We start from the raw sequence: 144,179 nt of genomic DNA, 5'->3' as shown, positions 1-144,179 counted from the left end.
TACACTGTCCCCATCAAGCACTCCCAGGACAGGTATAACGCTGAAGTAGATACGGAGTAAAACTGTCGCATCCAACACTTTCATAACAGGAACAACACAGGGTTATACAGAGGGTCAAGCTCCCTCTACGCTGTCCCATAAATTGCTGTACAATATTAAGGAAGTCTTGCTGTGATGAAACAGGAATTTGGTGTAAAAATGGCCACCATGAACCAAATTAAAATGGTGAAATGATGTCGGTGGATGCTTAGGTACAGAGAGAGCAAAATACACACACACAGAGACACAGACACACACACAGACATCACAGTCACTCACACGCACACATGAACACACACACAGAAACAGGCATACACATGCACATACATAAACGGACACACACACATGCCCACACAGAAACAGTCACAAACAAATAGATTCGCAAACACACACACACAGGTACAAATGCACACACATATGCACAAATAGATGCACAAATAAACACACACACACAATCGAACAGATATACACACGGACACACACAGTCAGCAAGTAACAGAGATGTACCGAAAAATACCTGGATTTCTGAAAGCATCAGATCAGGTCATTCTTATATTTAAAAACTAAAAATTGACTCAGTATCCACTGCAATTTCCAGAAGACAGTTCCAAATTTCTACGGCCCTTTACATGGGGAAGTGTTTCCAACTTCACTTCTGAAAGCTTTAATTTTTACACTATGACCCCATTGTCCAAGATTCCTCAACGTGTGGAAATAGTTTCTCCTCATCTAACCCATAAGGTCCTTTTAATATTTTGACAACTTGTATCAAATCACCCTGATCCTATTAAATTCTAACCCTTGGAATCCAGGTATCAACCCGGTAAAGCTATGCTGCACTCAAACCGATGGACCCTCAAGGCTCTTTGGACCTGTTTCAGGCTTTGTGACATTTAAAGAAGTAATCTTTCAATCCTTTCTCAGTTCAAAGTGGGTGAATTCACATTTGCCTTCATTGAATTCCATCTTAACACAGGTTTTCCCTTTCACTTAAGGTTTTATTATCCCTTTTCAATCTTATGCTACACTGCTTGCAATGCTGCCTATGTGGCATTATATCATGTTATCTTAAAGCATTAGTAACTACTGTGAATTTTTGGACACACAGACACAGGCACACACAGACACACACACACACACACACATACACACACACACACAGGCATGGGTTTTGCAAAGCAGAAGGGTGTGAATCATTCCATCCAGGAGATATTTTAAAATTTCAGATTCATTTTTTTATTCTTAGAGAAAGAAGTATTTTAATTCGCAGCAACCCAGTGTGGCTTTTGAAAAATTCCTGCTTTCCGGATCAGCCCAGGTTTCCAGGTTTAAAAATATGTGACACATTCTGAACAAGACTCACACCTTCAAATCAATGGTTAGCTGCAAGCTCACCTTTTGTATTTTACAATCTCTTTGCTTCCTTCATGTTTCTGAAGAATTGACAGTTCGCCAGACAGTGTGAAATCTTTTAATTGTCTCGGGGTACTTGCTGTAACCAGCGTATTTCAAAGGGACATCATTGAATTTGCAGTTTAATGAACCTAAAACCGGAATGTCCATTCAAACCCCCGCATATCCTCTTTCTACAAAGATAATTCACATTTCCACAATGCATGAATTCCTGAAGGAAAAATGCTTTTGACAAATTTCCCTACAGCAATTGTTAACAGCTTTCAGGATGAAATTTTCAGGGCTAAAGCCCAAAATTGAATCTTAAAGAGATAGAATGCAAGACAGAAATGAAACTGCAACTTTCCCTGTTCTATGCACCCACTGTAACATTGGAAAATTTCATTCATATTGCCCTCCTCAGTCTAACATTCAAAATGGATCACGACACATATCACAAAATTGAAGTTATCCTGCTATGAGTCTGTCCATTTCACCAGGCTCACTGTATCCTCTTGAAGTCTGCTACTATTCTCTTTCATGTTCATATAAATGCTGCCACTGCCTCTTTAATCACATCAGATAGGCGTGCACTATAGGCCCCCAAATAGTGGAAGGGAGTTAGAAGAGCAGATATGTAGACAGATTTCTGAGTGCAAAAACAATAGGGCAGTAATCGTTGGGGTTTTCAACTAATTTCAGTTGAGGTACAATTGTGGCATCCAGTCTGTCCATCCCTGTCAGAATGTTACACATTCCAATGAGATCTCCTCTCATTCTCCTAAACTTCAATGAATACAGGCCTTGTTGGCCCAATCCTGCCATCCCAGGAATCAGTCTGGTGAACCTTCGCTGCACTCCCTCTGTGACAAGTATATACTTTCTGAGGTAAGGAAACCAAAATTACACACAAATCCTCCAGATGTGGTCTCACCAAGGCCCTGTACAGCAGCAGCAAGACATCCTTGCTCCTGTACTCAAGTCCTCTCGCAATGAATGCCAAAATATCATTTGCCTTCTTCACTGCTTGCTACACCTGCTTGCTTATTTTCAGTGATTGGTGTACAAGGACACGCAGGTCCCTTTGAACATCAACATTTCCCAATCTATCACCATTTAAATAATACTTTTCCATTCTGTTTTTTCTACCGAAGTGGATACCTTCACACTTATCCACGTTATACTGCACCTGCCATGTATTTGTCCATTCACTCAACGTGTCTAAATCACCTTGAAGCCTCTTAACACCCTCATCATCGCTCGCATTCCCAAGGTTCGTCTCGTCAGCAAACTTGGAAATATTACATTTGGTTCCCTCATTGAAATCATTGATATATATTGTGAATATCTGGGGTCCAAGCACTGATCCCTGTGGTAACTCACTAATCACTGCTTGCCACTCCAAAAAAGACCCACTTATTCCTACTCTCTCTTTCCTGTCTGCTAACCAATTCTCAATCCATGTCAATATATTACCCCCAATCCCATGTGCTTTAATTTTACACATTAGCCTCTTGTTTGGGACTTTATCAAAAGCTTCCTCAAAATCCAAATACACCACATCCACTGATTCTCCCGTATCTATCCTGCTAGTTACATCCTCAAAGAACTCCAAGTACATTTGTCAAACATGATTTCCCTTTAATAAATCCATGTTGACTTTGTCTAACCCCGTTGATATTTTCCAAGTGCCCTATTATCACATCTTTTATAACATACTCTAGCATTTTCCCTACTACCAAGGTCAGGCTAACCAATCTGTAATTCCATGTTTTCTCCCTCTCTTCTTTGTTAAATAGTGGGGTTACATTTGCCACCCTCAAATCTGCTGGGACTCAACCAGAATGTACAGAATTTTGGAAGAAGACAATCAACGCATCCACTATTTCCATGGTCACCTCCTTTAGTCCTCTGGGATGGAGATTATGGTGCCCTGGGGATTTATCAGCTTTCAGTTCCATTAATTTCTCCAGCACGATTGTTTTAGTAATGCTAATTTCCTTCAAATCCTCCTTCTCACTGGACCCTTGGGTCCCTTGTATTTCTGGGAAGTTATTTGTGTCTTCCTCTGTGAAGACAGAACTAAAGTAGTTGTTTAATTGCTATGCCATTTCCTTGTTTTCTATTATAAATTCTCCTTTTTCGGACAGTAAGTGGCCTACATTTGTCTTTACTAATTTTTTTATGAAGTTTATGAAGCCTCCCAGCCCACCCATCGGCCCCATTTTTCTTTACGCGTTTATTTTCGGCTCTGAATCCGCACTCAGTCTTTGTAAAACCTGCATTTTAAATCGGCTCGTTCAAGCGCTCTTACCTTCTGTCTCCACGGTCTGCGCATGCTCCAGTTCTTAATGACATATTTTGGCAATCTCCACCTATCACTGGCTCTACCTGTCCACCCCCCCACCCCCACCTTAAAACAGCTTATATTTCACGTCTTTTCTATTATTCCCTAGTTCTGATGAAGAACCATTCGGACTCAAACCGTTAACTGTATCCCTCTCTGCAGATGCTGTCAGACCTGCTGAGTTTTTCCAGGTATTTTTTTTTTTGTTCAAGTAAATCACTGTTTGGTTCCATCTTTCAAAACCTTGCGAACAGGCAGAAGAAAGGTACTTAATTTGAAGAGTAAATGTTAAAAAGTAATGTAATCTGATTGCCAGAATATATAACTCTACTGCAGTTACAGGGATTGTTAACATCAGCAGAAACAAACCCCAACTGTCAGGATAAACATGGTTCAGTCCTGGATGTGATTAAGAGCAGCAATAACAGGAGAATCGAACCCCTGCTGTCACTTGTGAACTCGTTGGTTTCTCAGCAGTTAGATGATCAGTTAAACCCCTTCTCACATACGGAGCAGGTGAATGGCCTCTCCCCAGTGTGAACTCGCTGGTGTGTGTCCTGGAGATGATGGTTTTCCCATGCACCCACTGCCCTTGTATTCTGGCTGGTGTGGGCTTTGAGCTGGGACGATTCTGTCAACATTCTGGTTGAGTTATAGACGTGCATAGTCCATTTCCCTTGCCCCATCTTTCTCTCCTCCCACATGGACCAGAGTCCTGTGTAGGCCCAGACCGGGTGGCAGGTTCCCTTCCCTGAAGGACATTAATAAACCAGTGTTTTTATGACAATCCAGCAGCTTTAATTGTCACTTTTCCCCTGTGCCAGCTCCACAAATTACTGATTCATTCAGCTCAATTTCAGAACCTGCCTTTGTGTTTTAGTGGGTTCTCTCTCACTCCTTTTTTTCTGTTTTAAATCAATTTCACTGGGTATTAGAAGGAGAGGATTTGCAGTCGAGAAACTGAAACCAAACATCGCACCAGGATCTGTTGGAGTCACCCAAATAATCGTAACCTGAATATCATCATATTTTGAACATGGAAGGAAAAAGCACCGTTCACAGTGGGGAGAAACCGTACACATGTTGTGTATGTGGATGAAGCTTCATCTGATCATCTGACCTGTTTAAACACATGCGCTATCACATCGGGGAGTAACTGTGGTAATGTGGGGATGGTAGGAAGGGATATAGTTACCTTTCTAGGCTGGAAACTCATTTGCGCACTCACGCTGGGGAGAGGCCATTCACCTGTTCCGTGTGGGAAGGAATTCACTCAAATATTCACCCTGATGACACACCAGTGAGTTCACACTGACGAGAGACCATTCAGGTGCTCTCACTGCGGGACTGGGTTCAGACAATCATCTAACCTCACTGTGCACCAGCGCATTCACATTGGAGAGAGAGCATTCCCATGAACTGAATGTGGGAAGTGACTCACTCAGTCATCGAGCCCCCTGAAACACCAGCGAGCTCACGAGTAAGGCACGGAATAGATTTTTCTGTTAAGCACATCCAGGACTGAACCATTTTCATGGTGGTCTGTTTCTGCTGATGTTTCGAGTCTGAATGACCCTTCTTCAGCTTCTTCTTTTTCTGCCGACATGGACATGATGGATCGAATGGCCAGCTTCTGGGTTGTAAATATTTCTATGTTTTGGTATTTCAATGTTTAAAAATGATGACACTTTTCTTGTATGATTGCGTGTGTTTGCTCAATAAAACCTCTGGTGGAGAAGGATTAAGAGTTTTCACTGTGGGATAGAAGTCATATGGGTCAACAGCAAAACAACACATTTCAAATCAGAGCAGAAATAGACAACAGGTACAGAATGACTCTCCTACCTTTTGTTTATTTACTCATTCCATTACAATAGTTTTTGTCTTGTATCATCATCCCTTTTGTTATTTCATCTCTCCTGAATTCATCCAATCACAAACCTTTTCTTTTGTTCTCCTCCCTCCCCTCATTTCCCTGTCTGTGTATTTTCCTAAAATCGGTTGAACCACTAACTTATTTTCCAGCTCTGTTTGAAGTTCAGTGACCTGAACTATTAACTGTTTTTCTTTCCACAGCCTCGGCATGACCACTGAGTACTTTCAGCATTTTCTCGTTGGGAATCAGGATCACAGCTGGTGGAATTTAAATTCAACGAATCAATCAAAGTGTGTAATTGACAGCCAGTGTCAGTAACGGTGATGATCATTGTCATAAAAATTGCCATTTGGTTCATTATTGCCCTTTAACTATATTAACAATCCATCTTTAAAAGTTCAAAGCATTTCACTCATAATCAGCACATTCATAATGGCAAGACGTAGTTGAAATGTCCCCTGTCTGGGGGGAAAAAAATCAAATGTTCACCCGATCTGCTGAGGTTCCAGTGAGTTCACATCTAACTGCTGGTAATTACATTCAGGACAGAACTATGGTGCAGGGCGTGTGCAGTTCGGTTTATCAATCAAGGGATTTAATCATTTGATATCTTGCCCCTATGGTTCCATCGCAATGAAATCACAAAACATAATTATTTATTCAACACTCTCTTTTCCATGGCGGGACTATTACCCAGCATTCGGAGCGACACAGAATGTGCCCTGTCCTCATTGCCGGGGCAGCTACGGCATCGGATTATCATAATTTATTGTTTATGCAACAACGTCCTCTCACCCAGCATTCAATGCGGGACAGAATGTGCCCTATCCAGAGCGCCAGGGTCTTACGCATGCGCATGGCGGAGTGTGATTGGCACCTGCGCATTGCGGGATCTGGGCTGAGCATGCGCATATGCAGTCCTGTGACTGGAGCCGCAGAGAGTGGGTGAGAAAATGGCGACTGGAGCAGAATAACAGAGTTAGTGGGTGGGTGGGCGGGAGGAATGGAGCCAGCGGACTGGGCAGGGAGGTTTAATAAACACTTCGTGCAGGCCGCAGAGCCTTAATAAGAAACTAACGGTCCCGCGTTTGCAGCGAACAGACTGGAAATGGCTGAATCTCCATCTGCTCGGCCCGGGGGAGCGGCTGTGCAGCAGGGCGCATGCGCGGTCATCCTGGTCCAGGTAGCAGGAGGAGAGAATGTTGCGCATTTCTATCCTGGATTGACAGGGATGGATTTTGGAAACGCCTTTTCCAGGGGTTTAGAAGGGGAGGATTTACACACAGCAAACTCAAACCAAGAGAACTGTTTGTCTCTTCTCAATTTCTATCCTGGACAGACAGTGATGGCTATTGTAAATTTCTATTACAGGGCATTAGAAAGGGTGGATTAACAGACGGGAAACTCAATTCAAGAATCACATCAAGAACTGAAAGATTCACTCCGTTCATCGGGACCTGACTATCATCAGCATTGAATATGGAAGGAATAAGGTTTGTCTGTTATGTCTGTGGGAAATGATTTTAGTCATCATAGGGACTGGAAAAACAGAGGGAGAAACTGTTGAGGGATTTGAAAACAAGGATGAGAATTTTAAAATTGAGGTGTTGCTTCACTGGGAGCCTGTGCAGGGCAATGAGCAGAGTGGTGATGTGGGAGTGAGACTTACTTATGATTTTGAATACATCTTCAAATCTGAGGGGTCTGGACAGAGTGGAGAGGGAGAAACTGCTCCAATTTGTAGAAGGATCGAGAACGAGAGAGCACAGATTTAAGAAAAAAGAATCAACGTAGACATGAGGAGAAACTTATTCACACAGTGAGTGGTTAAGATGTGCTGTCTGAGAGTGTGGTGAAGGCAGCTTCAATTGAGGTATTCAAGAGGAAATTGGATGATACCTGAAAAGGAAGAATGTGCAGGGTTACAGGGAGAAATTGAGAGAATGGCACTAAGTGAATTGCTCATTTGGAGAGCTGGCACAGACAGGAAGGGCCGAATGATCTTCACTGCTCAAACAGTTCTATGAGTCTGTGATTACAGAGAGTGAAGTTTTGGATGATTTCAAGTTTATGGAGGTTGAATGTGGGAGGCTGGATAGGAAAGTGTCAGCAGAGTCACGTCTAGAGGGAACAACGGAATGGATGAGAGTTTCAGAAATGGTTGAGCTGAGGCAGAGGCAAAGCCGGGCGATGTTACTGAGGTGGATCCACCCGATCACAGGCCTTCCCTTTTGTTCTTCCCTCACAATCTCCTTTTCCTTGACTCAAAACCTATTACATTTCTATCTTTCCCCATTTCTGAGGAAGGTTCATCAGAACCTGAAACATTAACTCTTGTTCTCTTCACGGATGCTGCCTGACCTGCTGAGTATTTCCAACAATTTCTGTTTTTATTACTGAGGTGGAAATAGGCGGTCTTGGTGATGATGTGGATTTGTGGCTGGAAGCTCATCTTGGGGTAAAATATTTCACCATGGTTGTGAACAGTCTGGTTGCCATGGAGAGGGATGGAATCGTTGGTTCTGGATTGCACTTTGTAGTGGGGACTGAAGACAATGGCTTCAGTCTTCCCAATACTTAAATGGAGGAAATTTCTGCTCATCCAGTACTGGATGTCAGACAAGTCAGGAGGGTGTGTGACTTGGAGGGGAACATGGAGGTGATGGTGTTCACATATACCTGCTACCCTGGTCCTTCCAGGTCAGTGTTGATGATCCTTTTTCTTATCACGGGCCATTCACACATAGACAAAATCAGTTGCGGGCCACACACACAGAAAAATTAACATTGTGGCTGGAGCTTTAGTACATAGAACTGCATTGTCAACTTGTCATCTGCTGATTTGGAGCTCTTCCCACAGAACATCAACCACAGCCAAACATAATGTTTCTCACCGTTCCAGGTGCCATTCTTTTTGTCGAAATTGGACGGCGAGTTTCCTAACCCATAAGTCTAACACTGTCTGAAAGTTCACCCGGGACTTCATTGTTTTCCCACAGCATCGTGGTCAGTTACAGAGACAAACGAGCAGCCGTGCTGTCATGATGAGTTTGTACAGATCTCACTAAAAATAGAGACTGAGACAGCAAGAAAACAAAGTCATTTCGGCAATAGGGAGATCTGGTGCTGTGTTCAGACTCTACACAAAGCATCGGAGCTAATTTTACTTTTAGAACTCTTGCTGCGGGCCGGATAAAATTGAGCAACGGGCCAGATCCAGCCCACGGGCCGTGGATTCCCCACCCCTGCTATAGGTGGAGGTTCCGTCAAAGCTCTGGTTGGGTTTTAGGCAAATTACATGCCTCTCATTTGCTCTCTCCTGCTCTGACCACTCTCTCACTCGCTCACTCTCTCTCTCTCTCTCTCTCTTTGTCTCTCTCTTTGTCTCTCTCTCTCCCCCCTCCAATAGAGGCCAGAGTCTTGTGTAGGCCCAGACTGAGTGGCAGGTTCCCTTCCCTGAAGGACATTAGTGAACCAGTTGGGTTTTTATGACAATCCAACAGTTTTCATGGTCACTTTTTCCTTGTGCTGGCCCCACAAATTCCCGGATTCATTCAGCTCAATTTCACAACCTGCCTTTGTGTTTTTGTGGATTTTCTCTCTCCTTTTATTCTGTTTTAAACCAATTTCAGAGGGTAGGAGAAGGGAAGAACTTGCAGTCAAGGAACTCAAACCAAACATCACATCAGGATCTGACGGAATCGCCCAATTTATCATAATCTGAATATCTTCGGATTTTGAACATGGAAGAAAAAAGCACCGTTCAGAGTGGGGACAAAACCTGGAAATGTGGGGAATGTGGGAATGGATTCAATTGGTCATCCCACTGCTGATACACCAGCGAGTTCATAAGACATGGGAGCAGAAATTAGGCCATTCGGCCCATCGAGTCTGCTCCGCCACTCAATCATGGCTGATAAGTTTCTCAACCCCATTCTCCCGCCTTCTCCCCATAACCTTTGATCCCCTTACCAATCAAGAACCTATCTATCTCGGTCTTAAATACACTCAATGACCTGGCCTCCACAGCCTTCTGTGGCAATGAATTCCATAGATTCACCACTCTCTAGCTAAAGAAGATTCTCCTCATCTCTGTTCTAAAAGGTCTTCCCTTTACTCTGAGGCTGTGCCCTTGGGCCCTAGACTCTCCTACTAATGGAAACATCTTCCCCACGTCCACTCTATCCAGGCCTTTCAGTATTCTGTAAGTTTCAATCAGATCCCCCCTCATCCTTCTAAACTCCATCGAGTATAGACCCAGAGTCCTCAAACGTTCCTCATGTGTTAAGCCTTACATTCCTGGGATCATTCTTGTGAACCTCCTCTGGACCCTCTCCAGGGCCAGCACATCCTTCCTGAGATACGGGGCCCACAATTGCTCACAATATTCTAAATGTGGTCTGACCAGAGCCTTATAAAGCCTCAGCAGCACATCCCTGCTTTTATATTCTAGTCCTCTCGAAATAAATGCCAACATTGCATTTGCCTTCCTAACTACTGACTCAACCTGCAAGTTAACCTTAAGAGAACCCTGGACTAGGACTCCCAAGTCCCCTTGCACTCCAGATTTCTGAATTCTCTCCCCATTTAAAAATAGTCTATGCCTCTATTCTTCCTACCAAAGTGCATGACCTCACACTTCCCCACGTTGCATTCCATCTGCCACTTCTTTGCCCATTCTCCTAACCTGTCCAAATCCTTCTGCAGCCTCCCCACCTCCTCAATACTACCTGTCCCTCCACCTATCTTTTTATCATCTGCAAACTTAGCCAGGATGCCCTCAGTTCCTGAAAAGTTGTGGTCCCAACACTGACCCCTGCGGAACTCCACTAGTCACCGGCCGCCATCCTGAGAAGGACCCCCTTATCCCCACTCTCTGCCTCCTGCCAGACATCCAATCTTCTATCCATGCTAGTACCTTGCCTCTAACACCATGGGCTCTCATCTTACTGAGCAGCCTCCTGTGCGGCACCTTGTCAAAGGCCTTCTGGAAGTCCAAGTAGATAACATCCATTGGCTCTCCTTTGTCTAACCTACTCATTACCTCCTCAAAGAATTCTAAGATTTGTCAGGCATGACCTCCCCTTGATGAAACCATGCTGACTTTGCCCGATTTTACCATGCACTTCCAAGTATTCCGAAATCTCATCCTTAATAATGGACTCTAAAATCTTACCAACGACCGAGGTCAGGCTAATTGGCCAGTAATTTCCCATCTTTTGGCTCACTCCCTTCTTGAACACGGGGGTTACATTAGCGATTTTCCAGTCCTCTGACACCCTCCCTGACTCCAGTGATTCCTGAAAGATCACCACTAACGCCTCCACTATCTCTTCAGCTATCTCCTTCAGAACTCTGGGGTGTAATCCATCTGGTCCAGGTTCTTTATCCACCTTCAGACCTTTCATTTTTCCTAGCGCCTTCTCCTTGGTAATGGCCACCATACTCACCTCTGCCCCCCGACTCTCTTGAACTTTGGGGATGTCACTCGTGTTTTCCAATGTGAAGACTGACGCAAAGTACCTATTCAGTTCCTCCGCCATTTCTTTGTTCCCCACTACTACTTCTCCAGCGTCATTTTCCAGCGGCCTGATGTCCACTTTTGCCTCTCTCTTACCCTTTATATAAGTAAAAATCTCTTGCAATCTTCTTTTATATTACAGGCTAGTTTACCCTCATATCTAATCTTCTCCCTCCTTATTTATTTTTTAGTGGTCCTCTGTTGGTCTTTGTAGGCTTCCCAATCCCCTAGTTTCCCACTACTCTTCGCCGCATTGTATGCTTTCTCTTTAGCTTTTATGCTGTCCCTGACTTCCCTTGTCAGCCATGGTTGCCTCGTCCTCCCTTTAGTATGCTTCTTCTTCCTCGGGATGAATTTTTGCTGTGTCTCCCAAATTGCTCCCAGAAACTCCTGCCATTGCTGTTCCACTGTCTTTCCTGCTAGGCTCATCTCCCAGTCAATTCTGGCCAGCTCCTCCCTCATGCCTCTGTAGTTGCCTTTATTCAACTGTAATACCATTACATCTGATTCCAGCTTTTTCCTCTCAAATTGCAGGGTAAATTCTATCATAATATGGTCACTTCCTCCTAAGGGTTCCTTCACCTTAAGGTCCCTTATCAAATCTGCCTCATTACGCATCACTAAATCAAGAATTACCTGTTCCCTAGTGGGCTCCACCACAAGCTGCTCCAAAAAGCCATCTCGTAGACATTCCACAAATTCCTTTTCTTGGGATCCACTACCAACCTGATTATCCCAGTCTACCTGCATATTGAAATCCCCCATGATCACTGTAACCTTGCCTTTCTTACACACCTTTTCTATCTCCTGGTGTATCTTGTGCCCCACATCCTGACTGTTCGGAGGCCTGTACATAACTCCCATTATGTTTTTTTTTACCTTTGCGGTTCCTCAACTCTACCCACACAGATTCTACATCATCTGACCCTACATCATTTCTTGCTATCGATTTAATTTCATTTCTTCCTAACAGAGCAACCCCACCCCCTCTCCCAACCTGCCTATCTTTTCGATAGGATGTATATCCTTGGATATTTAGCTCCCAGTCCTGATCCCCTTGCAGCCATGTCTCCGTGATGCCCACCACATCAAACATGCCAATTTCAATCTGCGCCACAAGTTAATTTACCTTATTTTGTATACTGCGTGCAATCAGATACAACACTTTCAGTCCTGTATTTCCTGTCCCCTTTCTCATTGTCGTCCCTTTATCTGATGTGCTTGAAGTTAGATTCCTAGCCCTTTCCAAACACTCCGTCCTATTTTGTGTTCTGGAGACTTTAATAGCCTCTCCTGGGCTCTCCTTTCTTTTCAGTTTTTTCATAATTTTCCATGAAGTTGAATCCACCCCCCCCCCACACGCTAACCTGCTGCTTTGTTTCCCATTAGTCATACTTCTTGGAGTTTTACCCTTTCCTCCCCGCCCCACTTTCTAATTTAAAGTCCTTTTGACCACCCTATTTACCCTTTTCGCTAGAACATTGGTCCCGGATCGGTTCAGGTGGAGACCGTCCCAACGGTACAGATCCCTCCTGTTCCAATACTGATGCCAGCGCCCCACGAAATGGAATCCCTCTTTCCCGCACCACTCCTTTAGCCATGTGTTTACTTCCCTTATTCTCGCGCCCCGATGCCAATTTTCACGTGTCTTGGGTAGTAATCTGGAGATTATAACCCTTGAGGACCTGTTCTTTAATTTAGTTCCTAGTTCCTGATAATCCCCAAACAGGTCCTCTTTCCTAGTCTTACCTATGTTATTTGTCCCGACATGGACCACAGCAACTGGATCCTCCCCCTCCCTCTCCAATATCCTTTCAAGCCAGTCAGAGATGTCCCTCACCCTGGCACCGGGCAGGCAACCTACCATGCGGGACTCTCAATCCTGCTTCCAAAGGAAGCTATAAATTCCCCTAATTATATAATCCTCTACAACTACCACTTGTCTTTTTGCTCCCCCCTCTTGAATGGCCTCCTGCGCCACGGTGCCGTGGTCAGCTGGCTCATCCTCCCTACAGCCCTGTTCCTCATCCACACAGGGAGCAAGTACCTCGTACCTGTTGGGCAAGGTCAAGAACTGAGGCTCCTCTGTTCCTGAACACAGGATCCCTCTACCTGCCTCACTTGCAGTCACACCCTGCTGACCCTGACCACTTACCGGACTTGAGGTACTTAATCTACCGGGTGTGACCGCCTCCTGATACAAAGTGTCCAGGTAACTCTCCCCCTCCTGGATGTGCCATAGCATCCGGAGCTTGGACTCCAGCTCATCAATTCTGAGCCGGAGTTCCTCCAGCAACCAACACTTGCTGCAGATGTGGTCACTGTGGCTCACAATGGGATCTGCCAGCTCTCTCATCATACAGCTACAGCACAGCACCTGCCCAGCCATCTCTACTTAGATAATTAATTTATTAATTAGCTTTGCAGTGTTTTTTTTTCAAATTTGGTGCAAATTTCCTACCAACCAATCAGGTCACAGCTTTGCTGTGACATCACTTTTTCAGTTTTGGCTTCAGTTACTCTGTGACCCGAGAGCACCGCTCTGGTGCTCCTCCCTCCGAGTCTGCTCCCTTGAGACAAGGCCGTGAATCCCCGAGGTAAGCTAGATTTATACTCACCGCTCCGGTGCTCCTCCCTGGAGACAAGGCCACGAATCCCCGAGGTAAGCTAGATTTATACTCACCGCTCTGGTGCTCCTCCCTCCGAGTCTGCTGCCTGGAGACAAGGCCGCGAATCCCTGAGGTAAGCTAGATTTATACTCACCGCTCCGGTGCTCCTCCTTGGAGACAGGGCCGCGAATCCCCGAGGTAAGCTAGGTTTATACTCACCGCTCCGGTGCTCCTCCCTGGAGACAAGGCCGCGAATCCCCGAGGTAAGCTAGATTTATACTTACCGCTCCAGTGCTCCTCCCTCCGAGTCTGCTCCCTGGATTACTCACCAATCAGCTGCTTTTTCTTTAAAATCCACTTTCAGAAGAGTGTCCCTCACAGGTCTGGTGCACTCCTGAAGGCACTGCCTCTTCCTCTCTTTTTTTTAAGGTTTGAGGAGGAGGGAGGGATGGAAACACTACAGCAATGTAATGTTTGGGGCTATTCCGTTCTTTGACAGTGGGTCCTCCTCGATTCTCTCCTGAGTCATGGTAGCTGCGATGACTTCTCACCAGCACCCTCTGTTGGTTGAACCGCCTCCTTACAGCGTCAAATGAGCAACAGGAATTTCATTCGGACCCGAGGGAGATATTCATACAATGTGCGGCACTTCAAGATCAGCAACAAAAGAAATGTAAACCCACAGTCACTCAGTAGTACAGAACTTAGATATTGGTGAAAAAAGACATATTGAAGTTGTTTTAACTGAGTTGCTCTCCGCAGATGCTGCCAGACCTGCTGAGTTTTTCCAGGTATTTTTATTTTTGTTTTGGATTTCCAGCATCTGCAGTTTTTTGCTTTTATTGAAGATGTTCATGATGTCCTCATATGGACAAATGCAAGAATACAAAATTTCAATGCTTTTGTTTAATTTTGTCCAGAACCAGGGGACACAATCTACAATAAGGGGAAGCCACTTAGGACCAAGATGAGGAAAAATTTATTTTCTCAGGGGGTTGTGAATCTTTGGAATTCTTTAACCCAGAGGGCCATGGAAGCTCAGTCATTGAGTATGTTTAAGGTAGAAATTGATAGATTCCTGATTAACAATAATCAAAGCGATTATGCGAATAGTGTGGGTAAAAGGCATTGAAGTGCTCGATCAGCCATGATCTTATTGAATGGCGGAGCAGGGTCAACGAGCTAAATGTCCTCCTGTTCCTATGTTCCTAATTCAACAAAAGGCCCCAAGCCTGGACATGATCCTCCTGCCTGTAGAGGACAGGTCCCTGTGTATGAATATATGTAGCTTCCAGCAAGTGTAAATGAGCCACATTATGAGCCCAGCTGATAATCTTTGAAATTCAGTGTTCTTGCGTCTGTCCTGATGAGTACAAGATAGAAAGTTTTGACAGGATGTCTCTTTTCTTTTTACAATACTCGAGTGTTAAGGAGGAAAGTGAGGTAGACAGAGGGAAAGGTACAGGGAGAGAATTTCAAAGCTTGGGAACGAGGGAACTGAAGTTCACTAATGTTGGGGCGATTAAAATAGGGAATGTACAAGGCCATACTCAGAGTAGCGCAAATATCACAGAGGATTTTGGGGTTGGAGGAAATTACAGAGATAGGGAAGGCTGAAGCCATAGAGGGAATTAAAAACAAGGGCGAGAAATTTAAAATCAAATTGCTGCTTGACCAGGAGCCAAGGCAGGTCAGGAAGCAGAGGGGTGTTAGGGGAACGGGGCTCACTGTGAGTGAAGACAAGGACAGCAAACGTTTGGATGACTTAAAGTTTATGGAGGGTAGAATATGGGAGACCGGCCAGGAGTGTGTTGGAATAGTCGAGTCTGGGGGTACCACTGGCAAGGATGAGGGTTTCAGCAACAGATGCACTGAGACAGGGTGACGTCGGGTGATATTACAGAGGTGGAAACAGGCTCACTTTAGCTACTGTCTTTCCTTTTATATTCCTGTGGAAGCTCTTTATATTTGTTTTTATATTTCTTGCCAATTTACTTTCACAATCAATTTTCTCCCTCTTCATTAGATTTTTAGCCATCATGAGGTTGAGTGTTGTTACAGAGGTGGAAACAGGCGATCTTAGTGATGGCACAGATATGAGGTCAGAAACTCATCTCGAGATCAAATATAACACCGAGTGTACAGACTGGTTTAATCTCAGCCTGTTCCCAGGGAGAGGGATGGAGTTGGTATCTGGGAAATGGAGATTGGAGCAGGGACTGAAAACAGTGTCTTCAGTCTTCTCTGTGTTTAATTGGAGTTAATTAGTCATCAGGAAGAGAAGCAGGAACCAGAATGGGCAATGAGACTGATCCCAGGTTAACTTAGTTAGAGAGGGAGAGAAGGAAGGAAGGAAACTCTGGGACATTGGGTGAAACCACCTTCATAATCGCTCATTAAATCTCCACACTGTGAGTTTTGGACACAAGGTTAACGTCTGCTATTCTGTCTGGTCGGTCAGGGGGTTTCAGATTAATGTTTTGTCACGAGTAATCACTGAAGTGAATGATCAGACATGTTGTTATCTCCAGTTGTACAAGTGTGTTTAAAAGATACAGAAAGAATTATCCAGAACTCTTTGGATTTCAGCACAGGGAGGAGGGAGAGTGTGTGGGACGGGGATTTGCAGCTTTGGGGGAACAAGAGGGGAAAAAATGTTCCATAGAAACTAGAATTGTCTGTTCTGAATTGCTATCCTGTTCTTACAGTGATGACTTTTATTAACTCCTTTTACAGGGTATCGGAAGGGGATGATTTACAGAGGGGGAACTCAAATGAAACATCACATCAAGATCTGACAGAGTCACTCGATTCATCAGGACCTGAGTATCATCGGAATTTGAATGTGGAAGGAGAAATGTTTGTCTGTTCTGTCTGAGGGAAAAGATTTCAAACATCAGTGTGACTGGAAAAGCACCGAGACACACACACCCGAGTGAGAGTGTTCCAGTGAACTGACTGTGAAAAGAGAACACATCACACCATTCACAGCGGGGGGGGAAACTGTACACGTGTTCTCTGGGTGGACAAGTTTCAACTTATCATCCAACCTGGAGAGACACAGGGATACCCGCACCATGGAGAAACCGTGGAAATGTGAGGAACATGGGAAAGGATTCAATTACCCATCCCAGATAGAAAAACATTGACACAGTCACACCGGGGAGAGGCCATTCCCCTGCTCCAAGTGTGGGAAGGGTTTCACTCAGTCATCCCACCTGCTGAGACACCAGCAAGTTCACACTGAGGAGAGAGCATTCACCTGCCCTAAATGTGGAAGGGGATTCACTACATCATCCGACCTGCTGGCACACCAGCGAATTCACACTAGGGAGAGACCATTTACGTGCTCCGAGTGTGGGAAGGGATTCACTCAGTCATCCCACCTGCGAACACACCAATGGGTTCACACTGGGGAGACACCGTTCCCCTGTCCTGTATGTGGGAAAGGATCCACTAGGTCCTCTGACCTGCTGAAGCACCAGCAGGTTCACATTGAGGAGAAACCGTTCAGCTGTACTTCCTGTGGAAAGAGATTCAGGTCTTTATCCAATCTCAATGTGCACCAGCAAGTTCACACTGGGGAGAGGCCATTCACCTGCTCTGAGTGTGGGAAGGGATTCACTCAGTCAGCTCACCTACTCACACACCAGCGAGTTCACTCTGTGGAGAGTCCTTTCACCTGCTTTGTATGTGAGAAAGGATTCACTGGGTCCTCTGACCTCCTGAAACACCAGCGAATTCACACTGAGGAGAGGCCGTTCAACTGCACTTCCTGTGGAAAGAGTTTCAGGTCTTCCTTCCACCTCACTGTACACCAGCGCATTCACACTGAGGAGAGGCCATTCAGCTGTACTTTCTGTGTAAAGAGATTCAGGTCGTCTTCCAGCCTCAAAGTGCACCAGCGAGTTCATACTGGAGAAAGACCATTCACTTGCTCTGAATGTGGGATGGGATTCATTCAGTCAGTTGGTCTACTGAGACACCAGCGAGTTCACACTAAAGAGAGGCCATTCACTTGCTCCAAGTGTGGGAAGAAATTCACTCAGTCATCCAACCTGCTGACACACCAGCAAATTCACACTGAGGAGAGGCCGTTCAGCTGTACTTCCTGTGGAAAAAGATTCAGATCTTCATTCAGCCTCAATGTACACCAGCGAGTTCACACCAGAGAAAAGCCATTCACCTGCTCCGAGTGTGGGAAGGGATTCGCTCAGTCACCACACCTGCAGAGATACCAACGAGTTCACAAGTGACTGCAGGAGTTGGATTCTGTTGTTATTGCTGCTGTTAATCACATCCAGGACTGAACCATGTTCATTCTGACAGTTGGGGTTTGTTTCTGCTGATGTTAATAATCCCTGTAACTGGGCTGGAGTTTAATATTCTGGATCTATAGCTGATTGTGTGACTTGTGTCCCTTTAAGAACCGCTATCTCTGATCTTTCCCCATAATTCAGGAACTCTCATCAGAAACTAGTTTACAACAAGATTCAGAACTTTTACTTCAATCCTAAATTGATCTTTGGTACAAACTCTACAATTCAGTGTCTGAGAGGTTCCACTCATTAACATCTCCAGTTAGAAAGTGCTGATTAATCCTTGCTGACAATTCTTAATGACTTGTACATTACTCACAGTGACACCTCCATTATCCACCAGGAAGAAGGGGAATGGGAATTGGTGGAGAATCGAGAGTTCCCAAATGTTATCCCTCCCGCCTGATACAGAAATCCCCTCGACACGGGAATGGAGACAAGTTCAATCCAAGTAATGGACTGTAAGAAATCACTGTCTAATAACTTTATAACATTTTCAGAAGTATATGGAATATTGAGGAAGTAACTTTACTTTCTCTCTCATGAAGAAAGCTTCCATAGCAGCTTGCTGGCTGACAAACACAGGACAGGCCTGTTATCTCTGCCAAGGACATGTCTCTAGCACAGGCCCTGAAACAAGACATTTCTAACCCTGATACAATTGGATCTCATGACCCATATGTAAACCAACTGTCTGCGGAAAGGTTAAAACAGGCTCTCGCGAGCACAGAGATATTGCCGTGATCCACACTGGCTTCAACCCAACACCCACGCTCTGGCTCACACCAGTTAACCGTTCAGAGGAGACTGTCACCACCAGCTACAGAGACCAGCACTCACTCTGTGTCATCCGTCCGTTTGTCCTCCAGGACCGGTAAACCCTTCTCACCTGTCAGACATCATATTTAAATTGTTGCTTCTCACTAAACTACTTTCAAATCGCTTCTGAGCTCGACCCTGTTTTTGGGTAATCTGTGACTCCCGAACCTAAATCTTACCAGCCATAATGAAGAGGGCAGTTCTGGTCATCATATTATAGAAAAAGATATTGAGTCACTGGATCAGGCCTAGAACAGGTTTAAAATGATGGTACCAGAAATGTGAAGGTAAACATATCAGGAAAGGATTGACATGCTTGGTCTCTCTTCTCTTGAGAAAATAAGGCTGAGGTTAGTCGAGGTTTTTAAGATGATGAGAGGTTTTGTTCGAGTGGATACAGAGAGAACATTTCCTCTTGTGGGGAAGAGCATAACCATCAAAATAAGACAGTCAACAAGAAATCCAATAGGGAATTCAGAAGAAACTTCTTCACCCAAAGAGTGTTGAGAAAGTGGAACTCACTACCACTGGGAGTGGTGAAAGTTTTTTTAATTCATTCGTGAGGTGTGGGCTTCAGTGGCTGGGCCAGCAGTTATTGCCCATCCCTAGTTGCTCTCGAGAAGTTGGTGGTGAGCTGCCTTCTTGAACCATTGCAGTCCATGTGGTGTAGGTACACCCACAGGGTAAAGTGAATCGTATAGCTTTTGTTTAGTTGGAAAAGGCGCAATGCATGGATGTGTTTTGTTTTTTTGCAAAGCACAGGGCCCTGTGTGTGAATATATGTAGCTTCTAGCATGTGTAAGTGAGCCACACAGTGAGTCTGACTGATAATCTTAAATTGGTTGTTTGTATAACTCTTGGCACAATCAGGATTGTTTAGTAAGTGTTGTCCAATGATGGAATCACATTCAATATTATTTAAGGGGAAACTGGACAAGCACAAGAGTGAGAAGGGAATAGACGGTTATGTTGATAGAATGAGATGAGGAAAGACTGCCTAACCAGCATAAATAGTTTCTATTTGTTCTCTGTTTCCCTAAATGTGCTCAATTCTCCTGTTAGTGTCACTATTAATCACATCCAGATAGAGCACATTCTGCCTCTTGGTGATTGCTAGGTAACCGCAGCACCATTGAACTTATAAAAAATTCATTTATGGGCTGTGGGATTTTCTGGCGGGGCCATCCCTAGTTGCCCTTGAGAATGTGGCTGTGACTTGGATGAAGGATTGGTGGCTAAATTTGCTGATGACACAAAGATAGGTAGGAAAGTAAATTGTGAAGATGACATTAAGGAGGCTGCAAAGTGACATAGATAGGTTAAATGAGTGGGCAAAGGTCTGGCAGATGGAGTATAATGTGGGCAAATGTGAAATTGTTCATTTTGGCAGGAAGAATAAAGAAGCTTATCTAACTGGTGGGAGATTGCAGAGCTCTGAGATTCAGAGGGATCTGGGTGTCCTTGTGTATGAATCACAAAAGGTTAGTTTGCAGGTACAGCAGGTAATTAGGAAGGTTAATGGAATGTTACTGTTTATTGTGAAGGGAATTGATTACTAAAGTGGGGAGGTTATGCTTCAGTTATACAGGGCACTGGTAAGACCACATCTGGAGTACTGTGTACTGATCACCTTATTTAAAGAAAGATGTCAATGCCTTAGAAGTTTTTCCAGCAATTTTTGTTTGTGTTTCAGATTTCCAGCATCTGCAGTATTTTGCTTTTAAACTTTCAGACAGTGTATTCCAGATGATAACAACTGACTGTGGAATGAAATGTTTTCTCATGGTGACCTGTCTGCTGTGAAACTCCTGTTTGAGTTTCCAACTTAATTCCAACTTCTCTTTCCCATGAGGAGAGACTGGAGAAACTGGGGATCTTTTCATCAGAACTAAGCAGGATGAAAGGATATGTGAGCAAGGAGTTCAACACTGGGTCAAGGACATGGTCCAGAATATTACAGACACTTCTTGTCCTTCAGGATCTGTGTCTAGGGAAGAAGCTGATGTGTTTATCTCATCATCATCGAGGTGAGCAACTATTGTCAGAATCAAACACTCTCCAAGAAAATACAGCATGGATTAGATACAGAGTAAACCCATCAGCTTGTCCCCCGGAGACAGATACTGAGGGACAGGGAGTGTCTGGGACAATGACATTTCTAACGCAGTCAGGTAGAAATTGATCCTGTTTCTCTCCCCATTAATCCTGAGCTCCACACGGCTCGAATCCTCCTCCTGTTTCCCTCCCTGTAACAGCACTGAGCTAAAGCCAGCCCATAATGAGCAGGGCTCAGGGAGAATGGTTACTAGGCACTGCAGTGATGTCATAAAGCAGCATCATTCAGCCCAGCTGGTCCAACCCCTGTCCCTTTAAAGGTGGAAAACTGGGGCATCCTGTCTCCAAACACATCCCACCCTGTTCACACTGAGAATCCCAGGGTGGAGAACTGGGACATCCTGTCTCCAAACACATCCCACCCTGTTCACACTGAGAATCCCAGGGTGGAGAACTGGAACATCCTGTCTCCAAACACATCCCACCCTGTTCACACTGAGAATCCCAGGGTGGGGAACTGGGACATCCTGTCTCCAAACACATCCCACCCTGTTCACACTGAGAATCCCAGGGTAGAGAACTGGGACATCCTGTCTCCAAACACATCCCACCCTGTTCACACTGAGAATCCCAGGGTGGAGAACTGGGACATCTTGTCTCCAAACACATCCCACCCTGTTCACACTGACAATCCTAGGATTTGGGAGGTGACAGCATATTCCAACAGTGTTGAAAGGAGAGGTAGATTGGAGATGGGGCAGTTGTTTGCAAGAATGGTGGGATCAAAGGTTTGTTTTTGAGGAGGGGGTGATGATGGCAGATTTGAGGCAAAGAACAGCACCTGGAGAGAGAGAACTGGTGACCATGTCTTCAAACATGGGGAAGTTGGGTGATCAGCAGTTTAGTGGGAATAGGGTCGATTGAGCAGGAGGTGGGTCTCATGGACAAGATGAGCACTGGGAGGGCAAGAGGGGAGATGGGAGAGAAACTGGACAAAGATGTGGGTTCAGGGCTCAGACAAGGGGGAACTTTGTTAGAGGCAGTTTGTCTCGGTGGGCTAGTGGGAGGGAGGGAAGCAGCAGAGGCAGCTGATCGGATTGTCTCAATCTTAGTGACAAAGAAGCTCCATAAGCTCCTCACACTTGTTGTTGGAGGTGAGGATGGAGGAAACAGGGGAGAAGGAGAGCCCTTCAAAAGGAACTAACAGAGATGTTTAAAAAATTCAACACACACTGTGCTGAAGAAAAAGCTGATTTATTTAACATCATCCAGAATATTAGGAGTCGATGAACATCAGCAGAAACAGACCCCGAAGAACATGGTTCAGTCTGGATGTGATTAACAACAAAACCCAATCACTACAGTTACTTGTGAACTCCCGCCCGATTGTTTGTCCCTCTTCCGCGGCTACGTTCGCGGCCGGGTGTCCCTGGAAAGGGAGCACGCGGTGTCTGCCGGCACCATCGAGGCCTTCTGTGCCCGGTGGGCACCGCGGGGACTGGGGTGTTTTGTTGACCCCTTTAATCACATCTTGGTTTGATGTTTGTAAGGTTCCTTTAAAGTTTTTCTTTGATTTTACAGCTGACCTGACTTAGGGGCTGTGCTTAATTTCTCCCTTGTTATTGTTAATTTAGTTAATTGTTTTGACTCCAAAAGAGTTACTTGTGAACTCGCTGGTGTCTCAGCAGGTGGGATGAGGTAGTGAATCCCTTGCCACACTCAGAGCAGGTGAACGGCCTCTCCCCAGTATGAATTTGCTGGTGTACAGTGAGCTGAGATGATGTCTTGAACCCAGTCCCGCAGTGAGAGCACTTGAATGATCTCTCATCAGAGTGAACACGTTGATGGCGCATCAGGTTCCCAGAACTTTTATAGCATTTCCCTCAGTCTGGGCATTTGAAAAGTCTCTCCTCAGTGTGAACTTGCTGGTGCGCCAGCAGATGGAATGACTGAGTGAACCCCTTCCCACACTGGGAGCAAGTGAACGGCCTCTCCCTAGTGTGAATTCTCAGGTGTACAGTGAGGCCGGATAATGTATTGAACCCAGTCCCACACTGAGAGCACCTGAAAGGTCTCTCATCAGTGTGAACTCGCTGATGATCATTGAGTTGAGATGATCGCCTGAACCCTGTCCCACAGTGAAAGCACCTGAACGGTCTCTCGTCAGTGTGAACACGTTGATGGAACATCAGTTCCCCGGAACTTTTATAGCCCTTCCCACAGTCTAGACATTTAAAAGGTCTTTCATCAGTGTGAACTCGCTGGTGTTTCTGCAGGTCAGATGACTGAGTGAATCCATTACCACATGTGGAGCAGGTGAATGGCCTCTCCCCAGTGTGACTGCGCTGATGCTTTTCCAGGTCAGATGGGTATTTGAATCCCATCCCACAGTCCCCACATTTCCATGGTTTCTCCCTGTTGTGACTGCATTTATGTTCCATCGGGTCAGATGATTGACTGAGGCCTCGTCCACACACAGAACACGTGTACGGTTTCTCCCCACTGTGAACGGTGCTTTTTCCCTCCATGTTCAAAATCCAATCATATTCAGGTTACGATAAATTGGGCGACTCCGTCAGATCCTGATGTGATGTTTGGTTTCAGTTTCCCAACTGCAAATCCTCCTGTTCTAATCCCCTGTGAAATTGATTTAAAACAGAAAAAAGGGAGTGAGAAAGAACCCACAAAAACACAAAGGCAGGTTGTGAAATTGAGCTGAATGAATCTGGGAATTTGTGGGGCCGGCACTAGGAAAAAGTGACCATGAAAACTGCTGGATTGTCATAAAAACCCAATTGGTTCACTCAAGTCCTTCAGGGAAGGGAACATGCCACCCGGTCTGGGCTGACACAAGACTCTGTCCTCTCGGAGAGAAATTAGAGACAGACAGAGAGAGAGGGAGAGAGAGAGAGGGAGGGAGAGAGGTGGCAGAGTCACTCGGTAAAGCAAATGGATTTTATCATCTACAACTCAACCAGAACTTTGACAGAATCTTCCGAATCCTCAACCTCTTCACTCCAGAAGGACCAGGGTAGCAGGTGTATGTGAACAACATCACCTCCAAGTTCCCTTTCAAGTCACACACCATCCAGACTTGTCTGACATCCAGTACTGGATGAACAGAAATTTCCTCGTTAAATATTGGGAGGACTGACGCCATTGTCTTCAGTTCCCGCTACAAACTCCACTCCCTATCCACCGACTCCATCCCTCTCCCTGACAACTGTTCTGAGATTGAACCAGGCTGTTCACAACTATGGTGAAATATTTCACCCCAAGATGAGCTTCCAACCACATATCCACATCATCACCAAGACCGCCTATTTCCACCTCAGTAACATCGCCCGACTCCACCCCAGTCTCAGCTCATCTGCTGCTGAAACTCTCATCCATTCCTTTGTTCCCTCTAGACTTAACTTTCCTAATGCACTCCCGGCCGGCCTCCCACATTCAGCCTCTCTGTAATCTTAAGGTCATCCAAAACTTTGCTGCCCGTGTGCTTACTCTCACCAAGTCTTGTTCACCCATCACCCCTGTGCTCAGTGACCTACAAACGCTCCGCGTTAAGGAGAAAATAAATTATAAAATTCTCATCCTTATTTTAAAGGCTGTTTGCTACCGTTGTGCAAGTGCAGTTGTGCTGTTTTACTCTGTCTTCATAGGATTAATCTCTCGTTCTCCTCAGATTCAAGTCACCACTGCAGACTCACCGTGAGGAAACTCAGACTGACCTGGTTACAGTGTCCATCAATCAGCCAATTCAGAACTCAGTCAACAGCAGAGAGCTTTGACTGTACATTCCTAATCACTAAAGCTTTTTATAAACGCATACTGTTCTTTGAAATGCCTTGGAAAGTTTTATTACATTAAAGGTGCTAACTAAACACAAATTGTTGTTGTTGGTTTGGACATATATCACTGTTCCTTCATTATCGCTGGGTGAATAACCTGTAACTCTTTACCTAACAGCATTGTGGGAGCACCTTCACCACACAGACTGCAGCGGTTCAAGAAGGTCAAACATCATCTTCCCCACAGGCAACTGGGGATTGGCAATATTTGCTGGTCTTGTTAGTGAAAGGGCAGGGGAGTGGGACTAGCTGACTTGCTCTTGCAGAGAGCCCGCATGTGCACAATGGAATACAACGTGGGGAAGTGTGAGGTCATGCACTTTGGTAGGAAGAATAGAGGCATAGACTATTTTCTAAATGGGGAGAGAATTCAGAAATCTGGAGTGCAAAGGGACTTGGGAGTCCTAGTCCAGGATTCTTTTAAGGTTAACTTGCAGGTTGAGTCGGTATTTAGGAAGGCAAATGCAATGTTGGCATTTATTTCGAGAGGACTAGAATAGAAAAGCAGGGATGTGCTGCTGAGGCTTTATAAGGCTCTGGTCAGACCACATTTAGAATATTGTGAGCAATTTTGGGCCCCGTATCTCAGGAAGGATGTGCTGGCCCTGGAGAGGGTCCAGAGGAGGTTCACGAGAACGATCCCAGGAATGAAAGGCTTAACATATGAGGAACGTTTGAGGACTCTGGGTCTATACTAGATGCGAGTTTAGAAGGATGAGGGGGGATCTGATTGAAACTTACAGAATACTGAAAGGCCTGGATAGAGTGGACGTGGGGAAGATGTTTCCACTAGTAGGAGAGACTAGGACCCGAGGGCACAGCCTCAGAGTAAAGGGAAGACCTTTTAGAACAGAGATGAGGAGAAACTTCTTTGGCCAGAGAGTGATGAATCTATGGAATTCATTGCCACAGAAGGCTGTGGAGGCCAGGTCATTGAGTGTATTTAAGACCGAGGTAGATAGGTTCTTGATTGGTAAGGGGATCAATGGTTACGGGGAGAAGGCGGGAGAATGGGGTTGAGAAACTTATCAGCCATGATTGAATGGTGGAGCAGACTCGATGGGCTGAATGGCCTAATTTCTGCTCCTATGTCTTATGGTCTTATGGTCTTCTGGCTCCGGGTTAAGGAGAAGCTAAATTATAAAATTCTCATCCTTATTTTAAAGGCTGTGTTTGCTGCCGTTGTGCAAGCACAGTTGTTCTGTTTTATTCTGTCTTCATAGGGTTAATCTCTCGTCCTCCTGAGACTCAAGTCACCATTGCAGACTCACTGCGAGGAAACTCAGACTGACCTGGTTACAGTGTCCATCAATCAGCCAATCCAGAACTCAGTCAACAGCAGAGAGCATTGATTGGACATTCCGAATCACTAATGGTTTTTATAAACGCATACTGTTCTGTGAAATGCCTTGGAAAGTTTTATTATGTTAAAGGTGCTATATAAACACAAATTGCTGTTGTTGATTTGGACATATATCATTATTCCTTCATTATCGCTGGGTGAATAACCAGTAACTCCTTACCTAACAGCATTGTGGGAGCACCTTCACCACACGGACTGCAGTGGTTCAAGAAGGTCAAACGTCATCTTCTCCACAGGCAACTGGGGATTGGCAATATTTGCTGGTCGTGTTAGTGAAAGGGCAGGGGAGTGGGACTAGCTGACTTGTCTTGCAGAGAGCCAGCATGTGCACAATGGGCTAAATGGCCTCCGTCTGTATTGTAATCATTCAATGATTTTATGACTTGATGAGAAAGGACCTACACTGGAGGCCAGGGACCAACTTCTGTAACCAACACCCACCCTGATACAAACCGGCTCTAAATTGGTCCGTCTGTGTTTCTAGACTCGGTTCCGTGAGCAACGCCTGCAATAAGATAATAGCAAAATACTGCAGCTGCTGGAAATCTGAAATAAAAAGAGAAAATGCTGGAAATACTCAGCAGATCAGACAGTATCTGTGGAGAGAGAAACAGAGTTAACGTTTCAGGGTGTGCAGAATGGATTACAGGGAATAAAAATGGCGTAGAATTTGATGGTCAATATAAGCTCAGAAGTGGAAGAGAAATGGATTATAGCACAGGAAAAACAATTCCTGACTGTGAAAGATACTGTGGGAAGATAAAGCTGGTAAGACTGCAGCACATGGTCTGGGGATGGACAGTGGAGGAAACCTTATTTGGACAAAATCAGCAGAAGTAACAGTTAAATGCCAAACACAGCTAAAGTGCACCCAGTATTAGAGACAGAGGAAGGTAAACAATGGCAGAGAGGTGATCAGGGAGGGCAGAGGTGAAACAGAGCAAAAGATGGACATGGATTCAGATCCACAGGAAAGGAGTCACACTAGCCCCAGAGCGATGGAACCTCTAAAAGATAACAGAGCAGAGAACTAAAAGCTCCAAATTGTAGATGAATGGTCAAAAATACTCAACTCTGAAACAATTTCAGTTTCAAACTTTAAAATCTCCTGCCGGAGCCTGTAGCTAGAAAGATATCAGAAGCACTGGAATCAGAGAAAAATCTCCCAGTTGAGGAAATACCCGGGAAGCGGGGTGATGTCACAGTGTGATTGTTGATGTGTGATGATGTCACAGTGTAATTGTCGAAGTGTGATGATGTCACAGTGTGATTGTTGATGTGTGATGATGTCACACAAACAAACAAGGAACATCTCGTCTGTGCAAACCAGTGATCACCAAACATTATCAAGGATGGGAGGGTCCTTGAGAGGGGGCAGAGGAGGTTTACCAGAATGGGTCGAGGAATGAGGGATTTTAGTTGCAAGGTTAGGTTGGAGAAACTGGGATTGTTCTCCTTGGAGCAAAGTAGATTGAGGGAAGTTTTAACAAAAGGTGCACAAAATTATGAAAGGTTTACATAAAGTAGTTAAAGAAAAGCTGTTCATAGTAGCAGATCGTGAAAGGATTATGGGTCACAGATTTAAGATTTTGGGTAAGATGTACAGGAGGGATGTGAGAAAGAAATGTTTGCACAGTGAGTGGTAATGACCTGGAACTCAATGCTTACACTCAGAGGCCGATAGAATCCAGGTCCTGAATTTCTATCCTGGACTGAGTGTGGCAAGTTTGGGAAACGGTTCGTACAGAGCTTTAAAAAAGGAGGATCCAGGTCCTGATGAATTGAGTGACTCTGTCAGATCTCAACCGTCTGTGAATGTTCCCCTTCTAACCCCCTGTAAAAGGCGTTTCCAAAATCCATCCCTGTCAGTCCAGGATAGAAATTCAAATTCTCTCCTCCTGCTACCTGGATCAGGATGACCGCGCATGCGCCCGGCTGCACATTGCCCACTATAAAGATGGCGGCCGTTACCCCGGGCCTGGCGAAGGGAGAAATCCAGACTTTTTCTGTAAACACAAGACCGGTACCTTGTTATTTGGGGTCTGCGGCCTGCACTGTGTCTTTATGAAGCCTCCCTGCCCACTCCGCTGGCTCCATTCCTCCTCACACACCCACTCACTCTGTTAGTTTGCTCCACTCGACATTCTCTCACCCGCTCTGAGCAGCTTCAGTCACAGACCAGTACTACGCATGCTCATGAAACGGGCCGCACTACGCATGCTCCAAGCACACACCCTAATACGCATGTGTAGGGAGCTCCCGTTGTGAGGATAGGGCGAATTCTGGCCCCTGTTGAAGGCTGGGTAACCTTGCTGCCATTGAGAGGTCGTTTTTTTGAATAGAAAATTATGTTTTGTGATCCGATGACGAACGAAGCCCGAGACCAATATATAAAATTATTCAGTCAATTGGTATGACAAACAAAGTGCATGGGTCCTCTGCCATAATACTGTCCCAGGTGTAAATAACTGCAGTAAAACTACCTACATTTAGATGTGAACTCACTGGAGTCTCAGTCGGCGGTGAGAACAATTATTTTTTCTTCCCATATACAGAACATTTAAACTCCGTCTTGTCAGTAAGTACGTGACAATTCAGCCAGTGAACAATCCTTTCACAATGTCATTTTACCCCTAAGTTCCAGGACCATTGTGTGTGGATTTGGGAGGTAAGCATGGTTTTGGAGACGGAAGACTGATCGGAGATTGGATGCAAATTGCAAGGATGTCGGGGACAAGGATGTACTCATGGGAGGGAGAGAAGCAGGAGAGGCAGCTGATCTCAATTGTCTCAAGATTTTCAAGATTGTCTCAATCTTAGTGACAAATAAGCTCCATGAGCTCCTCACACTTGTTGGAGGTGTGGATGCAGGAGACAAGGGAGATGGAGAGTCCGAAACAAGGACTAACTTGCGTTAGAGATGTTTTTAAAAATTCAACATCCTCTGTGTTTGACAGAATGTTGATTTATTTGACCTTTATCCAGAATATTAACCTTATAACTGGGCTGGAGTTTATTAACATCAGCTGAAACAGACCCCAATGGGTATAGTTCATTCTTGTACATTATTAACAGCAAAATCCAATCACTGTAGTTCACTGTGAACTCGTTGATGTCTCGGCAGGTGAGATGAGTGAATGCATATCTTCCCACACTCGGTGCAGGTGTACAGCATCTCCCCAGTATGAGAGCGCTTGTGCAGAGAGAGGTGGGATGATTGCCTGAATCCAGTCCCATAAAGAAGGAATCTGAACGGTCTCTCATCAGTATGAATACATTGCTGGCGGATCAGTTCCTGAGAACTTGTAAAGGACTTCCCACAGTCTTGAAATTTAAAAGCTCTCTTTGATGTGCAATCAGGTTGGATAAATTAATGAATCCCTTTCCACACAGCACAGATGAATGGCCTCTCCCCAGTGTGAACTCGCTGGTGTGTCTGCAGGTGGGATAACGGAGTGAATCCCTTCTGACACTTTAAGCAGGTCAATGGCCTCTCCCCAGTGTGAACGCTCCGATGAGTTTCCAATTTCGATGGGTAAATGAATCCCTTCCCAGATTCAAAATTTGCACAACTGCTTTCAGTTGTGACTGCATTTATGTTTTGACCATGCCAGATGATCGGCTGAAATCTCATCCACATGCAGAACACTGTGAATGGTGCTTTCTTCTCCCATTTTCAAAATCCCACAATACTCTGCGGCCCAGAAACCACTCTGTCCAATAGAAACGCCCTCTGAAGAAGGGTCATACAGACTCGAAACTGCTGTCAGGCGTCGCAAGGGCCAAAGACATAAAAGTTCATTCACAAATGTTACAGGAATGGATAGGTTATAATCGCCAGGAAAGGCTAAATAGCCTGAAGCTCTTTTCTCTGGAAAAGAGAAGGCTGAGAGATGACCTGATAGAAATAGGATAAAGAATGGAGTTGGTAGCTCAGGAATGAAAACAATGGCTTCAATCTTCCCAAAATTTAATTGGAGAAAATTTCTGCACATCCACAAACATTCTGATAATTTAACAAAAGTGGAGAAGTCGAGAGAGGTGTTGCTGAGGTAGAGCTGGGCACTGTCAGTGTCCATGTGATAACTGACGCTGTGTTTTCAGATGATGTCGCTGTGGGGAGAATGTTGCTGAGAAATAAATGGAGGCCAAGGCTGGATCCTCTGGGGACACCAGAGGTAACTGTGGGAGTGGGAAGGGAAGACAATCCAAGTGATTCTCTGACTATGATTAGATAGAGAATGGAACCAGGAGAGAGCAGCCCCACCCATGGACGACAGTGGAGAGGTGTTGGAGCAGAATGGTGTGGTCAACCTTGTCAAAGCAGGTCGAGAAGGGATAGTTTCCCTTTGCCACTGTCACATAGGATGTCATTGGTGGCTTTGATCTGAGCTGTTTCAGTACAGTGGCAGGGGCAGAAACCTGATTGGATGGATTCAAGCAGGGAGTTCTGGGAAAGATGGAGATGGATTTGGGAGGTGTGAACACTTTTCAAGAGTTCAGAGAGGAACTGGGGATTGAACATGGGTCAATACTTTGCAAGGACAGTAAGAGTTAAGTAATTGTTTTTTGAGGAAAGTGTGATGATTTGAAGGAGAGAGGGATAGTACCAGAAGAGAGAGAACTGTGAACAATATCAGTGAACATGGGGAAGTTGGGGGATCCGCAGTTTAGTGGGAATACGGTCGATGGAGCAGGAGGTGGGTCTCATGGACAAGATGAGCACTGAGAGGGCAGGAAGGGGGATGGGAGAGAAGCTAATGAAAGATGTGGGTTCACGGCTTGGACAAGGTGGAACATTATAGAGACAGTTTGTCCCAGTAGGCTAGTGGAAGGGAGGGAAGCAGCAGAGGCAGCTGATCGGATTGTCTCAATCTTAGTGACAAAGAAGGTGCATGAGCTCCTTACACTTGTTGTTAGAGGTGAGGATGGAGGAGAGAGGGGAGAGGGAGAGCCCTTCCAGAGAAACTAACTTGTGTTAGAGATGTTAACAAGACTCAATATGCTATATTTAACACAAATATATTTTATTTGTCCTTATCCAGAATATTAGCCCCAATAACTGGGCTAGAGTTTATTAACATCAGCAGAAACAGACTACAATGAACAAGGTTCAGTCCTGGATGTGATTAACAGCAACATCCTGTTCATTATTTGTGAACTCGCTGGTGTCTCATCAGTTGGGATGACCAGGTGAATCCCTTCCCACACTTGGAGCAGCTGAACGGCCTCTCCTCAGTGTGAATTCGCTGGTGCTTCAGGAGGTCAGAGGACACAGTGAATCCCTTCCCACATACAGGACAGATGAACGGCCTCTCTCCAGTATGAATTCGCTGATGTCTCAGCAAGTGGGATGACTGTGTGAAGCCCTTCCCACAGTGGGAGCAGGTGAACTGTCTCTCCACAGTGTGAATTCGCTGGTGTCTCAACAGATCGGATAAATTAACGAATCCCTTCTCACACTCGGAGCAGATAAATGGTTTCTCCCCAGTGTGAACTCGCAGGTGTGTCAGCAGGTTGGATAACTGAGTGAATCGCTTCCCGCACTCGGAGCAGGTGAATGGCCTCTCTCCAGAGTGAACTCTCTGGTGTATCAGCAGGTTTGATGACTGAGTGAATCTCTTCCCACACTCGGAGCAGGTGAACGGTCTCTCCCCAGAGTGAACTCTCTGGTGTTTCAGCAGGGTGGATGACTGACTGAATCCCTTCCCACACTCGGAGCAGGTAAATGGCCTCTCACCAGTGTGAACTCGCTGGTGTGTCAGCAGGTTGGATAACTGAGTGAATGCCTTCCCACACTCGGAGCAGGTAAATGGCCTCTCCCCAGTGTGAACTCTCTGGTGTGTCAGCAGGTTGGATAACTGAATGAATCCCTTCCCACACTCGGAGCAGGTGAATGGCATCCCCCCAGAGTGAATTCGCTGGTGCCTCAGCAGGCTGGATGCCCGAGTGAATCCCTTTCCACACTCGGAGCAGGTGAATGGCCTCTCTTCAGTGTGTATGAGCAGGTGTCTCAGGAGAGTGGATGAATCAACAAATCCTTTCTCACATACAGAACAAGTGAAAGGCCTCTCCCCAGTGTGTGTGCGCCGGTGAGTATCCAGCCTGGATGGATAATTGAATCCTTTCCCACAGTCTCCACATTTCCATGGTTTCTCCCCACTGTAACTGCATTTATGTTTTGACAGGCCAGATAATCGGCTGAAGCCTCGTCCACACACAGAACACGTGTACGGTTTCTCCCCACGGTGAACGGTGCTTTTTCCTTCCATGTTCAAAATCCGATGAAATTCAGGTTACGACTAATTGTGCGACACCGTCAGATTCTGATGAAACATTGGGTTTCCCAATTGAAAATCCTGGGGAAATAGTTTAAACAGACAAAAGTGAATGAGAGAGAAACCACAATATCACAAAAACCGGTTGTGAAATTGAGCTGAATGAATCTGGGAATTTGTGGAGCTGGTACCAGGAAAAAGTGACCATGAAAACTGCTGGATTGTTATAAAAACCCAACTGGTTCACTGATGTCCTTCAGGGAAGGGAACCTGCCAACTGGTCAGGGACTATACAAAACACCAGTATCTACTGGGGGAAATAGAGAGGGAGATGGGAGAGGCAGGGGGTGAAGGAAAGGGATTTTATGCATCTGCAATTCTACCAACATCTCCCAAACCCTCACCCTCCATCCCCTAGAAAGACCAGGGTAGATGTATGTGAACACCATCACCTCCAAGTTCCCCTCCAAGTCACACACCATCCTGACTTGTTTAACATCCAGTGTTGGATGAACAGAAATTTCCTCCATTTAAATATTGGGAAGATTGAAGCCATTGTCTTCAGTCCCTGCTACAAACTCCACTCCCTAACCATCAATGCCATCCATCTCTCTGACAACTCTGAGGCTGAGCCAAACTGTTCACAACCTTAGTGTCATATTTCACCCTAAGCTGAGCTTCTGACTACATATCACTAAGACCATCTATTTCCACCTCAGTAACTTTGCCTGCCAATAAAATAATAGCAAAATACTGCAGCTGCTGGAAATCTGAAATAAAAAGAGAAAATGCTGGAAATACACAGCAGGTCAGGCAGTATCTGTGGAGAGAGAAACAGAGTTAACATTTCAGGGGTGCAGAATGAACTACAGGGAACAAAAATGATACAGAAGCTGATGATCAATATAAGCTCAGGGGTAGAAGCGAGATGGACTATATCGCAGGAAAAACAACTCCTGACTATGAAAGACATGGTGGGAAGCTATAGCTGGTAAGCCAGCAGCACATGGTCAGGGCAGCAGTTGGCAGAAGTAACCGTAAAATCCTAAACAGAGCTAAAATACACCCACTATTAGAGACAGAGAAAGTTAGACAACAGCAGAGAGGCGATCAGGGAGGGCAGAGGTGAAACAGAGCAATGGATAGACACAGAATCAGATCCACAGTAAAGGAGTCACACCAGCCGCAGAGCTGTCGGACCTCACACGGATAACAGAGGACTAAAAGCTCCAAATTGTAGATGAATTGTCAAAACTACTCACCTGTGAAACAATTTAACTCTTTTCAGCTTTGGAAACTCCTGCCGGAGAATGTAGCTGGAAAGATATCAGAAGCACTGAAGTCAGAGAAAAATCTCCCAGTTGAGGAAATACCCTGGGAGCGGGGTGATGTCACCGCGCAATTGTCGGCGTGTGCTGATGTCACAGTGTAATTATCGATGTGTGCTGATGTCACAGTGTAATTGTCGATCTGTGATGACATCACAGACATGGACACAGAACATCTGGGTTTGTGTAAACCACTGATCACAACACATTATGAAGGATGAGAGGGTCCTTAAGAGGGTGCAGAGGAGACTTACCAGAGTGGTTCAACGGGTGAAGGATTTTAGATTAGTTTGGAAAAACTGGTGTTGTTCTCCTTGGAGCAAAGTAGATTGAGGGGAAATTTGATAGAGGTATACAAGTTAATGATTGGTTTACATGAGGTAGTTAAAGAAAAGCTGTTCACATTATCTGATCATAAAAGGGTTATGGGACACAGATTTAAGTTAAGAAGCAAGATTTACAGGAGGGGTGTGAGCAAAAATTTTACACAATGAGTGATAATGACCTGAAACTCATTACTTACTCTCAAAGGTTGATGAATCGAGTAAGTCTGTCAGATCTTGATCTGATGTTTGGTTTGAGTTTCCCGTCTGCAAATCCTTCCCATGTGATATCCTATGAAAAGATTACAAAACAATCAATCACTGTCAGTCCAGGACAGAAATTGAGAAATATTTCTCTTGCTTTGAGTTTGTTGTGTGTAAATCCTCCCCTTCTAACCCCCTGGAAAAGGAGTTTCCAAAATCCATCCCTGTCAGTCCAGGATATTCACAACATTCTGTCCTCCTGCTACCTGGACCAGAATGACCGCGCATGCGCTCTGCTGCACAGCCGCGTCCCCGGGCCGAGCAGAGGGAGACCCAGCCATATCCGGTCTGTTCGCTGCAAACGCGGGGCCTGTAGTTTCTGATTAAGGCTCTGCGGGCTGCACCAAGTGTTTATAAAACCTCCCTGCCCACTCCGCTGGCTCCATTCCTCCCGCACACCCACTAACTCTGTTATTTTGCTCCAGTCGCCATTTTCTCACCCACACAGCCATTCGAGTCACAGGACAGCACTGCGCATGCTCAGCCAAGAGCCCGCAATGCGCAGGTGCGAATCAGACTCCGCCATGCGCATGCGTAGGACCCTGGCGCTCTGGATAGGGCACATTCTGTCCCGCATTGAATGCTGGGTGGGAGGACGTAATTGCATATCCAATAAATTTTTATGATCCGATGGTAATTGCAGCTTTATGGTCAAGGTTTAAATTATACAATCAATTGATACGATAAATTGTATCGGCCTCTACCATGCTTCTGTCCTGGGTGTAATTAACAACAAAACAAACCCCTACAGTTAGATGTGAATTCACTGGATTCTTCGCATTTGAGGTGAAGAAGTGATTTCTCCTTCCATACACCAAACATTTAAACTCCGTCTTGTCAGTAAGAATGCGCCTATTGCGGAGCAAATCCTTTGAACTTTTATAGCTGGATTGTTCACTGGTGGCCAAACTGAGTAAATGCCTTCACACGCAAGAAATCTCTAAATTTTCTCCATCAGATGTGACTGTTGCTGTGTCAACTAATCAGATGATCGAGTAAACCTTTTTCCATAATTAGCTGCTGAATGATGTTTTCACAGTGTGACTTTACCTAGGCGTGTCCAGCACAGACTTGGATTTCTAATCCTCTGGCAATGGGCTCTACATTCTCTTCTGAAGAAAAAAATGAAAGGCGATGCTGTAAATCTGAAATAAAAACAGAACTTCGAATTCTAAACAGGTCTGGTAGCGTCTGAGGAGAGACATAGTTTAATTCCCATATTTTCTGAATATTTCCATCATTTTCTGCTTTTATATTTGATTAAAGACGTTGCTTCTGAATTGGACATTGGATTTCCTGGTGACCAACTTTTATTTATTCTTGTCTATCCGTAAGTGGAAGCATCTTCCAAACCCTTTCGGAATATTAAAGGCTTCGATCAGGTCATGCCTCACCCTGTTTTCTAGAGAAAACCTGTTTAATCAATTCAATCTTTGTTGAATGTTAAAACTTTTCAGTTCTAACATCAATCCAGTAAATCTTTATTGTTGCCGGGTCTTAAGGAGTTGAGTTACAGGGAAAGATTAAACAGATTAGGACTTTATTCCTTGGAGCGTAGAAGAATGAGGGGAGATTTGATAGAAGTTAACAAAATTGTGAGGGGAAAAGGCAGAGTAGATGCGAGTAGGCTCTTTCCACTTAGATTAGGAGAAATAAACACGAGAGGACATGGCTTTAGGTTGAAAGGGGAAAGGTTTAGGGGGAACATTAGGGGGAACTTCTTCACTCAGAGAGTGGTTAGAGTGTGGAACGAGCTACCATCTGACCTGGTAAATGCGGGCTCACTCTTAAGTTTTAAGAATAAATTAGATAGATACATAGATGGGATAGGTCTGGAGGGCTATGGACTAGGTGCAGGTCAATGGGACTAGTGGAATAATATTTCTGCACAGACTAGAAGGGCCGAATGGCCTGTTTTCTGTGCTGTAGTGTTCTATGGTTCTATGGTTCTACCTTCTCCAGTGCTAGATTCATCTTATAATATGGAGACGGAGCTAATCTGAGTATCAAACTGATAATTGCCCCCAAATACCTGTAAATTGGAAGGATCAGCATTGCAGTGGGCGAGAGGAACATGGTTCCAAGCTGTTATTCACCAACCTCTATTTCGGCCATTTTCCCATCTACAGAACTTAAAATGAAATGAACACATCCAATAAAAAGATTTAGAAAGTTGGTGTTACTTTTGTTTGTGACTCGTTCCCTCGGGTATTCAGTAAATGCTGCTCGGAGGTTAGGGACCGGGATATAATCTACCTGCGTTTCCTTGAGCCTGTGTTCGGTGAATTGGGAAGTTTGGCCCGGGTTGGAGTACCTTGTGTTCCAGGGATGGGCAGTAACCCGCTCATTCAAGCTGCAGTCGCTGCTTTCTGCTGGCAGCGGGTGATTGGAGAGTGCGGGGCCGGAATATTGCTGCTTTTCTGCTTTTCCCTGTCTCACTCACTGTGGAGCTGAGGAAGAGAGAATAATTGATGGGTTTGTTTGAATCCAATAATTCTATAGATTTCGAATGGGCTCGATGCCGGCCTAAATTTTTTTTTCATTATATTGCGGATTAATATTCGTGAACATTGACCAGGACACATGGCTGTGAGATCAAGCACCTCCTCGTTTTTCTCAGTCGAAATATACAATCTAATATATTTTGCTGTACAACCTGTTACAGAGATTGTTATAGAAAAGAGGGAAAGGTTTGCTACAGCTATACAAAGCCCTGGTTAGATCACACCTGGAGGACTGTGTATAGTTCTGGGAGCGGCCCCTTTTAAGGATCAATATTTCCCTTGAAAGTTCCAGAGAAGCCGCATTGATGAGGTTGGTGGGTTTTGGAAATTGGAAGTTGTACATCCGCAGCTTGTGGCACTATTTCACCTCACTGTTCACTTCATGTTCATGTCTAACACACTCGATGCTGTTATTGGCTGAACGAGACTTCTGTGTTTTAACTAAACATGCTATTATTTTGTAGGAAGAACGACGAGAGACAGTGTAAATTGCAGGGTTCTGGAGAAAGGTCAGGTAATGGCAATGCTAGGACGGGCAGAAGGCCCACTTTCCCTGCTGTAACCATTCTATGATTTTAAACAAATAATATTAGCATGTTAGCAAGTTCTGTAGTTGTTGTCCAATGTTTAAGGTGAATGGGTTTAAAATCCATTGGGGCCTCCTGACGTTGGTTTGAATCTTGCTGACTGTGCTTCTCGTTATTTCTGCTTGACTGTAGAATTAATTCTCATTCAAATAGAAGAAAAACCATCCAAACAAATCCATTTCTGTGTCAGTCTTCTGCAAGTCTCCAGTCGGATATGAAACAAAAACTGAGCCAAGTTGGTGACATCTTGTTTTCTGGGCGTTTGTTTCTCCTTAGGCCTCTGTCACACTCGGTGTATCCGTCTGTGTGTGTTCCTCTGTATGTGCCAATGTGCTTCAGTTCCCCGAGGGATTGAATACATTTTACCAGCACAAACTTCATTTACTTTAGTTGTGGAACTTCATTTTAAAATATTACAAGGAAAAACTCTCAGGGTAAAAGATGCAAGAGGAGTTTGTCTGTTTCTCTGTATGTTAAACTGCAACAGCAATTTATATTTATAAAGCGCCTTTAACCTAATGAAACGCCACAAGGTGTTCCCCAGGATCATTATATAACAAAGTGTGACACCGAGTCACATATTCGGTCAGGTGACTAACAGCTCTGTCAAAGGTGAAGAACTGTATTAAAGGAGGAAGCTAACGATTTAATGTTCCAGATAACAGCAATGGTTCTTCTCGTTGGCCCATTGTGTTCAACCTGAACAGACCATTTGGTCAGAGAAATTTATCTCTGGTGAAAGGAATCGGGAATGAAAAAATGCCAAAATCAGCCTTCATGAGCCAAATTTCCAGCCCTGTTAACAGCTTCCCTGATGGCCGACTGGTTAGGGTTCAGCACTTTCACTGCTGTACCTCCAGTTCGATTCCCTGTCAGGAAATTGGGATTTACTGCCCTTGGGCGAACTTTTAAAACCAATGTTATTGTCTTCCTGGCTGAAAGCAACACAGAACATCTCTGTCAGAGTCAGGGGAGTGAGAGTCAAAGTTTCACATCAGGGCTGGAAATGTCACACGTGCAACAAGTCAAGAACAGATCCAGAGGGCGTGAAAATGAAAGAGAAGGGCTGTGATGGGTTACAAAGCACTGACTATAGAGCTGGTGGTGCACAGCCGAATATTATTCCTGTATTACCCATGTTACTTGCAGCTCTAATTTCTTGATTTATTACAGTGCCCAACATTACCACTGCAGTTTGTTGACCAACTCGCACCAATGTTTGTTGCCTCTTGCCCGTTTCTTAGCTCCCCCAAAATTGATTCGACATCTTGATCCTTCAATCTAAGACCCTCTCTCATGAATGTACCGATCTTGTCGTTATTAAGAGCGCGACCCCGCCTCCTTTCCCTTTTTGTCTATCCTTCCTAAATTACGAATACCCTTGAATATTCAGATCAATCACACTGCTCTTTGAAAGCAGCACACAGGGCCAAATGGCCTCTTTATTTGCTGTAACTTTCTGTCATTTTGTGTTTCCTAACACCCCGGTTGCAGCTCTCTAAGTTATTCTGGCATTTCATAACTTAATCTCGCGAGATGTATATCTTGCCCTTCTATCCAACACTTTGAATCTCAGACACTAAACGGATTAGGAACTGAATTTGAAACCAGACTAGTACAACTGCAGAAATGATCGGAACCATTCACTTGAGTTTCAAACACACAGTGCTTGCACATGAGCATGTACCTTCTTGTATATCTACTGAACAAAATAAGCTCATTCCGATTCTTCACATTGAAAATCAGTTCAAAATAATTTCAATGTTTAACAACATACACAAGACTGTGGATAATTGATACTGTGCACATTCCTATTATCAGTGTCTGGGACAATCAGGTCCTGTGAACCCTTCTCGTGTCCTACATTCCCATTTCCTGCTTTCCAGGGAAAGATTGGGTTCATAAACTGGATGGGTGGGTAGTCCCTGGCTAGGTCAGTCCTCTTCCAGAGAGTATATAAGAGTTATTGCTGGGACTGCAGATTTTCGTCCCTACTGCCATTAGTGATGATCACAAGATGTTTCATTGAAAACAAATTTCACCATTTGCCATGGTGAGATTTGATCCCCAGAATCCCAAACCAGTGAAAGTACCACTGTGCCACAGCCTCCTACCAAGGTAAACGTGTTTAGAATTTGATGTGTGTCAGTTACTTTCAGTGATGAATTTCTGCCGTGTGTTCCCTTGTCAGTTTCACAGGAGCCGCAGTGATGAGGTTGGTGGGTTTTGGAAATTGAAAGTTCTACATGAGCAGCTTGAACAGCGAGTCGAACAAATGCCAGCTCAAATCGAATTGTACGGTTTGTGTGCGGTGTTTCATTTTAACAGGAAGGACGAGGAGAGACAGATTCAAAATAAATTGCTGTGAGGAAAAAGACGAGGGTTATGGAATGAGTTAAATTGCTCTTCCAGAGAGCCGGCACGGACAAGAATGTTCTCCTTCTCTGCTGTAGCCACCCATGATTTCATACTAACAACATCACCCTGTGCATTGAGTCAGTCGTGGTGACTGAGTGGTGAAGGCGATAGAGTCCAAATCCATTGGGGTTTCCCGCTTCTCATTACTCCTGGTTTTAACTCTGTGTTTACAGAGTTAATTACCGGTTACATTGAACCAAGTCCATCCAAACACTCGGGCGTTTTCCTATTTCCGTTCATTCACAAAAATATTCACGAAACTTCTAGTCGGAAATGGAACAAAAACGGAGCCAGGTTGGTGTCAGGCTTGCTTTCTGGGTGTTTGTCTCTCCTTAGAAACAAACCCTTGTCCTCTGTCACTCTCGGTGTCTATGTCTGTGTCTGTTCCTCTGTGTGTGTCAAGCTGGTTCAGTTCATCATATTTACCACTCAAACATTATTTACAATAGTTTTTTGGCTTCAGATTAAGATGGTCCAGAGAAAACAAAAGCGATGTTTTAAAAGATGCAAGAGGACATTTCTTTCTGTTTCTTTTTGTGTGGAGACTGTTCAGCTACTAAATACCCGGATGTTACAAAGCGGATGATGATTGAAGTTGTCACATGATCTTATTAAGTAGCTGAGAATACCCGAGGGGCCGAATGGCCCATTCCTGATCATATTTTTCCCACACTCTAATTCAGAGCCGATGCCGGTCAAGGCAATGGTTGTTTCTGCTCTAAATGTGCTACTGAGTCACCGAGTGGGTTAAGATGCTGGCTGAGGCTTTCCTGCTTTGGGCTCCAGTCCCGCGGCTGCCAAACTTTGTTGTTTGAGACGCTTCCAAAAAATCCTCCGTGCGGCCAGGGGGCGGCTGACCTGTGCAGTGTTACATTTTGGTTGGGAGAATGGGGAGAGGTGGTTGGGGCAATGGCACGGACTGAAAATCTTTTTTCTCTGTTACTCCCTGTCTCCATTCTATTATTTTATACAAACAATAGCGAACTTTCACTAGGTATTGTGGCGAATTGGTTAAACCGATGGACTGGAAATCGGCTGGAGTTTTCTCAAGCAGGTTTGAGCCCTGTAGTTTATGCTTCTTATCATTCCTGATTTTAACTGACGGTCTGTGGAATTAATTATCGGTTAATTGGAATAAAAAACATCCAAATACCCCGTGTTTCTTATTTCTGTGCATCTGCAAACATTCACTAAATTCGCAGTGTGAAATGGAAGAGTAATTGACCACTCCTGGTCAACCAATCACAGCTGCTCTTTGACAGCAGCACGCCAGGCCGAGTGGCCTCTTTCTTTGTTGGAACTTTCGATAATTTTATCTTTCCCAACACCACGGATGCACTTTCCCAGTCATTCTGCCATTTTATAACCAATTCTGTCGAAATGTACTTTGTTACCTTGTGTCCTGTCCTTCTGAAGTCAAGACCCGGAGTGAATTCAGTGAAAGGTTTTCTTGTCATTTCCAGCAGGAGATTTGGAACCAGACCAGTTCATTGAGTTTAAATGGTGCCGACCCTTCACTGCAACTCATTGTGTTTTTGAGTGGAGATGATTTCTGTTTGTTACGAAGTGCTGTTTAACTGACGGAGCTGGTTTGAGGTTCCGAATGACCTAATCCTACTCTGAAACAAAAACAAAAAATGTTGGAAAAACTCAGCAGGTCTGACAGCATCTGTTGGGACAAAGACAGAGTTAACGTTTCGAGTCTGTATGACTCTTCATCAGAACTAAAGGGAAGTAGGACTTCATATTTCTACTTCCCTTTAGCTCTGAAGAAGTCATACGGACTCTAAACGTTAACTCTGTCTTTCTCTCCACAGATGCTGTCGGACCTGCTGAGTTTTTCCAGCATTTTTTGCTTTTGTTTAAGATTTCCAGCATCCGCAGTATTTTGCCTATTGCTTCTCTGTTGCTTTTGTTCTATTTCAGTGCCAAAACATGTGAAGGGAATGATTAATGAATTCCACCCATGTGGTAGCGTGGCCGAGCGGTTTAAGGTGTTTATGGAGTCGTGAGTTCGACTCCCACCGCTGCTTAACATTTATCAGCCCCATTAGGACAAGCAGTTGCCACCTCATATTGAATGCATGGTGTTGTATTTTGACAGAAAGAACGAGGAGAGTTGCTGTGGGGAAGAGGTGGGGTGTGGAATTACAGTAGTTGAGTTGCTCTTCCAGAGAGACAACATGCTGAATGACCGTCTGATGTAGCCGTCTCTGATTTTATACAAAGAGCAGTGATGTCAGTATCGGCCCTGTGTTCCTGGCGGAGTGTTTAAGAGGATGGAGTTGGAATCCTGTGGGGTCTCCTCAAAGAGGTACAAATCCGACTGGCTACAGTTGTCATCATTCCTGATTTTAATAAGGTGCCCTTGGAATTAATTATTGGATAAACTGAATCAAAACCACGCAAAGACTCCCGTGGTTTCTTCTTTCCGTTGGTCTGTGTGTGTCAATGTGGTTCAGTTCCCCAAGGGATTGGACACATTTTAAACATAACAAACTTTATTCACATTCGTTGTGCAAACTCAGATCAAAAAATATCAGGGTGAAAGTTGGAAGAGGAGCTTGTCTCCTTCTCTATATGCCCCATTACAACAACAGCTTACATTTAGATAGTGCCTTTAACGTAATGAAACCACCAAAGATGGTTGACAGGATCATTATGTAACAGAATCTGACACTGACACACAGAAGGAGATGTTTGGCCATATGAACAAAAGCTTGGTCAAAGAGGTGGGTTTTAAGAAGAGTCTTAAAGGAGGAAAGTGAGGTCGAGGCGGAGAGGGTTAGGGAGGGAATTCCAGAGTTTGGGGCCTCAGTAAGTGAAACCACGGTCATCCAATGGTGGAGCGATTCTGATTGGGAATGTACAAGGGGCCAGAATTAGAGGAGCACAGATACCTCAGAGACGTGTGGGGTTCGAGGAGATTACAGAGATAAGGAGGGGCGAGAACAAGGAGGGATTTGAACACAAGGCGAAGAAAGTTTGAATTAAATGCATTCTTTGACCGGGAGCCAATGTCGGTCAGCGGGTAGAGGGTGGTAGAGGAATGGGACTTGCTGTGACTGAAGACACGGGCAGCTGTTTTGGATTGCCTCAATTTACGGAGGGGAGAATGTCCACTTACTCTCCAGAACTGACATTCTGCTGGATCAGCACTGCCCTGTTTCCAAGACCAATACTGATCCTTTATAAGGTGCCGTTCAGGGCTACACACAGTCCTCTCGGTGTGATCTAACCAGGGCTGTGTGTAGCTGCAGCAAATCTTTCCCTCTTTTCTATAACAGCTTCTGTAACAGGTTGTACAACAAGGGGAATTACATTATCGACTGAGAAAAATGAGGAGGTGCTTGGTCAGAATAAACTTCACTTAAATATTCAAAAGGAAATCAATTGCATAAATAAATATTCCTCTTTATTTCGAAGACAACATGTGAATCCCCAGTTCAACTCTCCATGTCATTGGGTCAGGGAAACTTTGTTAATTTTCACACACTGAACATGGGCACTGCAGAAGCTCCTGCACCTCTTTCAATATTGTGTTTCTGAACACAGAGTTATCAAAAGGGAATTGGACAATTATTTGAAATGGAAAAAAAAAACTGCAGGGTTATGAAGGAAGAGAATGATAATGGAACTAAATGGATAGCTCTTTGAAGAAAGCACACACCCGATGGGTCAAATGGACTCCTAATGAGCTGTGTCAATTTACAATTAGATCAATTTCTCTGCAGCATTCCAAAATGTCCCATCCCAGTTCTATTCGTGTAAAACAGGATCTTGCAGTGCAGCATGTCTACACAGTTTGAAATTCAATACAAGTCCCTTTGGCTTTTTCTCGCACATTGTTTCTGTGGTGTAGTGGCGTCACCAGCGATGTCCACATCCCATAAATGAACAAATAAACAAGTAGTGTTTATCACATTCACTTCAGATGCGCAAGGTCACCGGTTCGAAAGCTGGCAAAAACGTTATCAAAACTGAATCATCTAATTGTAAGAAGTTGTACAATTCCTGTTTCTTGCTAAACAGTAGCCGAATACATTATCTCACAGCCATGTGACACTGACACTTCACCAGGCTTTGAATGATTTTCTCCAAAAGGCACGGTTATGAGAAAGAGACAGAAAAAGAGACAAATTACAATAAGATAGTTCGCACGTGTGTGAAGTGTTGAATGAGCTGCTGATGTGCTGTGTCATTTTATGATTCTAATGTTAGATCAATTTCTCTGCCGCATGGCTATGTTTTTCAGCCGAATTGTACTTCCATAATACAGGGTTCGGAAGTGCAGTAAGACTGCACGGTTTGATATCCTAAGTCAGTCCCTGTGGTTCTGCCCATTGTTTCTGTAGTTACCAAGTGGTTATCACGTACATGCAAAAGGCCCCCTGTCTGGAAATGGGTAGAAACATTATTGAAATTTAGACATCCAAGTGTGAGGGAAAGTTCCATAATTCACATTTGTTGTTGAATATTAACTGAATATAGTCTCTCGCCGCCACATTAAATTTGCCCTTCACCAAGCCGCAAAAAACATTCTCAAAATCAGGAGGGGTGAAACTGACTACGCACAAAAAAACTAACAGTTCCTTTCGTCAACAACAGAAATTAATGAGTTTACAAATCCAAATTCAGAGTTACTTACTGACTGAAAGATGACTACCAGTGTCATCCAAAGATTAGCGTCATCGTAAAGACAGATGCAACTGATACTATGATTGAACACGAGGGAATGGGAGAGATGGTGCAAAATTACTCTGTATCGCGCTTCATCAGGGATCTTCATTCTTTCATGAGCATCGTTATCCAGCATTTTTGCACATCCCCAATTCCCCTTGAGCTGTGTAACTTTTTAAACCATTTCAAAGGTTAGTTGAGAATCAATCACATCACTGTGGGTCTGGTGTCACATGCAAGTCAGACCAGGTAAGGACGACCGATTAAATTCCCTAAAGGACTGGTGAATCACATGGGTTTGTACGGCAGTCAGTGATAATTTCATGGTCATCATGACTGAGAAAATACTGAGGACATGTCTGATCAGAATAAACACCTTTTGTAAGTTCACCATGAAACGAATTGCATAAATAACTTATATTAATATCGAAAACTGCAGATAGAACCCTGGTCCAATTCTTAATTTCATTGTGTAAAGAAAATGTTCATTAAGGCAAACTGCATGGATTCTACAGAAACTGCTTCTTTGAAAAGGAATTTGGCAATAGTTGAAAGGGAGAAAATTCTGATTCATGGAAAGAGAGAAGGAAATTGGGATTAATTGGCAAGATCTTTGTAAAAGGCTGGTTATAAATAGAATGGGTGGAAGGTCATCTTACTGCGCTGTGCCATTTGATGATGACATTGTTTATCAGTCTGTCTCCAGCATTCCTAATGAGATCAGCCGAATTCCATTTCTTCAAAACAAAGACCCAAAGTGCTGCTGCATGACGTCACCACTTAACATTCCAGACAGCTCCATTGGGATCCAGGCAGGGAAATGTTCCTGTAGCGTTGTGGTTACCCTGCTCATTTCACATGTGCAAGTTACTCCATTCGATGCTCGGGGAAACATTATCACCCAGCTGTGTGGAAAAGTTACATCGCTCCCATTCCTGTTTGTTGTTGAATGTGAACTGAATGCAGGATCTTGCAGCCACATTAGATTCGCTCTTCACCATTTCTGAAGATAACATTCAGCAAAATAAGAAGATGTTTCCGCTGGCAGCGGGTGATTGGAGAGTGCGGGGCTGGAATATTGTCACTTGTTCCTCTCTCACTCACCGTGGAGCTGAGAAAGAGGCGATTAATTGATGGGGGTTTGTTCCAATCCAATAGCCTCGTTGATCTGTATTGATTTAGATGGAGGTTCACGATCGTTCATATTCTTTGTTATATCTGAAATGAATATCCATAAGCAAAGCTTCGTGTGGGAACTCAGTGGGCGACAGCCGAGTTTGCAACGTGGGGGGATTTTCTTGTGGTTTCAGGGCCCCAGAACAAACCAGAGCATTAATGAGTAATGATGGGGAGAAAATGTTTATAGCTTCGCCATTGGGTGGTTTCGAACCACCAACCTTTCGGTTAACAGCCATATGTGCTGTCCAATTGCGCCACAGAGACTTAAGAAAATGCCTGCACGATGTAAGATATCCTGAACCAATGGCTCAACGAGAGAAAGCTTCAGATTGCCGCTACCCGAATGATAATTATCCTCTCAGTTTTACTCTTCCCAAATTAAGGGTGGGACATTCATTGTGGATACATGGAAACCGTCTGATCCCACCCATTGCAGACATATCCATGTCACCGGGAACCAGCTCTCCTACAACCGGTGCCGTCTCCCTTCGAGCCTTTCGGTGTTTTGTCTGTTACTGAGTATTCTGATTGTCCCGAAGCCGATAATTCTAAAGGGATTTCTCTGTTAGACAGGGAGTGGTTAGGATCTGGAATGCACTACCTGAGAGTGAGGGGGAGGCAGATTCAATCACGGATTTCAAAGGAGAGTTGGACAGAAAATGCAGGTCTCCGGGGAAAAGGCGGGGGAGTGGGGCCAGGTGAGTTAGTTTCCAGGAGAAAAAGAGGCCTCCCTTTTCAGACGGAGATGAGCAGATTTTCTTATTCTCTCAGAGGTCGTTAGTCTGTGGAATTATTTTCCCCAGAAAGCAGTGGAGGCTGGGTCATTGAATTTATTCAAGGCAGAATTAGACATATTTTTGATACACAAGTGGGTCAAGAGTTATGGGGGGGAGGTGGAGACAGACAGGAAAGAGGAGTTGAGACCACAGCCTGATCAGCCATGATCTTATCGGATGGTGAAGCAGGCTCAAAGGGCTGAATGGCCAACTCCTGTCCCTGAGTCCTTTGTTCCTATGAGTCGGGCCGAATGGCCTCCATCTGTGGTGTCGCCTTGGCTCTGATTCTCTGACACTATGAGGCGCTTGAGCGGAAAAATGGTCTATTTCTGCTCCTATTTGTTATGTTCTAATTCAGAGCCGACACCACCCAAGGCAATGGTTGGTTTACTGTTGATGGTGGCAGCGTGGCTCGACGCTTTAACGAGATTGGCTTGGGTTTCGTTGTTTTCATGGGTTCGGATCCCCAAGCCATCAATGTTTCAGCTGTTTTGTTCTTTCAGTCACTTCACCTGAGTCTGGGCTTGTGGTTGTTAACGTATTAAGATGTACCTCCTGGCAGGATGAACGAGGAGAGATAGTAGGAATTGCAGGGTGACTGGGAATGTGTGGGGCCGAATGTCCTATTTGTCTGTTAAACCTGTCTATGATTTTATATGAAAAAGGTTAAAATCGATATAAGGTCTGTAATCATGGCTGAGTGGTGAAGACAATGGATTTAAAATCCATTGCACTCTCCCTATGTAGGCTTGAATCCTGCCGACCTCGCTGCTCCTTCCTTTAGGTGCCTCCAGATTAAAATTAATTATTGGGGAAATGGAATAAAAACCTTCCAAACACTCTCGCGTGTTTCTCCTGCTTCCCTTCCTCGTTTCTTCATTTCTGTTCATCTGCAAGCATTCACCATAATCTCCAGTCTGAAATGGAACAATAATTAGACAAGTTGGTGACATTCTTGTTTTCTGGGTGTTTGTTTCTCCTCAGGCCTCTGTCACTCTCAGTGTATATGTCTGTGTTTATTCCAGAGAAAAATATCAGGATGAAAGATGCAAGAGGAGTTTGTCTCTTTCTATGTATGGACTACAACAACAACTTAAAAAGCACCTTTAACCTAATGAAACGTCACAAATCGTTCCCCAGGATCATTATAGAACAAAGTGTGACACCGAGTCACATATTCGGTCAGGTGACTAAAAGCTCGGTCAAAGGGGGAGGCATTAAGAACTGTCTTGAAGGGGGAAAGTATAGATTTCATGTTACAGCCAACAGCAATGGTTCTCCTCATTGGTGAAGGAGTCACTTGTGTTCAGCCTAAACAGATCATTTGGCAGGAGAAAGTTGTCTCTGGTGAAAGAGATCTAAAATGAAAAGAAATGTCAAAAATAGCTCCATAATCCAAATTTCAAGCCTTATTGGTCGTTCCTCTGGTGTCCAGTGACTCGGATTCACCGCTTTCATTGGGCCCACAGTAATTAGGTTGGAGGGTTTTGGAAGTTGTAAGTTGAACATGAGCAGCTTGTGGGACGATTTCACCTCATTGTCGATGTCATGTTCCAGCTCACAGCAAATGTTCTTGTTGGCTGAAGAATTGGTTTGTGTTGAGTCTAAACATGCAGTTTTGTGGTAAAGGAGGTCTGAAATATTTTTTTAAATGGTAAAAGCAGCGTAGATAAGCCATACCAGAAGAAGACTTGACAGCTTTTCTGGTGGTCCAGTGGTTACGATTCGGTGCTTTTAGCGCCTCAGGCGGGGTTGAGTTCTGGGTCAAGGAATGAAAATTTATTGATCTTGTGAAATGTTTAAAAACGAGTGTTGCGAACTTATTGATTGAAAACATTTAACAGCTGCACCGGAGTCAGTGGAGGGGGAGTTGAATTTTTGCCTCAGAGCTCAAAATGAAACAGTGGGAACGGTTCGAGAACAAACACAGACGCAGAGTGAAGAAATGAAAGAAGGACAAGAGAAGGGCTGGTTGCAGAGCGGTGACCTTAGTGATGTTGGTGCGAGGAAAAATATGGGTGGGAGAAGGATATACTTTGCTGCCTCCTGTTTGCACTGGCACAAATATTGCTCCTGATGGATCAAACAATGAGAACTGCTTTTTGAAAGCAGTACACAGGGCCGAATGGCCTCTTTCTATGTTGTAACTTTCTATAATTTTATGTTTTCCAACACCACGGCTGCTTTCACAATCATTCTGCCATTTTATAGCCCATTCCAGCGAGATGTAATATCTTACCTTGTATTCGGCTCTTTTGAAACGTAAACACGGAGCAAATTCAGAGAGTTTTCTTGTCGTTTCCAGTATGAGATTTGTCACGAGACTAATTGAGCGACACATTAATTGTGCCAATCCTTCACTGGAGCACACCGCGTCCAAAGAGCACTGTTACCATCAGCCTGTTATGTAGCTTCTTTCAGTACATCTGCTGAACAATATAAGCTTATCACAGTTCTGCTTTCTTCACATTGAAATCCAGTGTGAAAATATGAACAATTTCAAAGCTGAACAACCTACACAAGACTGGAAGGAGAGTATGACTGTCGGTAATGGGCACTGTGCACATTCCTGTAATCAGCATCTGGGAGAATCAGGAAGCTGAGATCCTGGTGTCTTTTTACTCTATGGTCTGCAAACCTATCGTATTGTGTCTTACATTCCCATAAACTGACTGTGTCTGCATCAAGCAGCTAATTGACCCGGGAGCTGGAGCAGAAGCAGGGACAGAAGCAGAAAAAAATGCGACAAGAAATTGCTTTGAATTTTATGTGCATCGGTTGCTTTCAGTGATAAATGTCTGCCTTGTAACTTTCACAGTTGGCGCAGGGATTCGGTTGGTGCTTTCCCTTAAAAGCAGCAAGATTAAAAAAAAATGTTACAGCGCCCAACGTGGGGCTCGAACCCACGACCCTGAGATTAAGAGTCTCATGCTCTACCGACTGAGCTAGCCGGGCATACAGAAAAAAAGGGCTCCATATGCCAACATACATGTAAACAACTGCTGCTTTCCACCTAGAGCCTCAGCTTGTTCTGAATTTCAAAGTGAAGAAGGTAATCGACCTACAAAATCCCCAAGGTTGCAATGCATTCCTCTCAATCATCAATAACATCGTTCACGTCTCCCACTTCTTAGCTGCACCTCCTTCCAAACATTGCAAACTCCTCTTCCATCTTTCATCCTGATATTTTTCTCTGTAACATTTTAATATGAAGCTGCACAACTATTGTGAATAAGGTTTATGCTGGTAAAAATATATTCACCCTCTCGGGAACTGAACCACATTGACAAACACAGAGGAATAAAAACAGACATATACACCGAGTGTGAGAGGGTAAGGGATTGTTTCTAAGAAGAGACAAACACCCAGAAAGCAAGCATGACAATAATATTTTTTTCCCAGTTCCAACTGCAAGTTTCGTGAATGAACAGAAATAGGAAAACTCCAGAGTGTTTGGATGGATTTTATTCAATTTAACCGATAATTAACTCTGTAGACACAGTTAAAATCAGGCATAGTAAAAAAAACGGGAAAGACCAATGGCTTTAACAACTCGGCGATGACGACTGACCCTATGGTATACAAGCATAGATGGGGACAGCAGAGGAGGAGGACATGCGGCCTCTGGTGTCCGTGCCGGCCGGTGGAAGAGGAATTCAGCGACTTTGACAACCTGCCTTTTCTCCACAGCAATTTATATTTGTATTGTTTCTCCTCGCTCTTCCTGTTTAAGTGAAACACCTCACACACCTGCTTTAACTTTAAGCTGGCATTTCTTCGATCAATGGGAGTTCTGAAAGTGCAATTTTGGTCAATGTAAGCTTCAAACCGATCCCTCTACAGAAAGTAAAAGTACAATCTAGCACCTTAGACTGCTCGGCCACACTATCAAGCTCAGGCTGTTACTTCCCATTTCCTTGGCTGGTGTCGCTCCTGAAACAGAACAGAAGCAAAGCAGCAACAATACGTCATAAGGCCCCACAAGCCTCCTCCGTCACTTAATAAGATCCTGGCTGATCTCCAGCCTCAACACTAATTTCCCACCCGATCCCGATAGTCCTTCATTCCCTTAGAGCCCAAAAACCACGAGAATTTTTCGATAAAAACAAAATGCTGTGGATGCTGGAAATATGAAATAAAAACAGAAAATGCTGGAAAAACTCAGCAGGTCTCGCAGCTCCTGTGGAGAAAGAAACTGAGTTAACGATTCGAGTCCGTATGGCGCTCCTTCAGAGCGAAAGTGGATTTTAGGATGCTTTTCCTCCCATTGACCCGATAGATCTGTAGACACCTGGTTGAAATCAGCAATAACAAGAACCACAGTCGGTAAGATTTGACTCTACCTGGGGAATCCCCAACGGATTTTGAAATCATTCATTTAACCACTCGGCCATGATAATTGACCAAGGGCCCACTGCTTTCCACTCAATAATCAATAACATCATTCACAGTTTCCACTTCTCAGCTGCATCTCCTTCCGAACACTGTGATCCATTTCCCTCAGGATCTGTTCCTGGATTTAATATTTAGCTGCTTTGTGTCCTCATTTTGAAATCAGAATCGCTTCAGTATCCAAAACAAATTGAATTGCAAACCTGTTGGATAAACAATGGAAAACAAGTCACTCGATAACACAAATCCCATGGTGCTCATTTTCAGATTCACAGCAGTCAGCTTTTCTGTAAAATGAAGGAATTTTACAATGAAAATATTTAGAAAGTTGGTCTGACTTTTATTTGTGTCTCACTCACTTGGGTATTGTGTAAATGGTGCTCGGAGGCTTAGTGATCGGGATATAATCTACCTGTGTTTTCCTGAGCCTGTGCTCGGTGTATTTGGAGGTTTGGTCCGGGTTGGAGTATCTTGTGTCCCAGGGATGGGCAGTAACCCGCTGATTGAAGCTGCAGTCGCCGCTTTCTGCTGGCAGCGGGTGATTGGAAAGTGCGGGGCTGGAATATTGCTGCTTTTCCCTGTTTCACTCACTGTGGAGCTGAGGAAGAGAATTATTGATGGGTTTGTTTGAATCCAATAACTTCATAGATTTCAGATGGATTAGACGTTGGTACATGGTAGGTCTAAATGTTTTCTCATTATGTTTGAAATGAATATTCATGAAAAACATGTCAGTTTGGGAATCCATTGCATAAAAGTTGAGTTGGCAACGTTTGGCAAACATTTACCTGCAGCTAAAGTGCCCATTGTCACCCCGGAACTGTGTGGCAATGAATGATGATGGGGAGAAAACATCAAAGACTTCATTCCTGATGGTCTTAAACTGCTAACCTTCCGGTTTCCTGCCAAATGCCTACCAATCATATAACAGAGACTCACACAAGCAAAACCTGCAAGGTATCTTAAACTGAGGCAGCGAGTTAAAGCTTCAAATTGCCAACACTGAAATGACAATTGTTCTCTATCAGTTTCACTCTTCGAAAAGAACAGGTGAGACATTGATTGTTGAAACATGGAAACAGTCTGATCCCACCCACTGCAGACACATCCATGTCACCAGGAACCAGTTGTCATACAGCTGGGTCTCCCTTCGAGTCTTTTGGTGCCTTGCCTGTTATTGGTTTTCATTCCTGTTCTGCCAGATTTGTGCACAGATGTAGTGCAGTTGTGTTGAAAGGTTACAGACCTGAAATAAAAAATATGTTTTTCTCGCCACAGACGCTATCAGATCTGCTGAGAATTCCAGAATTTTCTGGTTTCTTTTATTTCAGAAAGCCAACATCTGCAGCATTTTGATTTTCTTTAACTAATTAGTGCAAAGAATGTGGAACCCATGACGAGAAGAGTTTGAGGCCCAATTTTCAGCTGAAAATATGTAAGTAAACTCGTGGGAACAACCTGAAAATTGAACTCTATTGCCCCAGTACTGACACAACAACACAGTCACACCAGTGCAAGACCATCCAGATACTTTACGTGTGCAAAGGGATTTATTCAGTTTGCAAAGCAGTAAACACACCAACTTTAAAATTCAAAGGATTTAATCCACAGTCAGAGCATTCCTACTGGCAAGACACGGTTTAAATGTTCCATGTATTGTGAAAAAATACCCCATCTGCTGAGAATCCATTGAGTTCAGATCTAAGTACTACATCCAGGGGAGAATTATGGTGGATACAGAGCATTTTAATTGCTGTATCAATTGTTTCGACAATTTTATATCCTCGCCCTATGGCACCCAAGGTATTCTGATTACTGAACTTGGGTATCGATTTTACAATGTTACCGTTCAATGGCGGAGTGAACACCCAGCAATCGCTGCGGGACAGAATGTGTCCTATCCTCATTAGTGCAGCAACTCCGCACATGCGCATTGCGGTGTATGATTGGAGCATGCGCATTGCGGTCTCTTTCATGAGCATGCGCAGTGCGGATCTGTGACTTAAGCTGCTCAGAGCGGTTTGGAGAATGTCGAGTGGAGCAAACTAACAGAGTTAGTGGGGGTGTGAGGAGGAATGGAGCCAGCGGACTGGGCAGGGAGGCTTCATAAAGACACAGTGCAGGCCGCAGACCCCAAATAACAAGGTACCGCTCTTGTGTTTGCAGAAAACGGGCCGAAAAAGTCTGGATTTCTCTATTCGCCAGGCCCGGGGTAACGCCCGCCATCTTTATAGGGGGCAACGTGCAGCAGGGCGCATGCGCGGTCATCCTGGTCTAGGTAGCAGGAGAAGACAATGTTGTGAATTTCTATCCTGAACTGACAGGGATGGATTTTGGAAACTCCTTTTACAGGGGATTAGAAGGGGAGGATTTAGACAAAGTAATCTCAGACCAAGAAAAATCTTTGTCTATTCGCAATTTTTATCCTGCACTGACAATGACGGATTTTGTTAATTCCATTCACAGGATACCAGAAGATGAGGTTTTGCAGATTGGAAATTCAAACCAATCATCACATCAGAGTCTGCAAGAATCAGTCGATTCATCCGGACCTGGATATTATCGGTCTCTGAGTGTAAGCATTGACTTCCAGGTCATTACTGCTCACTGTGTGAACTTTTTTCCTCATATCCCCCTTGTAGATCTTCACAAAATCTTTAAACTGTCTCCCATAACCCTTTTATGATCGGTTAACGGAAATAGTTTTTCTTTATCTACCTCATATATACCTCAGGACCCTTCCATCCTTCATAATGTGTGGTGATCACTGGTTTGTACAGACCCAGATGTTCTGTGTCCGTGTGTGTGACATCATCACACATTGACAGTTACACGGTGACATCATCCGCTCCCCGGGTATTTCCTCAACTGGGAGATTTTTCTCTGACTCCAGTGATTCTGATATCTTTCCAACTGCAGCTCCAGCAGGAGATTTTAAAATTGAAAACTGAAATTGTTTCAGAGGTGAGTATTTTTCACCACTCAGCTACAACTTTTAGTTTAGGTTTTAGTTCTACGCTCTGTGTCTGTGAGAGGTTCCATGACTGGTGTGACTCATTTACCGTGGATCTGAATCCATGTCCATCTATTGCTCTGTTTCACCCCTGCCCTCCCTGATCACCTCTCTGCCATTGTCTAACTCCCTCTGTCCCTAATACTGGGTGTATTTTAGCTCTGTTTAGGGTTTTACTGCTACTTCTACCAACTGTGTCTCAATGAGGTTTCCTCTGCTGCCCATCCCCTGACCATGTGTTGCTGTCTTACCAGCTTTATCTTCCCACAGTACCTTCCATAGTCAGGAATTGTTTTTCCTGCACTATAGTCCATTTCTCTTCCACTTCTGAGCTTATGTTAACCAACAAATTCTGCAGCATGTTTATTCCCTGCAAATGATTCTGCACACCCTGAAACATTAACTCTGTTTCATTCTCCACAGATACCAGCAAACATTGTGACCCCCAGTTGCCTGTCGGGAAGATGATGTTTGACCTTCTTGAACCGCTGCAGTCTGTGTGGTGAAGGTGCTCCCACAATGCTGTTAGGTAAGGAGTTACAGGTTATTCACCCAGTGGTAATGAAGGAACAGTGATATATGTTCCAAATGAACAATAACAATTTGTGTTTATATCGCACATTTAATGTTATACAGTTTTCTGCGATATTTCACGGAAATGTTGCAAAACAAGGTTTGACCCTGAGCCACATGAGGAGATGTTCGGGCAGTTGACCAATAATTTGGTCAAAGAGGTCGGTTTGAAGGAGCATCTTAAAGGATGCTATGAGGTAGAGAGGTGGAGAGGTTTAGGGAGAGAATTCCAGAGCTTGGCCCTTGGAAACTGACAGAATGGCAATCAGGGATGGAGTGATTAAAATCAGGAATTCTCAGGAAGTCGGAATTCGAGGAGCGCAGATATCTCGGGGGGGATTGTGAGGACGGTGGAGGTTACAGAGATAGGAATGATCACAACCATGGGGAAAACAAGGATGAGAATGTGAAAATTTAGGTGCTTCTGAAATGGGTGCCTTCAAATCATTTGTATAGTTTGTGAATGGCTGTGAGCCAAGCACTGATCCTTGGGGTACCCCACAAGTAACAGCCTGTCATCCTGAGAATAAGACGTTTATTCCGACTCTCTGTTTCCTGTCTGTTCACCAATTCTCAATCCGTAGCAGTATATTACCCCAATCCCATGTGCTTGAATTCTGTGTACTGACATCCTGTGATTTGTTCTCTAACCTCCCCCCTCTGTCTCTCCCAATCCCCTCTCTCTTTTTCTCTCTCTGTCACATTGAATTCTCCAGCCCAGCAAGTTGTGGATGCTCCATCATTGAATATATTTCAGGCTGAGATGGGGAGATTTTTGGTCTCTCAGGGCATCGAGGGATATGGGGAGTGGGCGGGAAAGTGGAGTTGAAGCCCAAGATCAGCCACGATCGTATTGAATGGTGGAGCAGGCTCGACAGGGTGTTAGATCTTTTCTTGTTCTTATTTCTTGTGTTCTTATAGAGGCCAGAGTCTTGTGTAGGCCCAGACCGGGCGGCAGGTTCCCTTCCCTGAAGGACATTAGTGAACCAGTTGGGTTTTTATGACAATCCAGCAGTTTTCATGGTCACTTTTTCCTCGTGCCGGCCCCGCAAATTCCCAGATTCATTCAGCTCAATTTCACAACCTGCCTTTGTGTTTTTGTGGGTTCTCTCTCACTCCTTTTTTTCTGTTTTAAATCAATTTCATAGGGTGTTAGGAAAGGATTTTCAATCGGGAAACTCAAACCAAACATCACATCAGGATCTGACTGAGTTGCCAATTTATTGTAACCTGAATATCATTGGATTTTGAACATGGAAGGAAAAAGCACCGTTCACAGTTGGGAGAAACCGTACACGTGTTCTGTGTGTGGACGAGGCTTCAGCCGATCATCTGGCCTGTCGAGACACAAGCACAGTCACAGCGGGGAGAGTCCGTGGAAATGTGGGGAGTGTGGGAAGGGATTCAGAACCCCATCCGAGCTGGAAACGCATCGGCGCAGTCACACTGGGGAGAGACCGTTCACCTGCTCCGTGTGTGGGAAGGGATTCACTCATTCATCCAAACTCCTGAAACACCAGCGAGTTCACACTGGGGAGAGACCTTTCAAATGCACAGACTGCGGGAAGTGCCGTAAAAGCTCCTGGGGTCTGATGTCCCATCAGCGTGTTCACACTGATGAGAGACCATTCAGCTGCTCTCACTGTGGGATTGGGTTCAGGTGGTCATCTCAACTCACTGCACACCAGCGCACTCACACTAGGGAGAGGCCGTTCACCTGCCCTCAGTGTGGGGTGAAATTCACTGATTCCTCCACCCTGCTGACACACCAGCAAGTTCATGGGTAACGACAGTGATTAGATTTTGCTGTTAATCACATACAGGACTGAACTGTGTTCAATGGGGTTTGTTTATGCTGATGTTAGTAAACCCCAACTCGGTTATAAGCTTTAATGACCTGGCTAAAAATCAAATCAATCAGCTTTGTGTTGAATGCAAACTTTGTTTTAATAGCTCTAACACAAGTTAGTTCCTTTTGAGGGGCTCTCCCTCTCTCCCTGTCTCCTCCATCCTCACCAACAACAAGTGTGAGGAGCTCATGGAGCTTCTTTGTCACTAAGATTGAGACAATCCGATCAGCTGCCTCTGCTGCTTCCCTCCCTTCCACTAACCCACCGGGACAAACTGTCTCTAAAGCCTCCCCTTGTCTGAGCCCTGAACCCACATCTTTCTTCAGATTCTCTCCCATCTCTCTTCCTGCCCTCTCAGGGCTCATCTTGTCCATGAGACCCACCTCCTGCTGTATCGACCCTATTCCCACTAAACTGCTGATTATCCAACTTCCCCATATTCGCTGAGATTGTTAACATTTCTCTCTCTTCAGTTACTGTCACTCTCTCCTTCAAATCTGCCATCACCACCCCCTCCTCAAAAAACAACCCTTTCACCCCACCGTCCTTACTGCCCCATCTCCAACCTCCCTCTCCTCTCCACACTGTTCAAACCTGCTATCACCTCCCAAACACTGGGATTCTCAGTGTGAACAGGGTGGGATGTGTTTGGAGACAGGATGTCCCAGTTCTCCACCCTGGGATTCTCAGTGTGAACAGGGTGGGATGTGTTTGGAGACAGGATGTCCCAGTTCTCCACCCTGGGATTCTCAGTGTGAACGGGGTGGGATGTGTTTGGAGACAGGATGTCCCAGTTCTTCACCCTGGGTTTCTCAGTGTGAACAGGATGGGATGTGTTTGGAGACAGGATGTCCCAGTTCTCCACCCTGGGTTTCTCAGTGTGAACAGGGTGGGATGTGTTTGGAGACAGGATGTCCCTGTTCTCCACCTTTAAAAGGACAGGGAGAGGACCAGCTGGGCTGAATGATGCTGCTTTATGACATCACTGCAGTGCCTAGTAACCATTCTCCCTGAGCCCTGCTCATTATGGGCTGGCTTTAGCTCAGCACTGTTACAGGGAGGGAAACAGGAGGAGGATTTGAGCCGTGTGGAGCTCGGGATTAATGGGGTGAGATGCAGGATCAATTTCTACCTGACTGAGTGAGAAATGTCATTGTCCCGGACACTCCCTGTCCCTTGGTATCTGTATCCGCGGGACAGGCTGATGGGTTTACTCTGTATCTAATCCGTGCTGTATTTGACTGGAGAGTGTTTGAGTCTGACAGTTGTTGTTGACCTCGATGATGATGAATTAAAACCAATAGCTTCCCCCCTGGACACAGATCCTGAAGGACAAGGAGTGTCTGGAATATTTTGGATCATGTCCTTGATCCAGTTTTGAACTTTCTCACGTCTTCTCTCATCTTGCTTAGTTTGAATGAAAAGACCCCCAGTTTCTCCAGTCTCTGCTCATGGGAAAGAGAAATTAGAATTAAGTTAGAAACTCAAACAGGAGCTTCACAGCAGACAGGTCACCATGAGAAAACATTTCATTCCACAGTCAGTTGTTATCATCTGGAATACACTGTCTGAAAGTTTGGTGGGAGCAGGTTCAACAGTATCTTTCAAAAGGGAATTGGAGAAATGCTTGAAGGAAAACATTGACAGGGCCATGGGGAAACAGTAGGGGAGTGACTATTCAGATCGCTCTTCCAAAGAGCTGGCAAAGGCACAATGGGCCGAATGGACTGCTTTTTAGCTGGAGTCTCTCATCCGTGGTGTCATCTGTGAATCTCCCCAGCACCCTCTCCATGGCCTTGACATCATTCCTGTTATAAGATGCCCAGGATTTGACTCATTATTCTAAATATAGCTTAACCAATGATTTACAAGTTAATTTCATAAAGAAAAGTGAAGTAACAGGTTCAAACAGCATTTTAAACTTGCCCTTCAAACTTAAAGATCTGTGTATCTGAACCCCTTGTTACATGGCTAAAATACTTTGAGGTAAATTCTCTGATATAATGTGTGTTATTGGATAGAGAAGTTTAGTCTGAGTTAAAAACTCAAACAGGCTCTTCACTGCAGACAGGTCACTATGGCAACACTGATAAGACATTCCATTGCACAGAATCAGCTCATTGGAAATTCGAATCAGATCAGGGAAAAGGACAGAGTTTGTCTGTTATTAACCACAATATAAACTGAAACCAGAGTGAGGAACAGAATAGATCAGATTATAATCTGTGATGTTTATCCCTATAATTGTGTAACTATCATAAATAACAGAATTAACAGTTGGCAGGGGAGTTTTTGGAGAATGAGAACATTCCTGAAGAAAAGTAACTGTTGGGAACCAGGGAATGTCTCCTTGTAAATCACGGGTTAGAGAAATTCCAGCTGTCTTTTCCTCACTTCCTGTCAAAACCCAGCAGGGAAGCCAAAGAAGATTCAGGGGCCATAGCTGCATCACCACAGGTTATAAAAGTGAGGGGACACTGATGTAAGGGGTCAGTCGGGACTGGAGACACCGGAGATCAAGCTCAGAGTGCCCGAGGTTCCATCCAGTGGGCTGACCTCGTGTAAGTGACTGTGGACACACGGGACTTGCATATTTACTCTGATTGATGGATCAATATAATATATGGTAGAGGACAGAGAATCTGCTCAGCTTGTATTTCTTAAAAAGTTACTAAAATTGTTGACACTGGACTCTGAAATGTACTGATTTACGAAGACATATTGTTAGCTGGAATCACCCACCTCTTTACTGTTCTGACCCTCTACTCCCTTTAAACTGTTCCCATTCACAAATATCAAGGGGAATTTTTGACTGATTATGGAGCACCTGTAAATGGAGAAGAAATTGGAACCAGTCAGAGAACGTCTGTAAATGGAGGAGAAATTGTGACGGTCGAAGGAGAGTCTGTAACTGAACAGCAATGTGACTTGTCAGGGAGGGTCTGTAAATGAACAGCAATGTAAATGAGCAAGAAATGGTGTGGTCAGAGTGTGTCTGTACAGGAAGTAGAAATGGTCACAGAGAGCTCTTGGTTAGTTATGGGAAATTTTGGAGTTGGATGGAGTTGAGAGGGAGGAACATAGTGATAGGCTAAAGGGATAGATGGAGAGAGTGAGAGAGAGAGAATAAAAGAGAGAGAGAGGGAGAGAGAGACCAAAAACTAATTAAAGAGGAGAAAAGGAGTCAGATTCCATGTGGCAGATAAACAGAATTTTTTTTAAGTATGCACTGCTTTGACAGTTAGTGGTCTTAGAAAAGAAAAAAACAGCTGATGTCTGATCAGGAAAGAGGAAGTTGGTTGAGGGGCTGCAGTTAGTTTAATACAATCTCAGTAAATGGAGTGATACACAGACCAGCCTCCCATGCGGGTGAGCGACACCAGCAAGAACCACATGAAAACAGGAGATTGTGGAAGGTCCAGCAGTGTCAGGATCCAAGAATACAGGACCGACAGAGGTTATTCAGCCTATCAAGTCTGTACCAGCTCAAAGACCAACCCAGTTCATCCCACTCCCCCTCTTTCCCCGTACCCCCCAGTTGTTAACCCAAACAAAGGCCTGAAAGGTTGACTCTTTCTCCACAGATGTTTCCTGAGCAGCTGAGTATTTCAAACATTTTCTGTTTGATTCTTGGGAAATGAGTTTGTTGAAGAAACAACCCCAACCACCTGCCCTCACGCATCAAATATAAAATTAGTAAGCAAACACCGACCCCCCCAACCAATATAAAAGGAGTTTTGTTTTAGAAACAAATATTTCTGTACAGGCTTTTCATTCTTGGTGTGTGGGCATTGGTAGCAAGTCTATTAATTATATTGTGCATCCCCAGTTAGTCTTTGTGCAGGTAATGATGTGCCACCTTCTCCTTGACCCACTGTCTAGTGAAGGTGCTCCCACAAGGTCAGGACGTAAAATCCTGCGATCCACCATTTTCACTCAGCGATAAAGGAGCAGTGAGAATATGCACAAGACAGGATGGTGTGTGACTTAGATGGAAAGATGGGAATAAGGGTGTTCCCCAGCATCTGCTACATTTCTCCTTCTACGTGGCGTAAACCTAAGGGTTTGGAGGTTCCATAAAAATTTGTTTGTGTTGCTGATGTATAAAATCCTTCGTCTTCACCTTGCCCCGTCTCCCTCTCTCTCTCCTCAGGTAGGGACACAAACCAGATGGCAGGTGACACACCCGTACTCTTGCAGGCTGTATCAATTGAATTAATAATAATATATGGTTGGCACCAATCATAATCGGAGCTCGGAATATGATTTTGTATTCAACAATGTCACGGTTCAATGGCACTGCAGTTACCCAGCATTCACCGAGAGGCAGAATATGCTCTATCCTCACTGCGGGAGATCATTGCGCAGGCGCATTTCCAGTCTATGAGCGGATCGGAGCATGCGCAGTTGCGGTGCTGGTAGGAGAGTCGCGGTCGGGTCGGATCAGGGAGGAGAGCAGAAGCAGAGTGGAGCCAGTGGGCAGGTGAAGGCGAATGGAACCGGCGAGCGGGTGGGACGCCTTCATAAATATACATTGCAGGCCTCAAACCGCGAATAGGAAGCTTCCGACTCCGCGTTTGCGCCGATTTGGCGACGGCGTCTTTTGTCACGATCTCAGGTCCAATTGATGGCCGCCATCTTTATAGGGGGCAATGGGCAGCAGTGCGCATGTGGATCCGCCATATTTATCGGGGGCAATGGGCAGCAGCTGTGACCACAGTTGCAGCAATTAAAATTAGGAATTGTCAGCAATCCGGAATTAGAGAAAGTGAAGATATCTGGGGGGGACTGTGAGACTGGAGGAGATTACAAAGGAATGGATGAGAGTTTCAGCAGCAGATGAGCTGAGACTGGGCTGGAGTTGGACGATGTTACTGAGGTGGAAATAGGCGGTCTTGGTGATGATGTGGATATGTGGTTGGAAGCTCATCTTGGGGTGAAATATTTAAATGGAGTAAATTTCTGTTCATTCAGGACTGGATGTCAGACAAGTCAGGACAGTGTGTGACTTGGAGGGGAACTTGGAGGTGACAGAGTTCACATATACCTGCTACCCTAGATCTTCTAGCGTGTGGAGGTTGAGGGTTCGGAAGATTCTGTCAAGTTTCTGGTTGAGTTGTAGAGATATAAAATTCCCCTGCTTTACCGGGTGCCTCTACCACCTTTCTCATTCTTGCTCTCTTCCCAGAGGGTCCAGAGTCTTGTGTACACCCAGACCGGGTGGCAGGTTCCCTTCCCTGAAGGACATTAGTGAACCAGTTGGGTTTTTATGACAATCCAGCAGTCTTCATGGTCACTTTTCCCTCGTGCCGGCCCCACAAATTCCCAGATTCATTCAGCTCAATTTCACAACCTGCCTTTGTGTTTTTGTGGGTTCTCTCTCTCTCCCTTTTTTTCTGTTTTAAATCAATTCCACAGGGTATTATAAGAGGAGGATTTGCAGTTGGGAAACTGAAGCCAAACATCACATCAGGATCTGACGGAGTATCCCAATTTATCGTAACCTCAATATCATCAGATTTTGAACATGGAAAGAAAAAGCACCGTTCACAGTGGGGAGAAACTGAACACGTGTTCTGTGTGTGGACGGGGCTTCAGCTGATCATCTGGCCTGTCAAAACATGTATGCAGTTACAGCCAAGAGAAACTATCGAAATGTGGGGATTGTGGGAAGGGATTCAATTACCTGTTTGAGCTAGAAGCAGATCGATGCACTTACACTGGAGAAAGGCCATTCATCTACTCCCAGTGTGGGAAGAGACTCAGTCTCTCATCCAATCTGCTGAAGCATCAGCGAGTTCACAGGGCAGAGAGACCGTTTAGTTGTCCAGACTACAGGAAGTGCTATATAAGTTCCAAAGACCTGATGTCCCATCAATGAGCTCACTCTACCAAGAGACATTTTAAATGCCCAGACTGCAGGAAGTGCTTTAAAAGGTCTGAGTAGCTGATGTCCCATCAACGTGTTCACACTGACGTGAGACCTTTCAGGTGCTCTCACTGTGGGACTGGGTTCAGACAATGAAACCAACTCACTTAAGACCAATGTGCTCACACTGGAGCGCACCTGCTCCAAGTGTGGGAAGGGATTCAGTCAGTCACCTGACCTGCTGAGACACCAACGAGTTCACAAGTAACTTTTGCTGTTAATCACATCCAGGACTGAACCATGTTCATTGGGATCTGTTTCTGTTGATGTTAATAAACCCCAGCCCAGCTATTGTGGTTAATATCTGGATAAAGTCAACAAATCAGCTTTGAATTAAAAGCCTGATTTGAACAGACGAGAGAGGAGCAAGAGGAGGCCATTCAGCCCCTCAAGCCTGCTCCGCCATTTAATAAGATCATGGCTGATCTGATTGTGGCCTCAACTCTGGATTCCGCCTACCCCTGATAACCTTTAACTCTCTTGTTAGTTAAGAATCTATCTATCTTTGCCTGACTGATAAGCGATGACCCTGCCTCCACCCCTCTCTGGAAAAGAGAGCTGCTAAGACCAACAACCCTTCGAGAAAAAAAATCTCCTCATCTGTCTTAAATGGGAGACCCCTTATTTTTAAACTGTGTCCCCTAGTTCTAGTCTTTCCCACAAGGGGAAACATCCTTTCAGCATCCACCCTGTTGAGCCCCCTCAGGATTTTATATATTTCAATAAGATCACCTCTCATTCTTTTAAGCTACAATGGGTACAGGTCCAGCCTGTCCAACCTTTCCTCATAAGATAAGCCGCTCATCTCAGGTATCAGTCGAGTGAACCTTCTCCGAACTACGAACACACTTATATCGTTTCTGAAATAAGGAGACCAAAACTGTACACAGTACTTCAGATGCTCACCAACACCCTGAACAACTGTAGCAAAGCACCCCTATTTTTATGTTCCATTCCCCTTGCAATAAAACAACACCATTTGACTTCCTAATCACTTGCTGTACCTGAATACTAACATTTCCTGATTCATGTAGCAGGACACCCAGATCCCTCTGTATCTCAGAGTTCTGCAATCTCTCTCCATTTATATAATATGCTGTTTTTCTATGCTTCCTGCCAAAGTGGACAAGTTCACATTTCCCCACATGATACTCCATCTGCCAAATTTTTGCCCACTCACTTAACCATCTCTATCCCCTTGCAGGCTCCTTAGGTCCTCTTCACAACTCACTTTCCTGCCAATCTTTGTGTCAGCAATCAGCAAATTTAGCAACCATACATTCAGTCCCTTCATCCAAGCCATTGCAATAGATTGTAAATAGTTGAGGCCCCAATATTGATCCCTGTGGAACTCCACTCGTCACATCTTGCCAGCCTGAAAAAGACCCAGTTTCCCTCTTCTGCTTTCTGTTAGCTAACTAATCCTAGCTAACTATCTATCCATGTGGATGTGTTACCTCTTCTCAACTCAGGACAAAATTAATAGTCATGTGAGCAAATGTGGGTTAATTCAGGAACACCAGCATGGAATTGTTAAGGGAAAATTGTGTTTAATAAACTTGCTTAAGGGATTTGGAGAGGTAACAGAGTGGGTGATGAGGATGCTGCTGTTAATGTGGTGTACATGGACTTCCGAATGGAATTAGAGATTGTGCCGCACAACAGACATGAACAGAGTTAGCTCATGGAATAAAAGGGACAGTAGCAACATGGATACAAAACTGGCTGGGTATAGGAAACAGCGAGTCATGGTTAATGGATTTTTTCAGACTGGAATAAGGTTTATAATGGAGATCCCCAGGAGTCACTGTGAGGACTCCTGCTCTCCTGAACATATATAAATGACACAAACCTTGGTGTTCAGGCTCAATTTTCAAATTTGTGGACAGAGTCTTGAGTGGGCACAGAGTGAATAGCGGCTTCCCTTCCCTGAAGGACATTAGTTGAACCAGTTGGGTTTTTATGACAATCCAGCGGTTTTCATGGTCACCTTTTCCTCGTGCCGGCCCCACAAATTCCCAGATTCATTCAGCTCAATTTCACAACCTGTCTTTGTGTTTTTGTGGGTTCTCTCTCACTCTCGTTTTAAATCAATTTCAGAGGCGAATAGAAGGGGAGGATTTGCAGTCGGGAAACTGAAACCAAACATCACATCAGGATCGGACGAAGTCGCCCAATTTATCATAACCTGAACATGATCGAATTTTGAACATGGAAGGAAAAAGCACCGTTCACAGTGGGGAGAAACCGTACACGTGTTCTGTGTGTGGACGAGGCTTTAGCCGATCATTCGCTCTGTCAAAACACAAGCGCAGTCACACTGGGGAGAAACCGTGGAAATGTGGGGACTGTGGGAAGCGATTCACGTGTCCATCTGAGCTGGAAATTCATCGGCGCAGTCACACTGGGGAAAGGCCGTTCACCTGCTCTGAGTGTGGCAAAGGATTCGCTCAGTCATCCCACCTGCTCAAACACCAGCTAAGTCACACAGACGAGAGACCTTTTAAATGTGCAGACTGCGTAAAGTGCTTTAAAAGTTCCGGAGAACTGATATCCCATCAACGTGTTCACACTGACGAGAGACCATTCAGGTGCTCTCACTGTGGGACTGGGTTCAGGCGATCATCTGACCTCACTAAACATCAGCGCAGTCACACTGGGGAGAGACCTTTCACCTGCTCCGAGTGTGGGAAGGGATTCACTCAGTCATCTAGCCTTCTGACACACCAGCGAGTTCACACAGGAAAGAGATCTTTCAAATGCCCAGACTGTGGGAAGTGCTGTAAAAGTTCCAGGAACCTAATTACACATCAACATGTTCACACTGATGAGAGACCGTTCAGGTGCTCTCAGTGTGGGGCTGGGTTCAGGCGATCATCTGAACTCACTGTACACCAGCGAGTTCACACTGGGGAGAGGCCGTTCACCTGCTCTGATTGTGGGAAAGGATTCACTCAGTCATCTAACCTACACAGACATCAGCGAGTTCACAGGTCACTACAGTGATGGGATTTTGCTGTCAGTCACATCGAAGACTGAACCATGTCCATTGGGGTATGTTTCTGCTGAAGTTGGTAAGCTCCAGGACAGATATAGTGGTTCATATTTTGGATAGAAGTAAAATAAATCAGCTTTGTGTTAAATACAGTGTTGAATCTTTTTACTATTTCTAATGCAAGTTAGTTCCTTTTGAAGGTCTCTCCCTCTTCCCTGTCTCCTCCATCCTCACCTCCAACAAGTGTGAGGAGCTCATGGAGCTTCTTTGTCACTAAGATTGAGACAATCCGATCAGCTGCCTCTGCTGCTTCCTTCCCTTCCACTAACCCAGTTCTCTCTCTTCACGTACTGTTGATCTCTCCCTCAAATCTGCCATCATCACGCCCGTCTCAAAAATCAAACCCTTGACCACATCATCCTTGCAAACTATTGCCCAATCTCCAACCTCCCTCTCCTCTCCAAACTTCTTGAACATGTTGTCACCTCCCAAATCTGTGCCCAGCTTTCCCAGAACTCCCTGTTTGAATCCCTCCAATCAGGTTTCTGCCCCTGCCACTGGACTGAAACAGCTCTGATCAAAGCCACCAACTACATCCTATGTGACTGTGACAAAGGGAAACTATCCCTTCTCAACCTGTCTGCAGCCTTTGACAAGGTTGACCACACCATTCTGCTCCAACACCTCTCCACTGTCGTCCAGCTGGGTGGGGCTGCTCTCTCCTCGTTCCATTCTTCTCTATCTAATCATAGCCAGAGAATCACTTGGAATGTCTTCCCTTCCCACTCCCACAGTTACCACTGGTGTCCCCAAAGGATCCAGCCTTGGCCTCTTATTTCTCATCAACATTCTCCCCACAGCGACATCATCTGAAAACACAGTGTCAGTTATCACATGTACACTGATAGTGCCCAGCTCTACCTCACCACCTCTCTCCACTTCTCCACTGTGGTTAAATTATCAGACTGTTTGTTTGATATCCAGTGGTGGATGTGCAGAAATTTCTTCCAATTCAATATTGGCAAGACTGAAGACATTATTTTCATTCCCAAGCTACCAACTCCATTCCTTTCTCCAAAGCCAAAGGATCTAAGCTCAACAGTCCTGCCACATCCAGTCGTGAATAGTGGTGAACAATTAAGCAACTAATTGGATGATGAGGCTCCCCAACTATCCCCATCCTCGATAATGGAGGAGCCCAGCACAAGAGGGCAAAATATAAGGCTGAGCCATTTGCAACAACCTTCAGCCAGAAGTGCTGAGCGGACGGTCCATCTCGGCCTCCTCCGGAGGTCCCCAGCATCACAGATGCCAGTCTTCAGCCAATTCGATTCACTCCACGTGATACCAATAAACGGCTGAAGGTGCTGGATACTGCAAAGTCAATGGGCCCTGACAATATTCCAGCAAAAGTACTGAAGACTTGTGCTCCAGAACTGGCTGCACCCCTAGCCAAGCTGTTCCAATACAGCTACAACACTGGCATCTACCCGGCTATGTGGAAAAATGCCCAGGTATGTCCTCTACACAAAAAGCAGGACAAATCCAACCCGGCTAATTACCGCCCCATTAGTCTGCTCTCGATCATCAGTAAATTAATGGAAGGGGTCATCAACAGTGCTATCAAGCGGCACTTGCTTAGGAATAGCCCACTCACTGACACCCAGTTTGGTTTCCACTAGGGCCACTCAGCTCCTGACCTCATTACAGCCTTGGTTCAAACATGAACAAAAGAGCTGAACTCCAGAGATGAGGTTAGAGTGACTGCCTTTGATATCAAGGCAGTCTTTGACTGAGTGTGGCATCGAGGAGCCCCAGCAAAACTAGATTCAATGGGAGTCAGGGGGAAACTCTCCACTGGTTGGAGTCATACCTAGCACAAAGGAAGATGTTTTAGTTGTTGGAGGTCAGTCATCTCAGCTCCAGGACATCACTGCAGAAGTTCCTCAGGGTAGTGTCCTAGGCCCAACCATCTTCAGCTGCTTCATCAATGACCTTCCTTCCAATATGAGGGCAGAAGTGGGGATGTTTGCTGATGATTGCACAATGTTCAGCAGCATTTGTGACTCCTCAGATAATGAAGCAGTCCATGTCCAAATCCAGAAAGACCTGGCGAATAGCCAGGCTTGGGCTGACAAGTGGCAAGTAACATCCACACCACACAAGTGCCAGGCAATTACCATCTCTCAACAAGAGAGTATCCAACTATCATCCCTAGACAATCGATGGCATTACCATCACTGAATCCCCCACTATTAACATCCTCGGGGGTTCCATTGACCAGAAATTGAACTGGACTAGCCATAAAAATGCTGTGGCTACAAGAGCAGGTCAGATGCTAGGAATCCTGCGACGAGTAGTTCACCTCCCGACTCCCCAAAGCCTGTCCACCATCGAGAAGCCTCAAGTCAGGAGTGTGATGGAAAACGCCCCACTTGCCTGGATGAGTGCAGCTCCAACAACTCTCAAGAAGCTTGACACCATCTAGGACATATCAGCTTGCTTGATTGGCACCCCATCCACAAACATTCATTCGCTCCACCAATAATGCATAGTAGCAGCAGTGCATACCATCTACAAGATGCACTGCAGGAACTCACCAAGGCCCCTTAGCCGGTATCTTCCAAACCCATGACCACTACCATCTAGAAGGACAAGGTCAATAGACACGTGAACATCACCACCTGGAAGTTCCCCTCCAAGCCGCCCACCATTCTGACTTGGAAATTCCTTCACTGTTGTTGGGTCAAAATCCTGAAACTCACTCCCTAACAGCACTGTGGGTGTACCTACACCACATGGACTGCAGCGGTTCAAGAAAGCAGCTCATCACCACCTTCTCAAAGGCAATTAGGATGGGCAATAAATGCTGGCCCAGCCAGCAACGCCTCCATCCCAAGAATGAATTAATATGAAAAGAAGATTGATGGTCTGATGGCTATTTGTGGAATCTTACTGTGCACAAACAGGTAAACAGTAACAATTTGTATTTATATAACACATTTAATGTAATAAAACATCCCAAGGTTCTTCAGAGAAGCATCCTGAAGAGAAATTTAACATCAAGTCACATAGCATATTAGAGAAAATGGACTAAACCTTCACTGGAGAGGCAGATTTTAACAAGGACCTTGAATCAGGAGAGAGAGCTGGAGAAGTTCAGGGAGGGAATTTCAGAACTTCATGCCAGGCATGGACAACAGTGGTGGAGTAATTAAAAGCAGGGATGTTCAAGAGGCCAGAATGAGAAGGGCACATATATCCCTGAGGGTTGAGTGATGGAGTTTGCAGGGGTAGGGAGAGACGAGGTGACAGAGGGATTTGAAAACGAGGATGTGAGTTCTAAAATTGAGGCATTGCTTGACTAGGAGTCAATGTATGTCAGCGAGGCAAGGGGTGATGGGTGAACAGGACATGGTGTGAAAAAGCACACGGGCAGCAGAGTTTTTGATGATTCATATTTCCGTGTGGGGGTGGGGTGAATGTGAGAAGCTGGTCAGGAATGTATTGGAATCAACAAGTCCAAAGGTAACAAGGGCAGGGATGAGGGTTTGAGCAGCAGATGAGCTGGGGTCAGGTGGGGACATGTGATGTCATGGAGATTGAAGTCCCTGGGGGACACTGAGTCGAAGGACTGTGCAGAGGAAAGTGAGTTTGGAGATGGGGTGGAATTTTAGGGTGCTGGGGTCAAGTGTTTTTTCAGGTGATAACAGTGGATTTAATGGTGAGAGGGACAGTACCAGAAGAAAGAGAGAGAGCCATCTCTCTCTATCAGCTGAGATAGGGAAGCTGGGTGATCAGTAGTTTAATGAGAATGGGGTCAATACAGCAGAAGACAAGATGAGCACTGACAGGACATGAGGGGAGAGAAACTGGGGAAAAATGTGAGTTCAGGGCTCTGACAAGGGGAACTTTAAAGACAGTTTGTCCCGGTGCACTAGTGAAAGGGAGGGAAGCAGCAAAGGCAGCTGATTGGATTGTCTCAACCTTAGTGACAAAGAAGCTCCATGAGCTCCCCACACTTGTTGTTGGAGGTGAGGATGGAGGAGACAGGGGAGAGAGAGAGTCCTTCAAAAGGAACTGACTTGTGTTAAAAATATTAAAAATGTTGAACATACTGTGTGTTTAATACAAAGCTGATTTATTTAACTTCATCCAGAATATTTCGCACCTCAAACATGGTTGGAGCTTTTCAACATCAGCAAAAACCGACTCCGATGAAATTTGTTCAGTCCTGGATGTGATCAACAACATAATCCAATCACTGTAGTTACTTGTGAATTTGCTGGTGTGTTAGCAGGTGGGATGACTGAGTGAATCCCTTTCTACACTCAGAGCAGGAGAACAGCCTTTCCCTAGTGTGAATGCGCTGGTGTACTGTGAGGCGAGATGAGTGCCTGAATCCGGTCCCACAGTGAGAGCACCTGAACAGTCTCTCGTCAGTGTGAACACGTTGATGGCACAACAGTTCCCCAGAACTTTTAAAGCACTTCCCGCAGTCCGAACATTTAAAATGCCTCTCATCAGTTTTGAATCGCTGGTGTGTCAGCAGGTTGGATAATTGAGTGAATCCCTTTCCACACTCGGAGCAGGTGAACTGCCTCTCCCCAGTGTGAACTCGCTGGTGTCTCAGCAGGTTGGATGACTGAGTGAATCCCTTTCCACACTCGGAGCCAGGTGAACGGTCTCTCCCCAGTGTGAAATCGCTGATGAGTTTCGAGCTGAGATGGGGAATTTAATCTCTTCCCACAGTCCTCACATTTCCACAGTTTCTCCACAGTGCAAACACTGCTTTTTCCTTCTATTATTGAGCTTGATGGATCGAGTGACTGTCAGATCCTGACGTGATGTTTGGTTTCAGTATTCCGACCTCAAATCCTCCTCTTCTAATAACTTGTGAAATTGATTTAAAACAGAAAAAAGGAAGTGAGAGAGAACCCACAAAAACACAAAGGCAGGTTGTGAAATTGAGCTGAATGAATCTGGGAATTTGTGGGGCCGGCGTGAGGAAAAAGTGACCATGAAAACTGCTGGATTGTCATAAAAACCCAACTGGTTCACTAATGTCCATCAGGAGAGGGAACCTGCCACCCGGTCTGGGCCTACACAAGACTCTGGCCTCTGTGGGAGGAGCGCGAGTGTGAGAGGAAGGGCGAGAGAGAAGCGAAGGAGAGAGAATATCTTGACATATACAAATAGAACAGAAATACATCAGGTTCTTGCAAACCATCAACCTCCACTACCTAGAAGGACCAGGGTAGCAGGTTTGAGTGAACACCATTACCTCAAAGTTCTCATCAAAGTTACACACCGTCCAATACTGGGTGAGCAGAAATTTCCTTCATTTAAATATTGGGAAGACTGAAGCCATTGTCTTCAGTCCCTGCTACAAACTCCACTCCCCAGACACCAACTCCATCCCTCTCCCTGTAACTATTCTCACATCCTCTGAGATTTGTAGATATATTTTATTTCTCTACTTTCTCTCATTGTCTATCCTTTGTCATTATAACTTCACTCATTCATCACTTCCTGTTTCCCCCTCAATTTTACATGTCATTCATTTGCTTTCTTTCTGTATTCTCTCTCTCTCTCTCTCAGAATCTGTGGCTTTGAGAGTCCAGTGTCAGCAACTTCAATACCTCATTAAGAAACATAAGCTGAGCAGATTCTCTGTTCTCTACTGTATCGTATATTGATCCATAAATCAGAATAAACATGCAAGTCCCATGTGTCCACAGTCACTTACACGAGGTCAGCCCACTGGATGGAACCTCGGGCACCCTGAGCTTGATCTCCGGTGTCTCCAGTCCTGGCTGCCCCCTTCCATCAGTATCTCCTCACTTTTATACCCTGTAGTGATCCAGCTCTGGCCCTTGGCTCTTTGTCTTCTCTGCTGGGTTTTGGCAGGAAGTGAGGATAAGACAGCTGCAATTTCTCTAATCTGTGATTTACAAGGACACATTCCCTGGTTCCCAGCAGTTACTTTTCTTCAGGAATGTTCTCATTCTCCCTAAACTCCCCTGCCCACTGTTAATTCTGTTATTTCTGATAGTTTCACAATTATAGGTATAAACATCACACATTATAATCTCATCTATTCCATTCCTCTCTGGTTTCAGTTTATATTGTGGTTAATGACAGACAAACTGTCCTTTTCCCTGATCTGATTCGAGTTTCCAATGAGCTGATTCTGTGCAATGGAATGTCTTATCAGTGTTGCCATGGTGACCGGTCTGCAGTGAAGAGCCTGTTTGAGTTTCTAAACTAAACTTCTCTATCCCATAATACACATTATATCAGACATTTTACCTCAATGTCTTTTAGCCATGTTACAAGGGGTTCAGATACACAAATCTTTAAATGTGAAGGACAAGTTTGAAATGCTGTTTGAACCTGTTACTCCACTTTTCTTTATAAAATTAATTTGTAAATCATTGGTTAGACTGCATTTAGAATATTGAGTCTAATTCTGGGCATCTTAAAACAGGAATGATGTCAGGGCCATGGAGAGGGTGCAGGGGAGATTCACAGAGGTGATACCATGGATGAGAGGCGACAGCAAAAAAGGAGGCCACTCGGCCCATCGTGCCTTTGCCAGCTCTTTGGAGGTGCTACCTGAATAGTCCTCTCCCCTGCTGTTTCCCATGGCCCGGTCAATGTTTTCCTTCAAGCATTTCTCCAATTCCCTTTTGAAAATTACTGTTGAACCTGCTCCCACCAAACTTTCAGACAGTGTATTCCAGATAATAACAACTGACTGTGGAATGATATATTTTCTAATGGTGACCTTTCTGCAGTGAAACTCCTGTTTGTGTTTCGAACTTAATTACAATTTCTCTTTCACATGAGGAGAGACTGGAGAAACTGGGGGTCTTTTCATTAGAACAAAGCAGGATGAGAGGAGATGTGAGCAAGGAGTTCAAAACTGGGTCAAGTACATGGTACAAAATATTCCAGACACTCCTTGTCCTTCAGGATCGGTGTCCAGGGGAGAAGTTGATGGGTTTATCTCATCATCATCGAGGTGAACGGCTTCTGTCAGAATCAAACACTCTCCAGTCAAATACAGCACGGATTAGATACAGAGTAAACCCATCAGCCTGTCCCCCGGATACAGATACTGAGGGACAGGGAGTGTCTGGGACAATGACATTTCTCATTCAGTCAGGTAGAAATTGATCCAGTATCTTGCCCCATTAATCCTGAGCTCCACACGGCTCGAATCCTCCTCCTGTTTCCCTCCCTGTAACAGCACTGAGCTAAAGCCAGCCCATAATGAGCAGGGCTCAGGGAGAATGGTTACTAGGCACTGCAGTGATGTCATAAAGCAGCATCATTCAGCCCAACTGGTCCTCTCCCTGTCCCTTTAAAGGTGGAAAACTGGGACATCCTGTCTCCAAACACATCCCACCCTGTTCACACTGAGAATCCCAGGGTGGAGAACTGGGACATCCTGTCTCCAAACACATCCCACCCTGTTCACACTGAGAATCCCAGGGTGGAGAACTGGGACATCCTGTCTCCAAACACATCCCACCCTGTTCACACTGAGAGTCCCAGTATTTGGGAGGGGACAGCATGTTGAAACAGTGTGGAGAGGAGAGGGAGGTTGGAGGTGGGACAGTAATTTGCAAGGACCGTGGGGGTGAAAGGTTTGTTTTTTGGTGATGGGGGGTGATAATCACAGATTTGAAGGTGGGAGGAACAGTACCTGAGCGAAAGAACTGTTTAAAATCTCAGTGAACATGGGGTAGTTGGGTGATCAGCAGTTTAGTGGGAATAGGGTTGATGAAGCAGGAGGTGGGTCTCATGGACAAGGTGAGCACTGAGAGGGCATGAGGGGAGATGGGAGAGAAACTGGAGAAAGATGTGGGTTCAGGGCTCAGACAAGGGGAGGCTTTAGAGACAGTTTGTCCTGGTGGGCTAGTGGAAGGGAGGGAAGCAGCAGAGGCAGCTGATCGGATTGTCTCAATCTTAGTGACAAAGAAGCTCCATGAACTCCTCACACTTGTTGTTGGAGGTGAGGATGGACGAGACAGGGGAGAGGGGGAGCCCTTCAAAAGGAACTAACTTGTATTAGAGATATTAGAAAGACTCAAGAAAGTGTGCATTCAACACAAAGCTGATTGATTTGATTTTTAGCCAGGTGATTAAGGCTTATAACTGAGTTGGGGTTTACTAACATCAGCAGAAACAAACCTGTCTGAACACAGTTCAGTCCTGGATGTGATGAACAGCAAAATCCCATTACTGTCGTTACTCATGAACTTGCTGGTGTGTCAGCAGGGTGGAGGAATCAGTGAATCTCATCCCACACTGAGGGCAGGTGAACGGTCTCTCCCCAGTGTGAGTGCGCTGGTGTGCAGTGAGTTGAGATGACACCTGAACCCAGTCCCACACTGAGAGCAGCTGAATGGCCTCTCGTCAGTGTGAACACGCTGATGGGACATCAGATCCCAGCAGATTTTACAGCACTTCCCACAGTCTGGGCATTTAAAAGGTCTCTCCCCAGTGTGAACTCGCTGGTGTTTCAGGAGTTTGGATGAATGAGTGAATCCCTTCCCACACTTGGAGCAGGTGAACGGTCTCTCCCCAGTGTGACTGCGCCGATGAGTTTCCAGCTCAGATGGGGTTCTGAATCCCTTCCCACAATCCCCACATTTCCACGGACTCTCCCCGTGACTGTGCTTGTGTCTCGACAGGCCAGATGATCGGCTGAAGCCTCATCCACACAAACACGTGTACCGTTTCTCCCCACTGTGAACGGTGCTTTTTCCTTCCATGTTCAAAATCCGATGATATTCAGGCTACGATAAATTGGGCGGCGCAGTCAGATCCTGATGTGATGTTTGGTTTCAGTTTCCCGACTGCAAATCCTCTCTTTCTAACACCCTGTGAAATTGATTTAAAACAGAAAAAGGGAGTGAGAGAGAACCCACAAAAACACAAAGACAGGTTGTGAAATTGAGCTGAATGAATCTGGGAATTTGTGGGGCCGGCACTAGGAAAAAGTGACCATGAAAACTGTGGGATTGTCGTAAAAACCCAACTGGTTCACTAATGTCCTTCAGGGAAGGGAACCTGCCACCCGGTCTGGGCTACATAAGACTCTGGCCTCTATAAGAACTAAAGAAATAAGAACAAGAGAAGACCTAACACCCCATCGAGCCTGCTCCACCGTTCAATACGATCGTGGCTGATCTTGGGCTTCAACTCCACTTTCCCACCCACTCCCCATATCCCTCAGCTCCCTGAGAGACCAAAAATCTCTCCATCTCAGCCAGAAATATATTCAATGATGGAGCATGAACAACTCGCTGGGCTAGAGAATTCTATGTGACAGAGAGAGAGAGAGAAAAAGAGAGAAGGGAGTGGGAGAGGCAGATGGAGGAGGTTAGTGAACAAAGCACAGGATGTCAGTAAACAGAATTCAAGCACATGGGATTGGGGTAATATACTGCTATAGATTGAGAATTGGTGAACAGACAGGAAACAGAGAGTAGAAATAAACAGGTCATTCTCAGGATGACAGGCTGTTACTTGTGGGGTATCCCAAGGATCAGTGCTTGGCCCACAACCATTCACAAACTAGAGAAATGATTTGAAGGCACCCATTTAAGAAGCACCTAAATTTTCACGTTCTCATCCTTGTTTTCCCCCACAGTTGTGATCATTCCTATCTCTGTAACCTCCTCCAGCCTCACAACCCCCCGAGATATCCACGCTCGAATTCCGAATTCCTGAGGATTCCTGATTTTAATCACTCTATCCCTGATTGCCATTCTGTCATATTCCAAGGCCCAAGCCCTGGAATTCCCTCCCTAAACCTCTCCGCCTCTTTACTTCATTTTCATCCTTTAAGATGCTCCTTCAAACCGACCTCTCTGACCAAATTATTGGCCACCTGCCCGAACATCTCCTCATGTGGCTCAGGGTCAAACCTTGTTTTGCAACATCTCCGTGAAATATCGCAGAAAACTGTATAGCATTAAATGTGCGATATAAACACAAATTGTTGTTGTTGATTTGGAACATATATCACTGTTCCTTCATCATCACTGGGTGAATAACCTGTAACTCATTACCTAACAGCATTGTGGGAGCACCTTCACCACACGGACTGCAGCGGTTCAAGAAGGTCAAACATCATCTTCCCCACAGGCAACTGGGGATTGGCAAGATATTGTAGCATCTGTGGAGAGAGAAACAAAGTTAATGTTTCAGGGTGTGCAGAATGAATTACAGGGAATAAACATGCTGCAGAATTTGATGGTTAACTTAAGCTCAGAAGTGGAAGAGAAATGGACCATAGCACAGAAAAGACAATTCCTGACTATGAAAGGTACTGTGGGAAGATAAAGCTGGTAAGACAGCAGCACGTGGTCGGGGGATGGACAGCGGAGGAAACCTCATTGAGACACAGTTGGTAGAAGTAGCAGTAAAACCCTAAACAGAGCTAAAATGCACCCAGTATTAGGGATAGAGGGAGTTAGACAATGGCAGAGAGGTGATCAGAGAGAACAGAGGTGAAACAGAGCAATGGATGGACATGGGTTCTGATCCACAGTAAAGGAGTCACACCACTCCAGAGCCATGGAACCCCTCACAGATACAGAGCGGAGAACTAAAACCTAAACTAAAAGTTGTAGCTGAATGGTGAAAAATACTCACCTCTTAAAACAATTTCAGTTTTCAATTTTAAAATCTCCTGCTAGAGCCTGCAGCTGGAAAGACATCAGAAGCACTGGAATCAGAGAAAAATCTCCCAGTTGAGGAAATACCCAGGGAGCGGGGTGATGTCACCGTGTAATTGTCGATTTGTGATGATGTCACACACATGGACACAGAACATCTGGGTCTGTACAAACCAGTGATCACCACACATTATGAAGGATGGAAGGGTCCTGAGGTTTATATGAGGTAGATAAAGAAAAACTATTTTCGTTAACTGATCGTAAAAGGGTTACGGGAGACAGTTTAAAGATTTTGTGAAGATCTACAAGGGGGATATGAGGAAAAAAGTTCACACAGTGAGCGATGACCTGGAAGTCAATGCTTATACTCAGGGACCGATAATATCCAGGTCCGGATGAATGAAGTGATTCTTGCAGACTCTGATGTGATGATTGATTTGAATTTCCAATCTGCAAAACCTCATCTTCTGGTATCCTGTAAATGGAATTTACAAAATCCATCACTGTCAGTGCAGGATAGAAATTGAGAAGAGACAAACGTTTCTCTTGGTTTGAGTTTGCTGTGTATAAATCCTCCCCTTCTAACCCCCTGTAAAAGGAGTTTCCAAAATCCATCCCTGTCAGTTCAGGATAGAATTTCACAACATTCTTTCCTCCTGCTACCTGGACCAGGATGACCGCGCATGCGCCCTGCTGCACATTGCCCCCTATAAAGATGGCGGCCGTTACCCCGGGCCTGGCGAAGGGAGAAATCCAGACTTTTTCGGCCCGTTCTCTGCAAACACAAGACTGGTACCTTGTTATTTGGGGTCTGCGGCCTGCACTGTGTCTTTATGAAGCCTCCCTGCCCACTCCGCTTGCTCCATTCCTCCTCACACACTCACTAACTCTGTTAGTTTGCTCCACTCGACATTCTCTCACCCGCTCCGGGCAGCTTTAGTCACTGACCAGCACTGCGCATGCTCATGAAAGAGACAGCAATACACATGCTCCAAGCACACATCGCAATGCGCACGTGCGGAGTTGCTGCTGTAATGAGGATAGGACACATTCTGTCCCGCAGCGAATGCTGGGTGTCTGCTCCTCCATTGAACCGTAAAATTGTAAAATCGAAACCCAAGTTCAGTCATCAGAATATGATGGGTGTCATAGGGGCCAGGATATAAAATTGTCGAATCAATTGATACAGCAATTAAAATGCTCTGTATCCGCCATAATTCTCTCCTGGATGTAATGAACAGCAGAACAAACCCCTGTACTTAGATCTGAACTCAATGGAGTCTCAGCAGATGGGGTATTTTTCACCATACATGGAACATTTAAACCGTGTCTTGCCAGTAGGAATGCTGTGACTGTGGATTAAATCCTTTGAATTTTAAAGTTGGTGTGTTTACTGCTTTGCAAACTAAATAAATTCCTTTGCACACATAAAGTATCTGGATGGTCTCACACTGGCGCGACTGTGTTGCTGTGTCAGTACTGGGGCAATAGAGTTCCATTTTCAGCTTGTGCACACGAGTTTACTTACACATTTTCAGCTGAAAATTGGGTCTCAAACTATTCTCGTCATGGGTTCCACATTCTTTGCACTAATTAGTTAATGAAAATCAAAATGCTGCAGATGTTGGCTTTCTGAAATGAAAGAAACCAGAAAATTCTGGAATTCTAAGCAGATCTGATAGCATCTGTGGCGAGAAAAACATATTTTTATTTTTCAAGTCTGTAACCTTTCAACACAACTGCACTACATCTGTGCACAAATCTGGCAGAACAGGAATGAAAACCAATAACAGGCAAGGCACCAAAAAACTCGAAGGGAGACCCAGCTGTATGACATGGATGTGTCTGCAGTGGGTGGGATCAGACTGTTTCCATGTTTCAACAATCAATGTCTCACCTGTTCTTTGAGAAGAGTGAAACTGATAGAGAACAATTGTCATTTCAGTGTTGGCAATTTGAAGCTTTAACTCGCTGCCTCAGTTTAAGATATCTTGCAGGTTTTGCTTGTGTGAGTCTCTGTTGTATGATTGGTAGGCATTTGGTAGGAAACCGGAAGGTTAGCAGTTTAAGACCATCAGGAACGAAGTCTTTGATGTTTTCTCCCCATCATCATTCATTCCCACACAGTTCTGGGGTGACAATGGGCACTTTAGCTGCAGGTAAATGTTCGCCAAACGTTGCCAACTCAACTTTTATGCAATGGATTCCCAAACTGACATGTTTTATCATGAATATTCAATTCAAACATAATGAGAAAACATTTAGACCTACCATGTACCTACGTCATTTGCAATCTATGAAGTTAATAGATTCAAACAAACCCATCAATAATTCTCCTCCTCAGCTCCACAGTGAGGGAAACAGGGAAAAGCAGAAAAGCAGCAATATTCCGGCCCTGCACTTTCCAATCGCCCGCTGCCAGCAGAAAGCAGCGACTGCAGCTTCAATCAGCGGGTTACTGCCCATTACTGGGACACAAGATACTCCAACCAGGGCCAAACCTCCCAATATACCGAGCACAGGCTCAGGAAAACACAGGTAGATTATATCCCGATCACTAAGCCTCCGAGCAGCATTTACAGAATACCCAAGTGAGTGAGCCACAAATAAAAGTCAGACCAACTTTCTAAATCTTTTCATTGTAAAATTCCTTCTTTTTATTGAAAAGCTGACTGTTGTGAATCTGAGAATGAGCACCATAGGATTAGTGTTACCGAGTGACTTGTTTTCCATTGTTTATCCAACAGGTTTGCAATTCAATTTGTGTTGGATACTGAAGCGAATCTGATTTCAAAATGAGGTCACAAAGCAGCTAAATATTAAATCCAGGAACAGATCTTGAGGAAAATGGATCACAGTGTTTGGAAGGAGATGCAGCTGAGAAGCGAAAACTGTGAATAATGTTATTGATGATAGAGTGGAAAGCAGTGGGCCCTTGGTCAGTTTCATGGCCGAGTGGTTAAATGAATGGTTTCATAATCAGTTGGGGTTTCCCCAGGGAGAGTCAAATCTTACCGACTGTGGTTCTCATTATTGCTGATTTCAACCAGGTGTCTACAGATCTATCGGGTCAATGGGAGGAAAAGCATCCTAAAATCCACTTTCGCTCTGAAGCCATACGGACTCGAATCGTTAACTCAGTTTCTTTCTCCACAGGAGCTGCGAGACCAGCTGAGTTTTTCCAGAATTTTCTGTGTTTATGTCATATTTTCAGCATCCACAGCATTTTGTTTTTATCCAAAAATTCTCGTAGTTTTTAGGCTCGAAGGGAATGAAGGGCCATCGGAATTGGGTGGCAAATTGCTGTTGGGGCTGGAGATCCGCCATAATCTTATAAAGTGACCGAGGAGGCTTGTGGGGCCTTATGACGTATTGTTGCTGCTTTGCTTCTGTTCTATTTCAGTATCAATACCAGCCAAGGCGATGGGGAGTAACAGCCTGAGCTTGATAGTGTGGCCGAGCAGTCTAAGGTGCTAGATTGTACTTCTACTTTCTGTAGAGGGATCGGTTTGAAGCTTACATTGGCCAAAATTGCACTTTCAGAACTCCCATTAATCGAAGAAGTGCCAGCCTAAAGTTGAAGCAGGCGTGTGCAGTGTTTCACTTAAACAGGAAGAGCGAGGAGAGACAATACAAGAATAAATTGCTGTGGAGAAAAGGCGGGTTGTCAAAGTCGCTGAATTCCTCTTCCATTGGCCACCAGAGGCCGCATGTCCTCCTCCTCTGCTTTCCCCATCTATGCTTGTATACCATAAGGCCAGTCGTCATCGCCGAGTGGTTAAAGCCATTGAGTCCAAATACATTGCTCTTTCCCGTTTTTTACTATGCCTGGTTTTAACTGTGTCTACAGAGTTAATTATCGGTTAAATTGAATAAAATCCATCCAAACACTCGGGAGTTTTCCTATTTCTGTTCATTCACGAAACTTGCAGTTGGAACTGGCAAAAAAATGTTATTGTCATGCTTGCTGTCTGGGTGTTTGTCTCTCCTTAGAAACAATCCCTTGCCCTCTGCCACACTCGGTGTATATGTCTGTTTGTGTTCCTCCGTGTGTGTCAATGTGCTTCAGTTCCCGAGGGGGTGAGCCCATTTTTACCAGCATAAACCTTATTCACAATAGTTGTGCAGCTTCATCTTAAAATGTTACAGGGAAAAATATCAGGATGAAAGATGTAAGAGGAATTTGCAATGTTTGGAAGGAGGTGCAGCTAAGAAGTGGAAGATGTGAACGATGTTATTGATGATTGAGAGGAATGCATTGCAACCTTGGGGCTTTTGCTGGTCGATCACCTTCTACACTTTGAAATTCAGAACAAGCTGAAGCTCCAGGTGGAAAGCAACAGTTGTTTACATGTATGTTGGCATATGGAGCTTTTTCTTCCGCATGCCCGGCTAGCTCAGTTGGTAGAGCATGAGAACTCTTAATCTCAGGGTTGTGGGTTCGAGCCCCACCTTGGGCGCTGTGGCATTTTTTAAAATCTTGCTGCTTTTAAGGGAAAACACCAACCGAATCCCTGCGGCAGCTGTGAAACTTACAAGGCAGACATTAACCACTAAAAGCAACCGATGCATATAAAATTCAAAGCAATTTCATGTTGTATCTCTTTCTGCTTCTGTCCCTGCCTCTCGTCCAGCTCCATCTGTCCTTTCAGCTCCCGGGTCAATTAGCTGCTTGATGCAGAGACAGTCAGTACATGGGAATGTAAGACACAATAAGATAGGTTTGCAGACCATAGAGTAAAAAGACATCAGGATCTCATCTTCTCCTAGATGCTGATTACAGGAATGTGCACAGTGCCCATTACCGACAGTCACACTCTCCTTCCAGTCTTGTGTAGGTTGTTCAGCTTTCAAATTGTTCATATTTTCACACTGCGTTTCAATGTGAAGAAAGCAGAGCTGTGATAAGCCTATATTGATCAGCAGATGTCCTGCAAGAAGGTACAAGATGGTAACAGTGCTCTTTGGACGCGGTGAGCTCCAGTGAAGGATTGGCACCATTAATGTGTCGCTCAATTAGTCTTGTGACAAATCTCGTGCTGGAATTGACAAGGAAACTCATTGAATTTGCTCCGTGTTTTGGTTTCAAAAGAGCCGAATACAAGGTAAGATATTACATCTCGCTGGTCTGGACTATAAAATGGCAGAATTATTGTGAAAGCAGCCGTGGTGTTGGAAAACATAAAATTATACAAAGTTACAACATAGAAGGAGGTCTTTAGGCCCTGTGTACTGCTTTTAAAAAGCAGTTCTGATTGTTTGATCGATCAGGAGTAATATTTGTGCCAGTGCAAACAGGAGGCAGCAAAGTATATCCTTCTCCAACCCATATTTTTCCTCGCACCAACATCACTATGTAAACTGCACTGCAACCAGCCCTTCTCTTGTCTTTCTTTCATTTCTTCACTCCACGTCTGTGTTTGTTCTCGTACTGTTCCCAATGTGACATTTTGAGCTCTGAGGCAAAAATTCAACTCCCCCTCCACTGACTCTGGTGCAGCTGTTAAATGTTTTCAATCAATAAGTTCGCAACACTCGTTTTTAAACATTTCACAAAATCAATAAATTTTCATTCCTTGACCGAGAACCAAACCCCACCTGAGGCGCTAAAAGCACCGAATCCCAACCATTGGACCACCAGGAAAGCTGTCAAGTTTTCTTCCGGAGTGGCTTATCTACGCTGCTTTTACCATTTAAAAAAATACTTCAGACCTCCTTTACCACAAAACTGCATATTTAGACTTAACACAAACCAATTCTTCAGCCAACAAGAACATTTGCTGTGAGCTGGAACATGACATCGACAATGAGGTGAAATAGTCCGACAAGCTGCTCATGTTCAACTTACAACTTCTAAAACCCTCCAGCCTAACCACTGTGGGCCCAATGAAAGCTGTAAATCCGAGTCACGGGACACCAGAGGAACTACCAATAAGGCTTGAAATTTGGATTATGGAGCTACTTTTGACATTTTTTTTTCATTTTAGATCTCTTTCACCAGAGACAACTTTCTCCTGCCAAATGATCTGTTTGGGTTGAACACAAGTGACTTCTTCACCAATGAGAAGAACCATTGCTGTTAGCTGGAACATGAAATCGATACTTTCCCCCTTCAAGACAGTTCTTAAAGCCTCCCCCTTTGACCGAGCTTTTAGTCACCTGACTGAATATGTGACTTGGTGTCACACTTTGTTCTATAATGATCCTGGGGAACGCTTTGTGACGTTTCATTAGGTTAAAGGTGCTTTTTAAGTTGTTGTTGTAGTGCATACATAGAAAGAGACAAACTCCTCTTGCATCTTTCATCCTGATATTTTTCTCTGTAACATTTTAATATGAAGTTGCACAACTAAAGTGAATAAAGTTTGTGATGGTTAAAAATGTGTTCACCCCCTTGGGGAACTGAACCACATCGACACACACAGAGGAACACACACAAACATATACACCGAGAGTGACAGAAGCCTGAGGAGAAACAAACACCCAGAAAACAAGGATGTCACCAACAGGTCTAATTATTGTTCTATTTCAGACAGAGATTATGGTGAATGCTTGCAGATGAACGGAAATGAAGAAACGAGGAAGGGAAGCAGGAGAACCACCCGAGAGTGGTTGGAAGGTTTTTATTCCATTTCCCCAATAATTAATTTTAATCTGGAGGCACCTAAAGGAAGGAGCAGCGAGGTCGGCAGGATTCAAGCCTTCATGGGGAGAGCGCAATGGATTTTAAATCCATTGTCTTCACCACTCAGCCATGATTACAGACCTTATATCGATTTTAACCTTTTTCATATAAAATCATAGACAGGTTTAACAGAGAGAGAGGACATTCGGCCCCACACATTCCCAGTCACCCTGCAATTCCTACTATCTCTCCTGGTTCATCCTGCCAGGAGGGACATCTTAATACGGCAACAACCACAAGCCCGGGCTCAGGTGAAGTGACTGAAAGAACAAAACAGCTGAAACGTTGATGGCTTGAGGATTCGAACCCATGAAAACAACGAAACCCAAGCCAATCTCGTTAAAACGTGGAGCCACGCTGCCACCATCAACAGTAGACCAACCATTGCCTTGGGTGGTGTCGGCTCTGAATTAGAACATAACAAATAGGAGCAGAAATAGACCATTTTTCCCCTCAAGCACCTCATAGTGTCAGAGAATCAGAGCCAAGGCTACACCACAGATAGAGGCCATTCGGCCCGACTCATAGGAACAAAGGACTCAGGGACAGGAGTTGGCCATTCAGTCCTTTGAGCCTGCTTCACCATCCAATAAGATCATGGCTGATCAGGCTGTGGTCTCAACTCCTCTTTGCTGTCTGTCCCCACCTCACCCCCATAACTCTTGACCCACTTGTGTATCAAAAATCTGTCTAATTCTGCCTTGAATAAATTCAATGACCCTGCCTCCACTGCTTTCTGGGGAAAATAATTCCACAGACTAACGACCTCTGAAAGAATAAGAAAATCTGCTCATCTCCGTCTGAAAAGGGAGGCCTCTTACTCTTCTGGAAACTAACTCACCTGGTCCCACTCCCCCACCTTTTCCCCGGAGATCTGCATTTTCTGTACAATTCTCTGTTGAAATCCGCGATTGAATCTGCCTCCCTCACACTCTCAGGTGGTGCAATCCAGATCCTAACCACTCCCTGTGAAACAGAGAAACTCCTTTAGAATTATTGGTTTTGGGACAAGCGGAATACTTGGTAACAGACAAGGCACCAAAAGGCTCGAAGGGAGACGGCACCAGTTGTAGGGGATCTGGTTCCCAGTGACATGGATGTGTCTGCAGTGGGTGGGATCAGACTGTTTCCATGTATCCACAATGAATGTCTCACCCTTTATTTGGGAAGAGTAAAACTGAGAGGATAATTATCATTCGGGTAGCGGCAATCTGAAGCTTTCACTCGCTGAGCCATTGCTTTAGGATATCCTACAGCGTGCAGGCATTTTCCTTAAGTCTCTGTGGCGCAATTGGTCAGCCTGTTCGGCTGTGAGCTAAAAGGTTGGTGGTTCGAAACCACCCAGAGGCTAAGTTATAGCCATTTTCCCCCCCATCATTACTCATTAATTCTCTGGCTTGTTCTGGGACCCTGAAACCACAAGAAAACCCCCCCACGTTGAAAACTCACCTGTCGCCCACTGAGCTCCCACACGAAGCTTTGTTTATGGATATTCATTTCGGATATAACAAAGAATATGGACGGTCATGAACCCCCATCTAAATCAATACAGATCAACGAGGCTATTGGATTGAAACAAGCCCATCAATTAATCGCTCTTTCTCAGCTCCACGGTGAGTGAGACAGGAAAAGGTAACAATATTCCAGCCACGCACTCTCCAATCACCCACTGCCAGCGGAAACATCTTCTTATTTTGCTGAATGTTATCTTCAGAAATGGTGAAGAGCGAATCTAATGTGGCTGCAAGATCCAGCATTCAGTTCATATTCAACAACAAACAGGAATAGGAGCGATGCAACTTTTCCACACAGTTGGGTGATAATGTTTCCCCGAGCATCGAATGGAATAACTTACACATGCGAAATGAGCAGGGTAACTACAACGCTACAGGAACATTTCCCTGCCTGGATCCCAATGGAGCTGTCTGGAATGTTAAAAGGTGACGTCATGCTGCAGTACTTTGGGTCTTTGTTTTGAAGAAATGGAATTCGGCTGTTCTCATTAGGAATGCTGGAGACAGACTGATCAACAATGTCATCGTCAAGTGGCACAGCGCAGTAAGAGGTCCTTCCACCCATTATATTTATATCAGTTTTTTTTTACAAAGATCTTGCCAATTAGTCCCAATTTCCTTCTCTCTTTCCATTTATCAGAATTTTCTCCCTTTCAACCATTGCCAAATTCCTTTTCAAAGAAGTAGTTTCTGTAGAATCCATGAAGTTTGCCTTAATGAACATTTCCTTTACACAATGAAATTAAGAGTTGGAGTAGGGTTCTTTCCGCAGTTTTCGATATTAACATAAGTTATTTATGCAAATAATTTCATGGTGAACTTACAAAAGGTGTTTATTCTGATCAGACATGTCCTCAGTATTTTCTCAGTCATGATGACCATGAAACTATCACTGATATTGCCATATAAACCCATGTGATTCACCAGTCCTTTAGGGAATTCAATCGGTCGTCCTTACCTGGTCTGACTTGCATGTGACACCAGACCCACAGTGATGTGGTTGATTCTCAACTAACCTTTGAAATGGTTTAACAAGTTACACAGCTCAAGGGGATTTGGGGATGTGCAAAAATGCTGGCCAACGATGCTCATGAAAGAATTAAGAACCATGATGAAGTGCGATACAAAGTAATTTTGGACCATCTCTCCCAATGTCTCGTGTTCAATCACAGTATCAATTGCGTCTGTCTTTACGATGAAGCTAGTCTTTGGATCACACTGGTAGTCATCTTTCAGTCAGTAAGTAACTGTGAATTTGTATTTGTAAACTCATTAATTTCTGTTGTTGATGAAAGGAACTGCTAGTTTTTTGTGCCTAGTCAGTTTCACCCTTCCTCGTTTTGAGAATGCTTTTTACAGCTTTGCGAAGGGCAAATTTACTGTAGCAGCGAGATACTATATTCAGTTAATATTCAACAACAAATGTGAATTATGGAACTTTCTCTCACACTTGAATGTGTAAATTTCAATAATGTTTCTACCCATTTCCAGACAGGGGACCTTTGCATGTATGTGATAACCAATTGGTAACTACAGAAACAATGGGCAGAACCACAGGGACCGACTTAAAATATCAAACTGTGCAGCCTTACTGCACTTCCAAACCCTGTATTATGGAAGTACAATTCGGCTGAAAAACATAGCCATGCGGCAGAGAAATTGATCTGACATTGGAATCATAAAATGACAGAGCACATCAGCAGGTCATTCAACACTTCACACATGCACAAACTATCTTACTGTAATTCGTCTCATTTTTTGTCTCTTTCTCATTACCGTGCCTTTTGGAGAAAATCATTCAAAGCCTGGTGAAGTGCCAATGTCACATGGCTGTGAGATAATGTATTCGGCTATTGTTTAGCAAGAAACAGGAATTGTACAACTTCTCACAATTAGATGATTCAGTTTTCAAAATATTTTTGCCAGCTTTCGAACCGGTGACCTTGCGCATCTGAAGTGAATGTGATAAACACTACTTGTTTATTTGTTAACTTATGGTATGTTGACATCGCTACACTACAGAAACAATGTGCAAGAAAAAGCCAAAGGGACTTGTATAGAATTTCAAACTGTGTAGACCCACTGCGCTGCAAGATCCTGTTTACCGGAATAGAACTGGGGTGTGACACTTTGGAAAGCTGCAGAGAAATTAATCTAATTGTAAACTGACACAGCTCATTAGGTGGGCATTCGACCCATCGGGTGTGCGCTTTCTTCAAAGAGCTATCAACTTAGTTCCAATATCATTCTCTTCCTTCATAACCCTGCAGTTTTTTTTCCCATTTCAAATAATCGCCCAATTCCCTTATGAAAACTCTGAGTTAAGAAAAACAATATTGGAAGAGGTGCAGGAGCTTCTGCAGTGTCCACGCTCAGTGTGTGAACATTAACAAAGTTACCCTGACCCAATGGCATGGAGAGTTGAACTGGGGATTCACATGTTGTCTTCGAAATAAAGAGGAATATTTATTTAAGCAATTGATTTCCTATTGAATATTTGAAAGAAGTTTATTCTGACCAAACATCTCCTCATTTTTCTCAGTCGATTTATACAATCGATTCCTCTTGCTGTACAAGCTGTTACAGACGCTGTTATAGAAAAGAGGGAAAGGTTTGCTACAGCTAAACAAAGGCCTGGTTAGATCACACCTGGAGGACTGTGTGTAGTTCTGGGAACCGCACCTTATAAAGGATCAATATTGGTCTTGGAAACAGGGCAGTGCTGATCCAGCAGAATGTCAGTTCTGGAATGTAAGTGGACATTCTCCCACCCGCAAATTGAGGTCATCCAAAACTGCTGCCTGTGTCTTCACTCACAGGAAGTCCCATTCTCCTATCACCCTCTACCCGCTGACTTACATTAGCTCCCGTTCAAAGAATGTATCTACTTCAAAATTTCTTAACCTTGTTTTCAAATCCCTCCTTGTTCTCGCCTCTCCCAATCTCTGTGATGTCCTCTAACCCCACAAGTCTCTGAGATATCTGTGTTCCTCTAATTCTGGCCTCTTGTACATTCCCAAACAGAATAGCTCCACCATTGGTGACCGTGGTTTCAGTTACCGAGGCCCCAATCTCTGGAATTCCCTCCCTAAACCTCTCCGCCACGATCTCACTTTCCTCCTTTAAGACCCTTCTTAAAACCTACCTCTCCGACCAAGCTTTTGGTCACGTGGCCTAACATCTCCTTATGTGTGTCAGTGTCAGACTCTGTTATATAATGATCCTGTGAACTATCTTTGGCGGTTGAATTACGTTAAAGGCGCTATCTAAATATAAGCTGTTGTTGCAATGGGGCACACAGAGAAGGAGACAGACTCTTTTTGTACCTTTCACCCTGATAATTTTTGATCTGAAGATGCACAACTAACGTGAATAAAGTTTGTTCTGTTAAAAATGTGTCCTTTCCTTTGGGGAACTGAACCACATTGACAATCACACAGACGAACGGAAAGAAGAAACTATGGGAATGGTTTTGATTCCGTTTATAGAACAAAGAACAAAGAAAAGTACAGCACAGGAACAGGCCCTTCGGCCCTCCAAGCCTGCGCCGATCATATGGCCCGTCAACTAAAATATTTTGCACTTCCGGGGTCCGTATCCCTCTATTCCCATCCTATTCATGTATTTGTCAAGCTGCCTCTTGAACACCACTATCGTACCTGCTTCCACCACCTCCTCTGGCAGCAAATTCCAGACACTCACTACCCTCTGTGTAAAAAACTTACCCCGCACATCTCCTCTAAAGTTTTCTCCTCTCACCTTTAATCTATGTACCCCTAGTAATTGACTCTTCCACCCTGGGAAAAAGCTTCTGACTATCTACTCTGTCCATGCCACTCATAATTTTGTAAACTTCTATCAAGTCGCCCCTCAATCTCCGTCGCTCTAGTGAGAACAATCCGAGTTTCTCCAACCTCTCCTCATAACTAATAACCTCCAGACCAGGCAGCATCTTGGTAAACCTCCTCTGCACCCTCCCCAACGCCTCCATATCCTTCTGGTAATGTGGCGACCAGAATTGCATGCAATATTCCAAGTGTGGCCTAATCAAGGTTCTATACAGCTGCAGCATGACTTCCCAGCTTTTATACTCAATACCCCTGCCATTGAAGGCAAGCATGCCATATGCCTTCCTGACTACCTTATCCACCTGCGTTGCCACTTTCAGTGACCTGTGGACCTGTACACCCAGATCCATCTGCCAGTCGATGCACTTAAGGGTTCTGCCATTTACTGTATAATTCCTGTCTGTATTAGACCTTCAAAAATGCATTACCTCGCATTTGTCCGGATTAAAATCCATCTGCCATTTCTCCGCCCAAGTCTCCAACCGATCTATATCCCGTTGTAACCTTTGACAATCCTCTTCACTATCTGCAGCTCCTCCAACCTTAGTGTCGTCTGCAAACTGACTAATTAGCCCAGTTACATTTTCCTCCAAATCATTTATGTATACCACAAACAGCAAAGGTCCCAGCACTGATCCCTGCGGAACTCCACTAGTCACAGCTCTCCATTCAGAAAAGCACCCTTCCACTGCTATCCTTTGTCTTCTATGACCAAGCCAATTCTGTATCCATCTTGCCAGCTCACCTCTGATCCCGTGTGACTTTACCTTCTGTACCAGTCTGCCATGAGGGACCTTGTCAAAGGCCTTACTGAAAACCATGTATATAACATCCACTGTCCTTCCATCGTCGATCATCTTTGTCACTTCCTCGAAAAACTCGATCAAGTTAGTGAGACACGACTTCCCCTTGACAAAACCATGCTGCCCCTCATTTCCCTACCACTGACATAAGGCTCACCGGCCTGTAATTTCCTGGATTATCCCTGCTACCCTTCTTAAACAGTGGAACAACATTGGCCATTCTCCAGTCCTCTGGGACCTCATCCGTAGCCAGTGAGGATACAAAGATTTCTGTCAAGGCCCCAGCAATCTCCTCCCTTGCCTCCCTCAGTACTCTGGGGTAGATCCCATCTGGCCCTGGAGACTTATCCGCCTTAATATTCTTCAAGACGCCTAACACCTCCTCTCTGTTGATCTCAACATGTTCCAGGCTATCTACACACTCTTCCCTAGACAAATCGACCGCTAAGTCCTTCTCTTTGGTGAATACTGATGAGAAGTATACATTTAGTATCTCTCCCATTTCTTCTGGCTCCACAAACAAATTCCTACCTCTATCCCTGAGTGGGCCTACCTTTTCCCTGTCTACCCTCTTGCTATTTACATATGTATAAAAGGCCTTGGGATTTTCCTTAATCCTGGTTGCCAGTGACTTTTCATGACCCCTTTTAGCCATCCTGACTCCTTGCTTAAGCTTCTTCCTACTTTCTTTGTATTCTCCACGGGCTTCTTCTGTCCCCAGCCTTCTAGCCCTTACAAATGCTTCCATTTTCTTTTTGACTAATCTAATAATTAACTCCATAGGCACCTTATCAAAATCAGGAATGATGAGAACTGGAGCTGGTAGGATTTGGAAGTCTGTGAGGAGACCCCACAGGATTCCAACCCCATCCCCTTATCCACTCCGCCTTGAACACAGGGCCGATAATGACGTCACTGATGTTTGTATAAAATCAGAAGCGGCTACATCAGACGGTCATTCAGCATGTCGTTCACAAGCCGACTCTCTGGAAGAGGAACTCAACTACTATAATTCCACACCCTTCCTTTTCCCCGCAGCAACTCATATTTGTATTGTCTCTCCTCTTTCTTCTTGACAAAATGCAGCACAGGACGCTCAATTTTCGGTGGTGTGTGTTTGTCCAAATGGGGCTGCTAAATGTTTGGCAGCGGTGGGATTCGAACCCACGCCTCCGTAGAGACTGGAGCCTAAATCCAGCGACTTAGACCGCTCGGCCACGCTACCACATCGGTGCAAATTATTAATCATCTCCTTCATTAGCATTGCCACTGAAATAGAACAAAAGCAATGAAGTAGGAATTGACCATTCGGAATCGGGAGCCAGCTCCGTCAGTTAATCAGGTCATCCTGCACTTTGTAACAAATAGAAATCATCTCCACTCAAAAACACAGTGAGCCGCAGTGAAGGGTTGGCACCATTTAAACTGTCATTCAACTGGTCTGGTTCCGAATCTCCTGCTAGAAATGGCAAGAAAACCTCTCACTGAATTCATTCCGGGTCTTGACTTCAGAAGGACAGGACACAAGGTAACAAAGTACATTTCGGTAAATTGGGTTATAATATGGCAGAATCACCTGGAAAGAGCATCCGTGGTATTGGGAAACATAAAATTATAGAAAGTTACAGCAAGTAAGAGGCCATTCGGCCTGGCGTGCTGCTGTCAAAGAGCAGTTGTGATTGGTTGATCAGGAGTGGTCAATTACGCTTCCATTTCCAATTGCGAATTTAGGGAATGTTTGCAGATGAACGGGAATAAGAAACACGGGGGTATTTGGACGGTTGTTATTCCAATTAACCGACAAGTAATTCTACAGACCGTCAGTTAAAATCACTCGGCCACAACTATTTAGTGAAATCGAACTGTTGTTTGTATAAAATAATAGAATGGATACAGGGAGTAACAGAGAAAAAGGATTTTCAGTCCCTGCCATTAACCCAACTTCGACTGCCCCTCCCCATCCTCCCAACCAAAATGCAACACTGCACAGATTAGCCCGCCGCACGGAGCATTTTTAGGAAGTGTCTCAAAAGAAAACCACCGGAAAGTTTAATAACCGCGGGAGTGGAGCCCAAATCACAGGAACCTTGACCAGCAGCTCAGTGTACTCGGCCACTCAACCACAGTCAGAGCAGAAACAACCATTACGTTGGCCGGCATTGGCACTGAATGAGAATAAATAATCATCCTCCGTTTTGTCACGTCCGGGCATTTAGTAGCTGAACAGCCTGCACTCAAAAAGAAACAGAAATAAATGTCCTCTTGCATCATTTAGAACAGCGCTTTTGTTTTCTCTGGACCATCTTAATATGAAGCCGCAGGAATAAGGTGAATAATGTTTGGATGGTAAAAATGAGGAACTGAACCACACACAGAGGAACACACACAGACAAAGACACCGAGAGTGACAGAGGGCAAGCGGTTGTTTCTAAGAAGAGACAAAACACCCAGAAAGCAAGCCTGACACCAACCTGGCTCCGTTTCTGTTCCATTTCCGAATGCAAGATTCATGAATGTTTTCAGGAGTGAACGGAAATAGGATAACTCCCGAGTTTCTGGATGGACTTGATTCAATGTAACCAATAATTAACTCTGTAGAAACAGAGTTTAAGCAGGAATAATGAAAAGCGGAAAAACCCAATGGGTTTGGACTCCATCGCCTTACCCACTCGGCTGTGGCGAACGGCCCTATGCACAAGTTAATATGGTCGGTATAAAATTATAGATGATTACAGCAGAGAAGTACATTCAGCCCATCATGTCCATGCCATCTCTCTGAAGAGCCATTTAACTAATTCCAAAATATCGCCTGTTCCCCACAGCAATTTATATTGATGCTGTCTCTCCTCACCCTTCCTGTTAAAATGAAACACCGCACACAAACCCAAACATTCAATCTGAACTGGCACTTGTTCGACCTGCTGTTCAAGCTGCTCATGTGCAACTTTCAATTTCCAAAACCCACCAACCTCATCACTGCGGCTCCTGTGAAACTGACAAGGGAACACACGGCAGAAATTCATCAGTGAAAGTAACTGAAACACATCAAATTCCAAACACTGTCATGTCACATCTGTTTCTGCTTCTGTCCCTGCCTCACCTCCCAAGCTCCCAAGTCAATTAGTTGCTTGATGCAGACACAGTAAGTCCATGAACTCAATATTTCCCTGGGAAGCAGGGACAGGGAAGGAAGACACGAGAATTTGAGAAGGGAAGGGTTTACAGGATCTCATTTTCCTGATTGTCCGAGATGCTGATAACAGGAATGTGCACAGTGTGAATTATCCACAGCCACATTCTCCTTCCAGTCTTGTGCACGTTGTTAAGCTTTGAAATTGTTCATATTTTCACACTGGATTTCACTATGAAGAAAGCGGAGCTGGGATGAGCTTATGTTGTTTAGCAGATGCACTGCAAGAAGCAACACAACAGGTTCATTTTGAAGGGGTGAACGGTTGAGACTACTTAATTGCCGTTGAACGAGTCAGGTGTCAAATTCAGTGATAGAAATGACAAGAAAACCCACTGAATTTGCTCATTGTCTTGAATTCAAAGCGTCGGATAGAAGGGCAGGGATTACATCTCGATGGATTGAGTTAGAAAATGGCAGTAAAATTTAGAGAGATACAACTGGGGTGTTGGGAAACACAAAATGGCAGAAAGTTACAGCAAAGAAATTGGCCAATCGGCCATGTGTTCTGCTTTGACAGAGCAGTGTGATTGGTTGATCTGAATATTCAAGAGCAATCGTCATTTAAGAAGGATGGGCAAAAAGGAAAAGGAGGTGGGTTAGTGCTGTTAATAAGGGACCAGATCCGCACATTAGTGGGAGAGGATCTTAGATTGAAGAATAAGTTTGGGTGGAGCTAATAAATAGTAAGAGGCATCAAACATTAGTGGGAGTTGTTTATATACCACCAAACTGTAGTGGGAATGTTGGGAATGGGATAAATAAGGAAATTAGAATTGAAGGTAACATGGGTAATACAGGAATAATATTTTGCCTCGCATCACCAGCTCTACAGTCAGTGCTTTGTTACCTATCACAGCCCTTCTCTTTTATTTTCACTTCCTCACTCCGACTCTGGATTTATTCTCGACTTGTTGCACGTGAGACATTTCAGTTCTGATGTGAAACTTCAACTCTCATTGCCCTGAATGTGACAGAACTGTGCTGTGTTGTTTTCAGCCAGGAAGACAATAATGTTGGCTTTAGCAGTTCGCCCAAGAGCAGAAAATCTCAATTCCCTGACAGGGAATCAAACCCGGGGTGATGCAGTGAAAGTGCTGAACCCGAACCAGTCGGCCATCAGGAAGCTGCTAACCAGTTTGGAAATTCGGCTCATGGAGGCTACTTTTGGAATTTTTTCTTTCCCGATCTCTTTCACCAGTCAACTTTCTCCGGCTCAATGGTCTGTTCAGGTTGAACACAAGTGGCTTCTTCAGCCAATGAGAACAACCATTGCTGTTGGCTGGAACATGAAATCGATACTTTCCTCCTTTAAGAAAGTTCTTAAAGCCTCCCCCTTTGACAGAGCTTTTAGTCAGCTGACCGATTATGAGGCTCAGCGTCACACTTTGTTATATAATGACCATGGGCGTCGCCTTCTAACGTTTCAACAGGTTAAAGGCGCTTTCTAAATGTAAGTTGTTGTAGTATGCTGTAGTATTATAAAAACTTGCCCTTTTAAGTGAGAGAAAAGCTGCCTTGTTCCTGTTTATTGTTGGATATTAACTGAACGCATTATCTTACAAGCTTCTTATATTCGCTCTTCACCATTTCACAAAATAAACACTCAGCAAAGCGACTGTATCTTTCTGCTGGCAGCGGGTGATTGGAGAGTGCGGGGCCAGAATGTTGCTGCTTTTCTGCTTTTCCCTGTCTCACTCACCGTGGAGCTGAAGAAGAGAGAATAAGTAATGGGGTTATTTGAATCCAATAGCTTCATAGATTTCGAATGTGTTATTTGGAGGTGCATGGTTGGTCAGATTATAAATTATATTTGAAATTAATATTCAGATAAAAATATCATTACTGTTGGGACTCGTTGGGAACAGGAGAGTTGGATTTTTTTCTCATTGTCGCTTAAGAACTCAATAACAACCCGTGGCTGTGTGACAATGGATGTTGATTGTGTTTTATATAAACGTGTCATTTTGGGGAGAAACGTTTCTCTAATGAAAGAGGCCTGAAATTACAATAAAAGGCACAGGTAATATGGATTGGCCAATGCGAATAAAGTTTGTGATGGTAAAAATGTATTCAACTCCTCAGGGGACTGAACCACATTGACACACACAGACATATGCACCGAGAGTAACAGAGGCCGAAGGAGAGACAAAGACCCAGAAAGCAAGGATGTCACCAACTTGACCAATTATCGTTCCTTTTCAGACTGCAAATTTATGAATGTTTGCAACTGAAATAACGTTTAGTAACACGGATAAGAAGAATTATGATCCTGAATGGAGATGAACGGAAGTAAGAAGGAAGGGGGTGTTTGGTTGGTTTTAATTTTATTTAGCCAATGATTAATTCTGCAGACAGTTTGCAATTTATTCTCGGGATGTGGGGTTCGCTGGCTGGGCCAGCATTTATTGCCTATCCCTAGTTGCCCTTGAGAAGGTGGTGCTGAGCTGCCTTCTTGAAATGCAACTGTCCATGTGGTGTAGGTACACCCAAAGTGCTTTTAGGAAGGGAATTCCAGGATATTGAACCAGCGACAGTGAAGAAACAGCGACATATTTCCAAGTCAGAATGGTGAGTGACTTGGAGGGGAAATTCCAGGTGGCAGTGTTCCCATCTATTTGCTGCCCTTGTCTTTCCAGATAGTAATGGTTATGGTTTTGGAAGGTGGTGTCTAAGGAGGCTTGGTGATTTCGTGCACATATGATAACCAGTTCACTACAGAACAATACCTGACAAAGCCAGAGGCACCTGCACCTCATGTTAAACTGTGAGGTCCTGCAGCAGCACTTTGGGTCCTTGTTTTACAGAAATAAGATTCGGGTGGCAGATTTAGAAATGCTGTCGTCAAATTAACCTGGTAATGTCATCATAAAACGGCAGACCGCTTGAGGAGACCATTCAATCATCATATCATTATCAGCTTTTTACAATTTTCTTTCAATTAGACTCAATTTCCTTTCCTTTCTCCATAACTCTGATTTTTTTCTTCCTTCCAAGTCATTGTCCAATTCCCTTTTGAAAACTATGAGTTAAGAAAAACAAAACTGAAAGAGATGCAGGAGCTTCTGCCGTGTCCATGCTCAGTGTGTGAAAATTAACAAAGTTTCCCTGACCCAATGACACAGAGATGTGGGCTGGGGATTCTTATACAGGTTTCGAAACCATCAAGTTCATTTCAAATGGAATTTGAAAAGGAATTTTATTCTGATGAAGCATCTCCATATTTTTCTTATTCGATCTATACAATCTAATTCCCCTTGCTGTATACCCTGTAACAGAGGCTGTTATAGTAAAGAGGGAAAGGTTTGCTACAGCTATGCAAAGCCCTGGTTAGATCACACCTGGAGGACTGTGTATAGTTCTGGGAACGACACCTTATAAAGGATCAATATTTGCCTCGAAATGTTCAGAGGAGCTGCATTGATGAGGTTGGTGGATTTTGGAAATTGGGAGCTGTACATCCGCAGCTTGTAGCACTATTTCACCTCGCTGTTCACTTCATGTTCATGTCTAACACACTCGATGCTGTTATTGACTGAACAAGTCTTCTGTGTTTGAACTAAACACACTCCCACTCTTGGCCCTCCTCAGGGAATGTTGTTTTCTTGTTGCTATGTGAACTGTCACAATGAACTGTTCCTGGAGTCTCTTTCCCCTGGGATCTACAAATCCCGTCACTTCTCTTCCTCTTTCATTCTCACGCTTTCATTCCCAGTTTGGGAGGGAGAACCAGGAGGGACAATATAAATTGCAGGGTTCCGGGGAAAAGGTCGGGTTGTGACAGTGACAAAGCGGGCAGAAGACCCTCTTTCTCTGCTGTAACTATTGTATGATTTCATATAAATAATACAGGCCTTCCGCCAAAGTCTTTAGTCGTGGCCGAGTGGTTAAGGCGATGGATTTGAAATCCATTGGGTGTTACCCCGCACAGCTTCGAATCCTGCCGACTAAGTTTTCCATTATTTCTGATTTTAACCAGTGATATCAGAAACAGTAAATGGAATCGACATTTTCACAACACCTGCAATAGCGAAGTTTGACCAGTGGTTGGCAGTGAAATCGTGATTGCTCACATCACATGAAGCAGGCGGTGTCTGAATTATTACTGCATTTGGCACTGTCTCTGTTCAAATTAAATTAGAGGTGTCAGTTGTGGCTCAGTTCATAGCACCCTCGCCTTTGAATCAGAGGGTTGTGGGTTCATGTCCCACTCCCGGAAACCAAGAACTGTGATTGTACTCGAAAAGAGTTGCAATCTGTGACTGTTGATAACTCGAAAGAGTTTCATATTAAATTAGACGCTGTTTCTATTACACTAGGATACGACTCTGGTCATATTAGAGAAGGTCATCTCTCAATTGTGCCTGTAATTGGCTCAGTCACAGTTGTTTATGTACTGGACTAGGGCCACAATACACTTGGCACTATCTCAGTCATGACTGCACTGAAGCAGGTTTTGGCTAAAGTTACATTAAGCCATGCCCCAGTTGGCACTGCACTAGAGCTTGTCTCTGGTTATAGAAAACTAGAACATGTTTTTAGTTGCATTTCACAAGACCCTGTCTCAGCAATTACTCCAGTAGAACCTGCCACGTGTCTATGAAACTAGGCCCTGTCTCAGGTAATGCTGCACCAAAACACCATTCATCTCACACAATTTCCTGTTTCTGTTGTTATTGTCCTAAGCCATTATTCTCATTTCTGTACTTGTCCATGTCTCTGTTTGTATTAATCTCGTGTCTTTAGCGGTATTTAAATCACCAGACACTGCGTCAGTTTATATTACAAAGAGACCTGAATTATGTGAAGCTCCACTAGACCCTGTATCAGTTTACTTATAATGGATCCGGTCTGTGTTATTACTACACTAGGCAGGTTCGTATTACACGAGGTCCTGTCTCAATTATTACTGCACTCGGCACTGCCTCACTTATGTTCCACTAGATCACGGCACTGCTTATAACACACTGAATAATGTCTGCACTTATATTCCGCTAGACCATTTCAGAACAATTTACACTAGACTCTATATTAGCCTGTATCACGTTCGACTTGTCCGTCTTTTCAATTAAAATGGATCCTGTCTTTGCAGAGGCTTTGTCTTTCTACCTCTGTCTCTGCTTCTATTCAACTCTCCCTGTCTCTGTTTTTACTCCACGAGATCATGTCTGTCTCTCTTACACTGGAGGCAATCTCCGTTATTACGGCCTTAGACACTCTGGGAAACAATTACTCTATGCATTGTGCCTGTAATAACTGCCCTATTTCACTTGATGTTGATCCAGGCCCTGTATCAGTAACTACTGTACTAGCCCCGTCTCCCATATTGCAGCAGTAGACCCTGTCTATGTTAATATAGCACTCGTCCCCATCCCTGTTATTCGTGCACTAGGTCACGTCTTTGCTTAAGTAACAATAGATGCTTTCTCTATTATTACTGCACTAGTAATTTCCCTGCTTAAATTGCACTAGGCCCTGTCTCAGTAATTACCACGCCAGGCTCTGTCTCTGTTGTTACTACACTATTCTATGTCTCTTTAAGGTGGACGTTGAGTTACAAATGGGCCTCTGACTTTGGCCTAAAACTAGAGGTTTTGTTTGTTTGACTGTTTGTTCCGCAGAGCTCCTGATATTCACTTTCATTAAAGCCAACAGAATTACATATGAGACATCGCCTGTTCTGTGTGTGTGTGTGAAAAAAAATCATGCTACATCATTCCACAAAGATTTACCTTCACCAGAATGTTTCAGTTTTGTTTATTTTCTCTTAAACTACAGATCGTCTAATAACGCAAATATTTATTGATAGTATATTCTGTTGTGTGGTCTTGTTAAAAATTCATGTCATGCCAACCATTTCTTTGGTAAGACGGGCACGTTTGTCGCCACACATTCATTGAACGTCTGTCATCTCTCCACCTGAGACAGCGTCTAACTCACTGAAACTTATTGCTCTCTCACTCTCTCTCTCTCTCTGTCTCTGAGAAATTGCCCATTCATTTAAATCTCCGGTTTTCTAATAACGCTTTTTTGCAAAAATGAACTTAATAAAGAATAATCCCCGACATTAACCTGAATGATAACCTTCAGCCCATCTCCACCCTCAGGGAATGTGTTAAATCCCAAACAGTTCCTGCATTTTAATTGCAAATAGTTTAATATTGCCACTATTTATTGATAACTATTCGGTTGTTTTCCATTGTTTATAAAGTGATGTAAGACTGACCATTTCACTTCCAAGAATCGACTTTTCTGTTCCCAAAGATCATTTGGAAAAATATTATTTATTATTTCACGGGACGTGGGCGTCGTTGGTTAGTCCAACATTTTTATGCCCATCCCTAATTGCCCTTGAGAAGTTGGTGGTGAGCTGCCTTCTTGAACCGCTGCAGTCCATGTGGTGTAGGTACACCCACAGTGCTGTTAGGAAGGGAGCTCCAGGATTTTGACCCAGTGACAGTGGAGGAACGGCGATACATTTATAAGTCAGGATGGTGAGTGACTTGGATGGGAACTCCCAGGTGGTGGTGCTTCCATCTTTCTGCTGTCCTTGCCCTTTTAACTGGTAGTGGTCATGGGCTTGGAACGTGCTGTCGAAGGAGTTTTGATGAGTTCCTGCAGTGCATCTTGTAGATGGAACACACTGATGCCACTGGGCATCATTGGTGGAGGGAGTGAATGATGAAGGTGGTAGGTGAGGTGTCAACAAGTGGGCTACTTTGTGCTGGATGGTGTCGAGCTTCTAGTGTGTTACTGACGCCGCGCTCAGCCAAGCGAGTGGAGAGTATTCCATCACACTCCTGACTTGAGCCTTGTAGGTGCTGGGCGAGTTTGGGGGTTCAAGAGGTGAATTACTCTCCGCAGCATTCTCAGCCTCTGATCTGCTCTTGTCGTCACAGTATTTACATTGCTGGTGCAGTTCAGTTTCTGCTCAATGGTAACGCCCACAACGTTGATAGTCGGGGATTCAGTGATACTAATTCCTCTTTAAATGTCAAGGGGAAGTGGTTCAATTTTCTCTTGTTGGAAATGATCATTACCGGGCATTTGTGTGGCGCGAATGTAGCTTGATACTTATCAGCCCAAGCCTGTATGTTGTCCAAGTCTTGCTGCTTTTGGACATGGTCTGTTTCAGAATGTGTGGAATCATGACTGGTGCTGAACATTGTGTAATCATCAATGAACAATCCCTCTTCTGACCTGATGATGGAGGGAAGGACATTGATGAAGCAGCGGAAGATGCTTGGGCCTCGGACACAATCCTGAGGAACTCAGGGATTAGAATCATATCGAGAATGACGAGCATCTTAATGGAAAATGATCACTGCCGCATCTCACAGAAACTCCTGATATTTACCTCAAATGTCTGATGATGTACGCAAGCGACGGAAAAAATGATCCTGTACGTTTACCTGACATGATATTCACACACCTGAAATTATCCGATTTATTATTCCAATTGTTGGAAAGGATTGAAACTCTCGTTGTTCTCTTTCTACGGTTTTTAACTGTGAGCTTTACAAATTCCACCCCGACCGTTCTAATCATTTTTGGATTGGTTTGTCTGTCTAGTTAATTTGTATAATCTATGGAATCTTATCTGAAATGACTCAGGGTCTGGTGTAGCATAAAGAGATAAACGACCTGGTGTAATATGAAAGGAGATCTGGGCTAGTGCAGCAATTACCGAGGCGGGCTCTACTGTAACAGTAACTGAGATATCAGCTAGTGCAGTCATAATAGAGACATTACTTGTTCAGTATTAACAGAGACATTGATCTCGTGTATTATAAATAGAGATATGGGCTAGTGAATTAATAATAGAGACAGGATTTGCTGTAATATAGATAGAAATATGGGCCAGTACAGTCATAACAGTAACTGGGGCTGGTACGTTATAAACATAGATATGGGCTACTTCAGTGATTGGAGAGGCAGGACCTGCTGTAACATAAACAGAGGTATGGGTTTGTGCAGCGAGGACACTAATTGTCCCTGGGTTTAATATACAAATGAGATATGGGCCAGTTTGCGGAGAAGAGGGAAAGGTCCTGATGATACATTCGAAGATGCAAGTCTTTGTATCAGCAAAATGGAAAATACATTCTTTGTATAATAAAACATGAAGAGGTCTCATTGAAGCAACTACCAGAAGCAGCGTCAACTTCAGCAATAAAAGATAAAAGTTCCTATTGAAAACTGACAGGCACAAGGTTTCCACCAATAATAACGATAGAAGTTTCCATTAGAAACTGAATGATAGGTGGCCCCTTAATGCAACCATTGCAACGATTGCACTTCAAGAAACAGGATGCCAGTGTCTATTGGCTCATGATACCACCTGAAAGATACTGGGTGACATTTTCCTCAGTGCTACGGAGTCACCCAGGTCGTCAAGATGGGAATACTCATTTGAAATGCGGTTTTCCCGGCGTTAGAGCAAGATGGCATATTGGCGTGTATCTGCGTGTACGTGTGTGTGGTTATGTGTATATGCATGTATCTGTGTGTGTGTCTTTGTGCGTTTGTGCATTTATGTCTGTGTGCGTCTGTGTATGTCTGTGTCTGTTTTTCTGACTGTATGTGTCTGTATGTGCATGTATGTCTGCCTGTATGTATCAGTGTGTGTCTGTGAATGTATTTATGCATGTGTATGTGTGTGAATGTGCATGTGCGTCTGTGTGTTTGTGTGTGTGTTTGTGTCAGCGTCTGTGTTTGTGTGTGTGTGTATGTGTGTGTGTCTGTTTCTGTGGGTGTATGTGCGTGTGTGTGAGAGAGAGAGTGTGTATGTGTGTGTCGGCGTGTGTCAGTGTGTGTGGTGTGTGCGTGTGTGTTTCTGTGTGTCTGTGTGTGCATGTGTGTGTGTGTTTTTGTATGTGTGCGTGTGTCTCTGTGTGTATGTGCTCTTGTGTGTGTTTCTTTGTGTGTCTTTCTGTGTTTCTGTGTCTGTGTGAGCGTGCGTTTATATGTGTGTGTATGTGTCTGTGCGTGTGTTTGTGTGTGTGTCTTTGTGCATGTGTGCCTGTATGTCTGTGTGCACCTGTGTACGTCTGTGTTTGTGTGTGCATGTGTGTGTGTCTGTCTGTGTCTGCGCGTGCGTGTTTGTCTATCTGTATGTATTGATGCGTGCTTGTGTATGTGTTTATGTGTGTGTATGTGTGTGTGTGCATATGCGTCTGTGTGTGTCTGGCCGTGTTCGCGTGTGTGTTTGTGTGTGAAACATGTCATATTTTTTGCAAATGAATTTCACAATGATCTTCGTCATCCTTCCATTCATGAAAGATGACGGACACACTGCAAACAAATCTATTTCAGATGGCTTGTCTCTATATGCTGCACAGTTTCTGATGGCTGAGGAGGTCAAACCTTGAGGGGCAGTTTCCATCACAAGTGCCTCACATGAAGCTAAAAGTGATGTTTTGGGTTGTTGTTTCTAGTCTTGGCGTCTGTTGCCAAGCCGCTGTAGCCAAAGGGCATCATGGTGATGCACAACAGCTCACAGGAAGTGCTGCAATCTTCCTTTGTAGTCATCTAGTGAAATTCATGTCTGATAATCGCTAATTAGGGCCTCAATGTCACGAATGTAACTGTCCTACAAGCAGAGCTTTGGGTGTCTCACTGGCCGCCTGGCTCTTAGCTCTGTGACCACCTTCCAACCTGAAAATGGGCCCGAGCCATCCAACCTCCCTCTGTTTGATGAGCCTAACAAACTTGGGAGCTCTGTCTTTGTGAAGACTGCCGCTTTCTGATTGTGTTCCGCCAGGAGATACCCAAAACCACCGCACACAGCACAGATGGAAATTGTGGAGCTTCTTTTCTTGATGGCTGTAAGTCGTCCATGTTTCACAGCCAGACAACAAGGTACTGAGGACACAGACCTAATACACCATCAGATTGGTGCCAAAGGTCAGCTTGATATTATGCGCGTTTCATGAGTCAGGTGATATCTGCTTTCCCCGTGCGTGTATCAGGAACTGCATCAAGGAGCAGACTGTCTGTCACCGTGGAACTTGGGGAGCAGTAATAACTAACCACTTCCAGCCGGGTGTTATCTAGTGTGATCAGTGGTGGCACTGCAACACTTTAAACATGATTTTCTTGACGTTTTTAGTCAAATAGAACAAGTTAGAACCATGCGAGAAATGGTAAATGAGTCGCTGTTGATCTTCCTGTACAACACCTCTGTGTAACAGAATTTAATAAACCAGTACGGGGGTCAGGAGTGCGCTTATGCTCTGTCATTGCAATGCTGCCGGCTGAAAACCGTGCCATTCATTCAAGAATCTCGGATCCAAATGTGGTCCCAAATGTAGTAGCTCCAGTAAAATCTCTGCTCCAGGTGAGGCTCGAACTCACAACCTCGGCATAGCCCGCTGACCGCACTGCTCTATAAGTACCGCGCGCTAACCGATTGCGCCACTGGAGCGCCCGCTAGTGACTGCATTTGATCTGGTTACATTTTTCACAGATCACTGGGGTCAGACATGATTCCTTGGTGGCAGATTGGTCAATGGGGTCTCAATAAATTTTTATGATACTATATGAGCTGTAATATATTCTGAATAAAATAACATGCCGAGAATGGGCCAGGGAAACTTTGTTAGTTTTCACACACTGAGCATGGACACTGCTGAAGGTCCTGCGCCTTTTTCAATATTGTTTTCCTTAACTCCGAGTTTTCAAAAGGGAATTGGACAAATATTTGAAATGGAAAAGCTGCTGGGTTATGAAGAAAGAGAAAGATTTTGGGACTAACTGGGCAGCTCCTTGTAAAAAGCTGGCGAGGGCACGTTGGGTCCTAATGAGCTGTGAACTTTCACGATTCCATTGGCAGATCAATTTGTTCCTAAATATCCCAGCCCAATCCTATTTCTGTAAAGCATAATCCAGAACTGCAGCATGACGACACAGTTTGAAATTCTATCCAAGCCCCTCTGGCTAACCCGCTGCGCGGGGTTTCTGTAGTTTACTGGTTGTCATATTCGCCCAACAGAAGCACAAACCCCCGTTCAAAATTGGGCAGAAACACTACCAAACGCATTTAATCTCCGATCCGCCAGAAATCAGTAATTCGTGTTTGTTGTTGAATATTAACTGAATACAGCACCTTACACTGTGAAAAAGAACAGACTTATGGAATCCTGCAGGATAAAAGCACTGATCAGAAATGAATAGTTTCGATTCCGGAGTTCTGGTTATTTCTGAGATAAAATGACACCTGCAAATTGAGCCTTTCAATTCATTTCTCAGGGGATGAAGACAGCACAAGTGTCACAGGATGAACAGGAGCAGTCATAGTCCGAAAGGATGAAAGGGTGTTGATTATCTAATGATCAAAAAGGAAACTTCAAAATTGATAATAGTTTGATCATTTTAAACTGTTGTCAGCTCTAACAGTTACCTTGTAACTAAGACCCATGGACTGTCAGTGATTGTTGAGCTGATAAGCTAGTTTAACATTAAAGCTGCCCTTGTAAGTGATACTCCGGTTTAACAATAACCTTGCAATTGATAACCATGGAATATTGGTGCCCATGGAAATGGTACCCTGTGCTAACAATGACTTTGCCATTTGATGAACCGGTCCAAGTGATGTCACCGTCAACAGAGACCATGTGATTGAAATGTTGTGTTTTACTGCTCTTGTACCCGACACTCCAGTCCAACAATGACCTTGTAACTTATATCACGATCTACAGTTGACCGTATATCTGACAGTCCGGTCCAGCAGCCACCTTTAACTTTAACTTGAGGCCAAGAATAAATTTCTACCTGATATGCCGATCTAATATTGAACATGCACTTGACACTTCGATCTAACAGTAACTTTGTGTTATAGGTGCCTAATGCCATAGTTTATGTGTTTTAGAATAGTAGGTTTATTTTCAGTAATGGGGAGAGAATTCCACAGATTAATGACCTTTTGGGAGAGTATCAAGTGTTTTGCATTTATGCCCTCAAAATATTCTAAGAATCACTGTCGGCTTCCAATGTGATCGGACAGACCACAGGATAAGTGTTCGACATTTCCTTCTAGCATTCTGTGGGAACCAGCCGAGATCATTCTCCTGCATCGGAAACTACAGTCAAAGAGGCTGCACTTTTATCTGTTTGTTCAATGGTCGTAATTAATATGAATGGGTGACGCAACCTCACTTGTTTGTTCAAAGTTAGACAAGCACATTCTAGGCTCCCTAATTGTGCCTTTGGGGGGGTTAAATATCAGTTATAATAATGCCCACTTCAATAGTCGAACAGAGTTTGGGTGCTTCTCGCCGCTGCTCCTCACAGAAGATGCACTATCCAACGGACCGCTCTATGCCATATACTACACCACCCTCGCCGCTGTCGCAGTCCCAGGTAAAACGCGTCTCAGTTTTCTCTGCTTCTCAGTCTATGTTCCTCTTTCACAGGGGTTTGGCATCGCTGGCGAGGCCACCCATGTATTGGCCATCCCTAATGAAGGTGATGGTGGACCGTCTCCTTGAACCGCCGCTGTCCATGTGGATTGCGAGAAGCTGGGGAGATTTCCAACCGGAGCGGCCTCACTCATACCGAACTGTTTCTGGTCAATTCTGCAAAGCCAGCGATTATAGATTTTTCGTTATCTATTATTACTGTTAGCGTTACTCGATCACGGGATTGGAGAGGAGCCGACTGGGCCGGCATTTAACGCCCCTCCCTAATCGCCCTTGAGGACTGAGTGTCTTGCTGGGTCATTTCAGGGGGCAATTAAAAGAGTCAACCACATTAGCGGTGGGTCTGGAGTCACATGTTGGGCAGACCGGTTAAGGACGGCAGATTTCCTTCCCTAAAGGGACATTAGTGAACCAGATGGGTTTTTACAACAATGTGCGATAGCTTCATGGTCACCATGACTGAGGCGAGCTTCAGGCTTTTTAATTGAATTTAAATTGGAGCGAGGCTGTTTAAGGTCAATTGCCAGGGAGCACTTCCCTTTTCTTCATTCTTTCTCGGGACCTGGGCATCGCTGGCAGAGCCAGCATGTGCTGCCTATCCTTAACTACCCTGGAACTGAATGTCTTTCTCGGCCATTTCAGGGGGCATTTAAGAGTCAACCACATTGCTGTGGGTCTGGAGTCACGTGTAGGCCAGACCGGGTAAGGGCGGCAGATTTCCTTCCCTAAAGGGACATTAGTGAACCTGATTGTTTTTTTAAAAGTTGTGGTTAGTTACAATTGTCCTGGTCAGCATTATGGAGACTAGCTTTATAATTCCAGGCTGTATTAATCAATTCCAACATTACCATGAGGACACTATCTACCCTCAACATGCTAAATGTTAGGTACAATAAATCAGTGATATCCGACATTCAATGTCGGTCAGCACTGTTGACTTTGACTCTAAGTCAGGGTCACTCCAAATCTTACATTAGGGTCTCGCCGATCCCCAACATCGAACACGACGGCCCCTCACCAGGGAAAATGATCGTTCCTGACTTCAGAGAGAGGCACGAGTGTTAGGCCAAGTTAGTACAGCAGAGAATCAGTTCATTTTTAAACCTTCGACAGACCCTCCTCTTCCCACCTGGAGTCAGTCCTTTATGTCCCAGCTGCAGGCCATTCAGCCCACTGTCTATGACAGCTCCCACAGAACAGTCCCATTCATTCCCATGCAGCTGCTATAGCCCAGAGAGCTGCCTTGCCTCAAGGGCCGAGTTTCATTCAGAAATCAATCATTTCCACTTGGATCACCCTGGTGAGCAGCGAGTTCTAGGTCATTACCTGGAACTCTGACACTGGAGTGTCAAAACACTCATGTGCCCACCTCACCACTCCGCTGCCATTCCTCACCCAAGAGGCAATGGGTACTATAAAAGATATGGGCCCTGACAATATTCCAGCTATAGTAATGAAGGCTTGAGCTCCAGAGCTTGCCGCACCCCTAGCCAAGCTCTTTCAGTAGATCTAGTACACTGGCATCTACCCGGCTGTATGGAAATTTTGCCCAGTGCGCAAAAAGCAGGACAAATCGAAACCAGCCAATTGCCACCCCATCAGCCTGCTCTCGATCATCAGTAAAGTAACGGAAGGGGTAATCAGTGCTATCAAGCAGCACTTTAGTAATAATCTGCTCACTGTCGCCCAGCTTGGGTTCCGCCAGGGACACTCAGCTCCTGACCTCATTACAACCTTAGTTCAAACATGGACAGGAGAGTTGAACTCTCGAGGTGAGGTGCATGTGACTGCCCTTGATATCAAGGAGCCCTAGGAAAACTGGAGTCAATGGGAATCAGGGGGGAAAGTATCCACTGGTTGGAGTCATACCGAGCACAAAGGGAGATGGCTGTGTTGTTGGTGGTCAGTCAACTCAGCTCCAGGACATCACTGCAGGAGTTCCTCAGGGCAGAGTCCTTGGCCTAACCATATTCAGCTACTTCATCAATGACCTTCCTTCCATCATAAGGTCAGAAGTGGGAATGTTCGCTGATGATTGCACAATGTTCAGCACCATTCGTGACTCCTCAGACACTGAAGCAGTCCATGTCCAAATGCAGCAAGACCTGGATAATATCCAGGCTTGGGCTGACAAGTGGATAGTCACAATCACACCACACAAGTGTCAGGCAATGACCCTGTCCAACAAGAGAGGACCTGACCATCGCCCCTTGACATTCAATGGGATTAATGTCACTGAATGCCCGACTATCAACATCCTGGCGGTTACCCTTGACCATAAACTGAACTGGACTATCGACATAAATACCATTTCTACAAGAGCAGGTCAGAGGCTGTGAATCCTGTGGCGAGTAACCCACCTCCTGACTGCCTAAAGTCTGCCCACAATCTACAAGGCACAAGTCAGGAGTGTGATGGAATACTCCCCACTTACCTGCATGAGTGCAGCTCCCGCTGCACTCAATAATCTTGACACGACCGAGGACAAAGCAGCCGGTTGATCGACACCACATCCACAAACACTCACTCCCTACACCACCGACGCACAGTAGCAGCAGTGTGGACCATTTACAAGATGCACTGCAGTAATTCACCAAGGATCCTTCGGCAGCACCTTTCAAACCCACGGCCACTGCCATCTAGTAGGACAAGGGCAGCAGACACAAGGGAACACCACCTCCTGGAAGTTTCCCTCCAAGTCACTCATCATCCTGAGTTGGAAATATATAACCGTTCCTTCACTGTCGCTGGGTCAAAACCCCGGAACTACCCAACAGCATTGTGGGTGTATCTACACCACATGGATTGGTTTCATTTAGTGAAAAAAACCTGCCATCCTCACCTGGCCTACATATGACTCCAGACCCAGAGCAAGTGTGGTTGACACTTAACTGTCCCCTGACATGACGCTCACAATTAGGGTTGGACAGCAAATCCTGACCTTGGTTCAAGGCAGTAGGTCATCACCACCTTCAAGGGCAATTAGGGATGGGTAATAAATGTTGGCCCAGCCAGTGAAGCCCACATCCTGCAAACAAATAAAAATTTACCCTGTCTCATGGTTCTGAATTCAAACACCTCTGAATTCCACCTGGGGGAGATGGAGGATTAATGGTAACCTGACGGGACTAGAAATCCAGAGAGCCAACCGAATGCCCATTGGTTCAAATCCCACTACAGCAGTTCGTGGAATTTAGGTTCACCAAGTCTAGAAAATGAAGCTCGTCTCAGTAATGGCGACGATGAAACTCATCGATTGTTGTAAAAACCCATCTGGTTCACTAGTGTCCTTTCGGGAAGGAAACCTGTTGTCCTTACCCAGACTGGCCTACATGTGACGCCAGACCCACAGCAAATGTGGCTGACTCTTAAATGCCCCTGAAATTTTTCCCCAGCAGGCCACTCAGTTCAATGGCAATTAGGAGTGGACAGAAAATGCTGGCCTTGCCAGTGATGCCCACATACCATAAAGAGAAAAACAAAATAAAATGGGACACCTGCTAGAGTGCAGTGCTCAGTACTGCACAGCCCTATTGGGCTTAGGGTGGAGCTTCAATCCGGACATCATCCTCGGCAGAATACCTAATGCTAAAGTGATCATTTAAGGGCCTGGCAGACTATTTCACACTCACATTGCGCTGAGTAAAACATTTCAGGATCTAAAGACAAAACACATGGTGGGTACATTTCAATGAAAATCTTTAATATTTAGAAACGATTAAAACATTTAAAAAATTCCAAAATCTCATGTCTCGCAAATGGCTACAGTGGCCCAGGATGAGCCCAACAGTAATGGGAAATGTGGGAACAGGTTCAGGCAGTGAGAGCGAGAGAACACGTGAGCAATATCAGAAAGGATGGACACGGTCATTCAGAACAGACCATCGCCATTCAGGTCGTTTCAATTGGTCAACTTGACCAAAAATAGAACAAAGGGACAATTGGAGGGCAGCGATTTAAGAAACTTAAAAAAAATATGAACTGACCTGGTGACAAGTATGAGCCTTGTATGCATTCAGGAGAGAGTGTATGGTGCTTGGCAAACGCTCGGCTGTTAGCAATATTTGACTGAGGACAGTTTATATTGGCGGGCGGATGCCGATGGGGCAGAAGACGTTCCATTCTGCATTTCACCAGCAGTCGTCCAAGGACAAGTTCAAGCACAAGTGAGTGGTGACGAATTCGAAGACAATAAGATGGCAGACACATTCGTTCAGGATAAATCTAGGCTCACTGGTCTTCAGATTGTCCTATTCGCCAGGAATCGGCCCGTCTCACTGAAAGAGGGGAACACGGGTGAGAAAGAGTTCATTCTCAAGGGGGTTGAGATCTGTCAGGCTAACCTCCCATCCCCCTCAGTCTGTCCTACACACCTGAGCCCCCCACCACCCCCCCGTAATAGTCAATCAACAGGAGCTGCGATCCTGATATTCATGTAGTGAGCAGGGAGTGACCAGGTTCTCAGGTTGCTGGTTAATCACACTGCAGTCCCATATCAGTGACTCGTACATGGAACAGCATTAACTTGCTAACAGGGATGCTACTGCAGTGATATTGACAACAGGCTTAAACCTGGGACAGTTGTCGATTTATTGGTACTTTGGCATGTTTAATTCATTTCACAGGATGTGGGCACCACTGGCTGCGCCAGCATTTATTGCCCATCCTTAGTTGTCCTGAGAAGGTGGTGGTGAGCTTCCTTCTTGAGCCGCTGCAGTCCATGTGGCGTAGGTACACCCACAGTGCTGTTAGGGAGGGAGTTCAGGATTTTGACCCAGCGACAGTGAAGGAACGGCGATATATTTCCACTTCAGCATGGTGACTTACTTGGAGGGGAACTTCCAGGTGGTGGTGTTCCCATTTGTCTGCGCCCCTTGTCCTTCTAGATGGTAGTGGTCATGGGTTTGGAAGGTGTTGCCGAAGGAGCCTTGGTGAATTCCTGCAGTGCATCTTATAGATGGTACACACTGCTGCTACTGTGCGTCGGTGGTGGGGGGAGTGAATGTTTGTGGATGGGGTGACAATCAAGTCGGATGCTTTGGTGTCAAGCTTCTTGTGTTTGTGTTTAGGAGCTGCACTCATCCAAGCAAGAGGAGAGTACTCCATCACAGTACTGACTTGTGCCTTTAGATGGTGGACGGGCTTTGGGGTGTCAGGAGGTGAGTTAATCGTTGCACAATTCCCAGCCTCTCTATCCTGCTCTTGTGGCCACAGTACTTATATGGCTAGCCCAGTTTAATTTCTGGTCAATGGTAACCCCCAGATGCTGACGATGCATTTATGACACATGATGCAAGTATTCCAGCTGATGAATTTTAGATAAATGGTCTTATTCAGTGGCAAAGTACCGCATGAATGAATTAAAAGGGTCAAATCCTCGTCTCAAACCCGTTTCATTGTTTTGTGATTAAAGTGATACAACCCCACCCTCTGCTGGCACCTCACCGCCACTACAGGCGGTGCTGTTTGCCAGCCTCAGAGAAGTTCAGTTACTGCATGGTTGCATTTGAAAACATATTGATGAATTGTGAATATGGAACAATACTTTGTGGGATTGAAGTTTGCAGCAGAGTTCGCTCTTTCACCACCTGACCCTGTACATGAACTCTCTCATCATTCCCCATTGGAGGTATTGGCTGGAGCTGGTTGTTGGGAGTTATTTCAGGCTGCTATGTGCACATTTGGAACAGTTATCAGACTTTAATCTCATTCAGAATGGGTGTAGTTAAACTTAGCTGTGCTCTGTAATTCCTCTGCAATACATTGTGAATGTTCAACCCGACACATTGGATCTTGCTAAAGCTTTTTTACCACCTATGACTCCAAGATAATGTTCTCCATTTCTCACGTTCTTGGTCCTAGGGGGGAAATTGTACATATCAAACAGAAACAATATATGGGAGAGAATTTATTTTCACATCTTTACAGCCTGGTCAGAGAATCTAAAACACTGGGAACGGTCTCAGGATAAGGGGCCGAACATTTTGGTCTGAGATGAGGAGAAATTACTTCACTCAAAGGGCTGTGAATCTTTGGAACTCTTTACCACAGAGAGCTCTGGATTCTCCATCCACTTAAGTTCGGGATAGGCAGAGTTACAGTGTCTCGGGGATTTAAGGGATATGGGAAAAGGGTGGAAACATGGAGTTGAAGCACAAGTTCTGAATGACAGAGCAGCTCGACGGCCATTCCGCCGACTCCTGCTCCTATTCTTGTGTTCCTGTAAGAATCAATGTTAACGGCTTCCCTGCTTTCGAGAGTCTGCTCCATAGATCGAACACCCAGTGGAATATTAACCTGAACTTTCCAGGTCCATTAGAGGCAGGTTGGAAGGCGGCAAGGCTGGCACTATGCCGGGGAAGGCGTCAGGAAACGTGGAGAGAGGGAATCAGTGTCCGTCCCAGGGCCTCATTTGCTTTGCTCATTTTTGAAAGAAAATCAACTCTTGTCAGTCAGAAACCACAGTTTTTTTTCTTTTTCCATACAGGTTATTTTTTTCCATATGTGATATTTCCTTCCTTAATTCCTTACCTCCATGTGAAAAATTTTGAATTCCTCTCCGAGGAATGCTATCCATTGCCTTTCTGCTTATTTTTCAAGTATTTAAATCCGCCCATAGCTTCCCCTGATCAGATGTGCACCTATGATCTTTATTAGCCTTTCTCTCCCACTGCAGCTGTAAGCATTGATCTTCTGGCTTCATTTATTATCATCTTAAACTAATGAGGAATGAAGCAGAACAATGTGGGATCTCACAGTTAATATTCTTCCTGTCCGAATACAATCCGTGTATCATTACAATCTGGAATCTATCAATCAACTAATTCCGATTCCCTTGCATTTCCCCCTCTTATTGTGGCTATATCTCTTCCAGGATCCCATCCTTTCCAGAGGAACTGTTTAGAAAGCCTGCAGGAATCCAAATGCATTACATCCACTATCTATCTTGCCCCTATGAAGCTCGGTTTGCTCACGTTCAATGTGACCAGTCAGCTAGATAAGCAGGTCCTTTCCTTCATGGGCGCTTACTGGCTACAATGAAAGGTTCTCCTTCTCTCCACATGCCCCACAAACCTTCCGTTCATATGGGTTTACGATGGGTAACTCATGGTCTGTAGTTTCCTGACTCACTTTTGCGAACAATTTACCAAAGTGCAATAAACGCTGCACTTATTTTATCTGCTCGCCAGGCGCCTTTGCGGAATTCAATTATTTTTCATAGCTTTATGACTGAGAACCTGCTGGTTTCTAGCTTATTTCCATAAAAATTGTCGGATGCATCGTATCTGGGCCGTGGATTGATTCAGCTGAATTTCCACAGCTCTTCATCAACCATGCTGGTGCTAATGTAATAAATGTAGCAATTTACCACTGAAAGTCCTATGGTCTAATTTGCGGATCAAATGTATATGTTAACTGTTCCCTCTTTCATAGAAGATGAAACAAAAGCACATATTTACCGCAATTACAGACCGCCTAGCATCAGTTGTGATGCCCTCACTTGATCTCATTTTCACACACCATATATGTGATTATTTTGTATCCACAACACAAATATATTAGCGTTCTCTTCTCTTGCCATTCCTTATTTGAAAGGAGATTTGTTAACGATATCCTGAATCATGACGGTCCGGACAGAGTAGGCAAGGAGAAAGTGTTCCTGATGGTGGAAGGTTCGAGAACAAGAGGGCACAGATTTAAGATAATCAGGAAAAGAAGCAACTGCGACATTTAAAAATAAACTTTTTTTTAGCGCAGTGAGTGATTCGGATTTGGAGTGGACAGGCTGAGTGTGTGGTGGAGGCAGATTCAATTGATGCTTTCAAAAATAAATTGCATCATTTTCAGAAAAGGGAAAAAATGCTGGACTAGGGGGAAAAGAGTGGAACTATGTCAATTTCTCCTTTAGAGGGGTAGCACGGGCCAGAAAAATGGCCTCCTGCTTTTCTGTAAGAATTCTTCGATTCTATGATTGATATCAGAAACAGTAAATTAAATCAGCATTTCCACAGCATCTGCAATAGCAAGGTTTGTCCAGCAGATGGAACCGAAACCGTGATTGCTCAAATTGCGTGAAGCAGGCATTTCTCAATGGTTTCTGCATTAGTCCTGTCTCCACTCATATCAAACTAGACCCCGTGCCTGTTTAAATAACACTAGGTCGTTTCATTGATTATATTAGAGGAGGTCATGTCTCACTTATTTCTGTTTTCCGCCCAATCTCTGCTGATAGCATACTCAACCAAGGCCCTCTTTCTGTTCTGTGAAACACTGTCAGTTATTACTGCACGGAACCATGTCTCAGCTTATATGACAAAACTTCATGTCCCAATTGTTAATGCCTTGTACAATGTCTTCCTTTGTACAAAACTTGAACATGTGCCTGTTTGCATTACACGAGGCCTTCCCTCAGTTATTACTTGAGTTGACCCTGCCATGTTTATATTAAGCTAGAGGAGGTCACAGTTAATGCTGCACAAGTCCATGTTCTGTTTATATAACACGATGTCCTGTCTCTGTTGTTAGTACTGACAGGCTGGTTAATAAAGCGTATGGTATCTGAAGCTTTATAAATTGGGGCACAGAGTTCAAAAGCAAAGAGTTTTTCGAACACTGTTAAAGTCTCAACATGAGCATTTCTGTCCAGTTCTGGGCACCACACTTTAGGAAAAGTGTGAACGTATCAGTGAGAGAGTAGGAAAGATTCACGAGAATGGTTCCAGGGATGGGGACCTTCAGTTAAACTGGTAGCTTAGAGGAATTGGGACTGTTTTCCATAGAGAAGAAAAGGTTGAGGTAGAACTTATAGATGTATTCAAAATCTTGATGTGTCTGGACAGAGTATAAAGTAGAAAACGGTCCAATTGGTGGAAGGATGGAGAACCAAGGGGCACCGATTTAAGGTAATTGGGAAAATAAGCATTAGCGACACGAGGAAACGCTTTTGCTCATGTAGAGAGTGGATAGGACCTTGAATGGACTGCGTGAGGATGTGGTGGAGGCCGTGACAAACGAGTCATTCAAAATGGGTTTGGATAATTATATGAAAAGGAGGGAAACATCTGGCCTACGAGGAGCAGACAGGGGGTGGCAGGAGATAAACTATTCCTTCACAGTACAAGAACAGTAAGAACGAACGGAATGGCCTTTAAGTAGTGATAAAACTACGAATATTATAGGGTTTTATGTTGATATAAAATAATATTTATGTTATCTTTACAGCTCAGTTTGAGTTTCTGCTACTGAGGCTATGTAGATTTTAGGCTGGGAGCAGGAACTGGTGTTATTGTCTTAATTACTTTAAGGTACCGAGAAGCCTAGATTCAATGAATTATATTTGTTTTATTTGAATTGTGCAATTGAGGGATTCTTTTTCAGTTTCAAAAGGATAAACAAAAAAGGTGAATTCAGCAGCTTTAACTTAACACAACACCTAATCTTAAAACTAAACGATCTATGACTTGGTTCAATTGATGAACCATATCCGTAGAGCAGAAGATCGGTATTGGAGGGCAGCCTTTGTCTTGATATAACTGTAGGAAGTGTTATTAACATTTTCTAATAATGTATCGTATCACTGTTATGGTGCTAAAACAAGTGTTGACGTGGCTATATACGATAAGTTGTATTATTGATAAGAATATGTAACATTGTTTGCAATAGCTCTGTATTTACAAGGGTGTATTGTTTGCTCAGAATTGAATATACATCCGTGGGCCCAGGGAATAAGAGATGCAGATTTGTCTTCAGTGTTCATGGCTTTAGATACAGAGATGAAGTGACACCAAATGAACCTCACCCCAAGCCAATGAAAGAGGTTAATTTTGATTCTTTCCAAATAATAGCACATCCACAAATAAGGAAGTACTACTTGATAGCCATTGCAGACATGGCTGCAGGAGGACATGGATTGGGACTTGAATATCAAAGGGCATTTTGGAAGGACATGAAGAAAGGAAATGGTAGAGGGGTGGATCTGCTAGTTAATGATGATTTAGCAGAATAGAGAGGGATGACCCAAGCTCTTGAAAGCAGGATGTGGAAACGGTTTGGATAGAGATGAAAAATGGTAAAGTAGAGAAATCGCTGGTAGGAGTCGTGTGCAGGCCTTCTAATAGTAACCACACGGTAGCACAGAGGAAGAAATAATGGGAACCTGTCGGAAAGGCACGACAATAATCATGGGAGATTTTAAACTGCGTATGGACGGGAAAAGTCAGATGGGCAAAGGTAGCCCAGATGAGGAGCTGATAGAATGCTTCCGGGGTTGTTTCTTAGTTTTCGAGAGAGCGGGCTATACCAGACCTGGTATTGTGCAACGTGATGGGATTAGTTAATGACCTCATGGTGATGACCCGCCTCGGTAGCAGTGACCATCGTATGATTGAATTTTACATTCTGTTTGATGGAGAGAGGAGTAGGTCTGAGACTGTGTTTTTAAGGTTAAATGAGGGCAGTTATGAGGGCATGAAAGCAGAACTGACTAAAGTGAATTGGCAAATTAAGTTAAGGCATAGGTTCATTGAGAAGTAATGGTAAACATTTTAGAGGATATATCAAGATACACAGGATAGATATATTCCAGCGAGTAAAAAAATAAGGTCCAGGGGATAACACACCATCCGTGGTTAACTAGAAAGGTGAACGAGAGTACCAAACTTAAAGAAAACAAATATATGATTGTGCAATGATAGGTGGAATGCCGGTAGATTGGGCAGAAGAGAAGGAACAGCTTCAGATGACTAAAAGTTTAATAAGGAGCGGAATAAAATAGAATACGACAGAAAGTTAGCCACAAATATAAAAACAGATAGTAAGAGCTTCCATGAATTTTTTTTTGCAAAGAAACGAGTTATCAAAGTGAGCGTTCGCACCAGAGAAAGTGAGTCTGAAGAATTGATAATGGAAACCACGGAAATGGCAGATGAATCGAACAGGTACTTTGCATCAGTCGTTACTATATAGGATACAATTAACATTCCAGAGGCAGCTTTAAGTCAGGAAATGGAAGGTAGGGAGGAACTCAGGAAAATTACAATCACCAGAGAAGTGGTACTGAGTAAATAGTTGGAGCTGTGGGCTGACAACTGTCCAGGTCCTGATGGACTTCATCCTGGGGTCTGAAAAGAAGTGGCTAGTGAGATAGTTGATGCATTGCTTTAATGCTTTTCCAACCTCACTAGATTCAGCGGAGGTCCCTTTAGTTTGGGATAGAAAAGGGAAGGAGGCAGAAAGCGGGAAACTGCAGGCCAGTTAGCTTGACATGTGTTATGGGGAAAAAGTTAGAAGCTACTATGAAAAACAGCTGTAGCAGATAACTTTGATAAGTTCAAGGTAATCAGGGAGAGCCAGCATGATTTTGAGCAAGTAACATGGCCTATGGATAAATGGGAACCGATGGATATACTGCAGTAAGATTGGCAGAAGGCATTTGATAAAGTGCCACATCAAAGATTATTACGGAAGATGAAAGCCCATGGTATATAGGGTAACATATTAGTATGGATAGAAGATTGGCTGGCTAACAGGAAGCAGAGTGCAGGTATAAATGGTATTTTCAGGTTGGCAAGGTGTAACGAGTAATGTGCCAAAGGACTCATTGCTAGGACCTCAACTCTTTACAATTTATATAAATGAGTTGCATGAAGGGATGGAAGGGATGGTTGCCAAATTTGTTGATGACACAAAGATAAGTAGGAAATTAAGCTGTGAAGGGGATATAAGGAGGCTACAAAAAGACATAGATAGGTAAAGTGAGTGGGCATCGGTCTGGCTAATGGAGTATAATACTGGAAATTTGAAATTGTCCATTTTGGCAGGAAGAACAAAAGAGAAACATATTATCTAAATGGTGAGAGATTGCAGAGCTCTGAGATTCAGTGATCTGGATGTCTTAGTGTGTGAATCACAAAAGGCTAGTATGCAGGTACAGCAAGTAATCAGTAAATTGAAAGATATAATGTATTGCAAGGGGAATTGAATTAAAAAGTAGGGATGTTATGCTTCGGTTATACAAAGCACTAGTGAGACCACATCAGGAGTATTGTGTGCTTTTTTGGTCACCTTATTTAAGGAAGGATATAAATGCGTTAGAATCAGTTCAGAGAAGGATTACCAGGCTCATACCTGGAATGGGCGGATTGTTTTATGAGGAAGGGTTAGACAGGCTAGGCTGGAGTTTAGAAGAGTAACAGGCGACTTGATTGAAACATGTAAGATCCTGGGGGTCCTTGACAAGGTGGATGTGCAGAGGATGTTTCCTCTTATGGGAGAACCCGGAACTAATGGTCACTGTTTAAAAATAAGGGACTGCTCATTTAAACCGTAGATGAGACGATTTTTCTTTATCTCTGTGGGTCGTGAGTCTTTGGAACTCTCTTCCTGAAAATATTGCTTAATAAATTTTACTTGATCCATAAATACCACTTATTGGGAAGTTGTTCGGTCAGGCACAATTGAATACTCCATTATTATAAATCAAGAATTCGGAACGTAGATATTTTAACTAAAATGGTTTTATATCTCAACATCTCCTAAGCTTTACAGGCCTCCTTCTGTGCTGCAAGCATTCCATGATTCAATGATTTATATTTTTATCAATGACATCACAAGCATGAACTGAAATTAGCATTTACACGGCATTGACAATAGCAACGTGTGTCCAGCAGATGGCAGTGAAGCCGAGGTACTTTACATTAAACAGGCATTGTCTCAATTGTTACCGAATTGGGCGCTATCTCTGTTCACATTAAACTAGACTCCGTCTCTGATCATATCACAGGGTAATATTTCTGATCATTTTACCGCAGGTCATGTCTATTTGCTTCCTTACTCAGCCCAATCTCTGTTGTTGATATACTGGATCCGGGCCCTCTTTATATTATATCAACCCTTCTCTCAGTTATGACTGCACTGAATCATCTCTCGGCTTACATGACATTAGGTCATGTCACAATTGTTACTTAACTAGGTCCTGTCTCTTTTAATACTAAACCAGAACATGCTCACGTTTGCATCACACGAAGCTGTGTCTCAGTTTTTACTCTGCCAAGTTGATACCAAACTTGACAATTTCGCAGTTAATTCTGCGCATATCAATTTCTCTGTTTATATCACACAATGTCCTTTCTCTGTTACTATTGTACTATACGATGTCTATCTCATTGCTGCACTTGTCCATGTTTATATTGATATTAATCTAGGTACTTGGCAGGGAGTGATTGCACTAGGCCTTATTTTAATTTATATCGCACAAGGTCCTTTATCAAGTAAAACTGCATTAGACCCTGTGTCAGCTTCATTACACGAGTTCCTGTCTCCTTTATTACTTCGTAAGTCCATGTCTCTGTTCAAATTACACACGCTACTGTCTCATCTGTTACTGCACCCTGCTCTGCCTCACTTTATAATCCACGAGTTCACATTTCTGTTTATGTCACACTAGATCATTTCTCTGTTCATAGCAAACTAGATCATGTCTCTGATTACATTCCGCTGGACGTTTCCTTGCATGTGTTTATATTGAAATAGACCCTGTCTTTATATTTGCAGACCATGCCTGTGATTATATTACACAAGGCAACGTCTGTTACTAATACGCTGGACCTTGTCTCAGTAATTATTAAACTTGACCCAGTTTCCTTTTATATTATTGAAGATGTTGTATCAATATTGGGTGCACTCCGCCCTGTCTCAGTATTACTGCACCTGACCCTGTCTCGGTTTATATCTAAATGGATCCTATCATAATATCACACCAGTTCCTGCCTCAGTTATATCAGTACTTGGCCCCAGCTCAGTTGTTCTGGGACTAGACCATGTCTCTTTTTGTATTACATACGGCAAAGTCCCAGTTCTGACTGCGCTGGACTAAGGGTCTCCATATACAGCACTAAGCTTTGTTTTAGTTGTTGCTGCACTACTCCATGTCTCTGCTTATATTACATTAGCCCTATCTGTTTATACTCTACCAGACCATGTCTCACATTACAGAAGATGCACTCGCAGTTATTATTGCATTAGACCCTGCCTTTTTAATGCTAAACTAGAGCCCTTTTCTGTTTATATTTCACGAGTCCCGATCTCTATTACTACTTCAGAAGATCATTTCTTAGCTTAAATTAAGCTAGGTCCAGTCTCAGTTAATACTGCGCCAGGCTGTGTCTATGTGAAATAGAGAGATAATATAAATAAAGGTAATGAGCTAGAAAATGGTCTCAGGCCTTGGCCAAAGGTGGGCGGCATGAGATCGGCGGCCAATTCAATGCAGCGCCTGATATTCCGTTTCATTATAGTCGACAGTATCACGGGTCATATGCCACCTGTTCTGTATGTTTTCATGAAGAGAATCATTCTTCACACTTGCACTGCAATTCCTCAAAAATAAATAATTTACCTTCACCATTTTCTTGGCATTTCATGTTCTCTTATTCAAATTGTGGCTGCCGATATTTTAATGCAGAAAAAAAATATTGGTCGCATTTTCTACTCTGTACCATTGTGTAGAAAATCATGGCATACTGGCCATTTCGTTACTGAGATGAAGGTGCCAATCACCAATATCTCTCTCGCCCCTCTATCTGATGCAGCGCATTACTCACTGTCGTCTGTTTGCCTGTCTGTCCGTTTCTCTCTCTCTATCTCTCTCTCTCCCTCACACACACACCTCACGGTCTTTCTGCAACTTCAGTGAATGTGTTAACACCCCAAAAAGAACAATTCATGTATTTCAACTGAAGATCGTTTCATATTGTAACTATTTATTAATAACCATTCTGCTGTGTGCTCTTGTTTATAAAGTGATTTCAGACTGTCTATGTCATTTCCCAGCTAGAGTTATCTGTCTCAGGTGATCAGGTGGAATGTGGATTACATCACCTCGAGAATAAGGGCAGCTTATTGGCAAATGATCACATCAGCATCTTACAGAAGCTCCTGTCTATACCATGAGTCTGTGATCATTTGTGGAAGCAAAACGGACAAATTGAAACTGTAACTGTTGTGAGGTTAATACAACTGTAATTCTATGATTTATTACTCAGAGGGATGGAAAGGGTTGAAACATTCCTTGATCTCCATGGAATTTTCACTCTTTTGTTTCTGCAACCTTTGAGTGTTACTTCCACTCTTTCCACTACAACTGCACTAATCCTTTTTGCACTGCATATTCTGCTTCTGTGCTGTATATTCCATGGAATGACTCAGGCCCTTTGTAGCATAAACAGATGCAGGGTCGATGTATTACAAACAGAGCTATGGGCTAGTGCAGTATTAACAAAGATAGGGCCTGTTGTAATAGAACCAGAGATAATCTAGTGCGGTAATAACAGAGACAGGACCCGGTGTAATATAAACAAAGGTATGTACTACTGCATTAATAGCAGAGACAGGTCCTAGTGTAAAGATAGAAGAAACAAGTCTTTGTTTAATGATAATGAATACAATACTTTGCACAATGATATCCGAAATAGGTACCAGTGTATCATTAAGTGAGGACTGTCAAATTCATGAATGTTAGGAACATGTTACTGTTGAAAATAGACGGGAACAATGTTCCCATAATAATAGGCGTATATTAAATTGGATCGATAAGCAGGTTATTTTCTGGCTAGAACGATGACGGGAGTGGAGTGTAATAATTACCGAAATAGGAGGCAATCCAGTGTGATTACAGCAAAGGCATTGTTGAAGTTTAGTGTAACGAGGACAGTGTTCGTTCCAATACTAACAGCCGCAGGTTGCAGTGTATTACTGAACACATCACTGAATCCAGTGTGCTGAGAGCACCATCGGTCTCTAGTGCGCCAAAACCGAAGTTAGGGTGTCATACATTAGTGCGTGTGATTCCGAAAACGTTGCAAATGGTTTGCCGAATAACAGAATCAAGGACCATTGAACTCTGAATGGAATAAGGTTTACGATGGGAACTGTGAACAGATCATGTCCGTGTGGAATATTTGGCTGCAATCTCACTCCTGGGTCAAGATATTTGGGTTCAAGTCTCCCTCCAGTTAAAACCCTAGGACTCTCTCCCTAACAACACTGCGGGTGTACCGACACCATGTGGACTGCGGTGGTTCAAGAAGGCCGCTCACCACCAACTTCTCAAGGGAAATATGGGATGGGCAATAAATGCTGGCCCAGCCAGCGAAGCCCGCATGCCGTGAATGAATGAAAGAAAGAGACTGGACCCCATAACCTGGATGGATTCTACAGGTATCAGTATAAATTCAAGTTTAATTGCCTTTACGTCCTTTTGCCCAATATTTTCTTATACTCAGAATCGGTGAGGGAATATAACAGACAGAACAATCCTGCACAGTGTCCCTATCCAGCCAGGCAGGGGTTCCTGCGACACAATCACACGTTTGACGTGCGCGTTCACTAAAACAAAACTCTTCCATTTAGATTGATGAAACAAGTGACGATTACATGGCCCGGGCAGATTGGAGCCTGGTATAATAATGATCACAGAGGCTGCCTGCAATGTATGAATGAGAGAGGCCGTTTTTATCGCTTGTACTCTTGCATTGAGCGAGGTAGATGAGCAAAGAACATCCGATTGTAATTGTAAAGCAAACTGGAAGGAAACAATGGCGTTTTGGGCATAGTGCAGGCTCCTATGCAGTAATGAGTGGGGGAGGGAATTGTGTGATAAGAAAGTCATGGAGATATCATGACAAAGGCCCTTGTGATTGACTCCACCTGACTAAGAATGGTTATACCCAAGGGGGAGGCAATGAGGACATGGAGACTGCAGAGGTTTCTGATATCTGAGCTGACACTAACGCACCTGTCAGAGGAACAGAAACGGATCTGTTCCTTCACAGCTTTTCCTGCAGTTTTGGAATTGCACAGAGGCACACGGGCCGAATCTGACAGCTCAAAGAAACCGACATTTTCAATCTTCTTCTTGATTCTCATTGTGACTGAAAAAGTCAAATAGCAAAATCTCCACAGGGCAAAATTCAGCACCACAGAGATTCAGGAGTTGGAGATTTTATGATCAGAGTTCGATCCAGTGACATTCACTTGGAATTTATAAATAAACTCTTGAAAGAAAATTATCAGAATTACACGTACAGGCACTTTCAGACAGCAGGATTAGCCCACCAGGTAAACTGTGTAAATATCATATTTTATTTGGGCCCAATAAAGGACAGAGGTAGGTACCAAAATGATACTGCAACAAGAAGATACATAAAAACAGAAAGATAAACAGTAAGAAAGGCAGAAAATCATTGACAAGGGCTTTAAACCCATCGTGCTTGAGTCGGCTCTTTTAAAGGTCTGTCCAATTAGTTACATTCCCCAATGGACAGGAAAGTGAGATCTCAGGATCTACAGGGGAAGGTGGCAGGTCGGATTCAAATTTGTTTTACGACAGGAAACAAAGGGTGATGTTCAATGGATGTTTCTGCGAAAGGGAAACGGTTCCCAGTGCTTTTCCAAAGCGCTCAGTGCTGGGCCCTTGCTGTTTGTTGTGTATATTAATCACTTAGACTTAAACGTGGGGGGCATGATTAGGAAATTTGCAGCTGACGCAAAAAATTGCCGTGTACTTGATAGTGGAGAGGATAGCTGTCGACTCTAAAATGACATTACTGGTTTGGTTGAGTAGGCGAAGTGGCAAATTGAATTCAATCTGGAAAAATGTGAGCTAATGCTTTTGAGAGGGGGCAGGGAAAAAGCAAAGGAATTCTCAATAACGAGGAAGATATTGAGAGGTTGAGGAAGTGCGAGACCTTGGAGTGTATGCACACAGGTCCCCAGAAGTTGGCGGAACAGGCGGACAAGGTGGTCAAGAAAACATATGGAATGTTTTCCTTTATTGAGCGAGGTATTGAACAGAAAAGCAAGGATGTAATAATGGAACTGTATAAAACGCTGGTTAAGCTACAGCTGGAGCTTTGCGTACAATCCTGGTCACCACGTTACAGGAAAACATAATCGCTAGAAGAGAGCTTAGAGGAGATTTTCAAGAATGTTGCCAGGGCTTGAAAATAGCAGCTATGAGGAGAGATTATATAGGCTAGGGCTGTTTTCCTTAGAACAGAGAAGTCTAAGGGGTGACCTAATTCAGGTGCACAAAATTATGAAGGGCCTAGGTAGGGTAGACAGGAAAGAGTTGTTTCTCGTCACTGAGCGGTCAATTACCAGGGGGAAAAGAGTTAAGGTGATTGGTAGACGGATTAGAGGGGACATGAGGAAAAACCTTTTCACACAGAGGGTGGTGGACATTTGGAACTCACTGCCTTAATTTGTGGTTTAAATTGAAACGGTCAACCCATTTAAAAGGCACCTGGATCTGCACCTGAACTGCTGTAACCTGCAAGGCTACGGACCAGGTGCTGGGAAGTGGGATTAAAATGAGCGGCGAGTTTCTTTTATCTTTGGCCAGTGCAATCACAATGGGCTGAATGGCCTCTTTTTGCACCAAAACTTTTCTATGATTCTATGTTTCTATTATCGGGCAGTTTTTAAGCTCTAAATTATGTATCCCCTTTCCAAAGTTGAATTCGCTTCAGGTTGTTCATTCCAGCTCATGACAACTCACGGTGTTAAAAAAATCAGTCCTCCTCACCTCACCATCCAGTTCAATTTTTCTGAATCTGTCATCTCTGATCAGTGATTGTTGTGCCAGATGAAACTGGCTCTTTTTATTTACTCCATCAAACCCATAATGGTTTTGAACATGTGTATGAAAGAGACGCAGAGATGGAGAGAGATGCCGGAACTGACAGACAGGGCATAAAACTGAGCGAGGGAAAATAGAAAGAAGGAAGAGGCGGTGAGAGAGATAAATTGAGAAATAAAGCCAACAAGTAACACAGAGGAAATGGCACAAAATATAAGGGAGCAAGCGGTCATTTCCCGGCTTGGGAGAACAGGGGAAGTTCAGTGACTGATCCTCAGGCACCTCCAGTTATGTCCTGGAATGGCAACTCTAAATAGAAATAGATCACAGCAGCCCCATTTGTAAATCTCACCGCAATGTGATCTGTGTGACTCTGCACTGACTCTATGGCCAGATATAGGCCGCCTTGACAGATGTTTCCACCAGATTGTGGCCCCTAGATTTATTTACTGCTGAGAAGTGATATGTGCGGTTAGGAACCAGCAGCAAAGAAACAGGAAGTGGTGTTACCTGAGAATGAAACAGCAGCCGTCAGTTTCATGTTATCACCATGAACAGACTTCCTGCCTATGAGGGTGAGCTCACTCTGACAGCATCAAGAAGCACAGCATAGATTGTTCCTAGTTATAACATTGCATTCACCTCCATTCCCATATAAAAGAACAAAACATACGAGTTTCTATTGGTTGTAGCATGTTTATTGAAGGTGGAGGTGGATTGAGGATTATCACTGGGAGAAAAAAAAATAAAAAATTAAAAATCCCTCACGGGTGACTCTTCGGATAAAGAATGTTTTTAATGTTTTAAATGTGTTGTCTGAGAAAGGGACGAGAGAGTTTAAGAGAGTTAAATGGCCTCTGTGTGAGAGCGGGGTTAAACAAGTTAGGTTGTGTCTGAGAGAGTTTAAGTGAGTGAGCTGCTGTTTTGGAAAGAAAAGAGGTCAAGTGGCTGCGCTGTTGAGAGAGAGAGAGGCAGACAGACAGAGAGAGAGAGAGAGATTAGATGTGTTTCGTGAAGCCTATCTATCTATCTATGTATCTATCTATCGATCGATCTATCTATCTATCTATCCATCTATCTATCTATCTATCTATCTATCTATCTGTCTGTCTGTCTGTCTGTCTGTCTCTGAGATGGCGTTTACTGTAGTCTTAAATGAGCTGAGGCGTGGTGTGGTGTAAATTTAAACATTGTTTGGATCAGTCTAACCGAGGAACAACCTCGTGTAATTTAAAAATCCTCCGGCTTGAAGGTGATAACCGAGATTAACATATTTTAATAGAAATAGAGATATGGACTATTTTAATATTAGATGAAGTAGGTTCGGCTGTAACAATAACAGTGACATTGTCTAGATCAGTAAAACTGAGGCAGAATCCACTGCAGCCATTACATATAAAGTATCTGGAGGAAAATAATTTCATACAGTGCCTAGGGGCAGTGATTGATGATACAGGGCCCGGATTAATATCAATTGAAACAGGGCCGAGTGAAGGAATTATTGGTTAAGCCCCTAGGTGAATATAAACTGAGACGAGGTCTGGTTGCAGTGATTAATGTAACAGGGTTTGATTTAAATGAATTGAGGCATGGTCAAATGCAGTGATTACTGATACAGGACCTAGATTGATATAAACTGGGACAGTGCCTAGTGCAGTGATGACTGTTACTGTGCAGAGATTAATATAAACTGAGACAATGCCTCGTGAAGGAATTACTGATTAAGAGCCTTTGTGAATATAAACTGGGGCAGGGACAAGTGCAGTGGTTGTTGATGCAAGGCCTAGGTTGACATAAAGTGAGGGAAGGTTAAGTTCTGTGATTACTGATACTGGGCCTGGGTTAAAATAAACAGAGCAGAATCTGGTGCAGTCATTACCGATACATCTCCTGACATAGGTTTACATCCTCATACCCCTAACGTGGGAAAGGGACTGCATGCCGAGGGACCTCAAGGATGCTCTTATCATGAGCCTGCTCAAGAAGAGAGACAAGCCCGATTGCAGTAACTGGAAAGGAGCCCCTTTGCTGTCTTCCAGAAGGAAGATTATTGCAAGCATCCAGCTTAGTCACACCCTTACCATGACCACAGAGCTCTTTGGAGAGGCGCAGTGACATTTTCACCCACCGAAAGGTTTTCACTGTGTGGCAAATCCACCAGAAATGCCAGGATCAGCACACGGACTTGCTCCGCATCAGAAATGACTTTTCCTCTGCCGACGATTAAAACATATGGAGTATCCCCTCAAATTTGGTGCCATCAGAAATGTTTCACCATTCTCCATCTGTTCCCCGATGGATTGCAAGCCCTGATCCTCATGAACAGGACCAGTACAGACCCTACCTCAGTGAAAACTGGGGCCTTACAGGCTTGTGTCATCGCACCAACCTTCTCCTCATTGTTTACTCTATGTAATAATTCACCTCCCCTCCAGCAGATTACCCGCAGGTGTGGAGATAAGCTACAGAACAGATGGGAAACTGTTGAACCTACACCAACTTGAATACAAAACCAAACTCTCCCAGCATCATTCATTGAGCTTCAGTAAGCAGATGACTCATGTGTGTGCACTAACTGAAAACTAAGCTCCAGGTCATTGCTGACACCTTCTTTGAAGGATATGAAAAAAATGGCTTTTCATTAAACACCAAGAAAGCTAAGATTCACTTCCAAACAGCCCCCAGACCACTAAACCTCCCCCATTGGCAAGATCCTGAAAATGTGGATCTTCTTCAATTTCATCGGAGACTCCTCTCTAGGAAGGCAGAAATAGGCAAAAAAATTAATCATCAAGTCTAATGCGCCAGGTCAGCCTTCGGCCGACAGACGATCAGGGTATTTGAGGATTAGACTTCCAAACCCAAGTCTCTGGCCATGGTATACTGGGCAACAGTGATCTCCGTGCACCTAAATGCTTCGGAGTGTTGGACAAAGTAGAGTAGGCACCTCTAAGCTCTGAAGAATTAACACCAGCAGTTCTGATAGAATATTCTACAAATCAAGTGTGAGGAAAGGCAGTCAAACAGCAGTGTCCACTCTCAAACCAACATGCACAACAGAGAGGCCCTCATCACTCAATACTGGCTCTGCTGGGTGGAACATATGGTCCGTATGCCTAACACAAAACTCCCAAAGTCATTTTTCCACTTTGAACTCTGTCGCGGCAGGAGGCAACTAGAGTGCTTGAGGGATGTGCTCAAAGCATCCCTGAAAAGGTCGAACAGATCTACCAACTCATGGGGTCCGGAGTTTGCGACCGACCAAAATCAATGAAGCTTATTTAGGAAGGCTGTAGTCCACTAATGCCCTTCAGGGAAGTCACGCCAGAGCTACTCAGCTCCTGACCTCATTACAGACTTGGTCCAAACATGGACAAATGAGCTAAAATCTAAAGGTGACGTGAGAGCAAGGCAGCATCTGTCAGAGTGTGGCATCAAGGAGTCTCTGCAAAACTGTAGTCAATGGGGAGCAGGGGGGAAACTCTCTTTTGGTCGCTATCATATGTTGCACAGAAGAAGATGGTTGTGGTTGTTGGAGATCAATTATCTCAGTTCGAGAACATCGCTGCAGGAGTTCATTAAAGCAATGTCCTCGGTCCATCCATCTTTAGCAGAGTCTGCAGAAGACGCATTGGGCTTAACAGCCACATCAGAACATATCGAAGTGGCATGGCAGCATATCATCCTCGACCCTGATGAAATGACTAAGAAGAAGGAAACAGTCGCGAGATGAATTTATACCGAGACAGAACATGGTGCAGTGATTACTGATTTCGGGCCTAGATTAATCTGAACGAAGGCAGTGCCTCGTGCTATGATTACAGAAACAGGGACGAGATTGTTATTAACTAAAATAGAGTCTAGTGCAGTAATAATTTACCAGACCCTAAGTATTATAAGCTGAGAAGGGGCCTTGTGCAGTAATTATAGATACAGTATGTTGGTTACTGTAAACTGAGACAGGGTCAATTACAGTGAATGCTGACACAGGGCTTAGAATAAAATAACCTGAGATAGCATTTACTACAGTGATTACTGATACAGGACCTTGGTTAATATAAACTAAGAAAGGGTTTGTTACAATAATTGCTGATACAGGGCCTCGGTTAATATAAACTGAGACAAGGCCTATTCCATTGATTACTGACACAGGGCCGATATTAATATAAATGGAGACAGGGCCTATTACATTGATTACTAATACAGGGCCGAGATTAATTTAAACTGTGACTGCATCTATTACAGGGAGTACTCATGCAAGGTAAAGATTCATAGAAACTGAGGCAGGGTCTAGTACAGTGATTACCGATTAAGGGTCTAGATTAATATAAATGGAGACAGAGTCAATCACAATGATTATTGACACAGGATCTATATTAATATAGACAGAGGAAAGGGTCTTTTACAGTAATTACCAATACAATGTCTGTATTAATATAAACTGAGACATGGTCTATCACAGTGATTACTGATACAGGGTCTGTATTAATGTAAACTGAGACAGAGTCTATTACACTGATTACTGATACAAGGTATGGATTGAAATCAACTGAGGCTGTGCTTATCACTGAGATGACTGATGCAAGTTTTGGATTAACATAAACTGAGTTAGGGTCTATTATAGTAATGAACAATACAATACATGTATTAATCTAAAGTGAGACAGTGTCTATTACAGAGATAACTGATACAAGGTATGAATACATATCAACTGAGGCAGGGTCTATTACAGTGATTACTGATACAAGCAATGGATTCATACCAAATGAGACAGCGTATGTTACAGTCGTCACTGATGCAGTGTCTGGGTTAATATAAACTGAAACAGGGTCTATTAGAGTAATTAATGATACATGATATGGATTGAAATAAACTGAGACAGGGTCTGTCACAGTTATTAATGATAAATGATCTAGATTAATATAAAATGAGACAGAGTATATTACAGTGATTACTGATACAAATTATGGATTAAGATAAACTGAGACAGGGTATATCACAGTAATTATCAATACAATGTCTGTATTAATACAAACTGAGACAGGGTCTATTACAATGATCACTGATACAAGTATGGATTCATATTAACTGAGGCTGAGGCAGGGCCGATTACAGTGATTGTTGATACAGGGTCTGGATTAATATAAACTGAGACAAGGCCTATTACAGTAATTACTGAAAAATGGTATGGATTAAAATAACCTGACAGGGCCTGTTACAATGATTACTATTACAGGGTCTAGATTAATATGAACAGAGACAGGGTCTATTACAGTGATTACCGATACAAGATATGGATTGATATAAACTAAGTCAAGGTCAGGTTCAGTGATTACTGATGCAAGGTATTGATTAATAACAACTGAGACAGGGTCTGTAACAGTGATTACTGTTACAATGTATGGATTGATATAAACTGAGACAGGGTCTTTTACACTGATTACTGAAACAAGGTCTGCATTAATATAAATGGTGGCAGAGTCTATTACTGTGATTACTGATACAAGGTATGGATTAATATCAACTGAGTCAGGGTCCATTTCAGTGATTGCTGATACAGGGTCAAGATCAAATTAAACTTAGGCAGAGACTATTACAGTTATTACCAATGCAAGGTATGGATTAATATTATCTGAGACAGGGTTTATTACAGTGATTACTGATACAAGGAATGGATTCATATCAACTGAGACAAGGTCTATTACAGTGATTACTGATGCAGTGTCTGGGTTAATATAAACTGGGACAGGGTCTATTAGAGTGATTACTGATACATGGCATGCATTAAAATAAACTGAGACAGGGTCGGTTACAGTTATTAATGATTAATGGTCTAGATTAATTTAAACTGAGGCAGGGCATATTACAGTGATTACTGATACACATTATGGATTAATATAAACTGAGACAGGCTCTATTACAGTAATTACCAATACAAGGCTTGGATTGATACAAACTGAATCAGTGTCGACTTCAGTGATTACTGATACAAGGTATTGATAAATATCAACTGATACAGGATCTTTTACTGTGATTACTGAGACAAGGTCTGCTTTAATATAAACTGAGACAGTTTCTATTACAGTGGTTACTGATACAAGGTGTCAGTTAATATCAACTGAGCCAGGGTCCATTTCAGTGATGACTGATGCAATGTCCCGATGAATATAAACTGAGACAGAGTCCACTACAGTGATTATTAATACAGGGTCTAGGTTAATATTACTGAGTCAGAGTCTGTTACAGTAATTACTGATACATGGACTAGAATAATATGAACTGAGGCAGGGTCTATTGCAGTGATTAATGATACAGGGTCTAGATTAATATAAACTGAGTCAGGGTCTATTGGATTAATTACTGATACAAGTAATGGATTAACATAAACTGAGACAGGGTGTATTACATTAATTACAAAATACTATGTATGTATTAATATAAACTGAGACAGGGTATCTAACAGTTGTTATTGATACAAGGTGTGGATTAATATCAACTGAGGAAGGGTCTATTACAGTGCTTACTGATACACGGTCTAGATTAGTATAAATGGAGACAGGGTGAATCACAATGATTATTGATGCGGAATCTAGATGAATACAGACTAAGGACAGGGTCTATTGCAGAAATTACCAATACAATGTCTGTCTTAATATAAACTGGGACAAGGCCAATTACAGTGATTACTGATACAAAGTAAGGATTAATATAAACTGAGACAGTGCTTATTATAGTGACTACAGATACAAGTCTTAAGATTAACATAAACTGAGGCAGGGTCTATTACAGTAATTACCAATACAATATCTGTATTAATATAACCTGAGACAAGGTCTATTACAGTGTTTACTCATGCAAGGTATGGATTCATATCGATTGATACAGCATCTGTTACAGTGATCACTGATGCAGGGTCTGGATTAAAATAAACTGAAAGAGGGTCAGTTACAGTTATTGCTGAAAAATGGTTTAGATTAATGTAAACAGGGATAGTGTCTATTAATGTGATTACCAATACAAGGTCTGGATTGATATACACTGAGACAGGGTCTATTCCAGTGAGTACCGAAACAAGTTGTGTAATAATATGCACTGAGTCAGGGTCTACTGAAGTGATTGCTGATACAATGTTTTGACTAATATCAACTGAGATTGGGTCAATTACATTGATTACTGATGCAGGGTCTAGATTAATATAAACTGTGACAGGGTATATTACAGTAATCACTGATACAAGTTATGGATTAATATAAACTGAGGCAGGTTCTATTACAGTGATTACTGATATATGGTATGGATTTAAAAAAACTCAGACAGGGCCTGTTATATTGATTTCTGATACAGGGTCTAGATCAATATAAACTGAGGCAGGGTCTATTAGAGTTATTACCAATACAAGATCTCTATTAATATAAACTGAGACAGGGTATATTACTATGATTACTGATTCAAGGTTTTGATTAATATCAACTGAGACAGGGTCTGTTGCAATGATTACTATTAAAATGTATGGATTGATATAAACCAAGACATTGTCTTTTACAATGATTACTGAGATAAGGTCTGTATTAATGTAAACAGCGGTTGGGCCTCTAACAGTGGTTACTGATACAAGGCATGGATTTATATCAACTGAGACAGGGTCTATTACAATGATTACTGATACAGGATCAAGATTAATATAAACTGAGAGAAGGCCTAACACAATGATTACTGATGAAAGACATGGATTAATATTAACAAAGATAGGGTCTATTACAGTGATTACTGATACAGGGTCTAGATTAATATAAACGGAGTCAGGGTCTATTAGACTAATTACCAATACACAGTCTGTATCAATATAAACTGAGACAGGGTCTAGTACAGTGATTACTGATACAGGGTCTAGATTGATATAAATGGAGACAGTGTCAATCAGGATGATTATTGATACAGGATCTAGGTTAATATGGACTCTGGACAGCGTCTATTTCAGTGATTACTAATACAAGTTATCGATTAATATAAACTGAGACAGGTTCTATTACAGTAATTACCAATACAATATCTGTATTGATATGAACTGAGACAGGGTCTATTACACTGATTACTGATACAAGGTCTGAATTACTATAAACTGAGACAGCGTCTGTTAAATTGATTACTGATACAAGTTTTGGTTTAACATAACCTGAGATAGGGTCAATTACAGTAATTATCAATACAATATCTGTATTAATATCAACTGAGGCAGGTCTACTGCAGTGATTACTGATACAAGGTTTAGATTAATATCAACTGAGACAGAGCTTATTGCAATGATTCCTGTTACTATGTATGGATTGATATAAATGGAGACAGGGTCTTTTACAATGATTACTGATATAAGGTCTGTATTAATGTAAACAGAGACAGGTTACTGATACAAGGCATGGATTAATATGAACTGAGACAGGGTCCATTACGATGAATATTGATAAAAAGCATGGATTTATATCAACTGAGACAGGGCCTATTACAATGATTACTGATACAGGGTCAAGATTAATACAAACTGAGAGAAGGCCTAATACAGTAATTCCTGAAGTAAGGCATGGATTCATATTAACTGAGGTAGGGTCTATTACAGTGATTACTGATACAGGGCCTCGATTAATATGAACTGAGACAGAGTATATTAGACTAATTACCAGTACACAGTCTATATCAATATAAACTGAGACGGGGTCTATTACAGTGATTATTGATATAGGGTCTAGACTAATATAAATGGAAACAGGGTCAATCAGAATGATTATTGATACAGGATCTAGGTTAATATGGACTCAGGACAGTGTCTATTTCAGTGATTACTGATACAAGTTATCGACTAATATAAACAGAGACAGGTTCTATTAGAGTAATTACCAATACAATGTCCGTATTGACATGAACTGAGACAGGGTCTATTACAGTGATTACTGATACAAGGTCTGAATTACTATAAACTGAGACAGCGTCTATTAAATTGATTACTGATGCAAGTTTTGGTTTAACATAACCTGAGATAGGGTCAATTACAGTATTTACCAATACAATGTCTGTATTAATATCAACTGAGTCAGGGTCTATTTCAGTGATTACTGATATAAAATATGAATTCATGGATTCATATCAACTGAGACACGGCTCATTAGAGTGATTCCTGATACAGGGTCTGTATTAATATAAACTGAGACAAGGTCTAGTACAGTGATAACTGTTATATGGTATGGATTAAAATAAACTGAGACAGCGTCTGTTACAGTGATTACTGACGCAGAGTCTGAATTAATATAAACAGAGGCAGGTTCTATTACAGTGATTACCACTAGAAGGCTTTGATTGATCTAAACTGAGTCAGGGTCTACTTCAGTGATTACTGATACAAGGTATTGATTAATTTCAACTGAGACAGGGTCTGTTGCAGTGATTACTGAGACAAGGTCAGTATTAATATAAACTGAGATAGGGTCTATAACAGTGATTACTGAAACAGTGTCTAGATTTATATAAACTGAGACAGGGTCTGTTAGAGTAACTACCAATAAAAGGTCTGTATTAATATACACTGAGACAGGGTCTCTAACAGTGTTTTCTGAATGCAAGCTGTGGATTAATATCAACTGAGGCAGAGTCTATTGCAATGATTACTGACACAGGATCTAGATTAATATAAACTGAGAGAAGGTCTATTAAAGTGATTGCTGATACAAGGGACGGATTCATATCAACTGAGGCAGGGACTATTACCATGATTACTGATATAGGGTCTAGGTTAGTATAAACTGAGACAGGGTTTATTATAGTGATTATGATACAACTTATGGATCAATATAAACGGAGGCAGGGTCTATTACAGTAATTACCAATACATTGTCTGCATTAACATAAAGTGAGGCAGGTCCTTTTATTGTGATTACTGATGCAAGGTATGGACTGATAAAAATGACACGGTTTATCACAGTGATTACTGATACAGAATCTGTATTAATATAAACTGAGCCAAGTTTTATTGCAATGATTTCTGATACATAGCATGAATGAATAAAAAATGAGACAGGGTTTATTACAGTGATTACCACTAGAAGGTTATGAAATATGAATTAATATAAACTGAGACAGGATTTATTACAGTAATTACCAATACAATGTCCGTTTTGATATAAACTGAGACTGGGTCTATTACAGTGATCACTGATACATGGTATGATTTTAAATAAACTGAGACAGGGTCTGTTACATTTATTACTGATACATGGTCTAGATTAAGGTAAACAGAGACAGGGTCTCTTTCAGTGATTACCAATGCAACGCCTGGATTGACATCAACTGAAATAGGGTCTTTTCCAGTCACTATCGAGAAAAGATCTGCATTAATATAAACCGAGTCAGCATCTATTTCAGTGATTACTGATACTAGGGATTGATTAATATCATCAGAGACAGAGTCTGTTACAATGATTACTGTTACAATGTATGGATTGATATAAAACGAGACAGGTTTTTTTGCAGTGAGTAATGATACAAGGTCTGTATTAATATAATTTAAGACAGGGTCTCTTTCAGTGGTTAATGATAGAACGTATGGATTAATATCAACTGAGGCAGGGTCTATTACAGTGATTACCAATACAAGAACTGGATTGATACAAACTGAGTCAGGGTCTACTTCACCGATTACTGGTACAAGGTATTGGCGAATATCAATTGAGACAGCCTCTGTTATATTGATTATTGTTACAACATGTGGATTATTATCAACTGAATCAGGGTCTATTACAGTGATTACTGATACAGGGTCTAGATGAATAATAACTGAGAGAAGGTCTGTTACAGCGATTACTGATATAAGGTGTGGATTCATATAAGCTGAGGCAGGGTCTATTACACTTATGACTGATAGATGGTGTCGCGGAAAACGGAGTGAACACTCAGACCCAGGAGGTTTGTCTCGGAAGTCTTTATTGAATCATGATATCATGGAGAGCCCAGCAGCATACAATGGAGCTAGCCAGCACTCTGAGGAAGCATCAGAGTACACACATATTTATAGTAGAAGTCGTACATATCAAACAGCTTGAAGGTGATAAGACTGTCTAACTTTCAATAATCAATTACATTGAGAATCATTGTCTTTGGCATGCAACACACAATTAGTCTATTCTAAGTTATGACTATACAGGATATTGGGGGAAGTCCATCTGGTAATAAAAAGTGAGGCAGAGAATAGATAACCATGCTTGACCTTATCTTTAGTGCTAGGGGGTGTACACTCTAGAGAACAGATGACCATTGCTTGATCCTGTCTCTTTGTGTTGGGGGCAGACATCCTAGCCTTGTCTCAAGGATTCTAGGAAGCTTGTTTAAGATACTCCTTTTCTCCTTTCCTGCTCAATTAGCTGGCAGTTGCAGGTGTGCCTGCTAGAACAAAAGAGGGAACTGTGCTGTAGTATTCCATTATGGTTTTAACTGTTTAACCCTTAGTTGTCCTGTAGATGTATTTTATTCTTCCACAATCGCTCCTTGTTATTCTTTCAGATTAATACCAATGAGGAATAGTATCTTCATCATCATAAGGGGGCTCATAACCATAAGGGAAAGGCCGATCCCTGGCAGGGTAAACTTTTTCTCCTCACCAGTGGTTTTCGCTGGGGCCAGTGCGCATCAATTGAGGGACAACTGGAGCTCCTCCTAATCCAGTAGAGACACTGTTAATAACCTGGGAACAGCAAATCCGCAAAGCAATACATGCACAACACCCTATAACACATGCTACAACCAACCCAATTAAAACGTATAGCAACCAACTTCCCCAACTGGAGAACCAACCTAGTATTACAGACCACCAAGAATCTTTTTTATAAAAATTACTCAAACCTTCCATTTCAATACATAATACAAGTTAGATCACTTGGTAACAGCTGCTATATTGTTGCCGGACAATGTCTTTTACAGTGAGTGGCGTGGACCCAGTCTTCCTTCCCTTTAACCTTCAAGGCCGTTCGAGTTGTTAGCAGCACAAGGTAGGGTCCTTTCCACCCTCTCATGCAATTCAGCTGATGTTTTGCATAGAGGAAAATGAGTACAAATCCAACATTTAGTCCGATTAACTGGCGAGGCTACGGCCTGCATTCGTTGAACCGCAGAATTGGTATTCCATGCCCCCGCAAGGACCACGCAGGACAGGATCCAAATCAGAGTCAGCATTCTGACGGCTCAGTTAAAGTTCTTGCACAAGCACTTCCGTCCGAGGTCAGCGTCCGCATGACGTGCGATGCGTGGATCCAGAAGGGTCGTCCTTCAACCTTTACGGCCATATGGGTGGTGAGCAGGACATGGAAAGGCCCTTCCCATCGAGGTTCCAAACAGTTCTTTCTCCTGAAGGTCCTTACTAGGACTAGGTCCTCGGGCTGGTATTGATGGCAGTCTTCAATGGTGGGCTTTTTCTGAGCTTCTACTGCCTGTATATGCAAGCTCTTGAGAGAATTAGTGAGCGCTATACAGTATGTAATCATTCCCTCATCCATAGCATGGATGTCCATTTCCCTAGCAGACAAAGATGGGGCCACTGGGAGGCGCATAGGACATCCCATTACAACTTCATAAGGAGAGAGGGAGGTGGTACAGTTAGGGTGAGAGCGCATAGTCATGAGCACCAAGGGTAGGGCCCTTTCAAACCCGTTTCTTCACGTAATTTAGCTAGTTTGTTTTTCAGAATACCATTTTGTCTTTCCACCGCCCCAGTAGACTGGGGGTGCTATGGGCAGGAAAGGTGATGGTTGCATTGTAAGGCCTTCAACAGTTCCTTTATCACTTTAGCAGAAAAATGAGGCCCATTATCACTCGATAAAATCTCTGGTATCCCAAATCTGGCTATGTAATCACGCAACAACAATTTTACAACAACAACAGCATCATTTCATTGGGTGGGATACGCTTCCACCCATCGCGAGAACAAACATACTAGAACTAAAACATAATTATATCCCGTACATTTAGTCATTTGTATACAGTCCATTTGTAGGTGTACAAATGGGACCCATGGCTGTGGTCCCGTACCAGCAGTCACTGTGGGTGTCTTGCCTGGGTTATGTCATTGACTTAGGTATGACAGGTATTACTAATACAATGCCTATTAGCAAATTACTATTCACTATACATTCAACATTCATTCTACATACACGTGTTAAACCCCTGAGCTGGCAACCGGTCAAGTCATGATTCTTGTGTCATGAGAGATTCAATAGATGCTCATTAGTTACCCATAAAGGGACTACCCCTTCTGTAGTCTGTCTTAAATTTTCTCGGGCTTGTTCCACTGCCCAAGATCCATAGGTGTTGCATACATCATTTCTGCTCACTTTGTCTGAAATATTTTTCCCTATTTCAATTAATTTATTGATAGTCCCCGCATGACTTTCGAGCACGGTAGCCAGACTTTGGATTAACCAATGATGTCCCTATATTGAATATCATAGTGGCATCATTTATCAGGCTGCGCTTAACGCAGTTCCCTCCCAAGCCTGATCACATCTCGCCATTGAACTGAACTGCTTCAGTCATCAACTGGCGTGTCAGAGCCGTATAGAGTGCTTGGGTGTGGGTTGAGCACCACTGGGGCAGGACGACACCGGATACATTCAAGACTACGGGTACCAGCTCATGGTGTACATTATCATACAAAACTTCTGATTAACCAGTACCAAACCATTCGTCGGTCCTGGATGCACAGTTGGACAAGATGGATCAGTCGGTGTGGTTTGAGGGGCTTCAATTATCTCTACTCAGACTGTGAAAGTAGAGGTGGGAGGTGGCTGGGTAGTGGCGGACCTCCCATGCTCGGTTTGAAGCAAACCCTTACTACAATTTGAAAGCACTTGTTCTCCTACTGTTACATTTATCATTCCCCGTTGTGTGTCGCATTCGGCACTGTCCATGCTGTACCAAAGTTCCTCCTGCGGTGCGGGATGAGCAGTGATGATCCTCGACCTTGTTGCCAGTACTGATAGGCCCATAACCAGGATCGTAGATCTGTGGTGACATTAACATTGGCTCTCGTTCTCATATCTACAAGTGCGCATGTATCACCTATCATAATCACCTTGTATGGTCCGTGTCTGTTCGCTCTGAGCTCACCCTAGCCATCACCTTATTCCCCACTTGGAGGGGTCCGTTGTTGCTCTTTGGATTTGCCTGTTTCCATATCCTTAATCATATGTCAGTCTCTAAGCTCCTCTCTCAATTCATGTAATTGCCTACTTAATTCCTTTACATTGTCCTGTATTTTTCCTTTCAGTGGCCCCACACCTCCTACTATAATGCCTTCAGGTAATTGCATGGCCCTTCCTGTTATCATTTAAAATGGGGTGAACCTGTCGATCTTGCTTGGGGTAGCCCACAGTGCATTAGAATATTGGGCTGTTCCCTGTCTCTTGATTGATGTTTTTTTTTAAAGTTCAGTTCATCCTTTCCACCATCCCTGGACTCTGGGGGTGGTAAGGTATATGGAATTTCTGTTTAATCTTCATAAAATTACACACTTCTTTAAATTAGTTCCCTGATCTGAATCCATCTGGGTAGGCACCCCCACTCCTTCCAGTTTACTCTCTCCTGCTGCTGTCTCATGTCAGACCTCAATTCCTTAAACAACTCTACAATGCACCTTCTTATCCTATCTTTCAATGGCTCAGTATCTTCACTTCCAGTGATGGTTCTCTCTGGGAACAGCTTAACTCTGCCTGTCATCAAGGTGTTAATCCTATGGTTTTACTTTTTGTAGCTCACAGGCACATTAATATAATCAGTAATACATCTATTTAGCCTTTTTCCAGCTTTCCCTTTACCTGTATCCATCTTGTAGTAAATTGTTGTTAAGTATTATTTCTCCTTACATTTCAATTCCTGAACTACAGATTCCTCATAGTTTTACCTCTAAGTTTTCTTTCCTGGCCATGATCCTCCTAAGGTTTTCTTGAGTTCAGTTTCTCTATTGTCTTGATTGTTTAAAATGTTTCCTTACTCTTTAGGCCATATTAACTATTCCATTTCAACGGGGATCTCTGTCTCTAGATCTTTGCTTATCTCCTCCTGTGCAGTTCCAATGCCTCAGTTGATGGCCAGATTATCAAATTCATTTCCCTTATAACAGTTTGTACATTATGTCCTCTTTCCCTGACTCATTCTCCCACTTTCCTCATACCACTTGTGACAGCTACCATCTTATCTTGTACAGGTTGCCTGGAGAGACTTTAAAATATTCTCACAACAGTTTTAAAAACAGAAATCAGGTATTGACATGTTTTGCTTCCTTTTCTTCTTCTCAAAGATTTTATTGTCTTAAAAGTAACCCACTAAATTGTGTCTGAACCTTTTCTTTTAGAATTATCCCAGATTCATTAACTCGGCCAAAAAATGGATTTCTGCCAAACTTTGTCAAGGTCTTGAGCTGAACTTCACATTTTGGGAAAAGACTTACAAACACAAAAGCTTGCAACATTTGAATTAGTGCCAATTGTTGTCAAAACTTTTAAAATGAAAATTCCCTTTTGAAAACTTTATCAAGAACCAAACCTCAAATTTTTAAACTTTGTAAGAACTGCAATTTACATGATCAGAATTAAAACAACTTCTTTTTCATGTGTAATGATTTGTATCCAAGTTATAATTTCCGTATGTTTATCGACACATTCTTTATCTTAGATAGCATCCTAGTGATTCAAAAGTAACCTGTTAAATTACACTGCACTTTACATCTCAAGATTGTCCCAAATTCAAATTCCAGTGCTTTTGGAAAGCAGATTTCCTTTAATATTCATCTCTTCAGAAGAAACCACTTTTTATCCATTGGAACCATCTGGACCTTGTGTTTATGTCTTTTGGTTTTCCTAGAATCCTTCTGAATTTCAAGTAAGTTCTTTTTCTCAGCATTTTAGAAATACTAACTCGTATGTATTAATCCCAATCATCTTGGAAGCTGATGATGAGGGTTATTCCCTACTGGTCTGCAAGGGGGTGGTACAAGGGTTGGTTCATCTCAAACAAAGGCAAGCCCTATTTTATCTTTGCACTACCTTCAAATTATGATTTTTGCCAGAAATCTCAACTCAAACCTTATACTCAAAACTTTGGAATGTTTGAATAAACTTTTCCTTTAATCTAATATGGGGCTTTCCACTCTAAAGTGCTCAACTACACACACAAAAGACAATTCAGGGAAGAAAACACAATAAAGCTCACATACAAATGCTTCATTGCACACAAACAAACACATATATAAAGGTATGTATCGATACTCCTGTAATATTGAACTTAACTCTAAACGAAGCTTCGAGTAGCAGTGGGGAAATAAAGGGATCTTGAAGGCTCCACCTATAGGGACCTTCAAGCTGATGAAAGCTCACATTTTCTCTGCTGCTGCTTGTCGACTGCTCATTAACCTCCTAGGGGTACCCTCTCTCTCTCTCTCTCTCTCTTCAGCACAAACAGCTCTTGTAATTTAGATCAATTCATTTTTTTTTTATGTTACAGAAAATTCATTAGCGGACTATCTACCTCCCTTAAAACATATTATAAGCGCTCAATTCTGTCCCGATTAAAAGTTCCAGCTGGTGGGAAGCTCTCTCCTTCACTTTGAGTCCATTTAACCCAATCAAAAACATATTGGACAATTTCAGGACCGTAATGGACATACATATAAGCATTTGGGGTTCCCTTCAAAGGGGGAACCTGGGGTTTCTTTGATGTCATATTTCCCATTTTACTTAATAATATACACAACAGAAAACACAGAAATTACTTACTTTTCACCTCCAGGGGACTTGAACCCCTGGGTATACTACTACTACTTTTTTAACCTCCATCCATTTTTCAAAACAACCCATCATATAATCAAAATCCCATCTTTAAGGTTCCTGTTTTAAGCTCCGGTTTCGCTGGTTTCAGTTTGTTCTTAGTACTTTGCGAAGAGGGGGGAGTGGCAGAGCCCGCTCTGCTGTTGTGACCTCCCATTTTTATGAAAAGAAAACACAATTTACAGCGTGGCGCATTTTCCTACCCTATGCGCTCACCGGTGTTTAAGAGTTCCTTAACAAGTCCTCCAATTCCTTGGGTCTTTTGACTATCTCTGGTTGGTAGCTACCCTTTTTCAAGCACTCCCCCTTTCAGCTAGGATGCTTTTCTAGCCGTCCCCCTTTCAGCTGGGATGCTAATTCACTGCACTCCCCCTTTCAGCTAGGATGCAGTTTGTACTCTCCCCAACTTGGGAGAGTAGTTCCTCCCTGACTCAGTGAGGGTTCTTTTTCAGAGATCCGACGGCCCAGGATTTCAATCACCTCTCCTACTTAAGAGGCTACTGGACTTCAGTCGGATCCCATCCTCGTCGCCAATTTGTCGCGGAAAACAGAGTGAACACTCAGACCCAGGAGGTTTGTCGCGGAAGTCTTTATTGAATCATGATATCATGGAGAGCCCAGCAGCATACAATGGCGCTAGCCAGCACTCTGAGGAAGCATCAGAGTACACACATATTTATAGTAAAAGTTGCACATATCAAACAGCTTGAAGGTGATAAGACTGTCTAACCTTCAATAATTAATTACATTGAGAATCATTGTCTTTGGCATGCAACACACAATTAGTCTATTCTAATTTATGACTATACAGGATATTGGGGGAAGTCCATCTGGTAATAAAAAGTGAGGCAGAGAATAGATAACCATGCTTGACCTTATCTTTAGTGCTAGGGGGTGTACACTCTAGAGAACAGATGACCATTGCTTGATCCTGTCTCTTTGTGTTGGGGGCAGACATCCTAGCCTTGTCTCAAGGATTCTAGGAAGCTTGTTTATGATACTCCTTTTCTCCTTTCCTGCTCAATGAGATCGCAGCTGCAGGTGTGCCTGCTAGAACAAAAGAGGGAATTGTGATGTAGTATTCCACTATGGTTTTAACTGTTTAACCCTTAGTTGTCCTGTAGATGTATTTTATTCTTCCACACTCCCCCTGGACCCCCTAAGTCTCCCCTCAGACCCCCTCAGTCTGTCACCAGACTACCTCAGTCTCCCCCTGGACACCCTTAGTCTCCCCCTGGACCACCCTCAGTCTCAACCTGGACCCCCTCGTTCTCCCCCGGACACCTTCAGTTTCCCCCTGGACCACTCAGTCTCACACTGGACACCCTCGATCTCCCCCTGGACCCCCTCAGCCTCCCCCCGGGCTCCCTCGGTCGCCCCCTGGACACCCTCAGTCTCCCCCTGGACAACCTCATTCTCCCCCTGAACACCCTTGTTCTCCCCCTGGACACACTCAGTCTCCCCCTGGACCCCCCTCCATCTCCCCCTGGATATCCTTAGTCTCCCCCTGGACTCCCTCAGTCACACCCTGGAACCCCCTCAGTCTACCCTTGGACACCCTTAGTCTTCCCCTGGACACCATCAGTCTCCCCCCGGACCCCCTCGGTCTCCCCCTTCAAACACTCAGTCTCTGCCTGGTCCCCCTGTCTCCCCTCCGACCCCCTTAGTCTCCCCCCGGACCCCCTCAGTCTCGCCCCGGACCCCCTCAGTCTCCCCCTGGACACCCTCGGTCTCCCCCTGGACACCCTTAGTCTCCCCCTGCACCCCCTCAGTCTCCCCAGGACCCCCTCAGTCTCCCCCTGGACCCCCTCAGTCTGCCCTCGGACCCACTCAGTCACTCCCCTGGACACCCTCAGTCTCGCACTGGACCCCCCTCAGTCTCCACATGGACACCCTCAGTCTCCGCATGGACACCCTCAGTCTCCCACTGGACACCCACAGTCTCCCCCTGGACCCCCTCGGTCACCCACTGGACCACCCTCAATCTCCCCCTGGACCACCTCGTCCTCCCCCTGGACCACTCAGTCTCCCCCTTGACCACCTCGGTCTCCCCGAGGAGCTCTCAGTCTCCCCTCGGACCCCCTCAGTCTCTGCCCCCACCCCCTCGGTCTCCGACTGGAACCCCTGAGTCTCACCTTGAACACCTTCACGCTCTCCCTGGACACCCTAAGTCTCCCCCCGGACCCCCTAGGTCTCCGCCTGGACCCCTCAGTCTCCCCCTTGAACACACTCAGTCTCCCCCGGTCCACCTCAGTCTCCCCTCCGACCCACTTAGTATCCCCCCGGACACCCTGAGTCTCCCTCCGGAACCCCTCAGTCTCCCCCTGGACAACCTCGGTCTACCCCTGGAAAACCCTCGGTCTCCCTCTGGACACCCTCGGTCTCCCCCTGGAACCCCTCAGTCTCCCACCGGACCACCTCAGTCTCCCACTGGACCCCCTCAGTCTCCCCTCAGACCCCCTCAGTCTGTCCACGGACACCCTCGGTCTCCCCCGGACCCCGACATTCTACCCCCGGACTCCCTCGTCTCCCCCTGGACACTCTCAGTCTCCCCCCGGACCCCCTCGGTCTCCCCCTGGACACCCTCAGTCTCGCCCTGGACAACCTGAGTCTCCCCCTTGAACCCTCAGTCTCCACTTGGACCCCCCTCAGTCTCACCCTGGACACCCTCAGTCTCCCCCTGGACCCCCTCAGTCTCCCGCTAGACCCCCTCAGTTTCCCGCTGGAACCCCATCAGTTTCCACCTGGATACCCTCAGTCTCCCCCAGGACCCTCCTCGGACTCTCACTGGAAGCCCTGAGTCTCACCTTGGACACTTTCACTCTCCCCCCGGACCCCCTTAATCTCCCCCTGGACACCCTCGGTCTCCCCCTGGACACCTTCGGTCTCCCCTTGACAACCTCTATCTCCCCCTGGACCCCCTCAGTCTCCCACCGGACCCCCTCAGTCTCCCCTTTCAAACCCTCGGTCTCCGCCTGGTCCCCCTCAGTCTCCCCTCCGACCCCCTTAGTCTCCCCCCGGACCCCCTCAGTCTCGCCCCGGACCCCCTCAGTCTCTCCCTGGACACCCTCGGTCTCCCCCTGGTCCCCCTCAGAATCCCCTCCGACCCCCTTAGTCTCCCCCCGGACCCCCTCAGTCTCGCCCTGGACCCCCTCAGTCTCTCCCTGGACAACCTCGGTCTCCCCCTGGACACCCACAGTCTCCCCCTGGACCCCCTCAGTCTCCACCAGGACACCCTCAGTCTACCCTTGGACACCCTCAGTTTGCCCTCGGACCCCCTCAGTCTCTTCCAGGACCCCCTCAGTCTCACCCCGGACCCCCTCAGTCTCCCCTTGGACACCCTCGGTCTCCCCCTGGACACCCAGTCTCCGCCCCCACCCCCTCGGTCTCCCTGTGGAGCCCTCAGTCTCCCCTCGGACCCCCTCAGTCTCCGCCCCCACCCCCTCGGTGTCCCACTGGAACCCCTGAGTCTCACCTTGGACACCTTCACTCCCTCCCTGGACAACCTCAGTCTCCACCTGGATCCCCTCGGTCACCCCCTGGCTACCCTCATTCTCCACCTGGACACCCTCATTCTCCCCCTGGACACCCTCATTCTCCCCCTTGAACACACTCAGTCTCCCCCTGGTCCTCCTCAGTCTCCGCTCCGACCCACTTAGTATCCCCCTGGACACCCTGAGTCTCCCACCGGAACCCCTCAGTCTCCCCCTGGACACCCTCGGTCTCCCTCTGGACACCCTCGGTCTCCCCCTGGACACCCTCGGTCTCCCTCTGGACACCCTCGATCTCCCCCTTGACACCCTCAGTCTCCCCCTGGAACCCCTCAGTCTCCCACCGGACCACCTCAGTCTCCCCCTGGACCCCCTCAGTCTGCCCTCGGACCCCCTCAGTCTCTCCCCGGATCACCTCAGTCTCCCCCTGGACTCTCTCGGTCGTCCCCTGGACACCCTCAGTCTCCCCCTGGAAAACCTCATTCTCCCCCTGGACACCCTCAGTCTCCCTCTGGACTCCACTCCGTCTCCCCCTGGATATACTTAGTCTCCCCCTGGACCCCCTCAGTCACGCCCTGGAACCCCCTCAGTCTACCGCTGGACACCCTTAGTCTTCCCTTGGACACCCTCAGTCTTCCACTGGACCCCATCAGTCTGTCCCCGGACCCCCTCGGTCTCCCCCTGGACCCCCTCAGTCTCCCCTCGGACTCCCTCAGTCTCCCCCTGGACCCCCTCGGTCTCCCCCTGGATAGCCCTCGGTCT

At 44.1% G+C, this 144,179-nt stretch overlaps 2 protein-coding genes and 5 non-coding genes across 7 annotated transcripts; 3 read left to right on the top strand and 4 right to left on the bottom strand.

The window, feature by feature from the left end:
- Positions 1-31,341: 31,341 nt before the first annotated feature.
- On the bottom strand, positions 31,342-121,359 carry LOC144698496 (uncharacterized). The gene is made up of 4 exons (XM_078570435.1): positions 121,229-121,359; positions 120,079-120,231; positions 69,555-70,001; positions 31,342-32,296 (listed from the first exon to the last, which is right to left on the bottom strand). Exons 1-4 carry the CDS (start codon positions 121,357-121,359, stop codon positions 31,342-31,344), a joined length of 1,686 nt encoding a protein of 561 aa, XP_078426561.1.
- Positions 49,411-49,483, bottom strand: trnak-cuu (transfer RNA lysine (anticodon CUU)). Its single transcript has one exon. It is a non-coding gene; the product is annotated as a tRNA-Lys (tRNA).
- On the top strand, positions 52,910-65,425 carry LOC144697505 (uncharacterized). The gene is made up of 4 exons (XM_078569520.1): positions 52,910-53,065; positions 53,387-53,495; positions 54,357-54,462; positions 64,386-65,425. Exon 4 carries the CDS (start codon positions 64,497-64,499, stop codon positions 65,289-65,291), a length of 795 nt encoding a protein of 264 aa, XP_078425646.1. The 5' UTR covers positions 52,910-53,065; positions 53,387-53,495; positions 54,357-54,462; positions 64,386-64,496; the 3' UTR covers positions 65,292-65,425.
- trnak-cuu (transfer RNA lysine (anticodon CUU)) lies at positions 80,364-80,437 on the top strand. Its single transcript has one exon. It is a non-coding gene; the product is annotated as a tRNA-Lys (tRNA).
- Positions 89,971-90,052, bottom strand: trnal-uag (transfer RNA leucine (anticodon UAG)). The gene has a single exon. It is a non-coding gene; the product is annotated as a tRNA-Leu (tRNA).
- On the top strand, positions 95,887-95,969 carry trnas-uga (transfer RNA serine (anticodon UGA)). The gene has a single exon. It is a non-coding gene; the product is annotated as a tRNA-Ser (tRNA).
- Positions 102,349-102,443, bottom strand: trnai-uau (transfer RNA isoleucine (anticodon UAU)). The gene is made up of 2 exons: positions 102,406-102,443; positions 102,349-102,384 (listed from the first exon to the last, which is right to left on the bottom strand). It is a non-coding gene; the product is annotated as a tRNA-Ile (tRNA).
- Positions 121,360-144,179: the final 22,820 nt, after the last annotated feature.

The sequence above is a fragment of the Cetorhinus maximus genome, chromosome 23 (genome assembly GCF_964194155.1).
Source record: "Cetorhinus maximus chromosome 23, sCetMax3.hap1.1, whole genome shotgun sequence".
Classification (NCBI taxonomy): Eukaryota; Metazoa; Chordata; class Chondrichthyes; order Lamniformes; family Cetorhinidae; genus Cetorhinus; species Cetorhinus maximus.
This window is presented reverse-complemented; position numbering and strand designations above follow the sequence as displayed.

Bases quoted from the DNA above. Each gene is read 5' to 3' on its own strand.
- LOC144697505 (XM_078569520.1), top strand. From the start codon at position 64,497: ATGGAAGGAAAAAGCACCGTTCACAGTGGGGAGAAACCGTACACGTGT.
- LOC144698496 (XM_078570435.1), bottom strand. From the start codon at position 121,359: ATGAGAATCAAGAAGAAGATTGAAAATGTCGGTTTCTTTGAGCTGTCA. The intron at 70,002-120,078 runs GTAATTATTACA...TCCCCATCTCAG, and splicing joins CTGGATTGCCTCCTATTTCG to CTCGAAACTCATCAGCGATT. The intron at 32,297-69,554 runs GTAACTACAGTG...TTATCCATCCAG, and splicing joins ACACACCAGCAAATTCACAA to GCTGGATACTCACCGGCGCA.